This window comes from Mustela erminea, chromosome 5, assembly GCF_009829155.1.
Source record: "Mustela erminea isolate mMusErm1 chromosome 5, mMusErm1.Pri, whole genome shotgun sequence".
Classification (NCBI taxonomy): Eukaryota; Metazoa; Chordata; class Mammalia; order Carnivora; family Mustelidae; genus Mustela; species Mustela erminea.
In genome coordinates, this window is record NC_045618.1 from 100048802 (window position 1) to 100192980 (window position 144179).

At 41.8% G+C, this 144179-nt stretch overlaps 2 long non-coding RNA genes across 2 annotated transcripts; both read right to left on the reverse strand.

Moving 5' to 3' along the window:
• Positions 1–28643: 28643 nt before the first annotated feature.
• On the reverse strand, positions 28644–34931 carry LOC116591379. The gene is made up of 3 exons (XR_004285986.1): positions 34344–34931; positions 30903–33561; positions 28644–30867 (listed from the first exon to the last, which is right to left on the reverse strand). It is a non-coding gene; the product is annotated as an uncharacterized LOC116591379 (long non-coding RNA).
• A 2076-nt stretch (positions 34932–37007) lies between these two features.
• LOC116591378 lies at positions 37008–102283 on the reverse strand. Its single transcript, XR_004285985.1, has 3 exons — positions 102159–102283; positions 39298–39432; positions 37008–37968 (listed from the first exon to the last, which is right to left on the reverse strand). It is a non-coding gene; the product is annotated as an uncharacterized LOC116591378 (long non-coding RNA).
• Between the last annotated feature and the right edge of the window lie 41896 nt (positions 102284–144179).

The following is a 144179-nucleotide window of genomic DNA, read 5'->3' on the forward strand; positions in this document are numbered from 1 at the left end:
CTGAGCTGACACCAGGAGTTGGATGCACCACTCAGGTGCCCCAAAGAAGGACATTTTAATGTTTAAAGGACAGGACTGATATTGTCTCATAATAAAGGGGCATTGCCGCTAGGAAATGATAGTTGGCCACTTTATATTGACATGTATAGGTTCCGTGGTACCAGTTTTTCCATTTTGCCGTGGACTGGTGAGCATTCTGTCACAGTTTGATGTTTGGGAAGCATCTCTTTACTCAAGATTGCTTGGATAGTAAAAACTTGCAAAGTGATAGAAATGGCATTCTTTCTTGAAGAATAGTCATTGGCTGGGAGATGAAACTTGAGTGAAAGCAGAAAATGAAGTTAACTTGTGAAGTGGGGGTAAGTACAGGAGAGAGGTGCCACTTGTTTGAATTGTAATTTAGGGACATGGCAGGAGCCAGGTATAAACTTTTCCATATTTTCCTAGGAGTCTCAGATTGGATCAAGGGATATCAAGAATTAATTATTTTCTTAAGTCATTAGACTTCTCATGAAACCTCCCCTTGGTTCCCAAGAACTCCTTTGATCTTGCTCTGGCTTTCCAGCACCACGTCTCCATCCTTGTCCAGTGCCCCACACTTGCCAGGCAAGGTGTGAGGCGGCAACCATTTTGTACACCCCTGAACCTCTCCCACAGCCTAACACCAGCACTGAGCCCATGACCCGCCCATTTGCAGCTCTCACCTACGCCGCTCTGCCGAGCTTCAGACCAGCAAAACCAGTTGACATTCAGCAGCCTCACATGAGTGTTTTTTTTTCCCAATCTGGCTCCTCCTCCTTGCTTTCCCACTGCACAAAATAGAAAAATTGCTCATGCCAGAACCTAGGCGTTCTCCCTGACAGATCCGTCACTCCTCACATTCACACCTTACCTATTCCTGAAGTGTTGACTGTAAAATATATTTCTAGTCTATTTATTTCATGCTGTGACCTCTGTTACTGCCCCTGTCTTGGTCACTGTTTCCTCTTCCCTGGGTTATTGCAACAGTTCCTCTCAATCCCCATCTCTAACCCCATCAGTCCATTCTTCACACAGTAGACAGCAGAAAGACTTTCTCAAGATGGAGATTGGGCCATGCTGCAACCCTGTTCAAAACTCTGAGGACATTTGGGATGAAATGGAAAAAAAAAAATTCCCTAACAGGGCCTCCAAGGCTCATGGAGTCGGCCCATTACCCAGCCCTAAACCCATCTCAAGTTTTTTTCCTTTTCATTTACCACATATGATTGGCACATTGTGTGCTTTGAATTTTTTGAACACTCAAAGCCCTTTCCTACTTCAGGGTAAGGCACATATGGTGTTTCTTCTGCTTAGAAAGTTCTCCCCACCCTTCCCACTCTCTGCTTGTTCCCTTTCCAGACTGTAAGCTTCCAGAGGACAGACCCTTGACTGTCCCTCTCTTTAATGAATAGCCAACATCTAGCACAGTCCCAGGCAGAGAATAGGTGCTTCATAAATCTATGCTGAATGAGTGAACAAATATTCCAATTAACATCAATATTCTTCCATCTCTATGAAGGGAACAGAAAGGAGAGGTTAATTATATTTTAGAAAGAAAAAAGGCTATATTTTTGCTAGATTAACCAAACTGACATTCAGCCTTCAGTATTCAGGCCAGTGTTTATCTCTACAGTAATAATAATGGACCTTTCTGTGAAATAAAGCCAATCATATTATAAGTGGGTGTCAAGATCAGCTCTATTTTATCTGCATTATCAAAATTGCCAAGGTTTCTGTAAAACCCCTATAATGGGTGACCTATCTGTCTTTAATAAATGCTAAATCTGTCCATTTCTGAAGGACCTATAATACACCCATTTAAGGAAACTGCGTGCCTTATTAGCATTGGTTATTGAAAAGGCTAAAATAAAATATACTTAAAATGGCTCCATAATTTAAGCTTATATTTTTATTACAGTATGAAGAGAGAAGAGTCAACATATTTGTAGAGCTATTTCCTATAATACTTTTCAATAAATTATGTAATTTTACTTTTTCTTTTGTTTAATGGAAATGAAATGTTTTCTGAGAACTGTAAGCCCATGCTGAGCTGCCCCTTTTCTTATTCCCTTTTAGTGCATGGTCTTAGTGGCTCACCTTACCACCACGTCCCTTTTGCTAATTACCTCTCCTTTCCACTTTAGCTTTTTACTACCTGCTAATTGAGTCTCTACATTTATTTTGTGGTTATGACTTATTCCCCTCAACTATACTCAAAGCTTCTTGTAAATAGGAGTTGGTGTCTTCTTCTGCAGCATCCTCAATGTAGCAATCAGGTCAGGCTAAGTCATGTAGCAGTCACAACATGTCCCAAATCTCAGGGGCTTTCTTTCCTACTCTACCTGCATGTCTGATGTGGGCCAGCAGGGGGCTCTGATCACGTGTCCTCTCAGGGACCAAGGCTAATGGAAGACTTTTCATCTTCACCCATATACCCCTGATGAAAACAACAGTGGGAAGGAAACAGGGCACACCACACAGCTGGCTTTTAAAGCTTCACCAGGATGTAACACTTATCATTCCATATGTCTGTTGTTGGCTAAAATAAGTCACGTGGCTATGCCTGACTTCCAAAGAGCTGGGCAAGCGAAACCCTTAGAAAAGGATCGTCAGGGACGCTGGATGAACTGCACTAATGATTCACACTTGGTGCCTGCAGAGCCTACTCTGTTTCAGGGCTCATGGTGGAAATGCCATCCTCCTCACTTACTGAAGTTTGGAGATACCTGAAGAACTGTATGTGGGCTAAAAGTAAAGGAGAAGGCACTTGCTGGTTGAAAATGAAGCAAGAATTGCTATAGTGTATTTGCATTCTCCTTGTTTCAACTTCCCTTCTAAAATCTGCAAATAGGGAAAGCCCTAGAGAATATTTCAAAATAAAGGACCTATGTGAATACTGCCTTTATGCAGCAGATAGCTGGGCATATGCTAATGATCTGGCCCTACACCCTGACCTAGTAAACATTCCCTCCAATGATTTCAGTGAAGGCAGATGTTGACGCTTAGAAAACATTTGGGGACTACATGAACCTGGGAGGGGAGCAAGTGATTTGGGTGATGGAATTATGATTCAAAGCTGGAATTCTGGACTGAATAATGGGTTCCTCTAAGAGATCAGTGTGTAGTGTTTGGGTCTAAAGACCAATTGCATAACTACAGGATGGCAGATCTTTGAACAACAGCATGTGTGAAAAATCTCCAGGGCTTTCTGTTGACATAATTGTACTGTTATTTAGTAGTGGGGATGTGGTAGCCAAATGAGCTAATAGAATGTCCACATGGGAGCCTGATGCCCAGGACAGGGGAAGGGCTAAAGGACTCTGCTCAGACAGTGCATGGAGCTTGAACTCAGTTTGGGATGTCACCATTTGAGGGACCTTGACAGATGAGCTTACCCAAAGGAGAGTCATTGGATCACCAGTGGAACAGGAACACTAGAGGAGTAGATGAAGGAACTGGGTCAATTTAACCTAGAGAATGGAGAGACTGGATTGGGGAAGCATGGGATGGGAAGGGGCAGTCTTCAGATAATCAGAAGGCCACCGGTTTTAGTAGAGGGCATTTATCTTGCTACAGAAGACAGAAGAAGGATAGGTTATAGGGACACTGATTTTGACTCAACATCAGGAACAGAACCCTATGAAAGTTAGGTCTCTTGTAGGTTATGTCATCAAGGGGATTTATGAATCCAGAGATTAGCGTGACCAACTACCAAGTTTGCACAAGGCTGAGGAGTTTTCTTTTTTCTTTCTTTCTTTCTTTTTTTTCTTTTTTCTTTTTTTTTTAGGATTGATTCATTTATTTGAGAGAGAGAAAGAGCATGTGCATGGGTGGGAGGGGCAGTAGGAGAGGAAGAAAAGACCTCAAGCAGACTCTGTACAGAACCTCTGATGCAGGGCTCGCTCTCATGACCCTGAGATCATGACCTGAGCTGAAACCAAGAGTCAGACGCTTACCTGACTGCACAACCCACGTGCTCCAAGACTGAGGAGTTTTCTAAGACTTGGATGTTGAGTGCTAAAATCAGAAAAATCCCAGGCAAACCTGGATAAAGCAGTCACCCTACCAAAGAGGGTTGCCTTTAATGTTATCTAAGGTCTCTTCCAATTTAGAGATTCTGTGATATGATGATTTTCCCAGAAAATGTTCAGGCGAAGCAATTATTCTTATACACTCTTTTTACAATCCCTGCTTAATTTAATCACAAAGGACTTTGCATGCTCTTTGAGCAATTGTTCCACATTTGTGTTTAAGATTTAATCACTGCTGCTGGATTCATGTCCTACAATTGTGTCACATAATGAGGTGAACCTTTCCTTGCAAGTCCAAAGTCATTCGTGGCATAAATGAGCATTTTAACAAAGAGCTGCACCTTTCTTTAGAAACCACAATGGATAATTTTTTGATAGTTTGCATTGCTGTTATTCTTACATAAAACATTAAGGAGGTGGAGAGTGGTACAGGAAGTTAAGAAGTTTCATCATGATGAAATTTCACATGGATAATGCCCAATGCAGGAGCTGTTCGTGTTCAACACATCCTGGTAGACACTTTATTCTTTTCTTTTAATCACTTAGCGTATTTGTGATTCTGGAGTAAATTGGGTAAATCCAACTGCAACCTTGCAGTTTTGTTTATTCTTTGGGGTTCAGTGTTTGTATATTAGGACCAAGACTTCTACCAAGAGGTTTTGTAGGTTTAGCCTCACATCCTTCCCGTTGATGTGCTACCTGCCTATTCTAACTGTTTAACTTCAGTAAAACCATAAGAGATAGTTACTGAGTTTGGCCAACTTTGCTAAGCCTTTTCTCTTACAACTCACTTGATAAAGCCATGCAAATAAAGCCCTTTGAGAAGAGAAGAGAAGAACTGATGAATAGGCTTTATTTTTTGTCTCATTGGCAATTTATAGAGGAGAGAAGGAATCCCTTCAATTTTCTGGCTTTGCATCCAATCCCAAGAATAGAAATGTAGGGAGATGAGAGAATCATGGGAAGACTCTTGATGCGGCTTCAGGGAAGTGGCAATTTAAAAAGTTCTGCCTGAGAGGATAGTAATGGAGGACTAGCTGCTCATTCAAACCCACTCCACCACATGCTGCCTCCTACTTTGGTTTGGACTCATGCTTTCTGGGAATTTTCCTTGGATATACACCTGACTCTGCCTCTCAAACAGAAATCACTCTCTGTTCTTACACCTGTGCTCTTGACTGTTCACTGGCATTGTTGGTGATAGACGAGATAGGGCCAGGAAAAAAAGTCTTTTGGTTAATGATAAATAAAGCCAGTAACAGTGGGTATGATGTTGGACATTCTACTCATCTAGTTGTCATCGATGCAAGAGAGGCACACACAACTGAGATCAGCCTCCTTGTTCTATCAGTGCTTTGTGACTACAGAGCCTTTGAAACTCTAGCTGGGAGCATCATATGACTAAAAAATGTAGAAGGACAGTAATGCGTCCCCCAGAAGGCCTTATGGGGGAGAGATAAGATGGATTTGTTACTGCAATCTGCAACTGCTCTCACAGCCCCACCAATCTGTTACATTCCCACAAATAGCATTCTGGAACGTCAAAGTAAGCACAGAATTCTGGGCATACCTTGTGCAACCCTTCCCGTTGAATTGTAAAAAGTCAGGACTATGAATATTTTCAATGGGCACTGCATTTTTGATCCAGAGTCTCTCTGAGCTTTTAATAAATCAACCTAATGGTAAATATTGGAAATCATTGCTTCAGTTCAGAAAGAAGGCCCAAAAATGCATACTAAAAGTAAATAGCATGTGTTCATCAACAATAACTACTTTTATTTTATTTGTGGCATTCCAGCCGTGTTGAAACAGTCATGGTAATGTGGCTGCCTTTCTCCCAGGTTTGCATCTGAAGTTGTCTGATGGGATCACGGTGGAGTTTTTTCCTTCCTTCAAGCGACTGCTTACTTTCTTTTCCCTTGGTACTCATTCTTTCCTGGATTCACATCCTCTTCTCACGCTGTTGGAGTTGAGGGCGAGGGAATAGCTCCTTACCATTTCCCACGATTAGGATGAAGAGGACATTTGGTTGTTGAATGGAAACCTACTCTCAAGAGAGGTAACTGGTAAGGGCAAGAAGTTGAGAAAGAGGATTGCGAAATAATTGGTGGGCATAAAAAGGAAAGCTTTACAATTGTTCGGTGTGAGAATTCAGCATGGTGAGGATGATGTGGATGCGGTAACTCAACAGTATCACTCAGTGTGAAAGAAGCTGTAGAACAGGACAGCGTGTGGGCTCCATGGCACAGACCCGGCAGGGGGGATCCATCACTGGCCCCCTGTCTGCTAGCCACAGCTGTTCCTGCTAGGCTAATAGATCTTGCTGGACAAGATATAATGTGATCTCAAATCTACTGTGACTCTACTTTTCAAATAGTAGTGTTTTAAATTTATGGACTTATTATAAAAAACGGGATTTTTTGGATTTCTATCACCCATGAAGAAATTCTCCTTCAAAAACACCCGAAGCATCGCTGAGCTCTATTATCTCCGCCTTCCCGCGCAATCGTTTTCCCCGTTTGCAGACTTTTCCCGTAGGCTGCCCTGTCAGTGTGATGCTCCCTGCACATGGACAACACGCCACCTGTCTTGTCACCTTTAATCCATCCCCTGCCTGACTCGCACGGTCACGTTATAAATCCAGGAAAAGATTCTTGTTTTATTCAAAACCGGTATCAAAGAAAAATTACCCATGGGCAACCAAGCTGTTTTTCCTTTATTCCACTTGCTTTTGAAAGGCTTTATGAAACAATACCATGCATAATTTACAGTCATGAATTTAACTATGCTAGGGCAAGTCACCAAGTTGTTGTTTGGTTTATAACTTTTTTCCTCACAGCATCAGTCATATGCCTGACATAAACAGCTAACACCAACACGGCCCTTTTACTTCCTGTGTGAGTTTTCTCTGTCTTCCCAATACACTTCTCAAATACTTAAGGCAAGTTCACACTCCATCTGGCCTTTTCATTGAACCCACAGAGTCACTGCAAGTGGTGTTTTCTCTGGTAGTCTCAAGTTTTTTTTTTTTTTTTTAAACAATTTTTTTTTTTTTAAGATTTTATTTATTTATTTGACAGAGAGAAATCACAAGTAGATGGAGAGGCAGGCAGAGAGAGAGAGAGGGAAGCAGGCTCTCTGCTGAGCAGAGAGCCCGATGCGGGACTCAATCCCAGGACCCTGAGATCATGACCTGAGCCGAAGGCAGCGGCTTAACCCACTGAGCTACCCAGGCGCCCCGGTAGTCTCAAGTTTTAAGTGAGATATTAGGTCTAGTTTCTGAGGCAGTCAGCACAACCGGGATGCTTCCTTGTTTGCTTGTTTTAAATTCCTATGGACTGTACCAACAGAAGATCTCACCTCACTTATATTTATCATTCTATAGGAAGACATCATAGAGACAATAAATTTTGCTTAACCTGACCCTTTGATTCAGAGGATGAGTTGTGCGTGGGGGTTGGTAGGTGGGTGGGTGTGTTTTCACATAAAGAGAAAATGTAGCATGGGAAGAATTTTTTACCATGGTCGTTTAGAAGGTAATGAGCAGGTATGATTCCTTAACACAAGGGCAAACTACTCTGATAGGCTCTATTTTTACCACATCCCAAGATGATTGTGTTGTAAACTGGGGTCATGGTATGTGGACTTCATTATTACTGTCAGACCCTTATAGCAAAATTGTTATCCTGATAATTAGCATTCTTGCTCTATGCTTTGTAGATAACAATTTTAGCCCTGGACATATTTCTCAGGTTGCTTTTGGGTCTATGAAAGAATTTCTTTGCTTAAGTATTTTAAAAATGTATTCTGCCTTCAATGTTCTTTTTAATCAGCCACTATTTATTGAATCTCCTATTTGTGAAGTCTGTACAAGACAGTGAGAGGGAAGGGACCCCTGTCTTCAAGGAATTTATTTAGTGGAAGTAGATGAATTCATATGTGGTTTAGAAGTGTGAATATGAGATTATTAAAAAGAGGCATTTTTAAGCCTCCCAATGAAATGTTTCTACATCTGTGAACAAGAACGAAAACATACAGTGGTGGTTTATATGCCAAGGTGATGCATCTTTAGATTTTGGTCCTATGAGAAGTGTTAGGCTATGCATACCATAACACACCTATTTGTTTATTTATTTGTTTATTTTTCATGCACATTTATTTAGATCAATGGCTTTCAACTACATTTTATCTTTAAGGTAACAAAGACTGGCTGATGTGAGTGGGAGTCAGACTTACCCATTTACTTGTTTCTGCCATCCCCCCTCTTCATGCACTAGCATCAGAGCATAAACTGAAAGATCCTGGTTCAGATCAGTAGATGCACAAAACCTTATCTTCCAACATTGGATTATTACAACTGTGATCCATTTACACAAAGATGATTCAATACACATTATAATACGCTGGTTGATTGATGTGTTACTTAAGTAATCTTATCTCTAGGGTATGTCTCCCTTTCTAATCCAGGCCTTCCACCTCATTCGAGCTACTTAGTGTATGAATTCTGCTCTGGTGATCAATGTTTTGGAGAGCATAGCGACGATGATGCTTTCATCTCTGGATCGTTAGTAAATTCTGCTGCAACCTCTCATTTCTTTGATCTTTGCCCTTTCTCTACTCATTCTTTTAAACTTCTTAAAACTTTTTAGACTTCTGTAGGGAGTCAAAAGGATTTCCTGTCAGAAATAGGGTTCTTTTGCCGTTTTGTTCAAATTGCTACTCTTCTCCAGTTTGCGGGAAGATTGTAACAGAGAGCTTGGCATCCTTAATCCCAGCCAAATCTTAACCTAAATGGAAAGCTCCAGGTGGTGAGGTAAGTAGTCTCAGTGGGACTTAGAAGGTCAGAGGAAAGCATGGTTCAATTTTGAAGGGAATAAAGGTAGAATTGTTTTTTGTTTAAAAAAAAAAACGCATTTTATTATACACTGTAGAATATTTGGAATACACAAAGAAGTGGAGGAATAAAGAGACATAAAAATCATCCCATAAACAACTATTTTCCATTTTGGTTAGTTCTGAATGAGGGAGCGGAGGTCACGTTTTGGGCAGACTGACATGCCCAATGAAGATTGGCTGTGGTGGAGAAAAAGGTGAGGTGTCTGTCACAGGAGTTTGAGACTGGTCAAATAGAGAACCAGCTAATGTGAGCCGAAGTTGGGAAGGAATTTAACATTTTAGTCTAGACAATCCATGGACCCAAGATGGTATAATGAAGGACATTGTAGCCAGTGAAATGCCTGGGACTTTAAAGACCAGGGCACTCAGCTGGTGATAAAGAAAGAATGAGGAATTCGGGCAGAAGCAGCTGATTTGGAAGTAGGCTTCAGGCTTGGGATCCATAACAGAAGTGTTTCCTCCATAGAATTTGTGTGGTCAGAAACAAGGGGGTTTAGATAAGTGTAAGACAAACAATCTTATAAAAAGGTTGATCCTGGGTTCCAGAGAGAAAAGGCAGCTTTTTCCTGTGTGGTCAAAAGTATGGTCTGGAAAGGGGCAAGATGGTGAAAACAAAAAGGGATCCAAGGAATGATGTCTACAGTAGGGCCTTCAGACTAGATACTCAGGGAGCCAGCAGAAGGGAGTCGCTACAGGGTGCCCATTAATTTATTACCCAAATTGGGATACTCTTGAAAAGAGAAGGGGTGCTATGAATAGTTGTACAGTGAAATCCAGGACTGTCCCACACCAACCATAGGGCCACCTCTTTTGTCATTAAGTACCTCAACCATACATAATTTGTAGCTTTACCACAGAAATTTTCTATAACCACATTGGCTGTTTGACAATAATTACCTCACTCGTTTTCCTAATAAATATCTGTGCCCTGGGTCGGGCATTTTTTCTTCTGAATTATAAGGAGAACCTCTAAACCGGCTTTCTGTCTCCATTCTCCAAAGTGGTGTCTAAGCCATTCTCTTCCACTCTGTTGCCAGCGGGATATTTCTAAATCCTCCATCATTTCTTGCTTCTCTCTCCTTAAAAACTAGTGCTTTGCATGGTTCTTGAGGTAAGGTTTGAACTTGGCATGGCACACTAGTTCAGTGTGGTTGAGCTCATTGAGTCTCTGTTGAGATGTACTTTAGATAGGAGCCTTTCCTCGAGCCTCTCCTGCCTCACCCCTCCATATGTGTGCAGTGATGTTTTCCAGCACCTCTGAACCTTGCTACAAGCTGTTCCCTCTGTCTGGCACAGCCTTCCACACTCTTGACTCATCCTACTTTTTTTTTCCTCCCAAAACTCAGCTTAACTTTCATTTCTTTTTAGAAACATTTCCTGCTTGTTCCCAGACTAAGAGCTCTTTATATTCCCCTTCTTCACTCAGATATGGGCTAGTATGTATTTTTGTTAGAATTCTGTTGCACTGGTTGTAATATTATGTCTTCCCCTACAAGAACGTGTCTCCTTGATGGACAGGACATGGTTTTTTTTCCGTTCCCTGTATTATATCACCTAGCACTCTTCTAAATATTTCATTTTTAAAAATGTGAACTTGAACTTATCACACTATTCATCTCTGGAAGATACCCTCTGCTTCAGATGAGTGTTTGTGTCTCTCCAAAATGCATACACTGCAGCCCTAACCCACAGTGTGATGCTATTTGGCGATGACGTCTTTGGGAGGTAATTAGGGTTAGATGAGGCTGTAAGGGTTGGGCCCCCACGATGGGATTGTTACTTTTATAAGAAAAGACATCAGAGAGCTTGCTCTCTCTCCACAAGCATGCGCCAAGGAAGGGCCACCTGAGCATTTAGGGAGAGAGGGGCTGTTTGCAAGCCAGAGAGAGAGAGTCTTCATGAGAAGTTACCAGGCTAACACCCTGATCGCAGACCCCAGCCTCCAAAACTGTGAGAAAATTACTTTCTGTTGTTTAAACCTCCTAGTCTATGGTATTTTGTTATGGCAGCCAAGGGGACTCATAGACCTTCAGAGGAAGAACTGCCTGTTTATCATTTTGTTTATTGTCTCTAAGACAGATTTTAATTCCATGGTAACTCAACATTTGAAAACATTTGTTTTTCTTTAGTTAAAAAAAGTAGGGGCATGTGGGTGGCTTAGTCAGTTAAGTGTCCAACTCCTGATTTTGGCTCAGGTCATCATCTCAGGGCTGTGAGCTTGAGCCCTGTGTTGGGCTCTGTACTGGGGATGGAGCCTGCTTAGGATTCTCTCTCTCCCTCTCTCTTTCTCTTTCTGCCTATCCCTGCTCACATAAGCAGGCATGTGCTCTCTCTCTCTATCTCTCTCTCAAAAAAAGTAATACATGCTTAATGCACAAGAGTTAGAACACACACCCACAGAAAGGGGAAAAAAAAATCACCCATAATGCAGCACACAGAAAGAATTACTGTTAATATTTTGTTGTTTGGTTTTCTAATGCTATATACAATATAATATACATATATATTATGTATGTATACACACATTTATATATTCCACAAAAATGGGATCATACACTTACGACTTTGGAGACTACTTTTGATACATAGTTCACATTTTCCTATAACAATAATTATTCTTCTGTAATACTATTTTGGCTACCCAACTTTCTATCAGATAAATATATAGCTCAACTTTAGAAATACTTCTTGGTCTATTCTTTTAAGAAGTAATTAAAATGTTATTAGCTTATTAGTTCCCCAATTCAATAGTTTTTTCATTCCCACAAAGCTTATGTAGTTTCCTGCTGTTCAAGTGTGGCAATTTATAGCAAGAATATTATGGAGAATGGTAGAAATAATTTAATTATTCATTGATTAATATATATATTTATTATTTATTTATTAAATATTTTATTTATTATTTGACACAAAGAGAGAGCACACACACAAGCAGGAGGTGTGGGAGAAGGAGAAGCAGACGCCCCACTGAGCAGGGAGCCTTATCTGGGGTTCGGGCCCAGAACCCTGGGATCATGACCTGAGCCAAGGCAGATGCTTAACTGACTGAGCCACCCAGGCGCCCCAAATATATGTTTTTTAAATACTCACTAGACAGTAGATACTATTTCTACATTTCTGGAGAGAAATTCAGCAACATGTAGCAAGAATCCTAAATATATGCATGACCTTTGTTCAGTTATTGTTCTTTTAGAAATTTGTTGTAAGGAAATATCATAGATGCACAGATAGATTTATGTTCATTGCAGCATGGAGAGCAAAAGAACGGATGTGATATAAATTTCCACCAGTGGAGACATAGTTGAAATAATTGTGGCCCATCCATATGATAGAACATTTTCTAGCCATTAAGAGTATTATTTTCAAATAGTATTTAAGAGTGTGGCAATTGCTTAGAATATAATGTTAAGTTAAAAAAAAGTTAAAAAATTATGTGTACAGTATGTGATCCCAGTTTTGCACAAACCAAAGCAAACCAAAAGTCTGTTCAGAGAAAATAAAACGGAATACCGAAACAGTGATAGTATTTTTTTAATTTAAAATTTTTTTTATTTTTTAAATTTTTTTATTAATTTATTTATTTTCAGAAAAACAGTATTCATTATTTTTTCACCACACCCAGTGCTCCATGCAATCCGTGTCCTCTATAATACCCACCACCTGGTACCCCAACCTCCCACCCCCCGCCACTTCAAACCCCTCAGATTGTTTTTCAGAGCCCATAGTCTCTCATGATTCACCTCCCCTTCCAATTTACCCCAACTCCCTTCTCCTCTCTAACATCCCTTGTCCTCCATGATATTTGTTATGCTCCACAAATAAGTGAAACCATATGATAATTGACTCTCTCTGCTTGACTTATTTCACTCAGCATAATCTCTTCCAGTCCCAAATGTTGGGTATTCGTCCTTTCTGATGGAGGCATAATATTCCATAGTGTATATGGACCACATCTTCCTTATCCATTCATCCGTTGAAGGGCATCTTGGTTCTTTCCATAGTTTGGCAACCGTGGCCATTGCTGCTATAAACATTGGGGTACAGATGGCCCTTCTTTTCCCTACATCTGTATCTTTGGGGTAAATACCCAGGAGTGCAATGGCAGGGTCATAGGGAAGTTCTATTTTTAATTTCTTGAGGAATCTCCACACTGTTCTCCAAAGAGGCTAGACCAACTTGCATTCCCACCAACAGTGTAAGAGGGTTCCCCTTTCTCCACATCCTCTCCAACACATGTTGTTTCCTGTTTTGTTAATTTTGGTCATTCTAACTGGTGTAAGGTGATATCTCAATGTGGTTTTTATTTGAATCTCCCTGAGGGCTAGTGATGATGAACATTTTTTCATGTGTCTGATAGCCATTTGTATGTCTTCATTGGAGAAGTGTCTGCTCATGTCTTCTTCCCATTTTTTGATATGTTTGCCTGTTTCGTGTGTGTTGAGTTTGAGGAGTTCATTATAGATCCTGGATATCAACCTTTTGTCTGTACTGTCATTTGCAAATATCTTCTCCCATTCCGTGGGTTGCCTCTTTGTTTTTTTGACTGTTTCCTTTGCTGTGCAGAAGCTTTTGATTTTGATGAAGTCCCAAAAGTTTATTTTCACTTTTGTTTCCTTTTCCTTTGGAGACATATCTTGAAAGAAGTTGCTGCGGCTAATATCGAAGAGATTACTGCGTATGTTCTCCTCTAGGAGTCTGATGGATTCCTGTCTCACATTGAGGTCTTTTATCCATTTTGAGTTGATCTTTGTGTACGGTGTAAGAGAATGGTCGAGTTTCATTCTTCTACATATAGCTGTTAAAAAAAATGTGTTTAAAAAAGCCGCTGAAAAATATTCAGGATAGTTTATTAATTTCAGAGAAATGTTGCATCTTTTACTAGGATCATTGTTTCATTTTGGTACAATGAAACACTTCAAAAACAGATGGAAGATTCATCTTTATGGTGATACCAAAAGCTCTGGGAGTGTTTTTGGTGAAGGGGAAACACACCAAAGATCCAGGGGAGGCATCACCAAAACGCCCTATACACTAATCACTCAAGACACCCCCTCCCACCCTCATAAGCCACTCTCCTGGGGACACCTTTGTCTGCACCCTTCCCCAGCATCACAAACACATCTCATCTGGTCACCGATCACGCTGCATAGCAATTATGTTTCTTTTCCCTCCTGGGTTGTTCAGAGTCTCACATGGTACCTGGTTTATAGTGCTCAGTAAAATGCAGAATGAAGCAATGAATGACTCATCAAATGCCAGTATTTCCTGCTCATTGTGTGAAACCCTGAGACCTGAGCAAACCAGAGCTCGTATGTTGGACTTGATGGAGTGATACCAGCTTTACTCAAGAGGAGCAACTCAAGTTATGGGATGGCCTGTGTCTTTACAACCTCAGTGAATAGTTTTCATTCCTTCCCCTTATTCTTGCTCTCCCAGGCTCTTGCCTTACCTATATTAACCTTCACGTTTCTGAACTGAGAACTGTTCCTCAGAAAGGAGCCTGTCTGCTTTGTGGGTCAACTTCCTGCATTATTTGGTCTTGAGTCCTGCAGTGGAGTGGTCCATTTCCACACACTGAACTTCTTTTCCAAGTGGGCTGGGGGAGGCTGCTGGGGTCCTCTGACCTCAAAAGCCTAATCAAAGAGCAGCCATATAGTAAAGACACTGGAGAGAGGGAATATTGACCAATGCTTTTCTTTTATGTGGCAGCACAAAAAGATGGGGGTCTAGACTGGAAGTAGGAATCTTGCTAACAAGCAACCAGCCCTCTGGCTGCTCTTATTGTCATGTGAAGGAATTGAAGTCAATGAGCAGATGGTTAGAGCACAGGACCCTTCTGTTAATTTCAAATTCCATTCCTATGGTGTAGGACTGATTAATAGGACATAGGTCACGTTATGGTTCTCAAAGCCCTGCCCACAATTCCTGCTGTAATCAGTGCGAACTATGGATTCATAGCTGAGGGCAGTTTGGTTTCCTTAGATGAAAAGTAGAGAGTATATGGTGTGTATGTGTGTTGCCGGGGTTGGGGGTGGGAGGCTCTAAGATTGAGAAATGCTGAGTATTGGTCTTTTCCAAGAGAAGGGACTAAAGACATCCCCCCGTATTTGGGGATAGCCCTGTCTTAGCTGTTATGAATCACTCCACTGAAAGAAAGAAATAAGAGCTCTCATCCGTCATAGATTCCATTTAATATTCATGCCCAAAATAAACTGAGTTCTTGCCCTAATTTGGTTCACTATTACTTTTCAGCCTCAGGGAAGGGATCATCCCCATGTCTTCTCTTCCTGATATTTGAAGAGAAGAGAGTGAGAGCAGAAAAAATGAAAAGACTGATTCTGCCTTGCAAGGAGTGGAATTAAGGCCACTGCCCTTCACCCCAGGATTACTTTGTGGCCAATGGCTCATGTTGATTTTCTGAAGTGTACCCCCTCTTATTAATGAAGGGCGTTTAAGGTCACCATGCTTGGCCTTCTTCTCTCGAGTGTCTCTTCCTGCCCAGCCAAGGCAGATCTCAACTCCTGTTTTGTCTCCTGATAAGGCTGCCCATTCTGCGTGGGATTCTGAAAGACTCTACTATATGATATTCTGTTTTACAGACGATTGCCAAAAAGCCATTTACATTGTCCAGACAATGAAAGTGAATGCATTTTCTGTTTTCTCTAGGAGCTCTTCATGGAGGGGAGCAGAGAATTCAACTTTTTCATTTGACAAGATCAAGCTGATAGTAGGCGTGTTTCAGTGCAGGGCCTGCAAAGCTGTGTCCCCTGGGGGGATGTCCAACCCTACCTCTTGGGGGCTCCTTGTGCCAAGAACTTGCTCTCTCACTTTGTGTAACTTGAAAATAAATTTTGATATCCTTTAGGGCTAATGCTATGCTTTATTTTCTTCTTTAAAATTGGTATCCTTGTTCCTGTGATTTTTTAATATTAATTTTAGAATCATATTGTCATATTCCAATCAAAGTTATTTTAGGGTTTGACTGTACTTTTACTAAATGTATGGATTAATTTGGAGAAACTTATCCCTATAGAATATTAAGTCTTGTCACAATGACATATCTCTCCATTTATTTGGTTTTCTTTCCTATATTTCAGGACAGCTCAAGTTTTCCAATGGAAGTCTTATACATGTTATTCCAGTATACAGTTCAGTGCCTGGATACTGAAACTTTTATTGAGTGAGTATATTTTTGTGTATATTATGAATACAATAAGAATTCAAAAATTTTTTTATTCATCTTTTATCTCAGAGTCTTTCGAAGCATCTTTTTCCATTCTAATATTGGAGATTTTCTTGAATTTTCTATGTATATAATAATATAGTCTGAAAATCAGGATTTTTCTTTCTAATCCTTATGCATCTCATTTTTTTAAAAATATTTTTTTTATTTTTATTTACTTGACAGAGAGAGATCACAAGTAGGCAGAGAGGCAGGCAGAGAGAGGAAGGGAAGCAGGCTCCCTGCTGAGCAAAGAACCCGATGCGGGGCTTGATCCCAGGACCCTGAGATCATGACCTGAGCTGAAGGCAGAGGCTTTAACCCACTGAGCCACTCAGGCGCCCCTGCATCTCATTTTTTAAATGACCTATTTTACTTGATATGGTTTCCAGTACAATGTTGAATAGAAACAGGGATGGAGGTCTGTTTCTTTTTCAGGAATGTAATGGGAAATCAAATTCTCACCATAAAATGTATCCTTTAAATGGATGTCCTTTATCAAATTCAGGAAATTCCCCTTCTATTCCTAGTTTTCTTTTCTTTTCTTTTTTTTTTTTTTTTAAGATTTTATTTACTTATTTGAGAGACAGAGGGGAAGTGGGGGGAGGACACAGAGGGAGAGTGAGAGGGCAAAGCAGACTCCCTGCTGAGCAGGGAGCCCTATGCTGGTTTCCATTCCAGGACCCAGAGACCATGACCTGATCCAAAGGCAGACACTTGACTGACTAAGCCACCCAGGCACCCTGATTGCTAGTTTTCTAACTCTTAAAATCATGGGTGGGTTTCCAGTTTTATAGAAATTGCTTGACTAGATGTGCTAATACTTATTTTCTGCACATATGTTTATCTGGTGTTCATTCTTTAATATTTGCTTATTGGAAAACAAACGCAAACGGGAGGGAATATGGCCTGATGGTTAAGACTGCAGGCTGTGCAGTAAGGTTGTGCTGAGTTTGAACTCTTGTTCTATCACTTTCTGACCCTTAATGTAGGCAGATCACACAAGCCCTCTGTTCTGCCTCTTCTCCCAATGAAGTCAACAGTAACACCTAATACACAGATACCAAAAAAATAATCAAGTAAAGCTTTTACAGATTTTATTTATTTATTTTAGAGAGAATGAGAGAGCATGAGCCAGTGAAAGGGCAGAGGGGGATGGAGAGGGAAAAACAGGCTCAGCACTAAGCGCAGAGCCCAGTGCTGTGCTCAGTCTCACCATCCTGAGATCATGCCCTGAGTCAAGATCAAGAGTCCCAAGTTCAACTGACTGAGCCCCCAGGTGCCCCTCAAGTAAAGCTTTTAGAATAGTTCCCAGTGCTTTGTAAACATTCACTGTATGTCAACTGCTATTCTGCTTCCCATTGTTATTAGTCCTCAGAAATTCTTTGTGTAGTTTCGGTATCACGATTATGATGGTATTTAAAGGGAGACTGAGAAATTTCTCTCTCATTTTACTCTCCAATATAGCTTATATAGGATTAGGATATATGTTCACTGAAACCTTAGTGATAAAAATCATAAATAAAATTAAAATAAAAATCATCAGGCCTTGGAATGTATATGGATATATTTTTGCTATTTAAAAAATACATGGATATATTTAAACTTCTTATTTCTTGTTGAGTCAATATTGACAAATTTGACTAAAAATTGTAAATTTAGATCTCAAAATTTGGATCTATGCATTCACTCATATCATTTCTTCAATCGCTAGTACATTTGAAATAATTATCCTTTCTACTTCTAACCTTGATTAATTTGTACTGTCTCTTTTTCCAGACCAGTCTTACCAGAAGATAGTCTATTCGATTTGCCATTTCGTTCTTCATTCCTTTCTATTGTTTCTTCCTGTTGTCTTTATTGTATTCATTCATCTTTCCTTTTTCTGACTTCTTGAATGCTTAGCTCATCATATATAAATATTCATATACATATATATTGATGTTATATATATTAGCTTATATATATATATATATAAGATGTATTATATGTATTAGCAGGTTATGCTAATGATTTCTACTATGACTTCTTTGTTAATGCAAATTATTTGGATATATGGTTTGTTCCATTGTTTCAAAATTATGTCTTCCTGCTGCACTTTGGGGATTCAGGATTCTATATTGCCTTTAGGTCAATGTTGATAATTGTAATTTGAATCTTCTGTGTCTTATCAATTTTTGATCTGGGTGATTTATCACTTTCTGGGAAGGCATATTGGAATTGCTTCCTATGATTTTCCTTTTTATTCCTGAAACTTTGTGGCTTTTTGCTTTATTTATTTTGAGACCATATTGCTCAGCATAACAGAATGAGGCTCATTCTCTCTCTCCTCCCCACCATCCCCAAATTCCTTTTCATTTAATTTGTTTATGAATGATTCTATTTGCCTTAAATTCTGTTTTGCCTGGTACTAATAAGGCTCCACTGACTTTCTTGCAGCTACTATTTGCCTGATAAATGTTTCTTTTTTCATCTATTGCAAATATCATTCAGTTGGAATTTTAAAAGTGCCGGTCTGAGACCATATTATAACCAGTGGTTTTAATGTTTATTTCCATTTATTACTGGTATATTTGGAACTTTTTTCTTCCGTCTGATTTTCTGTTTTCGTCTTACTCTCTTTTCTCTTTGCTGTTCTTTTTGCTCCTTTTGTCCTTACATTTGATTTTTTATTTTTTCCCCCTCTTGTAAGTTGGAAGTTATATTTCTTGTTTCTGTTAGTGGTAATCTTTACATTTTGCCATCAATGCGTAAGTATAAAGTGAACACTTCCCAAACAGTGTAAGGACTTTCACTCCCCCCGCCTTTTTTTTTTTAATTGTGGTAACATACACCTAATGTTAAATATACCATCTTAACTATTGTTTCCTCCCTAGAATGTTTCACTTATATTTAATTTTTTTAAAAGATTATTTATTTATTTATTTATTTGACCGACAGAAATCACAAGTAGGCAGAGAGGCAGGCAGAGAGAGAGGGGGAAGCCGACTCCCTGCTGAGCAGAGAGCCCTATGAGGGCCGAGATCCCAGGACCCTGGGATCATGACCTGAGCCGAAGGCAGAGGCTTTAACCCACCAAGCCACCCAGGCGCCTCTAACTTTTATTTTTTAACATTTTTAATTTAAATTCAATTAACTAACATATAATGTATTATTAGTTTCAGGGGTAAAGGACTGTAATTCATCAGTCTTATATAATACCCAGTGCTCACTATATCACCTGCCCTCTTTAATGTCCATCACCCAGTCACCCCTTTCCCCTACTTACTCCCCTCCAGCAACCCTCAGTTTGTTTCCTATGATTAAGAGTCTCTTATGATTTGTCTCCCCCTCTGATTTGATTGTGCTTTATTTTCCCCTCCCTTTCCCTATGATCCTCTGTTTTGTTTCTTTATTTATTTAAATTCAGTTAATTACCATGTAATGTATTATTGGCTTCAGAGGTAGAGGTCAGTGATTCATCAGTCTTATAGAACACCCAGTGCACGTTACATCCCGAGCCCTCTTAATGGCCACCACACAGTCACCCCATCTCCCTACCTCTCTCCTCTAGCAGCCCTCAGTTTGTTTCCTCTTATTAAGAGTCTCTCACAGTTTGTCTCCCTCTCCGTTTTGTCTTGTTTTGTTTTTTTCCTCTTAACTATTTTTACATGTACAGTTCAGTGGTATTAAATATATTCATAATGTGTTGCCATCACCACCATCCCTGTCCAGGATGGACACGTCTTGTCAAACCGGAATTCTGTATTCATTAAACAACTCTCCTTGCTGTCTCTATGATTTTCTGTCTCTATGATTTTCACCACTCTCAGGACCCCATGGAAGTGGAATCACAATATATTTGTCATTCTGTGGCTAGCTGATTTCACCTAGCAGAGTGGGAAGCTCCCACTTTTCAAACTCTACTCTTCTCCCATTTTCATGTTCTCAGTGCCTACTAATTTCTTCTATCTTGTTTCCAACTTCCTGTTAGCCGTCATATTATTATTGTTTTCTTTATAGGCAAATTTACTTAGATTGATTACTCTAGATACAGAGATTGGCATTCATTATAGCATCCGGTACCTTGCTCCTTTGCTTTGGACTGCATTTCTTTCTTTGTGAGCTATGGTTTTAGCAGATGTTTCATCAAGGATCTCTGAGCGACAAATGCTTCCTTGTCATTGTCTACGCGTTTTTTTTTTTTTTTTTTCCTGCTCTCTCCTTCTTGAATTTTGGGTTTCTCAGGTGTAGGAGTCTAGGTTGACAGTTGTTTTCTCCCAATGGTATGAAAAAAATGTTTTGTTTTCCTGTGGAATATGCTATTGCTCCTAGTAAGTTGGCTGCCAGCCTGGCTGTCATTCCCTTGTAGGTAATTCGTCTCTTCTCTGCTCAGAAGGTTTTCTATTGATTTTGAAATTCTGCACCACCATGTGTCTCCTGGTAGATTTATTTTTATTTATCCTCTTTAGCATTTGGGTAGTTTTTTATTCTAAGGAATTAAACATTCAGTTTTGAAAAAAAAAAATCTTAACCATTGTCTTTTCAAATCCAGCTTGAATTTATTCTGGCTTTTCTCTCTTTCTGGAGATGCATTTTGGGCTTCCACATTCTAGTGTTCATACTGACTTCACATTTCCTGTCTCTTTATCTCTCTCTGTGCTATATTCTGCACGATTTCTTTAGATCTATTTACCATTCATCTTACACTCTCTTCTAATCTATTACATCTGTTGTATCTCTCGAGATTTTCATTTTTTTTTGAAGATTTTATTTATTTATTTGACAGAGATTGCAAGTAGGCAGAGAGGTGGGCAGAGGGGGGGGGGGGGAAGCAGGCTCCCTGCTGAGCAGAGAGCCCGATGCAGGGATTGAGCTGAGCTGAAGGCAGAGGCTTTAACCCACTGAGCCACCCAGGTGCCCCAAGATTTTCATTTTTAACACTGTATTTTTCATTCCTAAAGTTTCCATTAAAAAAAAAAAATCCTTTGGGTACCTGGGTGGTTCAGTTGGTTAAGCGTCTGCTTTAGCTCAGGTCATGATCTTGGGGTTCTGAGATCGAGCCGCGCATCAAGCTCCTTGCTCAGTGGGGAGTCTGCTTCTTCCTCCCCTTCTGTCCCTCTCCCCTGCTCATGCTTATGTTCTACCCCCCTCTCTCTCAAATAAATGAATAAGAGCTTTAAAAAAAATCTGTCATTTTTCATACTTTTATTTATGATTTCCATTCTTTTAAAAGTATCTTAATCATCTTACATATATGGATTTTGTAGTCTGTGTCAGAAACATGGAATGATAATTCCTTCACATATTATATCCACTGGCATTCCCTCTTTGTGATTTATTCATTTTTTTGTGGATTTTAATACTTTATTTTGAGCTCTCTATCGGCAGGGTTTGTTTTTTTTTTTTTTTCTTCTTGTGGGACTTATGTGTCCCCACTTGGTTTAAGCATCCCTACAAGGAACAGCTGAAGTATGGTTTCAGGAAAGTTATGCATATCTTGCAAAGAGGGACATAGTAGCAGCAGAGAGGTAAGTCCTGAGTGAGAGAGGACAAAATTGATAGATTCAGATCCTGGAGTAGGTGAGAAGCTGGAAGATGAGGAGCCTAGGGATAAGTTTATAGAAAAGAAAAGGAATACCTCTTTCTCAGAAATAGGAGAGAGGCCGAAACTGTAGTAAAAAAATACAGGGGAATTTTGAGTAAAGCAATGACCTGCCAATCTTCTCAGAATAATAAATGAGTTTGTCTCTCTAGTGAAGGCAGTCACATGTGTCTGAGGAGAACAGTGCTGTTAGAAGTGGCATGTGGAGATAGGAAAAGTTAATGGAAAAGGTTGTCACGAAGCAATGAGGACTCAGGCAGGGTTTAGAGAGAATGGACACATGGGATGTAAACTGTGTGCTTTGGTGTTTTGTCCCACATCCCTTGGCAGCTATAGAACGGGGAAGAGGAAAAGTGAGAGTATCTCAGATTTGATGAGTGGAAATCTGGCCACTCAGGAGGTAGATTATGAGTGAGTAATTCTAAGGTTCAGGGGAAAACCCTGCTAAAGTCCTTTCTGATAGGTCCAGGCTGGGAAGGGGGCAGAGGAAGCCTGAAGGACACTGATGGATGAAGACACAAGAGAAGGATCTAGAGAATGGAGGCCCAGAGGAGGTGAGGACAGTTTTAGTAGGAATTAGAGAGCTGTAGGGTGAGAAATAAAGGAGGTTTAGGTCAGAAAAAGATTTTTCCACTTGAGTACCTTGGTGATAGAATAGTGCCCAGTGCTGAGCATATCAATAATTCTTTGTGAATTGGTTATTTACTGCATACTTGCTATCTGGAGGAAACATTAGTTGCTCTGAGCTTCAGCACAGCAGTCTCTCTATTTCATTTCCTTCTTCTTTACTTTTCTTTTTTTTTTAAGATTTTATTTGTTTGTTTTGTTTGTTTGTTTGTTTGTTTCTTTTAAGTAGGCTCCATGCCCAGCTTGCCTTGAACTCATGACCCTGAGATCAAGACCTGAGCTGAGATCAAGAGTCAGAAGCTTAACCCACAGAGCCACCCAGATTCCCCTCAATTTCTTCTCTAAAAAGTGGGAATAACCAGCCTTGCAGAAGGATTATCATACATTTTATTTCATGATTTTTATTTTTTTGGCATCATAATCTCTTTATTATGTTTTCCACTATGCCCAGCCTCTGGGAGCATGAGCTCCTTCAGGAGTGAAGGCTGAGCCATGGGAAGGAGCATGCAGCTGTAGGGATGGGAAGACAAGAGCTGGGGATGTTCTCTTCAGCTTTTTGTCAAGTTACCTGCTACAGAAAAGACATGAGGGACCAGAGGGCATTGTATCCTCCAGGTAGTTGAGTGTTCCCAGAGCCCCCCTCTTCTCCAGCCCCCATAATCCTGTGTTTGGCTAGGAGACAGATCAGATCTGGATCATCTCTTCAAGAAGGCTAAACCTGAAGGCCTTTGTTTCATATGGCTTGGGAAAGGTACTGCTGCTTATACTTTGATGCCAACCCACGCTACACAAACTGGAACGTGATTGGGCTTCTTAACCACTGGCCCAGACCAGATGTGACACCCTCTCCTCAATCTGGGTGACACCCTCTCCTCAATCTGGGTCATCAGAACCCAAAGGGAGGAGGGTTTTCCTTAGTGCTAGCTGGGTCTAGTGGAAATTCCATCACCTGTTTATCTTCTTTCCTTTCAAGGTAGTCGGCAGGAAAGCAACCGTGGAGGAAATGCCCAGTCCCACCTCACCCTGGGGACTGATCTTACAGCCCATTCATATTTTGATGCATTAATATTTTCCATTCTCCATCCACTCATCTTGCATTTTAAGAAAAGGTTCATATGAGGCGCTCATCAATTTACAAAAATCTCCAAGGATTTTGTCTAAAATCTTCGTAGTCGTTGAATCCTGCTTCTTCAAGTGCTTGCCCAGAGTTCCTTGAATGTCTGCTTTCAGACTGAGCTTTTGGTGTACAGCAGATAATGCTGCTGCTCCCTGAGGGTGGCCCAACCCCCCTCCTGTCAGTCAACCATGACTTACATTTTCCTCAGTGAGCCAGCTGCTGCCTCTGCAGCAGCCTGTGGGGTGTTTCTCCAGAGTGGCGATTGTCATCAGCGGTGCTGTGGCTTGGCCATTGTCAGTGCCAACTGTGGTTGCATCAGCTCTCCTTTTCCATAAGGCATACAGGCTGGCTTGGTGCTTTACCAAACTGCAGCGGGCTTTGTGAGTCCCTGTCAGCATTTCTTCCCTGTTGCCTTCCTGGTCTCAGTTGTTTCTAGGAGGGAGAAGAACTTTCTCACTGAGTCATCACTCACTGGCTGTGGTGTGGGGTATTAGAACAGCTTTTAACTTCTTGTTAATTCGTGATCCCTACTTTACACACACACCCCAACCTGGAGCTCTGAGGGTGTCTTGAGGGAGGAGATTCATAGGAAGGAATTGATTTAATGGGATATTTGATTTAATGGGACATAATTCCTCCCAGCCCAGTCTTTCTGACCCCCTGTTGGTGGGGAAGGGTCCGTTCACACAGGGCCATCTCACTGGGACTTGCTCCGAGGTCTATGTAACTGCAAAAAATGCAGGAAATCAATGATGGGATTGCATTCATTCTCCAAAAAGTGCTTTTTTGCGACTGGCCTACTTAGGAAAATGGAGTGGAAAAGGAAGGAAAGTTTTGATGCAGAAAGAAAAATTAGGTAGTAAAAGGTAGAAATAGAGGACCACAGTGGAAGATCAAGCAGATGGGTCATGTCGGCTCTAAAATGGTCCAGGGTGGTGCTCTTCCTTATTCTGCCCTGGATATTCCATTTTTGCTGATATTTCTAAGTCATAAATCAAGGGGATGTATTTGAAGAATTCTGCCAGTATGTGAGCAGTGGGAAAACCCTCAGGATGGGGTAGGGCCTGCTGGTGCTAGAGGTGGGCAGGGTGTGAGGGGAATAGCAGAGACAGGGGTTGGATGGAGTAGCCACGCCCATGAAGCACAGGGTCTCTCCTTTTTTTTTTTTTTTAAATTTAAATTTAAATTTATTTTTTATCTTGAAGTACATTAAACAACAAATATATTAAAAATATATTTCGGAGAAATAATTCTCAGAAATAATTTCTGAAAAATCAGAAAAAAATGGGAAAATGCCTTTATGTATTAATACTTTATTTTTTTAAATTAATTTATTTATTTTCAACATAACAGTATTCATTATTTTTTCACCACACCCAGTGCTCCATGCAATCCGTGCCCTCTATAATACCCACCACCTGGTACCCCAACCTCCCACCCCCCCCCGCCACTTCAAACCCCTCAGATTGTTTTTCAGAGTCCATAGTCTCTCATGGTTCACTTCCCCTTCCAATTTACCCCAACTCCCTTCTCCTAACACCCCTTGTCCTCCATGCTATTTGTTATGCTCCACAAATAAGTGAAACCATATGATAATTGACTCTCTCTGCTTGACTTATTTCACTCAGCATAATCTCTTCCAGTCCCATCCATGTTGCTACAGAAGTTGGGTATTTGTCCTTTCTGATGGAGGCATAATACTCCATAGTGTATATGGACCACATTTTCTTTATCCATTCGTCCGTTGAAGGACATCTTGGTTCTTTCCATAGTTTGGTGACCGTGGCCATTGCTGCTATAAACATTGGAGTACAGGGCCCTTCTTTTCACGACATCTGTATTTTTGGGGTAAATAGGGTCTCTCCTTTTTAAAAGAAACTTCGGAGTTTGGCCTGTAAAGGACAGTGCAATGCGTCACTTCTGCCCAGCTGGAGTGGGAAATTGCTACTTTTTGTTCTTTCAGGATTCCAAAAGTCTATAGGAGATGAGCAGATCTTTCTTTACCCCCACCACTTTTTTAACGTCGCAGTTAACAAAACCTTCCCCATTCCCCCTTAGGAGGATCAACTCTTTTTTTTCCCCCTCATTGGGTCCACAATAATCCTGAGCATTGTCAAGGTACTTTTCAGATGAGAAAGCTGTGTATTGCCCAGATCTTTCCCCAGAGGTCAGCTTTTCCCAGACCAATTCCTGATCAACTGCTTCATAGTTTGAGTAGGTGGGGCATCGCCTTTGCACATATGCGAACATTTGACATGGCTGTTTACCTAAAGGGCCCTCCCTCTCTTTGGAGCCCCTGAAGGACTATTCCTCCTTGCTCTGTGTCAGAGTATTTGGGCTGTGACTATGCAGCATGCTAATCTCTAGACATCCATGGTTTTATTCAATTTTTACATCCCTATGAAGTAGGCATGATCATTAATCTTATTTTATAGAGGAATAAAATGAAATCAGAAGGGTTGCATCAGGCAACCCCAAGTAATGCAATTTCAGATTTGAACTCAAGTCAGGATTTGAACTCAATTCTGTCCTACTCCAAAGCCTAAATGTCTAACCAGTCTGCTGGGAACTCTCAGTCAGTGCCCCTGTCTCCCCTAAGTTCTACCTGAGCTTTGGTGCGTGTGGCTTTCTTTTTCCAGGAAGAAGGATCATGGTCTATTTTAGACTGCAGCAGTGGGGGGCGGGGGGGGGGGGGAGATCGCATGCACTGATTGGCTGAGGACTGTGTACCTACCCAGTCCTGAATCAAACCAACCGGAAGAGAGTGAGTGAGATTATTAATAAGGTCATTTTTGCCCTAACAGCATGACCCTTTCATTATATTCAAGGGCGAAGGTGAAGTGGATGAGTAGGAGACATCCAACAATACCCAATACAGTCAGTATTTCTTCCCTTGGTGTCTTTTTTTTTTTTTTTTTTTTTTTAAGATTTTGTTTCTTTATTTGACAGAAAGAGAGATCACAAGTAGGCAGGCAAACAGGCAGAGAGAGGGGAAAGCAGGCTCCCTGCTGAGCAGCAAGCCCCACGTGGGGCTCGATCCCAGGATTCTGGGATCATGATCTGAGCTGAAGGCAGAGGCTTTAACCCACTGAGCCACCCTGGCACCCCCAGACCTCCTATCTTAATGGGACAGGATAAAAGCAAATTCAGCTTCTAGTAGGAAGCTTGTCATTTCTTCATTGTTCTCTTTGATTTGAGGAGTTTAATATCCTGCTTTTCCTCCACCCCCCAATCAGAGTCTATTTAGTGAGACAGGATGCTCGGACCAACTAAGAGACACTTCCTTTAGATGCAGTGCTAATTAGAGTTGCTGCTTCTGAGAAACACTTTCATTCCCTGAGTTATACATTCCTTTGGTTTATTTTCCACTTGTTTAAGAGTGCATAGTCTCAGATTCTGAGGGTGGGTAAGGAAGAGGAAGAGCATTTGAAAATGAGAATGTGAAGGAAGATGGGAGTCTTTTTATAAGAAACCAAGTGGAGTGATGACTGCCTGTGTCTGAAAATATAATTATCCTCTTTTGTTTGCTTGATAGAGTTTTGATAGATAGAATCTTGACAGCTCTATTATGAAATGTTAAAATGTAATTTAGGTTAAAAAAATCTTAATTAACTTAAATTATAGTCTGAAGTCATATTCCAGGCTTTGATCCTTTTATCGTGTGTGACCCAGCAGGGGCTGCAGGTGCAGCTAACCCAGCTGCCGTGTTTGCATAAAAGAAAGAAATTGTTAGTTGGCTCACTGGACGCCCCGGGGGTTGGGGGTACATATGGATGCCCGGAGGGAAACCAGTGGGATTTGCTTCCTGTTCAGAAATTCCTGGCTGAGGCTTTTAAATTTAGAGCGGAGGGGGCATTGTGTATACTTCCACCCATTAGAGAAGAAAGCCCAAGCTCCTTAGGGTGACATTAAGGCTCTTCAGGACATGGCCTTCAACACCTCCTTGGGCTTAGGGAGATGTATGATACAATGGGGAGAGCGTGGGCTTCAGAGTTGTAGGTGCAGACTGTTACCTCTGCTGCGGCTTGCTGAGTGTTCGAGGTTTAACTCTTTAAGGGCTCTGAGTGTCAGTTTCCTCAGTGTGCTACGAAAGCCAAGAAGTCACACTGACCTTTCTTGTGAGGTCATATGATCCCATCACCCTTCCATACCTGCTGTACCCTTCCTCTTCCTCCCCCCCTTCCATATATATATGTATTTAGAGAGAGGGAGAGGGAGAGAGAAGGGGAGAGGGAGAGAGAGAATCTTAAGCAGGCTCCACGCTCAATGCAGAGCCCAATGCTGGGCTCGATCTTATGACCCTGAAATCATGACCTGAGCGAAAATCAAGAGTCAGACGCTTAACCCACTGAGCCACCCAGGTGCCCCTTCCTTTCCTTATATCCTGCTACTTTTACTTCACATGGCCTTTCTCCCTCATACCTCCTGCCATCAAGCAGACTGAACATTCATGGGGTGGAGGCTGGATGTCTTCCTTGCTGCCCACCCCCCCCCACCCCGCCCCCTGCCCTTCATCTCTGCCCTTAGTAGAATAATTTGTAACATGGTACATAGTTAAGTCCTGGATACAACTTTGCTAAGATGAATGTTTATTAACAGTTTTCATTGTCCATTTGGCTTTCTTAACAAATAGCCATTAAAAAAATGAAAAACTTTGGTGAGTCAGAAGGAGAGAGGGTAGATGAAGGTGAGAAATAGGTTTGTCGCAAAGGCGCTAGATTTGAAAACCCTGAGTTCAACTCCTGGTGAACTGCTGACCTTGGGCAAGTTACTATTCTGTGTCTCAGCCTCCTTTGTAAAATGGAGATGGAAATAGGACCCACTTCATTGAGTTGTTGTGAGGAGAAAATAAGATAATGAATATAACACATACTTAAGGACTTAAGGTAGGTACTTTATTAGCGTGAACTGTTAATTGTTTTCTTAGCAGATTAGTTCTGCAAGGTAAGAACTCCACACTTTTTTTCTTTTTTTTAAAGATTTTATTTATTTATTTGGCAGACAGAGATCACAAGTAGTCAGAGAGGCAGGCAGAGAGAGAGAGAGAGAGAGAGAGAGAGAGAGAGAGGAAGCAGGCTCCCTGCTGAGCAGAGAACCCGATGTAGGGCTCGATCCATGGACCCTGGGATCATGACGTGAGCTGAAAGCAGAAGCTTTAACCCACTGAGCCACCCACCCTTAAGAACTCCACATTTAAGACCTTCAGAGAAGGTCTTATTCTTTCAGGAAATGAAAACTGAGCACTAGTAGAGAAAGGCTTTCTGCTCATGTTGCCAAGGTGGGAGATCAAGAGATATTTCCATAGCATGTTTCCCTTAGACAGTCTGAGCATGACTGGGGGGCAGGGGGATGGTGGGCTGTGAATACTGTGCCCCAGCCCAGTCACACTGCCTGTTTCACCATGTCAGGAAGCTGCCAATGTCGCCTTTAACATTTTCAGAAGGTACCCATCATGAGGACTAAATCCTACATTGATTTTACGAGTCAGTAATAACATTTGCTAAAAATAATAATAAGTCAGTAATAACATTTTTCAAGCCCTTATGACACATCTACTGAGTATTTTTATGTAAGTAATTAATTTAATACTCACAGCAATCCTCTAAAGTAGTTCCTATGAGTATCGCCGCCTCACAGAGGAGGAAACTAAAGCACGGGCGGTCAAGTCAGCTGTCTAAGGTGAGATGGGTAGGGGTGATAGAGACAGGGCATGCACCCAGGCTGGTTCACCCTGGACCCCAGGCCCTTCACCCCTGCCCCTACTGCCTCTCCCTACTCCTGATAGCTGTACTCTATGGTCTGGCATGAGCCCACAGAACCCACCTGACTGCCCTTTCCCACATGGGGGCTCTTCTCTTTGGTTTATTGACTCGATATCTGACCCTTTATTGAATGGTGATAAAAGGGAATGCATTTTGAACTTTAATGCCAAACAATAGCCTTTAATGTGCTATTATTTCAAAGGGGGAATCATGATTTAAAAAGGGCTTAGTGAAGTTCAATGAATTCACTTGTCCGATAGGTGACTCTCCTAAGGTTTGGGGTGAGTTGAAGAGACCTGAACACAAGCCACAGAGACCGTTGTGATGCCTTGACTAGGGCCCTGCAGCAAAGGTCCAGTGTGAAGGCTGATGAAAAGGCCCAGCTGCAAAAATGGGTAGACACACATTTCTTTTCTCCCATCTCCTCAGATGCTCTTCCCACCCTGGGACCCTCCCCTGGCTCTCCAATACCACCCCCCCAACCCCTGCAAGAAAATGAGAACGAGTTTTTCAGTAAACATTGCACATGCTTATTGTGACCTCCAGGGCGGGAATCAAGTTTTGGAGGAAGCAAGAGAACATGTGACTTTTATTATTCTTCAGAGCATCTTGGATTCCATTCTCTTGTCTCTGAGGAAACACTGATGGTGCTCTAGGCTGTCTCTTGTGCCTGGGGGTGCCACGGGGCAGTGGCGGTGGGGGGGGCATTCACTGCCTCAGGGGAAATCTCAAGTGACTATTTCTCCTGTTTGGTTCCAGCTTTTCTTGAAATAGAGATTCTAAGTGAGGCTTAGAGGATCATTTATACAAAGTTCTTTCTTTTTGAACCTGATGGTTTAACTAAATCTGCTTTGGGGCAAGGTTTTTTTTTTTGTTTTTTTTTGTTTTTTAACTTCACTTCTTTCTGTGAACAGTTGTTTACCATGCAAAATCCCCATGTATAAACAGGAGGGGTGTTAATAATGCTTCAGAAGTTATTGTGAAAAATGACTTGGCCTTAGGCATCTGTATATAACGTGTTAGGACACACAGTAGAGTTACTCAGCCAAGGTACCAGCAGGACCTAAGGGAGTCGAGGTACCCTACCGGCCTCTGCCCCCTGCCTGTCCCAAAGCCTCCTTGTTTCCTTCCTGCTGACATGTTGGGTGATAAATATGAGAGCGTACTGAGAGGTCAGCTCTGAGAAGCGAGGTTCTGTGTAAGGCTGCATATGTAGTACTCCAGACTTGGAGCTGTTAATGTCAACAGGCATATCAGTGCTTGAAAGGCAAACAACGAAAACTATGAGCTGAAGAAAGACTCAAACAAGATGAGACAGGCCTCAGACAAATTATTCATAATTCCATTCTGATTCAGAGCAGGAGTTATAAAGGCCTGTAAACCCCACACTGTAACTGGTTAAGTGAGCATGGTTTGTTGCCTGGTTTCCTCCAGTGAGGACAGGCCAAAGGCAGAGGCCCTTTGGGAGGGAGATCACTGCAGATAAAAATGATCCTTCGAGGCCAAATGGTCTTTTGGCGGAACGTCTCAGAGATTTGGTAACCACGGTTGGACCATAACCAAGGAAAAGGCTAAGGAAATTCTCAGCCACAGGCCACCCCAATCAACTTTTCGGGGGGGAGGAGGGTGGCCTCTTGTTTACCTTTGCCCACCCACTGCAGATTGTCTCTGGAAAACATAGCCCATTTTTTCTCTGGGTGATGAACTGTCAACTTCCAAATTACCTAGGCCACTTATTAAAATGCACGTTTCAGGTCTCTCCCCAGACCCTGTGATTCAGAGACTGTGTCCGTACAGCTGGGGAATCTGCTCTTCTAGAAACTATGCCAGATGTCTCCTCATACTTAAAAGTTTCAAACCCACTGCTGAAGCCTAATAGGCAGATACTTTCCTGGGCTCTGTCTTACTTTAACCTTTTCTTTAATTCAGGACCAGGAGGATCTGCTATGGTCTGGATTGGACATAAATTGGCAAGGACTGGAGGGATACATCTCAGGAGACTCGCCCAGTGGTTAGAACCAAGAGTTAGCAAGCATTTACTAAGCATTCTGTCATAGAAGGGGTGTTCAGTATTTGTTGTGTTTGTTGATCTGCTGTGATGTTACCAGTGAGATCTACTCAGGTCATGTGGCAGCTTCTTGCCCTCAAAAAACTTTCACACTGGTTGAGATGTTAAGGCCGACACTGATGAAACATTTGTGAATTCTGTGAAGTAATATGTAATTTAGTACTAGATTGCTGGGTGCAAAAAGTGAAATGTTAGAGAAAAACAGGCTGGCATAGGCTAGGGAAGGCTCACAGAGGAGGTTGGATGTAAGCGGGATTGTGAAGAATTGGTAGATTTGGGGCCTGAAAAAGAAGATAGGAAGTTCCTGGCAGAGGAACATGGTGTCTAGAAGCCCAGAGTAGAAGAGGCCTTGGGGGCTAGTGGCCCAGTAGGAAGATCAGGATGGCTTCAGGGAAGGGATGTACTGGGAAGGACATGGGACTCGCTGGTCACAGAGGTCCTGAGAAGCCAAGTAAGGGAATGTAGATAAGAAAATGGAGTTCCTGATGGCATTGAAGGCTGTTGAGGAGGAAAGGTAACACTATTTTCCGGGCACAGCAGGGCCAGGAGAGTTGTTACCATTTCTGGGGTGCCCAGAGCTAGGTGTCATTTGCATGCCAAAGGGGAAAATGGTGAGAAGTCAGCTGCATCTGGGGAGACTCCGTTTAGAGGCTGCATTTCAGATGTAAGGCCGAGGGCAGATGAGGCCACCCAGGGCAGTTCTGGGTCTGGCGGGGAAAGGGGTACCACGTCAGTCCAAGATGGCTGGAGGCAGAGATGGAGTTGAGTCAAGGTCACAGAGTGTGGAATCTACAGTAGACTGGGCCAGGGCTTCACAGGCGAGGCAGAAGGCCAAAGCAGACACTGAAGCTAGCAACTAAGGAAAAACTTAGCCCAGCAGAATCTGTGGAATTAGTCTGGTTATCCACGGTAAAATGGGGCTCATGGGATATGTTCTTTGGAAATCCTAACAAAAAGTCAGTGTTGAGCCTTAAAGGGCCATCCCACACTGCATGGGCACGGGCTGGGCAGCTTAACCCCAATGTGGCTTACAGTTAGGATCGGTTTCCTTTTGTGTGGCATGCTGGCCTCCATCCCGGAGTCTGCCCAGAGCTGCAGTATGAGAGGATACTAGGCTGTAGTTGTGTCTGGCTGATTTCTAGGAAGCCCTGATGCCCCATTTTCTGGGGATGCTCATCAATCAGCAAACTTGTACTTTGAGGAAATTCATGTCACAGAAGCAGAGAATGTTCAAATACTAAGGGAGATTTTAGACTGTAGCTCAAGGGGACCAAAGAGATTTTGTCACCCGTGCCAACTCCAGTTACAGGACGGTGGCTGCCTGGAGTGCTGGATGTAGTCTGGGTTCTGCAGGAAAGAGGGACTGACTGATCAAGGATGTTTGCCTTGAATGTGGGAGGGGTGAGTACACAAGGGCACCTGTGCCTTCTTTTTGCCATGCTTGATTTGGTCCTGACTTCCCCACCTGCTCCTCTGTGGGGGTACTGAAGCCCACAGATGTGAGATGTGTGACCCACAGCGCTTCCAGCACTGGGCCAGAGGTCGTCCAACTCCTAGTCTGGTGTGTTTCCCTCTGGATCACACAGCCTTCCTACCCTCCTACTCGCCGTGGGGTTGTCAGGCTGACTTTGTTTTCCCAGTCCCACCCTTGGCTTTTACCAGACTGTGTTAGGAACTTGGCCACGGAACTCATTTGCACAATGGCTAAACTTGTTTCACATGTGATCCAAACTCTTGGGGAGGGATTCTAGGAAGAGGAATTGCAGATTGGTTCAGGATTCCCAAGGGCTGGGCAATGCAAGTGGGAAGGGGGCTGGCAAGGAGCCACCGGAGGGAGAAGTACGATGAATGAGGAAGGAGAGCAGATTGCCCTTACTGTCAAGGGGTTGAAGGTCTAGCACTGAGTTGGAGGGTGGGAGGTGGTCACGGGGTGGGGAGGAGGGAACTCGATGCTTCTTGACCAACCACAGACAGAGGTAACAGGGTCCTGGAAACGTGGGCTGTGACGTTGTGGACAGGACACAGTGAATGTTAGCCAAAAAGCCCACTGGCCATCCAGTGTTTCGCCCTCACAGCCACCCTGGCTGTGTGTATGAATAGCCCACATTTTACAGAAATAGGAAGTGAGTCGGGTCTCGGATTGGTGAACTCACACGTGCACATCAGCAAGAGGCTAATCACGTGACAGATGCTTTCTCTTTCCCAGGTAGGGAGAATGCCTCCTTAGGGGCACCTGGTATTTAGGAGACAGAAAAGGGTTATCTCTTTCTGCTTCTTACCCTGCTTCCGGATGAAAAGCCATCTGCTTCTAGCGTATCCCACATAAGACCAGCCTTATTCCTAACCCTAGAGTAGAAGCCAGCTCTGTGTGTTGTTTGCTCCTGTGTCGTGTGTGTGTTTTATCGTGGAGTTAACTTCAGAGGAAAAGGCTGTGTTTGGAACTTTATAACTGCCTCTGTCCCTTCTCCTCATCAACCTCTTCTCTCCCCTGCCCTGCTTTTTGCTAAAACGATCAGTGATAAACTGCTTAAAAAAACGTTTGGCCTGCTGAGTCCAGACTGCCCTCAGTTGCATGTGGTGTTTGGAGAAATAAAATGTTATTTTCTGCACTTCAAAGAGGCTTTCAGCACATGCCCAGGCAGGGCCTCTGGCTGGGCCGAACTCAGCTTGAATGCTGGCTGCACTGGGCTAATAACAGGGTAACATGGCTCCTGTCTCACTACCAACTTCAGAAATTAAACCGGCACTTCTGGGGTCTGGCTGGAAACCATTAGCTCCTTCCCCGGCCAGCGCAGGGTCTGTGTCCTCTGAGACCATCTGTGGAGCTAGTGTGGCCACTTCTGGGCACCGATAGCCAATCGACAGGTTTAAGTCCCCCATTGCTGTGAGCATTGGCTGCTGGTATTGAAGCCACAACCTAGAGGAGGCCGGTGAATTTCCCCACATCTCTAGTCTCACAACTACCCTCCAGGAGCCCACCTTATCTGTGGTTTTGCCCTCCTCGACTTCACTTACCCGCGGTCAACCGCAGTGTGGAAGTAGTGTGTGTTGTCCCCAGGCCTGTGGTGGGCCCCAGCGAAGGATGTCATAAGGCTTGTGTCACTCCTCTCACTGCATCTCACGGCGCAGACATTTCATCACTTCTTTCATCATCATTTCTCATCACAAAAAGAAGATTGAGTCCAGTGCCGTGAGATCATTTGAGGGAGAGAGAGAGAGACAACATTCACCTAACTTTTATTACTGTATATTGTTGTAACTGTTCTACTTTATTACTGTTGTTGTTAATCTCTCTGCCTAATTTGTCAATTCAATTTTGGTATCTATATGTACAGGAAAAACCATAGAATTCAAAACTATCCGTGGTTTCAGGCATCCATGGTGGGGTCGGGGGTTCTTAGAATGCCGCTGATAAGGGGCAAGACCACAGTCTGTACCAACTAAATTTACTCCAATAGTCTCACAACCATGCTGGGGAGCGTGGAGGGTCCATCAAGCTCATTTAACCTGAGAAAACCAGGACATAGACTTATTAAGATTTAAGGTTACATTGAAACCCTAACTTTTTTTTCCTATTTATTTATTTACTTATTTGGTTTTTAAATTTTATTTTATTTTCCAGTTTTTCTGAGATATAATCAACATATAACATTGTAGAAGTTTAAGGTATACAACATAATGATTTGCTTTATGTCTATACTGCAAAAATGTTCCCTACGCTAGGTTTCCTGAACATCTCTCACCTCACATAGTTAAAACTTTCTTTATCGTTGAGATGAGAACTTTTAAGATCTACTCTCTTAGCAACTTTCAAAAGATACAATGCAGTATTAATAATTATAGTCACTGTGCTGTATCTTCATGTACATGATATCTTCATGACTTTTTTATTTTATAACTGGAAGTTTGTACCTTTTGATCCCCTTCACCCATTTTGTCCACCTCCTCCAATCCCCACCTTTGGTAACCACCAATCTGTTCTGTTTCTAGGAGTTTAGGGTTTTTTAAGATTCCACATGGACATGAGATTATATAGTATTTGTCTCTCTCTGTCTGACTTATTTTACTGAAGCCCTAACATTTGAAAATGGAAACCCATCCTCTATATATCTGTAGAAATGATTATTTAAGTGAATTAAAAATAATCAGATGCTATTTTAATTATACTGCTCCTTTCTGAGGAGAGATGATTCTAATGCAAGTGGAAAAAAATCTTAATACTTTCCTGATTTTTTTTTTGGGAGAAAAAAAGCAAACTGAAATCAAGCAAAACCACTTAACCACATAATATATCAACAGTTTCTACTGTTTTGCTTAAAAGTCTTTTCAAGTGTTACATATTTTTAACTTTTGAAAAACTGAATGCTGAATTCTTTGCTATTATGATTTTAAGAATCTCATATATACATTTATTAAAAAATAAGTTCATAACAAAAACCTGGAAATTACTCTAAGAGCAGAAAACAAATGTCATCCTCTAGTAAAAATTAGAATTAACTGTTTGCATTGCTATACTTCCTTTCATTCTATTTTTCTATGCCTACATAGGTTTCTTTGAAACAAATTAACACTTTGCTCTATGTACTTTGGAGCCCTAGTTTTTTTCCCTTCTCCTTATATCACCCTATTTCTGTAACATTAAGATTAAAATACATTATTTTTAATGATTACATAATAACTCACCGTTCCCTTCTCAATACTTTTTTTTTTTTTTTAATTTAGCTGCTGGGATATCTCTCTCATTCTCTCTTTGTTCTCTTCCTTAGCATCTTCTAAATCTCTTTTGTGGAACCTCTCCAATTTCCAACAGTGGGAGGTGCCCCAGGACTCAGTCCTAAGGCCTCAGGATGCTTGTCTTCTCCAGGTGTATTCACTTGCCAAGTGATTCCATCAATTACCATGGCCTCAAATACCATCCATCTACTGCCAACTCCCCAATTCTATCTTCAGAGCTACTCACCCCAAATCCTGCCTATCTGCCATCTCTGTGGCATCTCTATGACTCATGGATGTATTAAAGTTAATAGGTCCAAGCTAAACTCCTAACTAACCTGCATCCCAGATTCCCATCTCAGCAAATGGCGACTCTATCCTTGACCTACACAGATCTTCAACCTTGTCTGAGGCTTTCTTTGACTTTAAAAAAAAAAAAAATTTAGGGCGCCTGGGTAGCTCAGTGGGTTACGCCGCTGCCTTCGGCTCAGGTCATGATCTCAGGGTCCTCAGATCGAGTCCCACATCGGGCTCTCTGCTTGGCAGGGAGCCTGCTTCCCTTCCTCTTCTCTGCCTGCCTCTCTGCTTACTTGTGATCTCTCTCTGTCAAATAAATACATAAAATCTTTAAAAAAAAATTTTTTTTAAGAATTTTTTAATTTTTAAAAAAGATTTTATTTATTCGAGAGAGAGAGAGAGGGAGAGAGTATGAGCAGGGGCAGGGGCAGAGAGAGAGGAAAAAGCAGACTCCCCACTGGGCATGGAGCCTGAAATGGAGCTCTATCTCAGGACCTGGAAATCATGACCTGAGCTGAAGTCAGTCACTTAACCGACTGAGCTATCCAGGTGCCCCTCTTTTTTTTAATTTATTTTTGAGAGAGAGAGCACATGCATGAACTGGGGGGAGGGGCAGAGGAAGAGGGAGAGAATCCTCAAGGAGACTCCCTCCTGAGCATGAAGCCCAACATGGGGCTTGATCTCACGACCCTGAGATGACAGCTCTGAGATCATGACCTGAACTGAAACCAGGGATTAGACCCTTAACGGACTTTTCCCACCAGGCGCCTCTCTTTGACTTTTTCATATCGCATATCCAGTCCTTCAGCAAAACCTACCAGCTCTTTCGACTGTGCTAGAACTTAGAACCTAAAAGAACTCACCTCTCTATCTCATCTTCATTGCAACCATCCTGGCCCAAACCACCTTCATCTTCTGGTGGGATGATTTCCATAGCTACTGAATTGGCCTTCATCCTGATTCCTTTCTGGCCCCATGACAGTTTATGCTCAGCAGAGTAACTAGATAATCACTGTTCTATCCAAAACCCTCAAAAATATTCCAATTGCTCTGCTAGTAAAAGCCCTCAGGCACCATCACTGCCTTTACCCCCACCCCTCTGACCAGTATCCACTCTCTCTAGGCACATAGGCATCCAGTTTGCTCTCCCTTTGGAGGTTTGCCTGGCTGTGTCCTAACCTGATAGGCTCTCCCCCAGAGATCTGCTTGTCTGGTTCCTCCTTGTTTCAAGTTTCTGTTCAAATACCATCTTAGCTGTGGTTCTCCCTGAGTAATCTTTATAAAGAGCTAGCTGCCCACCCAATACTCCCTCTCCACACTCTTACTTATTTTTATTTTTTTCTGTATATGTAGCATGTGTATTAGTTTCCTAGGGCTGCCATAACAAAGTCCCACAAATTGGGAGGTTTGAAACGCATAAAGGTATTCTCTTCCAGTTCTAGAGGCTAGAAGTCTAGAATCAAGGTGTTGGCGGGGTCACTTCCTTCTGAGGGTTCTGAGGGAGAATCTGTTCCATGCCTTTCTAGGATTCTGGTGACATCCGGTGATCCTTGCTATTCCATAGATGTGGACACATCGCTCAATCTCTGGCTCCATCTTTACATGGCTGTCTTCCCTCTGTGTCTCTCTCCTATTTCATAAAAGGAGACCGGTCACACCAGATTAAGGCGCACTGTATTCTGCACAACCTCAATTCAATTTAACTAATCTATGTGCAATTACCTTGTGTCCAAGTAAGGTCACATTCTGAGTTAGGACTTGAACACAAAATAACCCTTAATAGCATACAATATATTTACTTGCTTATTTGATTAGTGTTTATTTTATTAGATTATTTGGGGGTCTTTAACCTCTCTTACTGGACATTTAGGTTGTTTCTGATTTGGAGCTATTATAAACAATACCATAACATATCTTCAAGCATACATTTTATTTCCTCTCATGCTGGTATTTTCTTTTCCTTAGGGCAAATTCTTAAGAGTCAAAGACCCTCAAAGAGCCAAAAAGATTAAATATTTTTATAATGTTTGATATTTCATTTGAACCACATGAGCTGAAGGGGATATTCCTACATTTTTGAAGACGATTCATAGACACATCCACCTTTTACAAAAATGGCCTTCCAACTTTTTGCCATTGGTATAGTCACTATTTAGTTCCTATTCTCTCAGGGAGTAGAATTTCCTATTAACTGGTTCCTACCTACTGGACCTGAGCCAGATTCAGAAGCTGAAGGCAATGCTGTATGGGCTTGGTGTAAGGGAACCAATCACGCTTGGGAAGGTGGGAGGGACTGTATCCATTAAATTCCTCCAACCCATGCAGTGCTACATGACCCCGTCAGGTCCCCCATTTAAACAATATATAAATATAAGGGGATCAAAGAAAAGCCACTCAGCTTAAAGCTATGATCTTGTCTAGAGTAAGCGTGGGCAAATGGCCCTGATTGTTTATGAAGTTGGTGGGATGTTGCAGTCGGTCAGCAGAGACCCCTGTGTATCTATGTGGCTGATGGGCAATTCTCTCTTTTCCTGAAACTTCCCATGGTTCTCTTTAATAAATCTTTATATCTGCTAGTAATTTGTGCACATATCCTGCTGGGAAGCCTAAAGAGAACTTGACTAGCAAAGCCAGGACAATGTTGCTTTATAGAAGGACGTACCCCTTGACAATCTCACCAGTAGCTATGCCTATAAGCAGCTGGGTCACTGTAACCTTACCAGTTTTGGAGTTTGTCCTGATAACCTTTTTCTGGGCATTCAGTTCAACAGCAATAAAGTGGTAGCGCAGTGTCAGTTTGCTTAATGACTGTTTCAAAAAACTCAGTGCTTAAATGGTCCTCACCTACCATGAATAAAGTTCACACTAACAAACTGAAGATTAGTTGTAACTGTTGTTTGCCAAAATAATATTCTTCATTCACTGGGAATTTATCTAACATTGATCTCAAATTATTTACCAGTGAAATTGCAGCTTTGACAGAATTTGAGGATCCAGATTGCCAACTTGAATCTGTCATTTGATTTCTCTTGTTGTCAACTGTATGAGCTGTGGCCAACTTGAACTCTTTGATGGTCCCATGTCATATCGACCCCTATGCAGAAAACAGTAATTATCAGTTAAATAAATAAAACAATTAAGAACAGAACACTGGTACCTGTAGTAGGCACAATTTTGAGATGAGCACAGTGAGTCACACTCTTGCATAATTTTCTCCTATTGAGTGCCAGTGGAGCCTATGAGTTGCTTTTAACAAATAAGATATGGTAAAGGTAATGGGATAGTCACCCCTGTGCTTATGTTATTGTTATGTGGTGGCCCTTCTGGCCTTGAAGAAGTAAGCCATCACGTGGTAGTGAACTGTGGACAGCCTGTAGAGGCTGAGAGTGGCCCCTAGGTGAGAGCTAGCAAGAAAACCATGACCTCAGGTTTGCATCTACAAGGAACTGAATTTTGCTCAAAACCATATGAGCAGGGGAAAAGGCCCCCACGTTCCAGAAAAGAATGCAGTGGGGCTGACACCTAGATTGCAGTTCTTAAAGATCCTGAGCCTATCTCCTGACCTGTAGAAACTAAGATCATAAATGGATGTGGCTTTAGCTGCAAAGCTGGGAGTAATTTGTTACTCAGCAACAGAGAATTAACATGGTCTCCTTATCAGGGTAGTATAAGAGAGTGGGTTTAAATCTCAGCTCTGCTATTTATTAGCTGTATAGCCTTGGCAAATTTTAACCCTTCTGAGACTGTTACCTTAACTATTAAGATAGTCCCTGTTTCAGTGTGTGGAGGATTGAATGAAATAATGCATATAAGTTACTTAGCATGGTATATGACACTAGTAGGTTCCCAGTAAATGTTTTTCATTGCTAGCAGAGGTGGGACATTTTTAGTTCCATAATGTTAAACATTTTCATCATATCTTTTCTCCATATACCCCATGTTTTGATGATTTTTGTCTTCATTTTAACTGAATTTATTAAGTAATAATTCATTTTCTCATCTATTTCTTTCTTTCTTTTTTTTTTTTTAAAGATTTTATTTATTTATTTGCAGAGATCAAAGCAAGCAGAGAGGCAGGCAGAGAGAGAGAGGAGGAAGCAGGCTCCCTTGCTGAGCAGAGAGCCTGATGTGGGGCTCAATCCCAGGACCCTGGGATCAGGACCTGAGCCGAAGGCAGAGGCTTTAACCCACTGAGCCACCCCGGTGCCCCTTCTTATCTATTTCTAATTAATTAGCTATGCAGAGCTTCTAATTGGCTTAAAATAGCAACAGAACAATTATAGTTAATACAATTTGGCTAAAAGCAAAAATGTTTGATGTTATAGTTAATGCACTTTCCATTAGCCTTTGAAATATTGGAAAAGAATGGTTGAACCTTATTAGACTACCAAATTTGGAACCACAAAGTTAGTTGAGTGATGGGAAGTAGACATTGAGTGATTTTCTGTAGTTAAACAAAGGTAATCATGACTTGCCTTTATATGCCACCATCTTTTCTCAGGTAATGTTGGATGGGTGGGATTGGCTGAGAAGAAAACCAAGTTCAAGTGAAAGAAAAATATGCCAAGATATGAAGAGAAAGATATTGGATACAATATTAAAATTACTTTAGGCACTTAATTCTTGGAAATTAGCTTAAGAATGACTAAAGTTTTAGGAATTGTGCCATGTCAACATTCGAGTTGTGGTACAGTGAATAAACATATTGTATGGACATTCTGCATTTATATTTAAATGCTCTAATTTATGTTGTGTATAGCAATATTTGAAGTATGATCACTACTCTTTTATTAGTGCTTTATTTCCTCTTTGAATTTTACAAAAACCCTGCATTTCATTTATTACTAGTATGAGGCCTAATATATTCAGGTTTTAGCTGAACACTTTAAAAGAGGATTACAGACTTGATAGGAAATTGTATGTATTTAGTAGAATTTTCCTTTATGCAAGTTTACCAAAAATTCTGATAAACAAGAAATTGCAGTGTCATGATAAACTGTTTCATCTAGCCCTAAAGTATATTGATTTTTTTTAATGCAGAAAACAAAAATAAAGCTTAAGAAGTACATTTGAAAAGTTAAGATTAAATAAATAGCATTTTCCAGTGTATATTCTGCACATACCTGAAAAAACATAAGTTCTATGATACAAGACACACTCACACACACACACACACACACACACACACACACACACTCACAATGCATGCAACAGGCACACAATACACACATCACCCCACAGTGTATGCACAAAACACACAAATGACAACCCATATTATCATGTTAAGGGCTCTGAGAAGTCCCACCATAGAGAACTTTTGAACTTGATTTAATCATATTTTTCTGAAATTAAGCTCAGAATTCTTCCTCCCCCTTCCCTTAAGTGATTTTGATTTCTGGTGACAATGCTTTCTGGAACACAGTTTGTGAATAACTGCGCTAGGAGAGTTTCCCCAAGGAGTTAGCTATTATGTAGAAAAAGTATAAGGTGCCCTGAATATTTATGGGTACTTTTTTTTTTTTAAGATTTTATTTATTTTTTTTGACACAGAGAGAGAGACAGAGAGAGGGAACAAAGCAGGGGGAGTGGGAGAGGGAGAAGCAGGCTTCCTGTAGAGCAGGGCGCCCGAGGCGGGGCTCAATCCCAGGACCCTGGGAATCATGACCTAAGCCGAAGGCAGATGCTAACGACTGAGCCACCAGGTGCCCTTTATGGGTATACTTTTTAACCATTAAAATAACTCACAAATGAGAATGAACACCTCCAAACTATGTAAAGAACATTGAGGATTGTGGAGGGTACTGAAAACCCATTACTTCCTCTGGGGTCCAGGTTCTTTCTTTTATGTACGGATGAAGCCTGGTTGAGCTGCATTGCCATTCGCTGTTCACATGGGGAGAGAGGACCTGTTGAACATAAAGGTGGTCACCTTTCTGCAGACTGGGTCGGTTACCTTAGGGTGGAAGTCTCCCTCCCTTGCTCTATCAGCAGCCTTTGACTTGACAGCATGAGGTAGAGCAGTAGGCTCTTTGCATTCCTGATCAGAGGCTCAGGATCCAAAGGCAGCTCCTATCAGCTTTACCCCACCCTGTTTATTTCATGGAGGAAGACAGAGGAATACATTTCAATGTTTCAAGAATATACAGTAGGACTTGGTGAGTGCTTATTCTGAAGATTAAAAAGGTTTTATCTTCATAAGGAAGCTCTGACATTTGCTGTCAGGATGCCAGACCACAATTCTACATAAGCTTTCCTTAAGGTTCAACTGACAGTTTCTCAGGCACTGGGAACATTTATTGCCAAAATGAGAATGAAAGGCTTGCACGGTCTGAGGCAGTGATGTGTTATATTCTGGATAAAATCCCGATTTTCCACAGAGTGACTTAAATGCTATTAGATAAATAGAATATTCTGGCAACTGCCCAATAGACCCTCGATTAGTAAATTACCTGTTTAGTAAGGTACCAAGCAATGAAAGAATTCACTAAAAATTATTTTGCATCATTCACTTCACTCAGAATTTGAATACATATAAGATATTTTGCTGTATACTCTGCCTTTCTATGTGCTCCATCAGTAGAAAGTAAATATATGATGCCCTCATTCTTCCAAAATAATTTCCACTCATTGGAGGTCCTATTTGATGGGCACTGCAGACGGAACATGCACCAGAGTCAACCTGTCTACTTTCTTAAGCCCACAAGCCTAAACAGGCTGGGAAGTGGCAAGTAGCCATAAATGAGGTGGGTTTCATGGGCATTTTTCCTCCCCTGTGGGAATTTTTTAAATGTTAAAGGATAACATTCTCTTTAGAAATTAGTTTTTGATAAATAAAAAGTATTGCCCTATCACCAATGCTGAGAGCTTTTCTCCAGTCTCTTTGAGCCTTTTTTAGCATACTGTCTTGCATTGAAATACCAGAACCGGTGATTTGAGATACACACGTATGGTTCAGGAAACCGCCATGCTCATAGGATATTTCTGCCCTACCAGGAGTTTGGAGACAGGAGGTTCCTTAGCTTTTATTCCTGAGATTGTTTCTAGATAATTTGATCATTTCCAGAGCCTCCGTCTAGGTGCTGGGATTCAGAGGGCTGCCTCCTGATCATTAGAGAGTGTATTATAATGGTGAATTTTATGCGTCAACTTGGCTAGCCCATGATACCCACATATTTGGCCAACCATCATTCTAGATGTCTTTGTGAAGTTATTGTTAGTTGGTATTAACATTTCAGTGCAGAGACTTTGGCTAAAGCAGATGGCTTTCTAGAATGGGAGTGGGCCTCATTCAATCACTTAAAGACCTTAAGAGAAAAAGACTGATCTGCCCAGAAGGAAGAGAATTCTGCAACATTTGCATTTTCCTGGCTCTGGAGCCTGCCAGCCTACCCTGCAGATCTGGGGCTAGCCAACCTCCATAATTATAGGAACACATCTCTTAAAATAAATCTTTCTCTCCATATATGTACCAACCCTATTGGTTCTGTTTCTTTGGAGAACCCTGACTAACACATGGGTGGGTCCTTTACTATGCCCCATGGTCAAACTCATGAGCTGCTTCATAAAAGCAATCTGCAACGGCAGGCAAGACTTTTGGCAATTTGTCTTGGTCTCCAGATTCGGCTTTGATCTTTTCCTGGATCTTTCCCTCTTGGCTCCTTTCTGGAAATCCTTGTACTGGCCGTCATACTGGCTCCTTATACACAAGCTGACTCTTTGCCTTTTGAGTAACAAAATAGGATCCCTTATGTACATGAATCCCTTTGGCATTTTTCTCTCCAGCTAAAAGTATATGTTGTGTGCTCCTAACTTTGTGTAATTTAGAACTCTCTTCAGAATTTTAACAGTAAACACGTCCGAGTTCTAATATAATACAAGGTTAATCGGTTATTTATTCTCAAAGAGCATTTTCTTGCACCTGCCCTATTCAAGTCACATAGAGATTAGCCTGTTCTAGTGTAGTGTCTTTTTATGTAATTTTGTATATTTCTGCTCATCACTTTCCACTAGATCCTATGCTGGAGGATAAACCCCAAAAGCACAGTGTCATTTGTGTAAATGCAATGTTATATGTCGATGGTCTAGCTCTGAATGGTGGTGACGTAAGTGCTGTAGTTATGATGCTCATGTTTGCTGAGTGACTATTATGTGCACCAACAACCTTAACTGATGGAGGTGCTCTTATCAGCCCCATTTTGCAGATGAGGATATTGAAATGCACATAAGGGCACGGTACCTAGCAAATAATCCTTGAGACTGTTCGACTGTACTTGTTGGGAGCTGTTCAGTCTTAAACTTTTCTGGCTGATTCTCTTTTCTGAGGTCAATTCTAGTGTCTGACATTTGTCATGATTCCCTTTTTTCCCCTACCCTTCCCTTTCACAAATGACCCCTGTTTCGCTTTGCTTCTGTGTCCTGTCCCTTTTCCAGCGGCCCTTAGGAAACATCCCAAGGGCTGTAGCTGCTCCTTCAGAGAGCTCATTCACTTCCTTCTCAGTTTCTTGGTCTGACCTGTTCCCCAAGACCGAGGGTTCTGGATGGTTGAGGTTTTCTCCTCATACAAAGAAGTACATGGACTCCTCTTGTCCAACATGTTCCTAAGATGATATATTACATACCTTGTTCTTGAACTAAAGTCCACGTTTGCAGACTTCATGTAAGTATCACTTCAATGAACTTATGACAAGTCCTCAACGGTTCTGGTTAATTTCTTTCTTAACTTTGAAAGGACAGTCTTCTCTTGCTGTGATACACTGAAAAATCTTCCTGAAGCCAAAAGAGTCTTTTCCATACTTATCTCTTTGGAGCAGAGTTTGATTTCCCATTTAACATGTCCCTTCCTTTCGTGCCAAAGCATACTTGTGCTCTGTGTGTCCTTATGTCCTCTTATATAGCAGAAGCCCATCATACCTGGAGCCCATGGCATCATCACTGGGAAGCAGCTTTAAACATAGTTGGCTGTTATAATCCAGTACATTAATTCCTGTTAGAATTGCAAGGGTTGAATCCTGCTAGAGCTGAGCAGCCAGGGTGCTCATGGCCAGGAGGCAGGAGTGGGCAGGGAAGAGGGGATGCACTGGGAGCTCTGAGACCCAAGAAATCCTAGAGTCAGAAATAGGCAGTTGCTCCTGACGGCCACTGACATGGACCGTGGAAAGGAGGGCAAGTTGGAAGCATGACAGCGGGGCAGGGAGCCAGAATTTGAAGTGCCAGGGACATAAGTAGAGAACTGAGAAAAGGCTGGATTTGGGTTCTGATCCTAGACTGAGAAGACACAGAATTCTGAGGCCCCTAAGCACCGGCACTGGTGTTTCCTCAGAGAGCTACAGCTCTTCTGAAGTGACAGGAGGCTCCCATTCTCTGGGGATTCAAGGGTCCGATCATACTGGAGCTTAGACATCGGAGATCTGCATACCAATGGGGACATCCTTGATAGTACATTCATGCTCCTTTCTAGAGAAGGAATTTGAATGTTCCTGAAACACTGAGTTGAACTGAAGAGAAGGTGGGTGAGCGGGAGGAACCAAGGGAGAGAGAGACTGAAAGAGATTCAGAGAAGGCTGTAGTTGAGGTTGAGGCAACCTATCTCCGAAATTCATATTTTAAAATTTAGGCATTTGTTGATGGGCTTCTCTTCGATCATGACATTCCACTTGGGAAAGGAAAGGGCTCTGTTTTATGAGTCAGAAATTTCAATTCGACCATCTCATTTGTTATTCCTCTCACAGCAGAGGAAATCTAAGTACATTGTATAAGCAGAATAATTACACTTCCTATTTTGGGGCAGTACATTTGCCAATTCTTTCTCAATAGCACTAGAACAAATTCAGTGAGAACTCATTGTGTGGTGCGAGGGCTGGGAGTGGTTAGCCTAACGTGAGGCATAGATCTACATGGATTGGAAAAGAGGCCACTCGGGTCCACGGAGGAGAGAGAGATACAGATCTAGAGAAGATAATTTTTGAAGCATCTTTAAAGATATTATTCCAACATAATCCATAAACATAATTATAGCATCCCCCACCTATTTTGCAGGTGCGTATCATTTTGTCCCCCTCTTGAGAAGAATCACCTCCTTGAGAGGATAGCTCTCATTTACCTCCAGTGTGGCTGGGATTCCCACACACCAACCTACACAGTTGGAGGCCCATGGGAGATGTACATCCCTTCCCTTGGTTGCCTCTCAAAAACTCTCATTCATTTTCAGTTTCCCTGAAACAGCACACATGCATTCCCTCCTTATGCTCAGGCCCCCAGAACCCCGCCTCAGGGCAACAGACTTTCTGGAACTTTTCCCGAGACATGGCACCTCTATCTGAATGCCCTGTGGCCCGAGTTCTGGTAAACAACGAAAGGCATGTGTGGACTTGCGAGCACAGGAAGATTTTTGACTTTGTGCTTTTTGTCAGTGGGAAGCCCGGGAGGCTGGCCCTGTTTCAGCCTCTAGATCTCTCTTTTTATGATGATAATGATAATCACAGAGTCATAATATTGGCCACCCCGCAGGCACTCAGAGGCAGCCAGCCTGATGCTCTGATGTTCCTTTGCCTTTCATTATAAAAGGGCATGTAGAGACACATAGACTTGGTCAAGATGATTTTGAAAGGATCTTTGAATTTAATTAAATAATATTTAATAATAATATAGTTTGTTCATTTGCAGAGTGTAATGCAACATGGAAAGGACTTTCACACGTATTATGCCACGCACTACCTGAAACATTAGACCTGTCTTCGTGATCACACAAGTATTAAAGCAAATTCCTTTTTCCCTTTGGGGAGGATGACGGAAACTGCATATTTGCCCTTGACTCTTTTGCATATGCCGTCCTATTTTTATGCTTTTCATTATAGATTAAATCCTTTCTTAATCTAGTGGCTCTCAAAAGTCCCTTGTACTTGTCCTTCTACAGCCTTGTGCTTAAGCCAAATTTGGATTCAGGGCCATGTTTTTGTTAATTTCCTTTGTAAGAGGATGTGTTGTTAGCAATCTGTGCAGCTTGTTCTTTAGTTTGACTTGCTGCTAGCAAGCTCGCAGAGCTAGAGCAAAGGGCAGGTGGGCTGGCCTGCAGGATAATATTTCCTCTTCTTTTCTGCAACAGCTTACCTCTGAAACAGTCTCCCAAAGGACTATTTGATGAAATTTTGACATTTGGAAAACGTAAATACACTTTGTAAAATGGTATGGATGAGCAGAGAGTTTTCTGAATGAATGTGTGAAAGGGAAAAAAAAAACAACATTGAAATGGGGGCTGGGTCCCTAAACTCCAGTTGAAGAACAACACCTCTCTTTGTCCCCAGAGCCTCCAAAATACTGGGATGGGCTTCATACCAAAAGTCTCTCAGAGGGCTATGCCATGAGTCTAGGCAAGCAAAATGAGGGACAAAATGTAGAATATTACTGGGGCACCTGGGTGGCTCAGTGGGTTAAGCCTCTGTCTTAGGCTCAGGTCATGATCCCAGGGTCCTGAGATCGAGCCCTGCATTGGGCTCTCTGCTCACGGGGAGCCTTCTTCCCCCACCCCCCGCCTCCGCCTGGCTCTCTGCCTACTTGTGACCTCTGTCTGTCAAATAAATAAATACAATCTTTTAAAAAATGTAGAATATTACCAAAGCACCCTTTTTAATGAGTCTAACAGACATACAAAAAGTGGGTACTTGTGTATGTGTGTGCATGCACACACACCTATTTCCTAGCTGTGCTCACAGAAAAGGCCTGGAAACCGTGATCATGGAGTAAATGAGGCTCTCTAGAGCCCAGATCGTAGTCTTGAAATGTCATTTCCCCCAAAGGAATCTAGAGTAATAGCTAATTCCAGGTTTGAGTGGGAAATGAAGAACATATGTCTGGAACATACTAGAGGGCGTCATACTAGAGGGTGGAGAAGCCATCAAAGACCACCAGGATTAGGTCAAAAACACTCCGGAGCCAACTTTGAAGAGGCTGCTGGTGACCTAGAAGGGGGAAATTTGAGCTTTAAAAAGGATAATAAATTTTAATCATTTGGAACCCATTAAATAACTTTGTTTAGTTTGTTGTTTGTTTTAAAGATTTACTTAGTTGTTTTAGAGAGAGAGAGAACCCACATGAGCGGGGTAAGAGGCAGAGGGAGAGAATATCCAGACAAACTCCTGCTGAGCAGGGAGCCCAATGTGGGACTCAGTCTCATGAGCCTGAGATCATGACCTGAGCCAAAACCAAGTCAGATGCTTAACTGACTGAGCCACCTGGCCTCCTCGAAATCATCAGATAGCTTTAAATCCATGGCTTCATAAAGATAGTTTAAAAATTGATCCCTTTTATAGTATGATGGAAAACCAACTATTTTTGTGAAAATGGTAGATGAAGGGAATCATTTATTCTGCTTTTCCTAGGTGAAATGTATCACCGAGTAACCAAATACTAGATGAGGGAAAGCTATATTTATAAAAGTGTTCCAACAGATGGCTTAATGGTAGAAAACAAAGGTTAGAATATTCTAGAAGTAGAATATTACCATTCTGCAAACGCCTCTGAATTATTAGAACATCAACAGCCGCTGCCATCCCAAACAGACACACAGACATCAAATTGAGGAGAGAACAAATCAACACCAAACTCTTGCAAAAGATCAGACCAAGGACTGAATCATCCTCTGAATCCAATTGCCCATTTGTAGGACAGGGAGACATGGGGAACTAACTCATGCATGTACAATCAGCAAAGTCCTGAAGGTAGGAGGTCCACAGGTCAAATTTCCAGAGAAGTTGTAGGCAAAAGAAAGGGATGGAGGAAGGAACCTGTAAACGATAAAAGATTTAAAAGACACATGAAATTTACAAATGGCTGATGCTAGACTCTAGTATGTAGGGATGCAGGCTTACATGATGGACCTGCAAAGTAACACAAGGATATGATTCCAATCAAAGTCAGGGTAGTGTATATGTTTGTGAAGAGGAAGGCACAGGACACATTGAGGGGCTTTAGGCATGGCAGGCAAAGCTCTACTCCTTGACTTGGGGATGGCAGTTGCTAAGGTGTTCGTTCACCTTATACCAATTCATTAAGCTCTGAGTACACTTTGTGCAGTTTTTTTTTTTTTTTTTGAATCTGTGTTCTATTGTCTAATGGGAAGGTTGAAAGAGAAAAGAATCAGAATAGGAATTTTCAAATTTACATTATGTGAAGGCCATAAAGGGCTCTGATGGTCAAGAGCAGTTTGTGTCAAGACACGGTATAATGCACTGATAATGAGCGTGAGGTCTGGAGACACCCCAGCAAGAACCAAATCCCAGCCCGGCCACATAGCAGCTGTGTTATCCTGAGCAAGTTACTCAGCTCCTCTGAGTCTCAGTTTTCTCATCTGTAAAATGGATGACAGTATAGTTTCTACCTCAGAGTGTCATTGTGAGGTTAAAATGAGACGATCCATTTGACTATTTGGAATATTGCCAGGCATATAGTAAGAGCTCAATACCTGTATTATTTATTTTTATTGTTTCAAAGATTTTATTTATTTATTTATTTGATGGAAAGAGACACAGTGAGAGGGGGAACACACGTAGGGGGAGTGGGAGAGGGAGAAAGAGGCTTCCTGCAGAGCAGGGAGCCTGATGCAGGGCTCGATCCCAGGACCCTGGGATCATGACCTGAGCCAAAGGCAGATGCTTAATGACTGAGCCACCCAGCGTCCCTCCATTCTGTAGTTAAAGAACCCCAAGGAGGCATCTGGCAAGACAAGGAAGGACAAATCCCAAGCGGGCAGTCAGAGTGTGTTCAGTGAGGAGAGAAGGGTTGGGGGAGGGGTTCTTATTTGTCACCGGCTCCCCAGAGTCTCAAACAGTGTATGTCACCACATAAGCATGTACTAGACGTTTGTTGAAAAGATGAATGAAATAACTTGCAGAACACAATTTAGAAAGTGCCGTTCAAATGTTTGCCTTTTGCTTGAAGAGTCTGAAACGCACAGGGCTTTGTTTCTGCCTTCCCCTGCGTTGCTGCTCTTCTTTCCTGTTGCCCCATTTCAGTGTCCATGGCTTTGTGTGAGCCAGTCAGTCTAAACGGAGTATCTCTTCATAACATGTGTATATCGCATTTGTCTTTGCTTCAGAAAGCTCCATGGTGACCCAGCCATGTGCCTGCCAGCGATCTTGCTGTCCCTTGGAGCTCCTTCCTGTCCTGCAGACGTGTCCATCTTGCCCCGTCTTCCTCTGGTGCCCTTCTTGTCATCGTTCCTGTAGCTGGCTCCTTGCCATCTGATGACCCACTGCAACAAAGCCTTCTGAAGCAGCCTCTCACAGGTAAATCTCTCAAGCTGAATCCTCTTATTTTTCTTCAAAGCACTTACACATATGGACTGTGAATAAATATTTGTGGAATTCTTGCAGGAGTTAATGGCCGTTTCAACAAATAAGTAGATACAGGCATGGAAGCATGGGTGTGAGTTGACCTGTTCATTGTCTCTGCCCTAACTTTCATGAAGGTACTACGACTGTTAAGCTTGCTAATTTTTAGTTCTTGGTGGGTGCTCAAGCGACTCGTAGTCCTAGTGGCTTTAATTCTTTACATTGGTTTGGATATTACATGTGCCTCGTTCTCAATCATTATAGAAGTTTTAAAAAGATACTTAGAGGTATAAAATGGCCTGTTTTCCAAACTGTTCACTTCGTTTGACATAGATTTTTTTTGGTTATTTGCTTTTTTTTTTTTAAGATTTTATTTATTTACTTGACAGAGAGAGATCACAAGCAGGCAGAGAAGCAGGCAGAGAGAGAGGAGGAAGCAGGCTCCCCGCTGAACAGAGAGCCTGACGTGGGGCTCGATCCCAGGACCCTGGGTTCATGACCTGAGCTGAAGGCCGAGGCTTTAACCCACTGAGCCACCCAGGCGCCCCAGTTATTTGCTTTTTTAATTGAAGATCAGTTGACATACAATGTTATATTAGTCTCAGGTGTATAATACAGTGATCTGACAATTCTGTACATTACCCAGTGCTCACCACAATAAATGTAGTCATCATCTGCCAACTTGGTCTCTCTTAACAATCCTGGCTAGAATAGTAAAGATTAGTCACCTTTATTTTTTTTTATTTTTAAAAAAATTTTATTTATTTATTTGACAGAGAGATAAATAGCACAAGTAGGCAGAGCAGCAGGCAGAGGGAGAGGGAGAAGCAGGCTCCCTGCTGAGCAGGGAGCCTGATGTGGGGCTCGATACTAGGACTCTGGGATGAGGACCTGAGCTGAAGTCAGCTGCTTAATGACTGAGCCACCCAGGCACCCTGATTAGTCACCTTTAATAAAAATTTTAAAAAGAAATGCTGATTCAAAGAGGTACATGCACCCCAATGTTTATAGTAGCATTATCGACAATAGCCAAACTATGGAAAAAGCCCAGATGTTCATTAGCAGATGAATGGATGAGGAAGTTGTGATATATATATAAATGTCACACACACACACACACACACACACACACACACACACACAGAGGAATATTACTCAGCCATTACAAAGAATGAAATCTTGCCTTTTGCAACAACATGGATGGAGCTACAGAGTATTAGGCTAAGTGAAATAAGTCAGTCACAGAAAGGCAAATACCCTTTGACTTCACTCATATGTGGAATTCAAGAAACGAAACAGATGAACATAGAGGAAGAGAAAAAAAGAGAGAGAGAGAGAGAGAGAGAGAGGGAGGCAAGCCATAAAAGACTCTTAACTACAGGGAACAAACTGAGGGTTGCTGGAGGGGAGGTAGGTGGGGGATGGGCTAGATGGGGGATGGGCATTAAGCAGGTCACTTGTTGGGATGGGCGCTGGGTATCACATGTAAGTGATGGGAATCACTAAATTCTACTCCCAAAACGAATATTACACTCTATGTTAACCAATTGGAATTTAAAGAAAAACTTGAAACAAACAAGAAGAACTACTCTGTGAATGAACAAATAAACAAGTGCATAATATGGTAGCCTCAGGCTGAGAACTGGGGTAGGGGGTTCTACAAGATGAAGGATCAGAATCTCATTGAGAAGATACAGCAAGAAGATGGGGAATCCAGGGCCAGGAATATGTGGTTTTAGTGAAGGGTCTGCCTACAGCAAGGTGGACCACCTCATGCAGAGTTGGACTGGAGGGCAGGGCTTAGGAACAGGGACTGAGGGTAATGCCGAGTACTGGGGCCCGGGGATGGTAAGCCGGATTGCTGGGCCCAGTGGGTGCCCAGTAGGCAGTCCCTGAGTCACTGACTCCAAGGGGCGTCTCTGGATTTCTGAGAGTGACTAACATCTGGGCTCTCCCAGGACATTAGCATGGCCTGCCTCTGCCAGGTGCTTTAGGTCTCGGGGGGGTGTCTACTTACAGAGTATAGCTTAGAAAGGCTTGAATTTGAGACTTCATCCTGCCCCTTCATAGCTGTGTGACCTTAGACAAGTTCTTAGCTTTTCTGAGACTTAGATTCATCCTCTATAAAATGAAGACGAAAATACCTACTTTCTGTGGCTTTTGAAGATGAAATGGCATAACGTGAAGTGCCTCATTGGGTAGCGCTTCGACGGGGCTGCAGGTCACCTGACTGTTGGAGACTCAGACTCAGTAAGTCGAGGGTGGGTTCCTAGCATCCATGGTGTTAGAGAGCTTACAGGTGGTGGTGCCTGGGTGGCTCAGTTGGTTAAGCATCAGACTCCTGGTTTTGGCTCAGGTCAGGATATCAAGGTCGTGAGATGGAGCCCCGTGTGGGGCCCCACTCTCAGTGTGCAATCAGCTGGAGATTCTCTCTCTTCCTCTCCCTCTGTCCCAGCTCCCACCTCCCTGCTCGTGCACTCTCTCTCATAACAAAACAAAACAAAACTTGCTGGTGATTATGAAACTCAAGCTGAGTTAAGCACGATTGGATTGGTGTACTACCTTGTCTTCCTTCTCATTCTTTCTCCCTTTTTTCTTCGTATTCAGTGTGGGTATTAAGTGGACTCAGTCAGGAGATGGTTAGGGGAGCAGAGGCATGAAAAACAAGGCTGAGAGTGTTGATGTTGGACATTGATCCCAGCAAATGGCTAAATGAAAGTCACAAAACTAAGGCCTTGGTGCTAACTAGTCAGCTTTAAACGAACAACAAAGGCAAACGTGTGAAAGATGGTTCTGCTGGGGACTTCATTTGCATGAAGTAATGTTCCATTCACTTTTCTGGTTTTTCTGTATTTTAAATATTTTAAAATGGCTTTCTGCTGGAGAGCTTTAGACATTCTCAAATAAAGTACAACCCTTCTAAAAAAAAAAAAGTGGCGGAGTGGTTTAAGTTACCTGTGCACAAAAATTTATTAAGTGCCTACTGGGGTAAAGACCATGGAGATATGATTGATTTCATTAAATAAATATTTATTGAGCACTGCTCTAGGTGTTAGAATGTATCAGTAAAATCAGTGGGTTGAAGCCTCTGTCTTCGGCTCTGGTCATGATCCCGGGATCCTGGGATTGAGCCCTGCATCGAGGGTCTCTGTTCAGCAGGGAGCCTGCTTCCTCTCTCTCCCTGCCTGCTTCTCTGCCTACTTGTGAGCTCTCTTTCTGTGTTTCATATAAATAAATAAAATCTTAAAAAAATAATCCCTAACTTCTTTGAGCCCACATCCCAATGGGAAAAGATAAGCAGTAAAAACTAAACATAGTAAATAAGTCATAAAATGTTAGAATATGATAAAATGCTATTTAAACATATTTTATATGAGACAGTGAAGGAGACACATTGAGCAAGTGCTTGAAGAAGGTGCAGGAGTTTTACTGGGTCGGTATCTGGGTCAGGAACATTCCAGGCAGAGGGACCAGCCAGTGCAAGAGCCCTGAGGCACACCGAGTGTATCTGAAGAACCACAAAGAGACCAGGGTGGTCTCAGTGCAGTAAGAGAGATTGAGTAATGCGGGATGAGGTCGAAGGGAAAATGGCCAGATTATGTCAGGTCTTGAAGGACATTTCTGGACTTTGAGACTGAGAGCCACTGGGGGATCAGGCTGGGGAGGATAGGACCTGTATTGTAACAGCATCACTTTGGTTGCGGCATTGAGAATGGACTGTAGGAAAGGAGGAGACAAGTGAGGAGGCTTCTGTAAGAATCCAGGGGAGACTCTTGGCACTTGGGACTAAAATGGTGGCAGTAGAAATGGTGAGAAGTGGATATATTCTGGAGGAAAATCCAGCAGGCTTTCCTGGACAGGCTGAATTGGGTGTAGGATAAAGAGTAGAATTACCAACTCCAAGGTTTTTGTTAAATTTTGTTTTTTGAATTTGTTGTTGTGTTTTGGTTTTTGTTTATTTTTGCCTGAGAGACTGAAAAAACTACAGTCATTTGTAAGATGGGAAGACTGTGGGTGAAGCCAGTTTGGAAAGGAATATTGAAGTTGGCTTTGGGTCATTTGAGTCTGTCCCCCCATGTGGAGATGTCCAAGAGGCCTTGGACTCGGAGTTAGCAGGAGTATCTGGGATGGAAGGGCACATGTGGGCAGTTGTCAGCGTATGGGGGTGTTTAATGCCAGGCACTGGTTGGGGTGGCTGGGGAGTGCAAAATGGACAAAGTGCATGGACTGAGCTCTGGGGCTCCCCAAGAGGTCTGGGAAACAAGGAGGAGCCAGCAAAGGAGAACAATGAGGAAGGGCTGGTGAGGTGAGAGGCACTGGGCCAGGTGTTGCTTGTGGGTCCAAGTAGAGGACTGAGAAGTAGCCCCTGGGTTTCCTGATGGGGAGGCCATGAATTACCGCGACTGGGGCAGTCTGCTGTGTGGATGTTAAAGCCAGCTTGGAGACAGAATAGAGGAATGGTGGGGAGCTGAGGAGGAGAATTAAGTCCAGAGAAGGTTTTTGTTGCTTTTTCTTGTTCAATGGGATTGATTATAGTGTTTTGTTGTGATGTGTGTGTTGTTTGAAGGATAAGGAAAGGAAGGATTCTTGATGCCAAAGAGTGGGGTGGGGGTGTGGGAGGAGTTGCTGGAGCAATGCCCTTGAGTAGGTGGGAAGGGAAGGATTGAGAGCACAGGTGGGGGGGTGGGTGCAAGGATGGGCCGTTCCTGAATTGGGTGTGAAGGCAGCACCCATGCACACCGGTGCCAGTGAGGGGGTAGTGGGTGAGTCTGTGGATTCTTTTTTTCTGATGGCTTCAGTTTTCTCAGTGAAATCGATGGGAAGGGCATCATCTGAAATTGACGATGGCAGAGCAGTTCATCGTGAACTTGCAGTGGGGTCCCTGAGTGTGGCTGAGCTTTTCCCCAGTCTTGTTTAGCTGTTCAGGTGCAGGCAATTTCCGGATTTAACTAGGGCTGAGGTCTTGCCAAGTGATGAAGCTAGAGGGGACCAGGGAGGCCTTATGATCATTGATCAGGTAATTGAAGCAGGTGAAAAAGGGAAGAGGGCAAGGAATGGCGAGAGGTGGTGGGATCCATGGATCTGTGGTCCCAATGGCTGAAGTCCTGTTGTAGTTGGGGCACCCGGCAGAATGAACTGGAGGATTACGGGGTGAGTGGTCAAAGGGTGAATGGCAGTGAGCATGTGGGTGGTGGGGGGCGGGGGTTCACCACCATCCGTGGCTGGACCACCTTTTTTTATTCCTCCCTGCAGTTAGCTATAGCCAGTGACTACTTCTGGCCAATGGAATGGAGGTGGAAGTGATGCCCCGTTTCCAGGTCTGGCCTACAAATCCCCCCTCCCGCCCCCACCATGCAATTCCCATACCCTCCCTCGGTTCTGACAGGCAGCTGGATGCTGAGAATGCAGGCAAGGACTGTGAGTTCCTGGGGCGTGGCTGCCCCTCACGTGAAAGTCTCTCCATCCAACCCCAATAGAGTGATATACCATGAGCCAAAAACAAGCTCTGAGTGTACTTATTTTGTATGATTTTGTGATAGTTTACAAAGCACTGATCCCACCCTAACTAAATCAGAGACATTGAAATGACTGGTTTGGGAGGGTATGTCCTTGGGCGTGGTTGACCGAGGGGAGAGGTCAAACAAGATGTGGGGGTGGGGAGGGGAGTTCAAGTGACTGAGAGGACAGATGGTTGCAGGCTCCATCTGTGTGTGTTGAAATCACCAAGAAGAGGGAGGGAAGTGGTACAGGAGGACTGTGGGCAGGAGGAACCCGGAGGGGCCACAGCAACAAGGCGAGGCAGTGAGGGCTAGAAGGGGATTGCATTAGAGAGAACGCTGGGGAGTTTTAGCAAGGAGGGAGGCCGGTGGTATCATGGCAATATTTGGGTAGGGGGACAGGGAGGACACCCATTCCAGCTCCAGGCACAGGGCTTGGAAGCATGAGGGGCAAACAGGACTGCTACATGAGACCCCGCAGGGGAGGCGTGCTTGCATGCAGGAGCCCTAGGGGGAAGGGACGTTCGGAATCAATTTTGCAAAAGAAGGACTGTGGAGCCAGAAGGCTCACTGGAGGGCCTTGTGATCGAGAGATGGAGACAGAATGGGGGATGAGTAGAATCTTCTGGGGAGTCGAAAATTGGAGACGTGGGCCCACCAGGGAGCCGGCTTCTGTGGCCACAGACACAGTCAGGGATAAAGAACATGATGTGAGTATTCCTGTGGGATCCAAGTGAGGCAATGGTGGCTGGTGGCAAAGGAGCTGGAGAGCATGGAGCAGTTTGGGCTTCCTGGGACTCCCATCTTAACCCCTGTCGGTGGATGCCTAGAGGTCCAGAGAAACATGGAGTTAATCCTCCTCAAACACCCATCTCCAAGCCTGCAGCCTCCACCTCCAGCCCTGAGGCCCGAAGGAAGAAGGCCTTGGGGAGTTCAGTCTCATGGATGGGATAAAGATGCACTCTCTCCCAGGATACTCATAGTAATAGAGAGAGGACATAGGTGTTCGCGTCACTGTGCTTCAATGGGCAAATCAGAGCAAATGTCATTTAAAAGGTTGCTCTGTGCACATTGCAGAAAAGAATCCATACGCTGCCCACTTCCTTGTGTGTGGTTGGGCAACTGTGCACAAGCACCACCCACCCAGGTGAAACTTAGTTAATTCCCTAAGCCCTGATGCCTTGTTTCTCGCAAGAAGGGTGGGCATCACTTGGCCACCAGCCAGCTGCCGCAGCCTCATCTGGACACCAGTTAGAAATGCAGGATTCTGCCCCACCCCAGACCTGTGGAATCCTTATCTGCCATTGGCCCCAGATTCTCCAGTGATTCACAGGCACTTTCAAGTCTAGCAGTGCTGTGAATGCATTCCTTGTTATTAGTAGGAACAAAGCAGGTGCTTCCATGAAGAAAAAGGTAAGTGTAAGAAGCAGCCCCAGGAAAGATTACATGTTACTCATCAACTTTAAAATCCCAACTTCACTGCATCTTTTCCCCAACTCTGGCAGTGTATTGGATTCATGTGAACTTCATTAAAAAATAAAACAAACAAAGTTCTTACTTGCATGGCTGGAAAAACATTTCATTGTTTCTTTAGGGAGAGATAGATCAGCACAGACAAAGTTGATTATACAGAATCAGGAAAAAAACAACTCTGAACTTTTAACCTGCACGAGTAGTCATGAGAGTCTTAGAATCATAGAATTCCAGAACATGGAGCTGTAGCTCTCCATGTTGGCTGTTGATTAGCATCACCTTGGGAGCTTTCAAAAAAATAAAAAACACCCATTGTGAGCCCCAAGCCCAGGTATATTGATTTGAGTGTTCTCGAGTTTTAAAAGCTCTGAGTGATCCTAATGCAAGAAGAGTTGACCTGATGGTAGAAATAAAATTAAGTATGTAATTTTTAGTGATCTATTAGCCAAATTAAAAAGGTAGAAACAAGTGTAATTAATGTTAGTCATATGAGGTACTTAACTCAATATGTTCAAAATGTTATTTCAACACATAAGCAATGGGAAAAAATAATGATGAGATATTTTATATTCTTTTTTTAAGTAAAGCTTCAAAATCTGTTGTGGATTTTACATGTATAGCACATCTCCACTTGGGTTAGGCATGTTTCAAAAACTCAGTAGATACCTGTGGCTAATGGTATTGTGTTGGACAGGGAAGCTTCAAGGAGTAACTGGTCATACCAGACGGCGAAAGATAGGTTTCCACTTCTTTCCATTTGGTTCTTCCAACCAAATACTGTCCATGTAAAGTAGAAGAGATGGTTTAGGAGACAATGGGGGTAGAATCCACATTATTTCCCATTTGCAAACAACCTCTAAAAGATTACTTTGGAAGTCCAATGAAGAAGTAGGTTTCTGAAGTTTGCAAAATTTCTTCCAAAAAGGGAACTACTGTCTGGTATTGAAGTGATGTAGGCATATCCTTCCATTATGTGGTAGAGAGACACAGGGATACTGTGCTGAGTGTCTCAGCACCTTATGATAGTAGAAAGTATTGGACTTCTACCAGGTTTGATCTAGGAAAAGATAAGAGGGCAGTCATTGGCTACATTCCCTTTTTTCTCTCCTGGAATTAACCAGTATGATGTATAAGCATCTTTTGGGATTCTGGCGTCTGCATAGCTGAGTCAGTGCTAGAATCAGGGATGTGAAAGGATAAAATTTTATGGCTTGGTATTCCTGGTCCAGTCCTCCTTCTCGTCTTAGAAAAACAAGTGTCCAGGTACCTGGGTGGCTCAGTCGGTTGAGTGCTGCCTTCGGCTCATGATCCCGGAGTCATAAGATTGAGCCCTGCATCAGGCTCCCTCCCTGCTCAATGGGGAGTCTGCTTCTCTCTCTCTCACTCGCCTTGCTCATGCTCTCTCTCTCTCTTAAATAAATAAATGAAATCTTTAAAAAAGACAGACAGGCAGACAGACAGACAAATAAACAAGTGTCTCGAACAGATATCCCAAACTAGATGCTGGGTATAACAGAGATCTTCTTCCTAGTTAACATTAGATTGGATTCTCAGGATCTGATTTTTACCACAGGCTTTTCCCCCCCTTAAGAAATTAGAGGAATCACTTAGTCAATGGCTTGTGTTAAACTGTAACCAGGTCATGTAGCTCTTCTGAGCCTGAGGCAAATAAAGGGAAAAATCTTAGTTCCATGTGCTGAGAACTAGGTTAAACACATTTCCCAGGACAGATTGCAGAAGAGTTGACTAGTGCCGACAGTAGCAGTGGTGTGCACAGCCGCCCGGGAGGGATGATTTCCTTCCCAACCTCCTCCTGTCCAAGTGCCTATCCTCCTGTTAAGGCTCTTTGCCATTTTCACCAAAATGTCTTTGCTTGCACTAAAGCTATTCCTTTCCAAAGCTGACTATGGTTTAACCAAAGAAAACACTGAGATGGGCAAGTTATCTTTTAACTTCTCCAGACTTTCCATTTTGTGCCCCTCCCTCACCTTTCCCAGCAACACCCCCTTCCATCCTGAAGGCCCTGGTGTGTGTCTCTGTTGTCGAAATCCTCAGCAGAGTCATGAACTGATTCACGCCATGGAGTAACCTGTTTAAATCAAGGTGAAACATAGCGTTCCTTCTCTTCCCGTGCTTTTGTGGACAAAGAAACAAAGCACTACCAGGAGATAGTGGGCATCAGCTAGGTGGCCCGGGATTTTTAAAAGGTGGATGGAAAATTAGAATAAGTAGGCCTCTAAAATAGCACTTTGTAAGCTGTAGGGATTCTCCAGATTGAGGAAAGGATGAAGTTGGAGAACCCTTAAGGGGATTAAGTATGAACCTGCAATAATGATAGCCTGCCACCAGGGGGCACTTTGGCACCTTGGTTGTGTAGTAAAACTATGGCGTTTACCATAGAAAATAAGGTAATTTTTACGTCTTTAAAAATGCAGAATTTAAAAATTATTGCCAAAATTAGGTTTAAAGATGATTCATATGAGTAAGATATTAAACAAATCAAAGTCTAAGAAAAAACGTACTACCTGTCTCACCACTCTGTTACTGCTTTCTCCATTCAGGGTAAATCTGTTCATACCCACGCCCAACCACCCCCAGTGTCAAGATTACATTTCTTCTGACTCACACGAATTTCTATTTGGGAACCATATCCTTTTATTAGGATAAAGGAGAACAGTTAAAGGGGATTTTCACAGATCAATAGCCCAACCGTATTCTGTAACTTTCTCTTTTCCTTTTCTACTGCTATGTGGGATGGAAGGAGCAGCTCTCTGGGTTAAAATATGGGGATTATTTTGTGAATTTGACTATGGAGAATAGTTACATGATATACTGGGGTTTTTTGTTGTTGTTGTTTTGATGAGATAATCTTAGCTGATATTTTCAAGATGTTATTAGGGATTCGAAGGTCAAATTACTCTGAAGTCACCCATTAAGAAATGTCTGACACTGACAAAATGTGTGTGATTTAATCTGTCTAAAACCCCAGTGGTTCCCTTTGCTTAAAGAGGAGTATAAACGCTGTCTAATGTGAATGAGTATAGGATACACATAGTGGATTAACTTGAATTAATGCTGAAAGGTAGGCTGAAGACATAAATCGGAGTGTTTGACTCAGGAAGTTGCACTTAATGGGTAGCTGTAGGGAGCCATTGAAGGTTTTTGAGTAAGAAGGAAGATATTCTTGGAGCAGTGCTTTCGTTGCCTTTTGGGAAAATGGAAAGGACGAGAGGAGCCCCAAGGCTTGGTCAAAGTGGAACCTATAGGAGCATGTAGCAGATCAAATGTGAAGACTCAGGAGGAAAGAGGAGTTAAAGATGATTCGGGTTTGAGGACGGGAGGAAGATAATGACCTGAAAGAACAGGGAGGCCGAAAGTTGTTGGGGAGAAATATAATAAACTTGATCTTGAACATGAAGAGTTTGAGGATCAAACAAAAAAATGCACTGAAGCACTTTCAAGAGTATACAGCACTATGTTCATATAATAAAACAGTAACAATTATACCGTTGGTTGAACATGGGGTGTTCATGAATATGAACGTGAATGTGAACATGAACATGAACATGAAAAAAAAAATGAACGTTTTACAGGTGTTTTTTCAGAGACAGGCTGGGCCTTCATTGTCATGAAAATGATCTTTAACTCCAGGACTAGGCCCTGGGCTTATGCATCAGTTGGGACGCATGAGAAACAGCACCAAGAAAGTAGCAAAGGACACATAGGACCTCATACAACAGGAAGTCACTCTGGGTAGTACAGCAGCTTGGATGTGTTGACCTGGATTCTTTGTTGGACAAGGGCATGGACTTTCAAATAGTATTGGCTGAATGCAAACTCAGATCCCACAACTTAACTAGCTGGGTTGTCTTGGCCAACTTAATCTGTGTACGCTTCAGCTCCCCCGTCTTTAAAAGAGGTCTGTCAAAAGTATCTGCTCATAGAGTTGTTGTGAGGTTTAAGTGAGATCATACTTGAAAGTACACAGAACAACACCTGAAATACAACATAATTAAAAAACGAATGATGTTGCCAAATGCTATAGATGACTCCAGGCTGATGGGGAGAAAATAAAAACCATTCATCTGCTTTGGCAAAGGGAGGTTAAGTAATGACATTTGGCGGGGTAGGGAGAGTTTTCTTAGAGTGGTGGGGGAGCACAAAGTTGGTCCTCAGAATGTTAAATTTCAATCACAGCACATAGCAGCAATAGCAGTATCAACAGAATAGTAACTCCCCCGTATTTCTTTCAAAGTGGCCTACCTATAGTATTTGTTACACGTTGGGGGAATTGTTTCCAATCTTTCTCATGTACATGAATAAAGTCTAATATAGTAATAATATGCAAAAGAGTAGATGTTTAAATTTATAACATGAAGTGGCATGTTTGTTTTTTCTCAGAAGGAAATTTAACAGTATAATTTATAAAAATGAAATAATCTAATACCCATGTCTATATGGAGTACTATATTACCACACCTAAGAATTGCATTGGTGAACACTTAAAAATATTTTCTCAACCCACAGCTTCTAAAACACTGTGTACCCTGCTTTAATATTCTCTACTATAACACTTTTCCTAGGACTCATACAAGATCTAGATCAGTAATTTAATTACATTTCTCACAGATGCTTTTTCAAAGATTCTCCTGAGTCTTTAAATCAAGTTGGCTGAATATTAGTATCAAAATTTGGTTTCTTGAAGTATGATGGTTTTCTAGGCTTACTTCATTTAGAAGATGTAAAATTAGAAAAATAATACAATCACAGTTTAAAAATACTGAAAAGTAGATACATTACCATTCAATAAATCAGTCTAAGCAAATTGGAATATTTCTTTTAGACTTTAAAAAATACACTTCTTTCTACAAAGTTGTAAATACATACATGCAAGGTTGGACTGCTCTTTAATACAAAGTTAATAATTTTTAATTGCCTACATAGTCTCCTCAACTATCACTTTAGTTATTGGATAACAATTTATCAATTAAATATACTATACTATACCTATTTATTCCCTTCTAGCTGAACATTAGTTTCTTGTTTCCATTTTTTACTGTTAAAAATAATAGTATTTCACATATTTAAGGATGTAATCTTTTCATATGTAATATTTTTCCCATTTTCTTAGAAGTTGCACTGAGGATCAAAGGGAATGTGCATTTATATAACATTTGGTATATACTCCCAGATTATTCCCCAAAGGAAGCATCCATATGTGTGTGTGTGCCTGCGTATATGTATAATTTTGCTGATAGAAATTGATGCCTTATTTTAGTTTGTAATTCTCTGATTCCTCGTAGGTTTGAATCCTTCTGTAATTGTCCCACTAAGCTTATTTGCTTATTCAAGAGCTCTTTTGTGTTGGCCTCATTTATAGGGAACCAATTTTAAAATCTGTTTAAGGTGAATGGTTACCATCAAGTTAGATTATTATTTTTTAAAAGATTTTATTATTTATTTATTTGAGAGAGATATCACAATTAGGCAGAGAGGCAGGCTGGAGGTGGGGAGCAGACTCCCTGCTGAACAGGGAGCCCAATTTGGGTCTCGATCCCAGGACCCTGAGATCATGACCTGAGCTGAAAGCAGAGGCCTAACCCACTGAGCCACCCAGGCACCCCCATCAAGTTAGATGATTAATTACTCTCTGATACTCTCCACCCTCACCAACCAACACATAGATTTCCATCTGGAGTTATGTTTTTGAAATGTAGCCACAACAACAATGGGCTTTAACACAGCTAAGTAACTTGTGTACTAAAAAGAATAAATTACCTGAAATACTTCCCTCAGAAAAAAGCTTCAGAGGTCCTTAAAAAGAGAGAGAGAGATTTAACAAGCAAAGTATGATCTATGAGTAACGTGAAGAACTTCTAGAAAACAGTCGGAAATTTGAAAGCATTTATTACAAGTAGGTTGGTAAGACTGATGTGTATTAGCCTGCCAGGAAGGAGCCCAAACCGATTCTAGCAAAAATAGTAAGATGAAAGGAGAAGGGAGAGAATGTATTGGTGGGTTGGAGGGAAATCCCAAGTCAGGGATCCAGCTGAACCTCGGGGAGAGTGGGGGGCGGGTGGGATTCTCCAAGAGTACCTCCTTTCTCTCCAGCTCTTGTCTCAGCATCTCTTTTAATGCCACGTTTATTCTTTTTTCTTAAGGTCTTTCTGTCTTGGATCCAAAATTAATTGGCCAGGGTTAACAGAGAGCCCACCCCATGTCCTGGTCTACTACAGCTGTGTGGGCAGGGCCTCCCCAGAGCACAGAGACATGGTGCTTCCTCCTGCAACCCCTGGGGCAGTGGGGGAGAGGGTAGAAGCAGTTCCTAGAATATAGGAGCTAGGCAAAGGATTAAATAGTGTGCATGCTCTACCTGCTGCCCTGTTTTCTTTCCTGCCAGCTAACTGCAACTTTAGTTCTGCGGGAGCGCTTAGTCTACCATCACGTCACATGACCATTCCCCCAATTGGCTAGATAAACTGCACGTCCTGCAACGTAAGTGTATACCTATGATACTTAATCTTTTTGTATATTTCTGTTCATATACAAACAATGTAGGGTCAGTGCCTAAGTGATTATCTTCTGTGTGTATAGATACAAAAATGGAGATATTTTTGCAATTGTGTCTGTGAGAAAATTCTAAGAAAAAAAAAAACCTTAATTTTCTTTGGGCACATAAATTCTAGAAGTACGGAGCTATACAAAGATACACACTTTCTGTTTTGCATGGCTTCTCAGGGTCTTTCCTGCTTTATAAGTCGTTAAGTTTAGGAAGCCAACAGTCTATCTTTCTCTCTCTCTTAAAGGTCTATAATGTACTATATACCTATTCTATATTAATTTGAGAACATCTGTAAACACCTTACATATTATGAAGAATGCGGTTTGGCAAATGCTGGCTTAGGTTCAGAGATGAAAACGAATTTCCCTTTGGAAAAGAAATGACAATTTGTGAATGTTAAAGCCTAGAGGACAAGGCAACTGGAGGAAATAAGCACCTTTGGGAGAAAACCAGCCAGAGGGAGAATGTGGGTTCTAGCCCTTCTATTTTTCTATTGATTCTAAAGCAGTGAGCTCTGCTTTCTTATATTTTCTCTTTCTATTTCTTTATCCTTATGTTTTTCTATTCTTTATATTTTTCTATTGACTTCTAAAGCTGTGAGCTCTCCTTCTTCTAGTGTAAAACACTAGATTTAAATGTCTCTTTTCTGGCCCACCAACTATCTTTTTCAGTGTGTTTGTAATGACTTATGAAACACCCTGCCTTGAAATTTAGCACTGTTTGGAATGTTTCTGTATAAGCTTAAGATCTGGATGTTGTTCAAAACAGCAAGAGGTCTAGCTTCTGCCTTCAATTAAAACAATTCTCTCATTAACTAGATACAGTACTCACTAGATCTTTCAGCCTCTTTATTTCTCTCTCTCTCTTTGCTCTCCTTACCTGTATCAATTTATTTTCCTTCTACGTCAAGAGAAGCAATATTTTTTCAGAGGCTACTCTTATACCAATACATTTTTTTATTTTAAAATTGAAATTCCTGGTTTTAATATCCTGTGAGGCTGGCTGATACTAGATACAAAGAACTTTTAAAGTCTTTATTATACCTTAAAAGTTAGTTTAGCCTCACAAAGCAATTGTGAGGCCAATCATTCAGTCGCTATCTGTCATACACCTTATTATGGGTCTGGATTTCTTCTAGGTGCAAGGGCTATAGCAGTGAACAGATACCTACCCTCATAGAGCTTCCATTTGAGTGTGTGTGTATGTAGTCAAATGACAATATAATGCCAAATAGATAAGTACTAGGAAGAAAAATAAAGCAGAATAAAGGGATAAAGAATGACTGAAGGTGCTGTTTCAGATACGATGGCCAGGGAAGTTCACTTTGTTCAGTTAACATGTGAGCAGAGACTTGAACTACATGTAGGAGTCAGTCATAAGGCTACATAAGGGAAGGGAGCTCCAGGCACCTGAAAAGTAAGTACAAAGGTCCTGAGGCAGGCATGTGCTAACTGTGTTTCAAAAGCTAAAAAGAGGCCACAGTGGCTGGAGCCCAGTGACTGAGGGGCAGAGAGACGCGAGTTGGTACATATGCGTCTGTATTTGAGTGTGTGCTGGAGGAGAGGCAGATCATGAAGAGCTCCGCAGGCCGGAGAACAACTTCTTATTTTATTCCAAGGATGACAGGATGTAAAAACCAGGATATAAGACATCAGGGACACTATCGTGGATGTTCTTCTATTACCCATTCTTCCTTCCAACCCTATGGCCCAAAACTTCTTACATGCAAGGGAAAGAAACACAGGTACTATTTGGCAAACACTTTGGGATTAGGGCCATAGGGAAATAGCAGAACTGCCAGTGTGAAAATCACAGTGAAAAGGCTCTTTCTAAATGGGATGGGCATCGCTGCTGCCTTTGGGTTCAATCCGTTGTCTATAAATATCACCGTTAATGCAACCCATTAACTTGGTGATGGGGTGAGGAAAGGCAAATAGCACTGGGTTGGAACTGCCTAACGGTGAGTCAGAATTGCTCTGTTTCTACCTGTAGACTTTAAATGAATAGAAAGCTATTTGTAGGTACAGAGAGGCATGCTGGCACAAGTTGGGAAGAAGCAGAAATCAGGTGACACTCAAGACTTCCTGGTGTCAGGAGCAGAGAGAGTTATTTCTGTGCCCTTAGAAATCTACTTAAGATATAGAAAGTTTAGGTCTGAGGAAGTAAGCAGCCCTCTCTCCTCCTTGTAACACACCCATCACAGTGGGTTTCATGCAATGTGCTCATGGCTAACTCCTGGAAACGTCTTTTTAATGGCACCCAGAAATGGTGACAGGTTCTAGGTGCCAGGCCCTGGTGGTGCAACTCACTCATCACCCTGCGCTTGGTAGCTTTCTGTGTGAACCCTGGCTTTGCACTGAGGGAGTCCTCTTGTTTCTCCTCTCCCCTTCCCCATCACAGGAGATGCAGCCAGAAAGAGACGAAGTTCCAGTTCTGGCTCCATATCTCCGTCGCCTTATGTCTTAGTTAGCACGCACAGAACCTTCCAGGGCCTCAGTTTCCTCATTTATATAATGGGGACGACAACACATACCTGTTGTATTAGGATCTAAAGTGCCCGGCATTCAGAATGTACTTGCAGTAGATTGTGCAATGCAGTAAATACTAAATTAAGTTCAAGTAGTAGTATCCTCATCCAACCGTTGAGGAAACAGAGTTTGGAGAAACGAAGCATGAAGAATTTGCGAATTGATAAAATGGTAGGGATGGAGTTTCGGCTTATGGCTGCTTGAATCTGGAACCTGAATGCCTTCGCGGACCCCGGGTGGTCTACTGAGAGAATGTTACCATTAGCAAATACTTAGTGTTGCACTGAAAGAGTCCACTGAAAACAAAACAAGGGGCCATGGAGCCAGAGGTCTTACTTTTCTAGCCTAGCCTCCGAATCTCACAGCACTCTGAATAATCAGTGTCCCAGAAACAGACCCAATCCTGCTGCTGCTGGCTAAGTAGAAACCTAATCTTGGGCAACACTAGAAAAAGATGCTTCTAGCCTGGTTTTGTTTGTTTGTTTTGTTTGTTTGTTTTTAGTCAGTCCTCTTCTCAGCAGTCTGTTCTAGAATATTCCAGCTTATACAGACAAACTCATTTTGAACCTGACGCCCCTTCACAGGGGCCACTGCCACTCCTCTAATAGTTCGACCCAGACATGAAGACAGATCTTTAATCTCACTGTAAGCATCTCTTTTTTGGAATAAATAGCCCTAGTTCTTTTCTATTTCTCATGAGATCTGTTTCCTTGGCCTTTTAATAATTTTCCCAATTCTTTTTCTGGATGTTTTCCAAGCTTCCCACTACTTGTCTAAATTACTGAGTCCAAAATTGGACTTTTAATTCTAACAGAGCTCTGAGAAAAATGAACTGGAGGACCTGCCCCATGGTCCTGTATGTTCTCCCCCTGCTTATATGCCCTAGGGCTGTGGTCCACGGTAATTCTATAGCACTATTGAGTCATTTTCCTTGCTGTGAAGAAATGCCAAGTTTAGTAAAAAGAAAGCAATAAATTAGGAAGCCAGGGCTTTTAATCATGTCTAATAGAGCTTCTGTTGTTACTGCAGTAATGGTCAATCTCCATACATACACTTTTTGTTCTAAGGGAAAACATAAAAATGAGTTCTTTTTTTTTTAGCATCAGAAATTTAAAAAGCATGTCAAGCAACTGGACCAATTAAGTGCAGCATATTAGTATTTTTGGTCCAAGCACAGCAGAATCCCCAGTTAATAAAAAACTGGAGAGGGACCCATTGGAAGTAAGCAAATAAGCTAAGATAAAGACTTTACAGCACAAATTATTTTCAAGTTTTTGACCGGAATTTGGTATTTTATTTATAACTTTTTGGACACTTTTTTTTTTAAGATTTTATTTATTTGAGAGAGAGAGACAGAGACAGAGACAGAGACAAAGAGACCGACAGAGAGCACAAGCAGGAGAGCGGGGAGGAGGGGGAGAAGTAGGCTTGATCCCAGGATTCTGGGATCATGACCTGAGTGGAAGGCATAAGCTTAAATGACTGAGCCACCCAGGCACCCCCTTTTGGGGGGCTTAAAAGAGAATACTTGGAATAAAGAAAGTAGCAGCTTATTGCTTTTAAAAGACTCTCATATACATCTAGCCACAGGGAAGCATGTTCATAATTTGATATTTAAACATTCAGTATTTGATTTGGTTAATTACTTTAAGAGTTATTATCATTTTCTTAAAAATTTCTTTTTTCAAAATTCTTCCAAGTGATGGTTTTATTGCATTTTTAGTCAGTGCCTTTTTCCCCTATAGGAATACATTTTTCCATTTTCATAGAGTCAATGAAAAAAATTTCCATTTACATATTTTACATTACATATCCACTTACATAACAAAAAAAAAAAACCCTGTTATCTAACAAATTGATTAAGCAGACAGATCAGGCTAAGATCCTATCTCCCACACTAACCAACTGTGTGACCTCGAACAAGTGACTAAAACTCTGTGGCTTAAGTTTTTGTGAAGACAAATATACGCAGAGTTTGTAATATAAACTTGGAACAATGTAATGGTTCAAAAACCATTAATGGTAGTTAACAAAGATGGAAGTTGTACTTTTAGTTCTTAACTTCTTCTATTTATTAAGTTAATTTAAATTCTGGTCTAGTCCGTTAAAGTATTAGTCATTTCCCTATTTTAATAATCTCATCACTGATAAAAACATGGAATATTGGTCAAATTAATAAACCTTTAAAAGTCCACTTGAAATGCTGCTTATGAAATTGAACTATTTTCTTGCTTTTGTTTCTCTGGCTTTACCTGAAAAGTCTTTGTTATTTCTTCAAGAGGCTTTATTAACTTGTGACATTTCTATTACTTAAGAAATTTGTGTGTGCTTTATGTCATGTGTGTCTTTTGCCAACCAACATGCCATAGTTTACGCAATCATTCCCCCCCTCCCCAGTCACATGCCTACCCCTTACTTTCCTGTGGTTACAAGATAGTTTAGTTTTTTAAAATAAGAACTTCTGTTTTCCTGATTTTATATACGCAGGGCACTTTTTTTTTCCTCTCATAGAGTTTGTTTGTTTCCTGACGGTTTTCCTAAGCCAATTAAAAATTTGGGAAATGATTAGTATCAAGTTTCTGGCTAACAAAGCATATGCAAGTGGATGAATAACATCGATGTTCAGTTTTTCTCTGCTAATGGAAACAAAAATGATCATACTCTGTGGTAGGCTGTCACTTTGGTAACCTAACAATGCCCCATGACTTCCAGTAATCATATTCTCGTGAAGCTCCCTCTTACGTTGACTCTAGACTTGGTCATGGAACTAACTGTCTTTGACCAATGGGACATTAGCAAGTGTAATACAAGTGAAAGTCTGAGAAGTGCTTTGATATTAGGGCTTGTTTTCTTGGAATATTTGGTCTTGGAAGCCAGCTGCCATACTATGAAAAAGCGCAAGCAGCCATGTGGGGAGGCCTAGGTAGAGGAGCACCAAGGCCCTGGCCAACAGCCCTCACTGAGATCCCAACTCACAGCCAGCTCTAACTTGCCAGCCTTGTGAGTGAGCCGTCTTGGAAGTGGGCCACCCAGGCCCAGTTGAGCTGCCACAGCTGACACAATACGGAGTAGAGACCAACTGTCCCCACTGGATCCTGACCAAATGATGGAATCGTGAGCAACTAAATGATTGCCATTGTTTTAAGTTTCTATGTTTTGGGATGGTTTCTATGTAGCCATAGATAACAAATGTATAACCACTCTCCTTCCTGACCTTAGGTATATAGTTAAGAGAAGCTGACAGCAAACCGGCTGAGTGCTACATCAATGCTACTAGACAAGTGTAAATCTCACTCACCTAAGATGTAATTAATGAGACCTTGAGAACGAGGGGGCACCTGAGGCTTAGGTGAGCATCACATGGTACTTTTCTAGAGCGGGGAATAGTTTCATTCCTCCTACACTTCCTCCGTGGCCCCCCTGCGCTTATCGACATTCATGGAGGAGTAGACAGTCAACAAGACAATCAATGTTCCCGTCTGATGGAATTTGTTTATCCTCCTTCCAACTCGGTTGTTTACCAGGATGCCATACTTTTGATAGCCTGAAGTCTGACTTACTTTCTCATCCCTTACACAGCATGAAATGTTGATGAATGTCCCCCAGGTTGCTAGCCAAGAGAATGAGCAAGTGGGTCATTAGCCCATCTTTAAGACCACAACTGACAGAGATGACAGAAAGATTGAGATCTTACATGTGCTTCATTCATGCTTGAAAGATAATTCTTCCACATGTGTGGGTGGAAAAGCTCTGTCTGTTCCTTTCTGCAGTGGCCAGGGGGTCCCATGACCCCAGATTTCTTGGGAGAATGTTTAGTGGGCACCTTTTTGCCCGAGGACACTATCCTCTTCAGCACTCATCAGACTTGTGGTGGCTCTCCAGACAGCTCCCTCCTTGGTGTGGGAGGGAATAGGTGGGTTTTAGTAGCTGAGGCGAGCCTGCAGGGTGAGGCAGTTCTTAGCGCCAGCTAGAGAGAAGATACAATGGATGGAAGGTTCCAGGTTCCTCCTCTGCTGAGCAGCTGACAAGAGGCCAAACTTTGGAAATCCTGGAGGCGTAGAAAAAAGTAAAAGAGAGTTTGTTGCACCATAAATACTTCAGTTACTCCAAAGTAGATGAATCGCTGCTCATTTCAGGACATTATGGAAAGTTAAGATGGTTTCCTTGTAGGGAGACAATGCGATGTGATAGTTGCAAGAATGGGCGCTAGGGTTGGGCTGCTCCGGGTCTTAGTTATCATTCGTTGCCTCCTAATCCTGTGACCTTAGGGGTCACAGGGGATTTAATGTTGCTATTTCTCAATTGCCTCCATCTGTAAAATGGGGAAATGATACCTGCTTCATGAATTGTTGGGAAGAGCAAATGTTCATAGTAAATGCTCATTAAACATCACCCATTAGTATTTGCTATTCTTTCCTTAAAAACAGCACCTTCCTTCCACTGACTGTGCATATTTTTAAATCTGCAAAGCAGAAAGGACTGTTTTTCACTACTATACAGACCCACTTTTTTGGATGCATTCTATTTTCATTTTCTCATAAGAAACCTACTTGCAAGTTTGAAACTTTCCAGCTTTGGAAAACCTTTAATCTAAAAATATATTTTAAAGCCATATCTCATGAGTCTTTTCATGCATTTAGGCATTTAAATGATCTGTGTAGTCAAGAATTAAAGTAAAGCATATTCTTCACAACTCATTATAGTATATAAGTAGGATTTGTGAGGCAGCTCTGAGTGGTTTCTGGCTGCGGGAAGTATTTGATCATGCATCCTTCTTGGAGCAGTCCATTCACCAGAGAGCCTTGGGATCCCTGTTGCATGGGGAATCTTCCAAGAAGTTCTATGCTGGGGTCTTCATTGTCAAGCCAGCCAGGTTCATCTGTATGCACACAGGTCAGTTTATTGACAGAGCTTGACAAATACCACATTTTATAGTGCATTTCCTTTCTCTTTCTCTCCCTTCCCTCCCTCCCCCTCTTCCCTTCCTTTCCCTCCTTCTTCTCTTGCTCTGGCACTTTCTTGCTCTCTGTAATGTTTAGCGTTGCATTAGTTTCCTTCTGAGATACATAGGGCTGCTGATTTTTTCATAACCACAGGACAAGTGGCAATGAAGGTCATCCATGTAATCTTTAAACTTTACCTTGTAAAATGGGAATGTGTCCCTTACTCTCCACTCAAATGGTGTTTAAAGACTGGGGTGGAACTTTCTGAGGGTCTTCAATCCTCCTTCTTCCTTTGGTAATCAAGGCAATGAGAAGCATGGCTTACAGACTATGCACAAGTGTGTAAGACTCATGGACTCTGGAATTAGAATACTGTGTTCCCATTTTATAACCACTCTTTTTAATTTACTTCTATGCCCAATATCCACTCAGTAGGGATTTACCTGTTAGTTCCCTCCTTTTGATGTTTTCCAGTCCTGTTAATTCTAGTAATGGGCTCAGCTTGGGTGCCAGATTATAGCAGAGTCATATTTCAAGTACTTGTTTTGACCAGATACCTGAAGGGCACAAATCTTTCTGTTGATTTATAGATCCATTCATAACATTATGCCCAAGTAGTGTGCGGGGGGCCTGGATCTTTCTGGCTCCCCAGACTTGAGAAGTATCCTGTTATTAGCAATGTGTCTGAGTCCTAGAATCTGGAGAAGTGCTCTATGTCTTTCGTGAATGGGTGAGAAATGTTCAGTTGGTGCCTCTGGAAGGTAAGGAAGTTTAATTATTTTCATGATGGCTTATATCAGTATTTGATAGCAGTATACCATGGCTCATTTGATATAAGGAGCATGGTAAGATGATGGACTCTTTTTTAACTATCTAGTACTCTGTGAATTTCCCTCCAAGCAAGAATGGTGTCTTATTTCTTCCTGTGTTCACTTAGCACAGTATCTTGACAGCTGGTAGGCACAGAGCAAGGACTGCCTAAATGCGTGCTCTGATTAAAGCTTCGTCAATTCTCATCAACTAAATGCAGTCATTTTGTGATTAAGGCTCCTAAGTTCTGATGTTGGCAAAGAATTCATCGCCAGGACAAATTCTGTGTATTTCTTCATAGTAACACAAGGTCTAAGCCATGCATGCTCTTCTGCTTTCCCAGGACCAAGGGGAATGTTGCCCTGGGATGTGGAAATCTTGGTTTCCTGGATAGGAAAGTTTAGAGAAGAGACTGAAATGAAGGTCAATGGATAAGGGTCTGGGGGCTGCTCCAGAGTCCTGAGATCACTTGCCAATCATGGTACGTGCTACAGGGATGGGAATTTGGTGGAACAAAAACAGGAGTAAAGTAAAGTAAACTAAAAACTTACACTTACACCCCCCGCCCCCCAACTCTGAAGTTGATCTGTTACTGACATCTGTGGAAAGGAAGAATAAAGAACTTCTTCCTTCCAGGACCACTTTGAGAAGAGATTGAGGTGGCTGTCAGCTCCCTCTTCCGTTACATTTTTTGGTATGTAGCCCAGCCCTCTCACTGTATAGATGAAGAGACCGAGGATCAGAGTGGAAAAGTCATTTCTCAAACCCTATCAGCTGCAGGGCTAGGGCTAATCCAGGGCTCTCAACTCTCTGGTGCACCACTCTTCTGTCAACTTCCCACCCCAGGCTCCACCGAGTTCCATTCTCAGACATCTGCTCCTGGCCCCTCTTGAGTTATCATAATTCCAGTACACAAGGACTCACCATGTTGCAAACACTGTGCACTTGCTCTGTATTTTATTTACTCTTAAGACTTTCATAAGGTGGGTCCAGTTATAATCCCCACATCATGGATGAACCACTGAAGTTTGGAGAGGTTAAGTAGCTTACCTAGGTTACCATAGCTAGTGCATATTTCAAATTTCAAGCTCTTAAACACTGTGCCCCACGTCCCTCCAAGGGCCATGACTGGTTTGCCATCTCTGTTCCTGTAGAAATTACAGAGCTTGCTTTTTTTCTACTATCAGTAATTCATGTTTAAGTGGAAATAGCCTGTGTCTTAGTTTTCTAGGGCCTCCATAAGAAAGACCCACAAACTGTGTGGCTTAAATAACAGAAATTTATTTTCTCACAGTTCTGGAGGCTAGACGTCCAAGATCAAGGTGTTTTCCTCTGAGACTTCTCTTTCTGGCTGACAGGTGGCCGCCTTCTTCCAGTGTCTTTACCTGGTCTTTCCTTTGTACATGTCTGTGTCTTTTTTTTTTTCCTTTAAAGATTTTATTTATTTGAAAGAGAGAGAGAGTGCAGAAGCACAGGAGAGGCAGGCAGAGGGAGAGGGAGAAGCAGACTCCCCACTGAGCAGGGAGCCCAGTGTGGGGTTCCATCCCAGGACCCTGGGATCATGACCTGAGCTGAAAGCAGACACTTAACCGACTAAGCCACCGAGGAGCCCCTCATGTCTGTGTCTTAATTTACTCTTATAATGACACCAGTCACGTTGGATAAGGCCTGCCTTAATGACCTAATTTTAACTGAACTCTCTCTTTAAAGACCCAATCTCTAAGCCCCAGTCACATTTGAAATATGGGGGGCGAGGACTTCTACATCCGAATTTGGGGGAGGACAAAATTCAGCCCATAATGGCTTGATGTGCTGTCCCTTCCCAGCCTATTTTCATTTTGAGGGAAGACTCTTAGATATGTAAATGTTTCAGCCCAAAGCAATAACCTGTAGTAGGTGTTTCAAGCACCAGACCAATGCAGTATATACTGTTAAGGGGGAGGTAAGAAGAGCATAGGTTTTAACTTCACTTCATAATATTGGCCTGACTTACAGTTAGCTTGAGTGTATGAACTCTCAGATCATTTTAAGGGACATAAGAAAAACAATTGGGTTATAAGAAAAACAATTCAGACTGGTAGGGCCTGTTCATCAGAACCTCATTTGACACCATACATTTCTAATGATCATCCCTTTCTGGAAGAATCTGTAACCCTCACAATTTAATGTCATTAACAGCAATTTTCAAATTCCAGAGGTGTCTCTGGTGAATTCCCAGGGTCAGTGAATGACATGTCCCCAGAGTCATTTACTGTTAGCTCGAGAGCTATTTGCTTGGCGTGCAAATAATTCCCTGGCTCCTGCCTGAAGAGAGGCTGATTCTTCTTTCTCAGGAAGGCTCTTAAGTTCTGTTTATAAATCCTCTTTTGTCATAAAATCCAGACACAGAGAGCCTCCAGTGGCACTCTGGCTACTTCCTGCAATGGAGTGAAATCGAGGAGAGGACGTGTGGACAGTTACTATAACTGGACATCAAGCGCAGCCCATCCTTAGCCCCCAGAGTGAGGAATCAGTGAGGAAACGAGGAAGAAGCAGTGTGGGTTACAAAGCGTGGGGCCTCCTGGCTTTCTCCTTCCTTGGGTGATGTGGAACTTACACAGTGACTCTATTGTTCAGGAAAGATTGAGGTGCCAGACTCCTGCCCTGAGAAAGTGTAGGAACGTCTCCCCTCTCTCCTCTTCCGGTGCCCTCCCCCTCCCCCAGCCACCTTGGCATTTGAACCCGCCTTTCAGGTCAAGCCAGTTGGTGCAGATGGCATGCTATTGTATTGGACATGTCACACCTGTGTCAGAAAAGTTGTCTGTTTGGTGACATAAAACGCTGACTGATGTTTCTTTTTCCCCTCATGATGCCCCAAACTCCCTGGCTTTATTTTTCCTTGAAGAGTAGCTGGGTTAAAGTTGGTTCTAATCTAAACCTAGCTTTTCGATGGCAGAACATTAAAAAGGAAACCCCTGGGACACCTGGGTGGCTCAGTCGGTTAAGCTGTTGTCTTCGGCTCAGGTCATGATCCAGGGTCCTGGGATCAAGTCCCACATGGGGCTTCTTGCTCAGCAGGGAGCCTGCTTCTCTCTCTGCCTCTGCCTGCCACAATTCCTGCTTCTGCTCTCTCTCTCTCTCCGACAAATGACAAAGATATAAAATCTAAAAAAAAAATAAATAAATAAAAATAAAAAGGAACCCCCCACCCTTGGTATCTCCTCCCAGCTCTTCTGTGACTCGTGTGAGCAACAGCGAGCTGCCGACCTTGCGGAGCCTCGTCCTTCGGTAAAATCGAGTCTCTGACTGGAATAAGAACCAAGCAGTGCGGGGCGAGTGGCCAGGATGGAGGATCTGTGAGACCGAGTGGTGTTCCAATGCGGTTTGTCAGGGACTGCAGGCTGATTCATTCGGCCCCTGGGGCGGGCTGAGGGGGCAGAGGCACTGCACTGTGCGCTTAGAGGCTCCCTTCCGGAGCAACCTCCTTGGGACAAGTCCGGGCTTCACCCCGAGTGCTCAGGAAAGCAGGTCAGAGCCTGAGAGAGAGGGTGGGTGCGGGAGGAGGGGAGGCTCCCACATTTGTTTTTGAGCCTCACGACGCACCAGATGGACTCAGGATAACTGGGGATCTGTGAGCGAACATTCTTGTCAGGAGGCCAAAGAGGACAACGCCAGAGCCGCTCGCTCTGTGCCAGATTGTGCTGGAGGGTGACGCGTCCCCTCAGAGGCTGGGAGCCCGAGGGCCTGCTCTCCGCCCCAGGGAGAGGCAGAGGTGGTACAGAAAGCTCCAGCATTTCCTAGCTTTGTTCATAGCTCTCAGGCACCTTGGCTGGCAAAGAACCCTCCAGTTCTTTCCTTCCTTCCCTCCCACCGCCTTCCCTTTCTCCCCTTTCTCTTTCTCACTTTCAAAAAAGCATTCATCTTCTCTTTCCAAAGCCATCACTAAATGTTTCTTGTTTTTAAATAAGAGGGTGAAACCACAGTGAAAAAGATGGGTTCCCGTCTTACGCTTGAATACCCGCCGTCGTCGTTGTTGGGTCATCAATAACTATTTAATAAACATGACTCAGAACACCTGGAAGATAAAGATTTTTTTTTAAGGTTCTGTATTTCTCTGCATACTTGAGAACTCTATTCCGTGGCCCAGACATCTCTTACGCACTTACACAGTCACCAATGTACCATTAGCTTGTAAATAACACGAAATATTTGTTCATGGAGGTGGAAGGGATTTTTTACATGATTCATAACCATCTGGTTATACAGCAGGAAATGAGGTATTTGTCAAATTTCTCTTTCTCCCCCCCAACCTCGAAGAAATTAAACATGTGTTCCGTGGCCTACAACCTGTGAGCGGTCCTGTACTATTTATCGGTATAATCCGTGGGCTTGTGGGGCGCGTGTTGCCAGGGAGCTCGTTGTGGCTGAACACAGCTGCCCAAAGTTAATGATTGCGGAACCACCATCTGCCTGAGTTCTGTCTCCGCGTCTAGCACGCAGACACATCCAGGGGCAAAGGCAGCGCTTGGGCTCACAAATTGACATCCTGCTTGTCGGAAAACTTTCCAGGTAGCAGGTCCAGCTCTCTGAATTGTAAAAGTTCAGGTGAGTCATGAGAATCTTGCACTGGGGGAACCCATAGGCCAAGTTAGTCGGCCAGCCAGTGGGACAAGTTGGACGCTAATAGGTAACTTGGCAAGCTACAAGGGTCTTACTCATCAGTTAGCTCCAACCACCTCCTTTTTTTTAATATGCAAATCCAGTTTTCTAGTTATAGTTATGCTGAAGTGGCTATTATGTGTTCCTCTAGTGAAGACGAAGTGTTAAGCCACATCATGTGTAGAGCTGGGAGGGTTTATCCTTTGCTGTGACTGTTTGCAACTCACCCTTCTAGAAGGGGTTGGACCGGGGAAGAGCTGGCCCTTGGGTTAGTCAGTGACGAGCAGAGTAGGGTCTGGGAGATTATATCTTATCTGCAGCAGGAGGCTGGATCATAGGCAGGCTTCCCAAGGAGTCGTCAATACGAAAGATTTGGGTGGTTCTAGGTGTCTACCAGGAAGGAAACTGAGACAAAATAAGGAGTTTCAAGCAAAGGATGGAGTGCACACATCCCGAGAGAGTTTTCCCATTGCAGGGCACTGCTGCAGGCCCCCTTTTTTAAAGGTATCTAGGGCTTCTGCTATAGGAGGGGCAGTTAAGTATTAACAAGTTAGTTCAGATGCCTCTACCCAGCCCCACAATATTATAGGCAGGTTCAGACTTAGAGTTTGAGACAAGAGATGTGAAGTTTTCAGAAATTTTGAAATACTTGCAAAGTATATGTTTTATGTAGTGATGATTTGTATAGGGGGAGAAAAACAACTTTTACATAGTAATCTTTTTTTTTTTTTGCCTTCCTTCAAAAGTGAGGGCACCAATGCATTGTACTTTGTAATTTGCTTTGCTAATAAATTGGTTATGTTTGATATATTTAAAAGTGTGAAGTCCTGGGAGAAAGTTTGGAAGCATCTGAACACGGAATTTTTTTCTAGGACATAAAGGGGCAAATGACCTTAGGAGAAAGTTGTATATGTACTGGGAGACATCCAACAAGAATTCTAAAGATGAATATTTTCTCTTAGCTTTAGAACTGATGAGGTGTGTATCTCAAAACTGGTCATTTTAAATCTTTGGTCGGTTTTCTTGCTCATGAGGTAGAGATGTTGGTCCTATGTTTAAACTGTTGGGCCATCCAGAGATAAGAAGAACAATCAATCAGACTGTGCTCCTCCACCCAGGATCCCTCCCAGGCACACCAGCGGAAGTGGGTGTTCATTTCAGGGCACACTGCCTCAAGGTAGAAGTCATGGTCTGTAGACAAGGCAGAACTAATTTTCTTTAGTTCTGTTCCTGGTGGTGGAGTGCTCTTAGCACCTTGCTCAAGAATGTTAGCTATGTATAGATAGACAATTTCTCTTAAGAACATCTTCTCATCATCTATATATTAAAGGCACGTTGGACATGTCACACCAATGTCAATTAAAATGGCCAACATTTATAAACTGAGCAATTTGTATATCTTTTTTGCACATTAACTACTCACTAGAAGTTCTTAGATTATGAAAAGGGCACTAAAACATCTGATAACCAGCTTTTTGGAACAAAGGAATAATGATGAATCTAGTTTATACTTTTCTAGTTTCAAAAAGTCATATCTTACAGGCTAATAATTCTCTCCGAAGACAGCAAGTAAACTGGAAGATTGGGTATAAGAGTCCCAATCAGGAACAGTGGACCCAGAACCTTCTCACCGGTCTCTAGGTTTTCCTAACTCTAACCCGTCCTACCCGCTGCTGCCTAAGAGAATGCCCCAAATCTAGGTCTGCTCACTGCTTGGCTTAAATAATGTCAATGGCTCCCCAGTGCTTACTGAATAAAGGCCCAGCTCCTGGATATGGTCACTAAGTCTCTACACAGTGTGGCCATAGCCCCGTTCTCAGGTTCTGTTTCCCACACTTTTGCTTGTCCCCACCCCAAATAGGCACACCCTCGACTCACTGCAAACTGCTCATTGCTCCCTGGGCAAGCCCTTTTCCTATATGTCTGCCCTTGCTCATGTGCTTTTGTCTGCTGATGCCCTGGCCCCAGTTCTGCTCTTGGAAACCTTACCCTTCCTTCATTCCCTGAGTCAGAATTAACCACTCCCTCTTCCGTCTTCCTCATACAAAGCTTCCTTCTGTGATGTATTAACTGTATTAATATCAACCTATCTTTGTGCATTTCCCACACTAGTCTGTGGGGCTGCCACTTTGAGGAACTATTTACTCTTTCATCCCTCCCAGTTACTTGAAAATATTAAGTGCTCAATAAACATTAACTCTAGTACTTTCCTCTGTGGTAGACATTAGCCACCATCTGGATGTACTAGATCTTTCAGTTTGGGTACATCTAGGACTAGTGAAATCTCACTAATCTAGATTAAAAATTGGGATACTAGTCTGAGTTAGAAACATATCTGATCCTTAGAATATTGTTTCCAAAGTATAAGTTTGTTATTTTTGAGTACCTACTGTTATCAGAGTTAGGCTCTAAAGTGTTGTTTCTCCTTGAATTGATCCTGATGAATAATCTGAAATAATGCCATCATGATAGCCTTAACAGGGCCCCCTGTCCACCCCCCCCACAAGTGCTTCAAATCCAGTCAAGTTATCAATCTTTAACTAGGTGGTCCCAAAGTGTTTTTATCTACCTAAGAGAATTTTTCTCTTTTCTGTTTTCTTAGAATTTTTATTCCAGTTCTACTTATATTGATTGATTCTCCCAGAATAACCTTTAGGTCAGCTCTTGTCAAAATCAGTGAAATTGTTGAATCAACTTAGGTAGAGTTGTGAGGTTTTATTGCATAAGGCAAAATACAGGGGAATAGGAAAGAATTGAATTTGCTCTTTTCTTTTTATGCTTCAAATGTTCAGGGAATGTTGCTCTGTTGAGTTAGCAATTATTTCTTGATTATAGACCATTAGTAATTCGAACAGATTTTACAAGGGTTTGAAATTTTATGCTAGTTTCACATAATAGTGATATATCTAATAAGTACTTTATTTAAGTAAAATAAGAATGATATGTTAGAATTAGGGTATCAATGAATAGCCATCTTATTATTAATATATTTTACCATGATAATTAGTAACCAGAATTTAGTTGATTGGTGAAGCCAGCTTACATAAAACATGTAAAGTAGAAGTCGGTATTTTATAAGTGCTGATGCATACATATAGAACTAATAATAACTGACATTTAATGAATGCCCTCTGTATACCAGGCACTATTCTAGCTCTTACATTTATTAGCTCACTTAATTCTATGAGATCATTTGATTCCTGTAGAATTTAGGAGACATGAGAGAATGATCATTGTGCTTTAGAGATGAAGTAATAGGCACAGAAAGCTTGAGCAACCTGCCTGAGGTCACACAGCTGGTAGGTGGTAGATTCAGGGTACTAAGATGGTGCTGTCTACAGGTGGGGACTGAATGAAGCTCCATGGGAGATAAAATAGAAAACTCAGTTTATGCCTCACAATGTTATGGTCTAATAGAGAATTGAGACATATGCCCAAAGGTCCTACCGGTGAAGGATACAGAAGGCAATAGAGGGATTCAAACAAAGGCTGATGGAGGTCAGCAGAGGAAGCAGTTGCTGCTGGTGGGGAGCTGAGGAAGACTGCCAGGAGAAGGTGGCACACTGGCCATGCTGTCCAGCAGGAAGGAATTTCAGCGTATGGAGACAGTAGAACAGGGAGAGTGGTGGCCCGATGTCATAGGAGTTTGGTGCAAGCCCTGAGACTCGAAAGTGAAACCCTGGGTGCGTGGGCAAGAGTCATGTGAGATTTAAGAGGTAAAAACTTTTGGTTATAAAGTAAGTTATGGGGAAAAAAGTGCAGCACAGGAATAGAGCTGATAATATTGTAATAACCTTGGTGAGAGATTGTACCTAGACTTCTGTGGTGAGCACAAAATCATGTATAGAATGGTCAAATCACCGCTGTACCCCTGAAACTAATATGTCAACTCTATTTTAATTTTTTTTTTAAAACAGAGTAATGTGGGACAGCTGGGTGGCTCAGTCAGTTAAGCGTCTGACTTCGGTTCAGGTCATGATCTTGGGATCCTGGGGTGAAGCCCCACATCGTGTTCCCTGCTCAGTGCGGAGTCTGCTTTTCCTTGTCCCTCTGCCCCTCCCCACCCTCATGTGCTCTCTCTCTCAAGTAAATAAATAAATATAAAATAAAATATAAAAAATAAACATAAATAAGTAAATAAAATCTTTAAAAAACAAAAACAGGCTAGGGGCGCCTGGGTGGCTCAGTGGGTTAAGCCTCTGCCTTCAGCTCAGGTCATGATCCCAGGGTCCTGGGATTGAGCCCCCCATTGGGCTCTCTGCTCAGCGGGGAGCCTGCTTCTCCCCGCCCCCCCCCCCCCCCGCCTGCCTCTCTGCCTGCTTGTGATCTCTGTCAAATAAATAAATAAAATCTTTAAAAACAAAACAAAACAAAACAAACAGGCTAATGTGACATTAAGTTTAGAAAGGCACTTGGGTCCACACTATGGAAAGTATTAATGCCCACATAAGAAAGTTTTACTTTCCTGGGGAGGAAATGGGGAGCTGTGGAGGATGGTGGAGCAGGGAAAGAACTCACAGAGCAATTTTTTTAAAAGATATCTCTGGCTGACACTTTAAGGATAGACTGAAACAAAGAAAGACCAGAAGCTGGGATAGGTGTGAGGAAGGGTCCCCATGGCCTGGGAAGAGGTAGGGTTGAATTTTAGGGACAGATGAAGGAAGAGTAGGGAGGCATGGCAGCAGAGTGGGACACTGGGGCTTTTGAGACCCACCTGGGTTTTGTACCAGCACCCTGAGTCTCTAGTTGTGTGTCCTTGGGCAGCTTCTTTACCTTCTCTGAGGTGAAAATGGGGATCATACTCATGGCGCCGTTGTGAGGTAATGTAGTAAGGCCCCTGCGCCGTATGTGCGTACGGTCGACTCTCGTGATAGCCAATGACAAGGGTTGTTGTTACTGCTCTCATTACTCTTGCTGCTCCCAATGCTTGCTTGGAGGAAGAGGAGACCCTCAAAGCTGTCTCTACAACCTCAAATCTCTGATAGGAAGACGAAGCTGCCTTGAAAGAGAAATAAACACAAAAGATGAGCAAACTTGAGGAAGGAAAGAGGAGCTCAGTTTTGTATAAGGCACTGAAGTTTATCCTTTTTGGGATACACGGAGCTCTGGAGGGAGATTGGGCAGGAGCCCGAGATCAGAAAGTCACCTAATAAGGGACAGTGTTGAACCCCTAACAGGAGGGCAGGTATCTCTCCACCTGCCGCAAAGCTCTTCGGTCTGTGGGCAAGGTCTATGTGCCCAAAATACATTAATCGGTTTTTGCAGCAGAGTTGGAGCCCTGTCATTCTGTGTAAACCACTATATGCAGATAGAGATAACCAGATGGGGTTAACTTAAAAAGCTTTTGCTCTACATACTTGGGGGCTTGGAAGATGATCTAGAAAGGGAAATATTACATGATCTTCCCTATATTCACAGGAAAGAAAATGTTACTAGCCCATTCTTGGCCGTTGTTTACCCAGGAAACAACAGTTTTTCAAGTGGTACCTCTCTGATGCTGGAAAGCCCTGAATCCCCAGGAAAATTCTGGTAACCCTGGAACTGGGCCTTTGGTGGTATGATATATCAAGGACCTTGGACAAGGAGTCAGGATGACAGAGTTCTGACACTGGTGGGCTGACCTTAGATCAGTCGTTTGTTTCTCTGGGTATCAATCTTTTCCCTTTACAATGTTGAATTTGGACTGGAACCATTCTACCTGATGAATAAATCACACAACCCCTTCCCACCCTTAACCCTGGTCCTAATGTTGGCTCACCTTGGAAGTGGTTTTCTAAAACCAGGGTGAAAACCCCTAATGTCATTCTTCTATCCTGCCTCATATCTTCTGGTAGAAAATGGCCAAATATCTTCTTGTCCTAATGATCTAAGGACTTAAGCTGAATCAGAAGGAAACTGCCATTTTAGGACAAAGAACAGAAACTCTGAAATTCTACATGTATGTAGTTAATTCTTTGTTATTTTCAAGTCTGCTAGGTACTACATATATTTATACCTGCTATTTAGCAATCGGTCAACAATTGAAGCCCCCCTGTGAGCCTGAAGTGACTTTAGGCACATTTCAAATAAAAAAAGATCACGTACAACATAGAAATTGAAGTATTTCACATTGGAGGGATCTTGGATAATCTTTTCTCCAACCCCATCCAGGTTATAGATGAGGAAACTGAAGTCCAGGGAGGTTAATGGTTTTGCCTAAGATCACAGAGCAAATTGAAGTCAGAACCAGGAGCAGAATCCAGTTAATGACATAGAGTCACACCTGAGAGATGAGGTAATGTTCTTTGGTTGCACGGTGGTTCTCAAACTTTAATGCACAGCAGACTCCTGCTAAAAGCTTATAAAAATACAGCTGAGTTGATTCAGTAGGCCTGGAGTGAGGTCCAGGAGTCAGCATTGAATAAGGTCCCCCATTCGTTCTGCTGGAGAAGCCCCAAGGACAACTCTCAAGGAAAATAATGAATTCACTCAGCTTATTATATTCCTGGTGAAGTTCAGATGGGTCAGTTAAGTCCAACGGAGGCTAACTACAGAGAGCCTCAATACTAGGCCCAGGGCAACATGCCTATCCCATGTAATGAGGATGAACTATTGGTGTCAAACAAGGACCCATGACATTGGTCAGTGCTTTGGTCCCATCTTGACAAGCCATAGGCCCTGCTCTCAAGTTGCTGGGGGCATCCTGGGTGGTTCTTCCAGACCTTGAGAAGGGCTCTCACACTTTCTTAGGTTTTTCTGGTCAGATTCAAGATGAACACTTATGAGGGAACGGACCTTTCCCTCATAATGGTGCATCAGGGGCATGGTATTATTAATGAACTCTCGGAGACCAAGATAACCCAAATTTTAGGTGAGTGTGTGCCCTTGTTTTTAAAAGTAAGTCTATTTATTAGCAAATTCTTTGCTTCTGTAACAGAAACCAAGTTTAGGAAAACTAGCTTAAGCAAAAATGAGGAATTAGTAATATGGGTGTCTTAGGGAACCATAGCCAAGAATGTTCCCAGGCCTCAGAAAAATGCTGGAACCCGTCACTAAGCAATGAAAATGGAAGCAGAAAGCTGCTAGTAATCCCTTTGCATCTTTTATTTTGTCAGACTTCTCTGTTTTGTTCATCTTCCTCCATCCCCCTGTAGACTGCTAAATATGGCCTTCATGAAATCCCATAGCCAGCCACACCTTCCCAGAGTGACCACCCGGAGATGATCACTGGTACCATTTTAGAATATGTCCGTTAGAGTTTTTCTTATGCATAAATGTATATTTTTAAATGAAATCATGATCATATTTAATATATTCTTCTATGACTTATTTGCTGTACCTATTACTAAATGTACCACAAATGTTTTTCCATTTTATCACCTACTCTTCTGCATACTCATTTGTAATAGCTAATACTCTACCATATCATTGTCTAGTAGATTCTGTCCACTCCAACTTGATCAGAGTAACTGAAATCTTTTTAAAATTTATTTTATTTATTTATTTGACACAGAGAGAGAGATCACAAGTAGGCACAGAGCCAGGCAGAGAGGGGGGAGGGAAGCAGGCTCCCCGCTAAGCAGAAAGCCCAATGCGGGGCTCGATCCCAGGACCCTGAGATCATGACCTGGCCTGAAGGCAGAGGCTTAACCCACTGTGCCTCCCAGGTGCCCCTGAAACCTTTTAACTTAAAACCTATCCCAAGCCATGTATTTTAGGTGAAAATATATTTGCCAATCCAGAAAAAAAAGCCTTTGGCATCACGACAGTTTCTCCCTTAATATTTTACAGCTGTCTGTTGTCACTTAACGTTTTTTTGTTTTTATTTTTGTTGTTTTGTTTTGGCAGCTTACTTAATCCAGTCTTTTTAAAAGATTTTATTTCTTTATTTGACAGAAAGAGAGAGATCACAAGTAGGTAGAGAGGCAGTCAGAGAGAAAGAGGGGGAAGCAGGCTTCCTGCTGAGCAGAGAGCCTGATTCGAGGCTCGATCCCAGGACCCTGAGATTATGACCTTAGCCAAAGGCAGAGGCTTTAACCCACTGAGCCACCCAGGCGCCACAATCCAGTCTTTTTAAAAACATTCAGTCCAGGGTTTGGAGAAATAAAAATCTTTTTGTCATTTCATTGATGTACCTGCTACTTAATCAAATTACATAATTATAATCAAAACGATTAGCATAAACAGGTTTGGGAACGAACACAACTGATTCCTGGTGAGCATACGACTCACCTAGTGGGAGTGTAAGTGTGTGGGTTAACTCAAGAGAGCCTGCTGCCTGCACTTGGCATGATGGGGCATTCGACAATAAGATTATGTAAAGAAGAGAGAGTTACGGTTACTCCAGGGACCTGTAGAGCTTTGCAAGGAGTCTTCCATACAGTAATTTATTTAGCCAGTTTCCTGTGTGGGGCATCTAAAGTTGTCTTTTTATTTTTGTTTTTGTTTCTCCTCACTGTTAAAAGTGATACAGCATTAACTTTCCATGCAGATAATTCTTTGGGGGCACTTTCCTAATTATTTCCAGAACTGGCACTACTGAGTAAAATTGTATGCATCTTAAACACTTTAAATTCACGTTTTCAAACTTTTTTAGAAAAGCTTCCCTGGACATGGTTTCTTAAAAGAGAATTGAAAATAATGAGAGACCTTTTAACAGGGAATCTAGTTAAGCAACCAGCTTCACTCTTCTGCCTGTGGCGGGAACGTCAGTCTTACCTTTGATCCTAAAACAGTGACTTCACCTCCTCCAAGACATGGCAGGGAAGCCCCTTCCCTTTGTTTTCTGTGACAATAGCAACAGTTCCCACGGATGAAATTTATTTCTCATCCAGTAATTCAACCCATTTGGTTTGAGGATGTGGCCAGGCAAAATAAGCCAAAAATGCAAGATTAAGGCAACTTGATTTTTTAGACTTTGTATATAGTTGCGCTTTGGGTTTGGCCGGCTACAAACAGTTTCCATGGTTTGGGAGTTTTTGTTGTAGCAACAAGTTCCTTGGGCAGTAGTCTGTAAAACGCAAGGTCCCTCAGTGAGGAACATCTTGAACTCTGAGAGTAAGAGGATCAGATCAGGTGGTGTCTTGGAGGGCTTCTCTGGAATGCCCGCCCTACCCTAAGCTCACGCCAACAGTAAAACAGTCATCAGTTTCTCCAGAGAGTTTTTCCGTTGTTTGGAACATCCAGTGGTCATATTCAATTTGCTAATGTCAACAGAACACTGGCAGAGGTACACGAGTGAGACTAATACAAAATCACTATATTTGAGTGATTTTTGAAGCAGCTGCTCTCTTCACACTTCCTTCCCACAGTATTTGGGGTGGTGATATGGGCGCCTGATGGGGCTGGACTTATTCTTTTCGAGGGTGTTTGTCTGTGGAGGTCACTGGGTCATGAGGCCTGAGGATGAATGTCAGACAACCAGGCTGGGGGTGGGGGGAATGCAGGAGGCGGGGCCAAAACACGTGGCCCAGCCAGGTTACCCACCCCTGAGCTGAGCAAAAGGCAGGAGCCAAGGAATGGGGCCAAAATGAGGGCCTTTGAGTAACCAGAAAACTCAGTGGTTGAGGTCTGGGTAAATTCTGCTGAGGCTAAATGGCACTTACATCTGTGTTTGGCAAACTTGCACGGGTAAACTGTGTTCATTTAAAAAGACTGGAGTAAAATGGGCCGCTATAGCCTTGGAAAGAATGCAAGAATGCAAAAGGCGGTAGGAGAGTGGGAGAGTGTATCTGAACTCCGGGTTTTAAAAAGAGGGAGAGAACTGTCTCTGGCAAGGCAGACATTCCTCATGCCCATAGGCTGGGGGGACAAGAATGTTCTCTGAGTCCCTTTTATTTATTTATTTAAGATGTTATTTAGTTGAGAGAGAGCACTTATTTGAGAGAGGGCACAAGAGAGCACAAGTTGGGGGTGGGGAGGGAGAGGGGAGGGGAGGAGGGAGAAGCAGACTTCAGGCTGAGCAGGGAGCCAGACCAGGGTTGGTGGGGGGGCACTCCATCCCAGAATCCTGGGATCATGACCTAAGCCCAGGACAGATGCTTAACTGACTGAGCCACCCAGATGCCCTAAATCCCTTTTAAATCTTTCTCCTAATTGCTTATAAAATTTGAAATACCCTAATAGAGATTCACTTTGTTGAAGAGTGTATCATAGCAGAAAGTGGTTTCAAATGAAAGATAAACTAGTATACAAAACATGTATAAGATAAAATAAATAATGATACCAAGCATCTGGTTTGAAAAATAATTTGTCATTATCCTTAAAGTCCTTTGCAGGCTCTTCCCCCTTCAGAGAAAACTGTAGTCCCTATTTTCCTGTTGATCATCACCTTTTCAGAATTTTTAATTTTTGGTTTTCTGGTAGGCATGAAATACTACTGTACTGTAGTTTTAACTTGCATTTTTCTTACTATAGGTAAGCTACTATTTCCAAGTTCATTAGTATATTTTCTGTATAGTAATGTTTGTTCAAGCTTTGACTGTTTTTCTTTTTTTTTTAATTTGTAAAATTTCTTTATGTAGTCTGGACATTAAATTTTTATCTGTTGTATTTGTCACGAATACCATCTTCTGGTTGATGGCTTACATCTTTATTTTCTTTTTGGTGTCCTTCAATATACAGAAGTACTTAATTTTAATATAGTTGATATTTTCCAAGGCTTTTCTTTATGGCTGATGCTTTTTAGCATCCTGTTTTTCTATCTCACAATCATAAAGATAGTCTCCTATTTTTTTCTATAATGTTAAAGTATTGTCTTTCTCACATGAGTCTTCCTAATTCACCTGGAATTGATTTTCACATAAGCTGTGAAGAAGAGATGCCATTTGATTGGTTTTCCTTATGGGTAACCAAATACTCCAAGACCATTTTTTTTTAAAGTCCATCCTTTCTTTTCTGTTCTGTGATCCCTCTCTGCCATAAACAACAGGTGCACTCAGTTCTGATTTATCCCTGATTCATATTCCAGTGTTTTAATTGATATAGCTATGTAATAATTCTTGACATCTGATTGGGTACAATCTTCTACTTCCAGCCCAATTTTTTTTTTTATCAAGATGACCCTCAGTACTATTGGTTCCTTTTCCACATGTATTTTAAATACAGCTTGTCTAGTTATATACATATACATACATGTTATATACATATATACATGTTATATACATATACATGTATGTATATGTATATAACTAGACAAGCTGTGTGTGTATATATATATATACACACACACACACATACATACATACACACACACACAAAAGGGAAAATTTAAAGTAAATCTTTTGAGATTTTGATTTTTACTGCATCAAACTTATAGGTTTTAGGATAATGGCCTCTTTACAGTATTGAATTGACCAATTCATAATGTGATCTTAGCTTTATATTTATTTATTTTTTATCTTTGAAATAACGATTTATAATTTTTCCTATGGAGGCCTTGCACATTTTTTTTTTTTGGTTGGATGTATAGCTCTACATTTTTGATGCTTTTGTAAAATCATTTTAAGATCATACTTTAGAATTCTTTGTTCACATATATCTAAAATTGTGAGCCCAAACATATAATACAGGTGACAGATAATGATAATTTGAACTAGGGTGAGGGAGGTGAAGATGGAGATGGTGAAATTGTGCTTATATGTTAAAGACCAAGCCATCAGGATTTGTCGATACAGTAGGATAGTATGATACTGACATCTTCTCTATTTGTATATATAGGAGGGATTTTTATATGAGCCCATATTTTGAAAACTGTCTTTGCCAGTTTTTTGCATGTGGGTCAAAAATGGTTTCCTGTGTGGCTTTTTTTTTTTTTTTTTTTTTTTTTTAGTAGACTCCATTTTCAAGTTAGGGCTTGAACTCATGACCCTGATCAAGAGTCACATGTTCTACTGACTGAGTCAGCCAGGTGCCCCCAAAATAGTTTCCATCCCAGAGAATTTTCTCTTTGCTTCTGTCTGGCTCCTGGTCAACTACTAACCCCAAACAGCTTTAATCCCAATATTCACCTTAAGACATTTGGAATGACCTAGATAGCATAAGCCACATAAAATATGGCTTGTGGTTAAGGATATCCCAAGGGGACATTTTCTCCTTCCGACCATCCCCACAGTTTGAGAAAGGTACTTTTCTTTACACTATCCAGCAATGAGGGCAGTTTTTTTTCCCTAGGCTACTTAACTGAGGAGCCCTGATGAACCCCAGCTTCAGTGGAGATCTCTTATTTAGAATCCCCGCTATCTTTCTGTAAAGAACTTTGTCTCTTCTACCCTGAACCCCTTTGTGGATAAGAACTAATGCCTAGTTTCCCCTGGGTTTGACAAATCCCTCAGGGCAAAAGTGAACCTATATGCTCTGGTTCTCCTGGCTTCTTGGTTGTTTTTTTTTTTTTTTTGTCTCAGAGAAAAGTCTTGCTCTCTGAACAGTTTAAAAAGATGCTAAAAGACATCTTATGCAGGATTTTTGTGTTTTTTGTTTTTTTTTCTCCACTATGCTGCCAGAAATTGATATCAACTTCATTCCTCTAAGCTGAGGCTTTGGTTCTTGTTAAAATGTAAATGTCTGTGCTTGAGACAGCATGTTAAGGCAGTATTTCTCACAGTGTCATCTTAAAACCACTGCCATAAAATTCATCTGGCATGCTTGTTAAAATGCTGATCATGGGTCACATCTCAAGCTTTCTGATACACATCTTGGGATGGAGGGAGGAGGAATTTATATTAAGTATACAGTGGAGAATCACATTGTTGTTATGTGTCTTTTATGCTTTTGAAAAAATTAGTTTCAAATTCTTTTCCAAAATGAATTTTCATAACAAAAAAAGCTTAGGAACACTTGATATCTGGAAAAAGAAATGTCTTCCTGATACTGGCATGAGAAAAATTGCTTTTCTCTGTAAAGAATCGAGCATTCACTGAGTCTGTTTCCCTGACCATGCCATGGGGGTATTCTCGCTTATATCTTTAGGTTATTTGGTCTCAAAACCAGTGGTTAGCTTGTTTTACTGAATTTTCTTCAGACCAGTCAAGGAAATGTAAAGGCTCATTTTTCAGCCACATTTATAGACAAACTGTGGAGCCTTGAAAGGTTAAATAGCTTCTCCTTTTAGAAAGGGCGGGAGAACCCTTTAAGTGTTCTTATAAAAATATGTTTGAGCATAACTCCAATTATTCTCTTAGGAGAAGTTCTTTGAAATGGATTTACTAGGTCAAAAGGTATGCATATTTTAAGGCTTCCCATCCCATAATAAAAATAGCTTTATTATCCTGATTGTAAAAAAAAAAAAATACCAGTATAAACTTAATATTAGATATGTGTAGACACTTCAGAAAGATTTAGGAAGAAATTAAAATTACCCCAAACCTGCTACCGAGAGAAAACCATGATTGAACGTGTTCGTATTTCATATATCTTATTGGATTTTTTCCTTATGAATACAAATACTTTATTTTTCAGAGAACAGAATAATCCTGTTTTGCAATCGGATATTTTAAATCACCACTATATCGTGGGTCTCACTCCGTGTCTGTAAATGTGAATTTTGGAAAATGGCATGGTATTTTATAGGTGTTGCAGACAATGTGTATAGCATCTAGCCAAATGCCTGATCCTAGCAGTTTCTTCATTTGTTCATTAAACAAATTATTATCCAGTTTGCAGTCTGCCCCTGTCTTTTCAGAAAGGGCAGCATTCAGGCATCCAGTTTTATACTCTCCTCTCTCTTTGCTTATTGGGTGGGGAGTACTTAGGGGCCCCCGAGAGTCCACAGGCTGGCCAGGGACTGAAGGTGGGGTCTCCTAAACAAAGGATGTGCTAGTTAATGAGATTCCATTTCTTAAGAATTTGAACTAAAAAATCCTCAGAGTTAGAGACAGCCCGAGGAACAATATGGAAGCCGTCTTGAAGTGCAGGAATGGAGAGGTTATAAAGGCAATTAGCACATTCATTAAAAAAGCAGAAACTGTGAGAAAAAGGCAAGATATGGAGAGGGAGGACACCAGTTGGTGGAGTGCAGGAAGAAACAGCCTGTGGAAGACAGCTGAGTTGGTTCATGCTAGAGAACTAGAGCAAGAGCCACATGGTCAGTCTGCCGGCCCCTTGCTTAGGTCACCTCCTGCCTATGCTGGAGGACCCCCAATTCTAGCTTTGATCCTGTTGGTGTGTTTCTGTTAGATTCCTGATCATTTGAGTGAGTCTCTGTTCCCCGAGGCCAAAGAATATAAATCACACAATGGTTTTGATCATTTAGACCAACAGTTACTTAAGGGAGTGATTTTTGGTTTAACTTTATTCAATACATTGTTCAAATACCCCATATCTTTGTTTTTGGCTTCCTCATCTACCAGGAATGAAAACGTAGACTGTTGAACACTTTACTAGTATAATACATCGGACCATCTTTTTTCTTACACTGCCAGTTATCTCTTTATAGAGTATGATGCAGATCACTTCCTCAAGTGCTTTTTCTGTTTAATGTCAATTGCCTTGTTACCTTTAATCTGATGCTAGGAAGGCCCCCTTGCTTTCTTTTTGTGTGTGTACTTTTTTGATATGTCTGTAGTCACCCTTGTCTCTTTGAACTTTTCTGTATCACTTTTCTTTTTCAATTTAACTGTCTCTTACTGAAAATCTAGAGATTTTGCCAATATTTTCATTGAGACCTATCTGAAAATCTCTGGAATTAATAGGATGAGTTCATACACTGTGTAGCCATCTCCGTGCCCCTTTGGTTCTCTTGCTGGATTTGCAGTTTCCCTTGGTGTCAGTGTGGGCACGTGACTTGAGTTCTAACAGAATATGGTGACAGTGAAGTTCTTGTACTTCAAAGCCATGACCCCTAGCTCTATCTGATCTGCAGACAATTTCCACGGCAGCCTTGTTTTTTTTTTTTTTTTTGTTAAGATTTATTTATTTATCTATTTGACAGATCACAAGTAGGCAGAGAGGCAGGCAGAGAGAGAGAGAGAGATAGAGAGGAGGAGGAGGAAGCAGGCTCCCCGCTGAGCAGAGAGCCCGATATGGGGCTTGATCCCAGGACTCTGGGATCATGGCCTGAGCTGAAGGCAGAGGCTTTAACTCACTGAGCCACCCAGGTGCCCCTTCCATGGTAGCCTTGTAAACCACAGCTGAAATGGCAGGCTCTATAGTCTGAGTCCCCGAATTACTATGTGGAGCAGAGCCCCACTACTGCCCACCGGACTATATATGAGAGAGAAATAAACTTGGGCTATGTAAAGCCACTCAGATGCAAATGTCATGACAGCTAGCGTGTATGAATGCAAGAAATGGTAAAGAAAGAGGGTTCTACCATAACCCCAAGCTAAACCATATCGTACTGTTTTTATAGCTGGGGAGTGGGCACTGAGCTCTTAGTTCTATGAGAAGAAAATGACTAAAAGAATGTGAGTATTGGGTGGTAGTTGACAGGGGCTACATTTTGTAAGGTTTTAGCAAAATCCCAAGTAATAACTGCCTGGCTTGAAAGAAAAGAAGAAAACAGAGACTAGAACTCTGGAGCTTTTAAGTAGGAAAAGCTGATTGCCTTTGGGCTCAAAAGTTGAAAGACGATTTTGAGGAGTTAAAGCCCTTCAAGACTCAGTCCAAGGCAAAGAACTCCTTAAAGGTGTGGTATTTCCTCCCAGCTTCCCCAAATTGCCACCATTAAATTGAGAAAGAGTGGGAAAAAATAAATTAGGTTTGGGAATTATGAGTAGGAAAGAGATTTAGGTATGATTATTGACATGCAGAACTTCCTCAAAACAAACACATTAGACATTTACTAAGGGTTTGGAAAAATTATGTAGCCAAAGATCCCTTAGAGCCTGGCTGTCATTAGAAACCTCTTCTCTGATCACAAACCAGGGGACTGTGTGAATGGAGGTAACACATCTGTGTCATCATACACTAGCCAAAGACTGTTAAATAGTGGCCAAAGACTCAGGCCATGGTCAATCCCAAGTGAGACCCTTTCCAGTAGTTTCTGCCCTGTTTTTTAAAGCAACTGCACAAGAAGCCAGCTTCTGAACATTGTTTGCTCTTTGGCCCAGCCTTCTGCCCTGCCTCTTGCCTACACATCAGAAAGAGTTCCACAGCGTTAGAGAGGTAGCCCCGATTGGTACGCTTCCTCTTTGCTCTGGCTGTACTTGGCCCCAGGCCTTCTGTGTAGTTGCTGTCGAATGCTCTTCATGTGCATCAGGAAGGTTTCAAGGGAGCTGGCTTCATCTATCCTACAGCTGCCTTTTACCCTCAGCCAGACTTAGAAGTATCGCTAAGGTTTCTTGAGGCTCCCTTCCCTTCCTCCTTAATTTTTAACAGCGTTGTTAAAATGTAATTCATATACCATGTACTTTACCCATTTAAGGTATAGAATTCCATGATTTTTAGTCTATGCATAGAGATGTGCAACCATCACTACTGCCAGTTTTAAAACATTTTCATCATCTCAAAAAGAAACATGTACCCTTAGCTATTTTCCCCTCTTCCCCCCACCAATTCCTAAAGCAACAACTAATGTACTTTCCATGTCCATAGATTTCCCTATTCTGGACTTTTCACATGAATGGAGTCACATAGTGAATGGCCTCTTTCACTTAGCATAGTGTTTTAAAAGTTCACCCATGCTTAGCATGTATCAGTACTTCATTTTCTTTATGGTCAAGTAATATTTCATTTTATGAATACTACATTTTGTTTATCCGTTTGTCTGTTAATGGACACTTGAACTATTTCTGTCTTTTGGCTAGTGTGAGTAATGTTGCTATGAACATTTGGGTACGGGTTCCCTTCACTTATTTCTTCTTTTCAAAAGGAAGTTTCCAAGTCACCACCCAGGGCTTTCCTTTAATTTTTTTGTTTTTTTTTTAGATTTTATTTATTTATTTATTTGACAGAGAGAGATCACAGGTAGGTAGAGAGGCTGGCAGAGAAAGAGAGAGAGAGGGAAGCAGGCTCCCTCCTGAGCAGAGAGCCCAATGTGGGACTCGATCCCAGGACCCTGAGATCATGACCTGAGCCGAAGGCAGCGGCTTAACCCACTGAGCCACCCAGGCGCCCCTCCTTTAATTTGCTTCTATCTGCAACCCATTAGAAATTCAATGAAGTCCTGATAATACTCTTTCCTGCTTTCCAGGGCTGATGTGGGTTTTCTGTATTTTAATTTTTTTTTTAAGATTTATTTGTTTATTTGAAAGTCAGGGGAAGGGCAGTGGAGGAGGGAGAGAGACTCTCAAGCAGGCTTTCCCCTGAATGTGGAGCCTGAGGTGGGGTCATTACCCTGAGATCATGATCTGAGCTGAAGTCAAGAGTCCGATGCTTAACTAACTGAGCCACCCATGCTCCCCAATATTCTTTTGATACTTCTAGTCATTATAGGCAACGGAGAGATTTTGCTGGGTCTGCAGCACCTGGATGACCAAAGTCTATTCTTGCACCCTTTACAGGAGGATACTGAGTGTAAAACTTTTTTTTTTTTTTTTTAAGTAACTCAAGTTCATCATAAACTAATTCATTTAGTGAATAATTCAGGTTTCAGCGACATACATAATTCTGTTTGTTTTTCCATGAAATGGCCTTAGAAAACTGTTTTCCCTTATATTTACTATCCTCATCAGCCTGGTAGTAATCATGATTTATTGAGTACTCTACCAGTATGTAATGAGCCAAGGATGGCAAATTTAGAGAGTAATATTTAGAGAGTGATATTTTTATATTTTAGATCTTCTGTAATTAAGACAAGATTTACACCAATATTACTTATTGAAAATTTTTAAACAAATGAGTACATAGAAAAATGAGTAGTTACAAATGTTGGTAAAGTCTATGAAGGGAATTACAGGATAAAATGAGAGTGGACAAGAGGGCTACCTACTTAGAGTGTTCTGGGAAGAATTAGTTAAGGAGAATTTACAATTTAACCATTTATTGTAGTAAAATTTACGAATAAGATTAAAACATGTTTTAAATCCAAATCTTTTCATTTAATATTTGGTGATAGTCAATGGTGGTATGAAATCAAGCAGGCAATCAGTTTTCGTTACACTTCTGGAGAAAAGATTTTCACCATGCTGAATAGGTAGATCAATGCTTTGGGGGGAAACTGGTATTTTCCATGGTATCAGTGGGTTCATTACTGTTGTTCACAAATAGCTCCCCACTCCTGCCACCACGTGATAGGACTGTACTCACTGCCCTTCTAAAATTAGCTTTGGCCACATGATTTACCTTGACCAATGAGATGTGAGCAAAAGTGACATGCATCACTTCCAGGAGGAACATATACGAGCCAGTATACAGTTCCTATAATTCCCTTCCCAGCATTGGGTGAGCTTTGAAGTGTGTGGGGAGATGAACCCTTTATCAGCCTTGCTGCCTGAGTGAACACGGCAGGCAGAGCCCGTGCCAACCTGCTTTGGAAACTGTGGTATGAGTGGCCGAGAAGCTTTTGTTATGATAGGCCACTGAAATTCTGAAGTTTAGCTTATCCTGACCTGATTAGTCCCTTGAGTTTCAGGATAGGTCACTTTATAAGATCAAGATAAACCAGTCCTTCCAAGGAATTTCCTCCTCCTCACATCTTTGCAAGTCTCCAAGTTTCATATCTCAGTGTGGAGCCTCAGTGGCTATTTCCTTATCTGGCCACAACATGGCTACTGCAGTGTGAAGAAGCCATGCCCAGCAGCCCTCCTGGCCTGGAAAGTCCACCTGCCATGGAGGGGACTGCTTATCACCTCTACTATAACTCTTCTTGCGTGTGGACCTTGAGACCAGGCCCCTTCTACTACTTAGTAGGACCACAAGCATTTGTCCTGGAGTACGAACTGAGCACCCGAGGTGGCTGACTTTCCTTCCACTTGAGAGAAACTTTCCTTCTTTTCCTCTTCACTTCTTAGTGGACACCCCTTCCAGATCGTTAAACATATCTTTATCAGAATCTTTTTCAGAATCTTCTGAAAATCACTTATCCTACTATATCCTAGGCCTCTTTTGAAGGTTCTGTATTTTGTCCCTACCATCTTAATGAACTAGAGGATGGTTCTGACAAAACCCCTCCCCTTTTTTTCATATCAGTAATGGGGGAGGAGAGGTGACTGCTTCACCAATTTTACCAGTTTAACTTCTTTGCCCTCCTTTTTTGTTCTCATTAGCTACTTTTTAAAGATTTAGTGATAAGTTTACTTATATCTGGAGAACTGGGCTACTTCCCTGTGTAAAAATGATCTAGCACTCTCTTGGGGCTTGATATAGGAAAACTTAAAAAGTAAAATGTATAACCCTTGAGTATAAAATGTTTCCAATGTAATTAGGGAAAGAACTTGTTTATGCGAAATAATGTGTGAGTGAAAGAGTATTACATTTTAGCATTATGTATGGTTAAAGTAATTAAACAAGGGGGCTGTTACTTTGAGGTAACTCTAATGCCTGGTGGCCTATATAAGCAAACCAAAACCTAAGCCTGTAAATGCCTCAAAGTTTATGGCATTGAAAGCTGAGGACAAGCAATCACAAACAGCCAACTTGACTTAAAGATAGAGCCAGTCAATAATTTCCTTACTTTGCTTCTGCCCTTTCTCTGTAAAAGTTCTTCATTGAGCTTCTGTTGGTAGAGTGCTCCTAACCAATTCTGGTTCGGTGCTGCCCTGCTGGAATTGATTTTTGCTCATATAAACTCTTGAAATTTTTACTATGCCTCAGGTTATCTTTTGACAATTTACATCAGTAAATTCTATTTCATATTGTTTAGAAGTTGAAAAAATGGGTAGCCGTTGATTGGGTACAAACTGCATAGTGCTTGATTTTATTAATAAGGTAAGTAAGCCTTGATGAAGTGTTGAAGATAAAAACTGCTGCATTCTCTCTCATCCTCTGGGATGGGAAAGGACAGTAGTTAAAGTTACTGATTAGACTTCAGAAGATATATGGAAACAGAACATTTTTGCTTCATAGGGGGACAGGAGAGGATGTCTTCAAGATGGCGACATAGGTCATTCCTGACTTCACTCCCCTCACAAGAACAATGACTAATAACTATCCATGAACAAGGTAGCATCCTAGAACATGGAGGTGAAGCAGAAGCATCCCCTTTACCACAGAGACCAAGAAAGACCACAGTAGAAACGTAAGAGGAGCAGCTATACGCTGACCATATTCCTCCTCCCCGCAAGCCCCCACAGATTAACATCATAAATACTCACTGGTAATGGAAAATATGTAGTCAAAGTTAGATTGTGTGATATAGTAATGGTAGTGCATAATTTGCTTACATTCATGAATGTAGTAAAAATAACCACAACTACAAGAATCTGTTATTAGTTACACAATATGAAAAATATGTAGATTGTAACAGTGATAACCTAAATTGTGAGGGGGAGGAGAAGTAAAATGTAAAGTTTAGGAATTCTTTGGAATTGAAATTTAAGTTGTTATCAGCTTAAATTAAGGTGTTACGGTTTTAAGATATTTTATGAACTGAGACAAACCCCCCAAGTCCACATGTGGATACAGACCAGCTAAGTACTTAGTGACATTGTTTTCTCCAGTTTCTATAAGAATTTCCGATAGCACAATGAAAGTAAAAAATGTGACGGTATCATTTAAGTTCAGATTCTTAATCTGCGTTGTATGGAAATCACAGTCTGTGCATCAGGGTGCTTCCATTGAAAGGCAGAGGCAACCATCACTGGGGGCGCCTGGGTGGCTAAGTTGGCTGCCTTAGGCTCAGGTCATGATCCTGGGTCACAGGATTGAGTCCCGCATCAAGCTTTCTGCTCAGTGGGAGTCTGCTTCTCCCTCTGACCTCTTCCCTCTCATGCTCTCTCTCATTCTCTCTCTCTCAAATAAATAAATAAAATCTTGAAAAAAAAGAAAAAGGCAACCATTTCTGTTAGCCTTCTGTGGCTCCCCAAATATATTCCAGAAATGATCTCTTTTAAGGATACTTGACTTTTGGTATGCCTCCTCTTCAGGGAGTCCCACACGTGTCACGCCGTTAAATTCTTCCTCATGGCTTTGTTGTCGTCTAAAGCGCTGTGCCAAAGAGGAATTTCTATTTCTTTTTCTTCCAGATTTAAAAGTTTGCGTGTGTTGTGTTGTTCTTTAGCAACAATCAGTAAAGCTTATGGGAAAAGTGTGTCTCCAAGAACAGGAAAGAAAAGTGTGAGAAAAAGCAGCTGTCATCATACTCCTAGCCTTTCTGAACCTTTAATGTAGTGGTAGATTTCTCCAGAACAACTCCCTTCTCTATCCCTGCTCTGCTCACTCATGGGAGAACAAAAGGTCAGCATTTTCTGTGAACACATCATGCATTTGGAGTTGGGCAGGACTAGCTTTCATACAAAACAGCTGAAATAGGGAATTCCAGCTCACGTCCCGCACCACCAGAGCCATCTGTGTCCACTTTAGCCTGGGCAGCATCTGGCCCTCCCCCTTCCTCCTTTTATTGCCTGAGGCTCTATCCTTTGCTCTTGTTGGTGCCAAGCAGTGCTTCCCCTGGCTCTGGTGGAGTAGATGGTGAAGCTGAACTAGATGCTGCTGCTTGACCTCATTCCCTGCCCTGGTCTTGTGCCCTCTCCAAGTATCTTCACCTCCAGTATCCCCCCATGAACTTGTCTATTAGCAGCTCTCTATCCTCTGTCACCTTGATCCTGTTCCTCAGCTCACACACTGGACCCCGTGGCCCCTCAGGACTCCCGGGACTGACTCTGCACACCCACCCCAGGGTTCTGTGTGTCCAGTTCCAATGTCATATGTGCTGATGACCCTTCCATCCCTCCCCGGAGCACTCCCCACCTCATGCACTTCTTCCCCTGTTGCCTCCATGGAGGTGATCCTCTCATCTGAGCTCAAGTCCTGTCTTTCCATCATCTGCTTTGATATCTTCTTGGTTCCCGCTGTTCCTTCATCTGTAGTGTCTTCCCAGCCACCCTGCCTTTGCTCACTCCCATGTTCCATTGCGCCATCTGCCTGTCTTGGGTCTTGGAAACTTCGCCACATACCATCCCATTCCTAGGGTGCATCCCCCGGCCCAGACACTTCCTGTGCATGTCTCCTCATCCCTCTGGGTTCCTGCACCGAGAATCTACCCCAGACCAACCTGTCTGAGTAGGTCCCTCCTCTGTCTCCATTCCCGTCACTGTTAACTTCCACCGTAGCCCTTCTCACCACTTGGGATATTGGGTGCTTTATCTTTCCATTGTCTGTGCTCTGAATTCCTGACTAGATTATAGACTCCATAAGGCAGGATTGTATATGTTTTATTCAGTACTAAGTACTCTTGAGAGCCATGCCTGGCACAGAGCAAGCGTGTAATGATTATGTGATGAATGGACGGATGGTTTTTCCTGCCACCTGGTCCCTGAACTTCAGAGTCATATAGACTTTTTCCCTTGCTCTCCAAATCCGGTCTGAAGTCTGTGAACTCTCTTGCTTAAAATCAAGCCCTCATTTCTAGATTATTATAATTGTCTCCTCTGCTATCTTTGTGACTCATGACTGCCTGGTGACTTTTACTGAAGCATTTGTAGTAACTATCACTTTTCTTTTTTTTTTTAAATTTATTTGACAGACAAAGATCACAAGTAGGCAGAGAGGCAGGCAGAGAGAGAGGAAGGAAAGCAGGCTCCTCTGTGGAGCAGGGAGCCCGATGCGGGGCTCGATCCCAGGACCCTGGGATCATGACCTGAGCCGAAAGCAGAGGCTTTAACCCACTGAGCCACCCAGGCACCCCGTAACTATCACTTTTCATGTTTAAAAATCTTTTACCTGTCTTGTACCTTAGCCTGGCATTTAAGATTTCCTGATTTTTTCAACCACATCCCCTGCCATTCCCTCTGCCTACTCAGTCCGCATCTCAGCTGCGTCCTTCACTCTCTGTTGACCTACCCATGTGCCCATGTGATTCTGTCACCTGTACTCCCTCTGCCTTCTCCTACCAACTCCAAGCCCCCATTCCTGCCGTCAGCTGGAATTAGATCCCATTCTCTTGGAATTCTCTGAAGATTATTTGGGAAGTTCTTTAATAAAACATCACTTTCAATTTTACATGCGGTTGTTTATATAAGTGCTGTTTTTCCTAAGCAGATTGCAAACTCCTCAATACAAAGGTGTGTATGTGTGTGTGTTTGTGTGTGTGTGTGTGTGTTGCACTTTATTTACGCAGTGCCTAGGAAATTTGAAAATTCAGTATTTCCTGAGCGATGGCACACATGGTATATAATCTCTAAAGCAGATAAGCTACACTAAGTAGGAAAAGAGATGCCAGGTACTGTGAAATGTGGCTGCAGAACAGATAAGAATTCCATCGTTTAGGACCATTATCGCTCTCCTCTGAAAGGGGGCTTGTCTCCTCTGGAGAGCTTTCTCTTGAGGTCCAAGGCTTCTCTGCTACGTTCCCCTGTGGACCCTGTACTGGCCGTGGGGACCTGAGCTCAGAGGCTGGTGTCAGGGATAGATCTGGTGCCTGGCTTCATGTCCCCTTGTTTCATCCCACTATCTTAGCTTAGAGCTGATAGAGCCAAATTTGGCTGAGACCAAAATGACCACAGGATAATTGGATGTGGATTGGAATTACTCTTCTGGAGGATGGAATAGTTACCAGTTATTCCTTTATCTTCTTTTTCCTCTCCTCCTCTTCAGGCATTACCGTCCAAGTCCTATCCAAATTATAAAACATGATTTTCTTTTTCAGCAGAGCAGTTAATGTAGTTGGTTTCTGAGCCCTGGTTGCTCTATTTTTTTTTTTTTTTTGAGGCTCAGGATCCTTTATTGGCAGAGTTTATGACAGGGTGGAAAATAGGTTCATGGGAAGTGCTAGTTCCAGCTTATTGGGTAGTGGCTCCCTACAGTGCCATTTTCTCAAATAACTTGTCATCTAGTAGCCAAGTATTATGATTTGTTATTAATGTCTGCCATGGGTGAAGAAGGGAAGAATAGGACACATAATGTCCTTTATTTGGTCAACATGTGATTACTGAGCCCTTCCTATAATCCCAGGAACTTTGCTGATCACTGGAGATAGGAGTCCAAAAACAAGGAAGGGCTCTGTTTTATGTAGCTCGCAGTAGTGTGAAGAAGGCAGGTGATTAAGTCAATGTGAATATGGAATGTCTTGTAATAGAGGAAATATGGAGTGCTTTGGGAATACATGATTGGGAAAAAGAGGGGAAACTTAACCCATTAAAGTGGTATTATTGTCTCCACTTTACTTATGCAAAACTTGGGACTTAGAAAACTAACTTGTCCAGGGTCATGCAACAAATAAGTTGCAGAACCAGAATTTTTATTCAAGATAGCCTTCCTTTGAACCTTCTGGTCCTGTGTTGTCACTGTGGTTTTTCACTTCATGTCAAATGTGAGCCATGGTACACTAGAGTCAGCTAGTGCTGTCTCACGAGAGGTCATTTTATATGTTCAGGAATTTTGCAAGTTCGTGATGTCATGTTGCACATGAAATAACCACTGCGGGCATATTTACACCAGAGAAATTGGCATTCATTACAAATCCAGCATTTTTCTTTCCTGAAGATCTGGTTGTTAAACGTTTATCACCCACTGCAGGATGTGCAACATCACCACATTCTTTTAAAAAATTACAAAATGGGAGAGGAGTCAAGATGGCAAAGAAGTAGCAGGCTGAGACTACTTCAGCTAGCAGGAGAGCAGCTAGATAGCTTATCTAAAGATTGCAAACACCTACAAATCCAAGGGGAGATTGAAGAGAAGAAGAACAGCAATTCTAGAAACAGAAAATCAACCACTTTCTGAAAGGTAGGACTGGCGGTGAAGTGAATCCAAAGCGACGGGAAGATAGACCCTGGGGGGAGGGGCCGGCTCCCGGCAAGCGGCGGAGCAACAGGCGCACAAAATCAGGACTTTTAAAAGTCTGTTCCGCTGAGGGACATCGTTCGAGAGGCTAAGCCGGGGTGAAGCCCACGCGGGGTCAGCGTGGCCTCAGGTCCCGCAGGGTCACAGAAGGACCGGGGATGACTGAGTGTCGCAGAGCTTACAGGTATTAGAACGGGAAAGCCGGCTACAGAGAAGGAGCCGAGGAGTGAGCTCCCAGCTCGGGGTTACCTTGAACCGGTCTCAGGCTTGGTGAACTCGGAGCATGGCCGGAGGCCATGGAGACAGGAATAATTGGGCGCTGTTCTCTGAGGGCGCACTGAGGAGTGGGGCCCCGGGCTCTCGGCTCCTCCAGGCCGGAGATCAGGAGCCTGCCGTTTTCATTCCCGTCCTCCAGAACTCTATGGAAAGCGCTCAGGGGACAAAAGCTCCTGAAAGCAAACCCGAGCGGATTACTCAGCCTGGCCCCTGGTCAGGGTGGCGCAATTCTGCCTGGGGCAAAGACACTTGAGAATCACTACACCAGGCCCCTCCCCCAGAAGATCAACAAGAAATCCAGCCAGGACCAAGTTCACCTACCAAGGAGTGTGGTTTCAATACCAAGGAGAGCAGCGGAATTCCAGAGGAGGAGAAAGCAAAGCACGGAACTCATGGCTTTCTCCCCATGATTCTTTAGTCTTGCAGTTAATTTAATTTTTTCTTCTTTTTTAATTTTTCTTCTTTTTTTCTCTTCTGCTAAATTTTTTTAAACTTTTACCCTTTTCTTTTTTAACTTTTTAAACAAGCTTATCTAATATATATATATATATATTTATTTCTTGTTTTCTTTTTTTAATTGTTCCTTTTCTTTTTTTTCCTTTCTGAACCTCTTTTTACCCCCTTTCTCCCCCCTCACGATTTGGGATCTCTTCTGATTTGGTTAAAGCATATTTTCCTGGGTTTGTTGCCACCCTTTTAGTATTTTACTTGCTCCTTCATACACTCTTATCTGGACAAAATGACAAGGCGGAAAAATTCACCACAAAAAAAAGAACAAGAGGAAGTACCAAAGGCTAGGGACCTAATCAATACAGACATTGGTAATATGTCAGATCTAGAGTTCAGAATGACGATTCTCAAGGTTCTAGCCGAGCTCAAAAAAGGCATGGAAGATATTAGGGAAACCCTCTCGGGAGATATAAAAGCCCTTTCTGGAGAAATAAAAGAACTAAAATCTAACCAACTTGAAATCAGAAAAGCTATTAATGAGGTGCAATAAGAAATGGAGGCTCTCACTGCTAGGATAAATGAGGAAGAAGAAAGAGTTAGCGATATAGAAGACCAAATGACAGAGAATAAAGAAGCTGAGCAAAAGAGGGACAAACAGCTACTGGACCACGAGGGGAGAATTAGATAAGTGACACCATAAGACAAAACAACATTAGAATAATTGGGATTCCAGAAGAAGAAGAAAGAGAGAGGGGAGCAGAAGGTATATTGGAGAGAATTATTGGAGAGAATTTCCCCAATATGGCAAAGGGAACAAGTCTCAAAATCCAGGAGGTGCAGAGAACCCCCCTCAAAATCAATAAGAATAGGCCCACACCCCATCACCTAATAGTAAAATTTACAAGTCTTAGTGACAAAGAGAAAATCCTGAAAGCAGCCCAGGAAAAGAAGTCTGTAACATACAATGGTAAAAATATTAGATTGGCAGCAGACTTATCCACAGAGACCTGGCAGGCCAGAAAGAGCTGGCATGATATATTCAGAGCACTAAACAAGAAAAACATGCAGCCAAGAATACTATATCCAGCTAGGCTATCATTGAAAATAGAAGGAGAGATAAAAAGCCTCCAGGATAAACAAAAACTGAAAGAATTTGCAAGCACCAAACCAGCTATACAGAAAATATTGAAAGGGGTCCTCTAAGCAAAGAGAGAGCCTAAAAGTAGTAGATCAAAAAGGAACAGAGACAATATACAGTAACAGTCACCTTATAGGCAATACAATGGCACTAAATTCATATCTCTCAATAGTTACCCTGAATGTTAATGGGCTAAATGCCCCAATCAAAAGACACAGGGTATCAGAATGGATAAAAAAACAAAACCCATCTATATGTTGCCTACAAGAAACTCATTTTCAACTTGAAGACACCTCCAGATTTAGAGTGAGGGGGTGGAAAAGAATTTACCATGCTAATGGACATCAGAAGAAAGCAGGAGTGGCAATCCTTATATCAGATCAATTATATTTTAAGCCAAAGACTATAGTAAGAGATGAGGAAGGACACTATATCATACTCAAAGGGTCTGTCCAACAAGAAGATCTAACAATTTTAAATATCTATGCCCCTAACGTGGGAGCAGCCAACTATATAAACCAATTAATAACAAAATCAAAGAAACACATCAACAATAATACAATAATAGTAGGGGACTTTAACACTCCCCTCACTGAAATGGACAGATCATCCAAGCAAAAGATCAACAAGGAAATAAAGGCCTTAAAAGACACACTGGACCAGATGGACATCACAGATATATTCAGAACATTTCATCCCAAAGAAACAGAATACACATTCTTCTTTAGTGCACATGGAACATTCTCCAGAATAGATCACATCCTCGGTCCTAAATCAGGTTTCAACCGGTATCAAAAGATTGGGATCATTCCCTGCATATTTTCAGACCACAATTCTCTGAAGCTAGAACTCAATCACAAGAGGAAATTTGGAAAGAACCCAAATATATGGAGACTAAACAGCATCCTTCTAAAGAATGAATGGGTCAACCAGGAAATTAAAGAAGAATTGAAAAAATTCGTGGAAACAAATGATAATGAAAACACAACGGTTCAAAATCTGTGGGACACAACAAAGGCAGTCCTGAGAGTATAGGGTTTCAAGCCTTTCTCAAGAAACAAGAAAGGTCTCAGGTACACAACCTACCCCTACACCTAAAGGAGCTGGAGAAAGAACAAGAAAGAAACCCTAAAACCAGCAGGAGAAGAGAAATCATAAAGATCAGAGCAGAAATCAATGAAATAGAAACCAAAAAAGCAATAGAACAAATCAACGAAACTAGGAGCTGGCTCTTTGAAAGAATTAATAAGATTGATAAACCCCTGGCCAGACTTATCAAAAAGAAAAGAGAAAGGACCCAAATAAATAAAATCATGAATGAAAGAAGAGAGATCACAACTAACACCAAAGAAATACAGACAATTATAAGAACATACTATGAGCAACTTTATGCCAACAAATTTGACAATCTGGAAGAAATGGATGCATTCCTAGAGACATATAAACTACCACAACTGAATCAGGAAGAAATAGAAAGCCTGAATGGACCCATAACCAGTAAGGAGATTGAAACAGTCATCAAAAATCTCCAAACAAACAAAAGCCCAGGGCCAGACGGCTTCCCGGGGGAATTCTATCAAACATTTAAAGAAGAACTAATTCCTATTCTCCTGAAACTGTTCCAAAAAGTAGAAATGGAAGGAAAACTTCCAAACTCATTTTATGAGGCCAGCATCACCTTGATCCCAAAACCAGACAAGGATCCCATCAAAAAAGAGAACTACAGACCAATATCCTTGATAAACACAGATGCGAAAATTCTCACTAAAATACTAGCCAATAGGATTCAACAGTACATTAAAAGGATTATTCACCATGACCAAGTGGGATTTATTCCAGGGCTGCAAGGTTGGTTCAACATTTGCAAATCAGTCAATGTGATACTACACATTAATAAAAGAAAGAACAAGAACCATATGATACTCTCAATAGATGCTGAAAAAGCATTTGACAAAGTACAGCATCCCTTCCTGATCAAAACTCTTCAAAGTTCAGGGATAGAGGGCACATACCTCAATATCATCAAATCCATCTATGAAAAACCCACCGCAGATATCATTCTCAATGGAGAAAAACTGAAAACTTTTCCGCTAAGGTCAGGAACACAGCAGGGATGTCCATTCTCACCACTGCTATTCAACATAATACTAGAAGTCCTAGCCTCAGCAATCAGACAACAAAAAGAAATTAAAGGCATCCAAATCAGCAAAGAAGAAGTCAAACTATCACTCTTCGCAGATGATATGATACTATATGTGGAAAACCCCAAAGACTCCACTCCAAAACTGCTAGAACTTGTACAGGAATTCAGTAAAGTGTCAGGATATAAAATCAATGCACAGAAATCAGTTGCATTTCTCTACACCAACAACAAGACAGAAGAAAGAGAAATTAAGAAGTCAATCCCATTTACAATTGCACCCAAAACTATAAGATACCTAGGAATAAACCTAACCAAAGAGGCTAAGAATCTATACTCAGAAAACTATAAAGTACTCATGAAAGAAATTGAGGAAGACACAAAGAAATGGAAAAATGTTCCATGCTCCTGGATTGGAAGAATAAATATTGTGAAAATATCTATGCTACCTAAAGCAATCTACACATTTAATGCAATTCCTATCAAAGTACCATCCATTTTCTTCAAATAAATGGAACAAATAATCCTAAAATTTATGTGGAACCAGAAAAGACCTCGAATAGCCAAAGGAATATTGAAAAAGAAAGCCAAAGTTGATGGCATCATAATTCCGGACTTCAAGCTCTATTACAAAGCTGTCATCATCAAGACAGCATGGTACTGGCACAAAAACAGACACATAGATCAATGAAACAGAATAGAGAGCCCCGAAATAGACCCTCAACTCTATGGTTAACTAATCTTCGACAAAGCAGGAAAGAATGTCCAGTGGAAAAAGGACAGCCTCTTCAATAAATGGTGTTGGGAAAATTGAACAGCCACATGCAGAAAAATGAAATTGGACCATTTCCTTACACCACACCCAAAAATAGACTCAAAATGGATGAAAGACCTCAATGTGAAAAAGGAATCCATCAAAATCCTTGAGGAGAACACAGGCAGCAACCTCTTCGACCTCAGCCGCAGCAACATCTTCCTAGGAACATCGCCAAAGGCAAGGGAAGCAAGGGCAAAAATGAACTATTGGGATTTTATCAAGATCAAAAGCTTTTGCACAGCAAAGGAAACAGTTAACAAAACCAAAAGACGACTGACAGAATGGGAGAAGATATTTGCAAACGACATATCAGATAAAGGGCTAGTGTCCAAAATTTATAAAGAACTTAGCAAACTCAACACCCAACGGACAAATAATCCAATCAAGAAATGGGCAGAAGACATGAACAGACATTTCTGCAAAGAAGACATCCAGATTTCCAACAGACACATGAAAAAGTGCTCCACATCACTCGGCATCAGGGAAATACAAATCAAAACCACAATGAGATATCACCTCACACCAGTCAGAATGGCTAAAATTAACAAGTCGGGAAATGACAGATGCTGGCGAGGATGCGGAGAAAGGGGAACCCTCCTACACTGTTGGTGGGAATGCAAGCTGGTGCAACCACTTTGGAAAACAGCATGGAGGTTCCTCAAAATGTTGAAAATAGAATTACCCTATGACCCAGCGATTGCACTACTGGGTATTTACCCCAAAGATACAAACGTAGTGATCCGAAGTGGCACGTGCACCCGACTGTTTATAGCTGCAGTGTCTACAATAGCCAAACTATGGAAAGAACCTAAATGCCCATCTACAGATGAATGGATAAAGAAGATGTGGTATAAAAAAAAAAATGTGGTATATATACACAATGGAATACTATGCAGCCATCAAAAGAAACAAAATCTTGCCATTTGCGATGACATGGATGGAACTAGAGGGTATCATGCTTAGCGAAGTAAGTCAATCAGAGAAAGACAACTATCATATGATCTCCCTAATATGAGGAAGTGGAGGTGCAACATGGGGGGTTTGGGGGATAGGAAAAGAAAAAATGAAAGAAGATGGGATTGGGAGGGAGACAAAACATAAGTGACTCTTAATCTCACAAAACAAACTGAGGGTTGCTGGGGGGAGGGGGGTTGGAAGAAGGAGGGTGGGGTTATGGACATTGGGGAGGGTATGTGCTATGGTGAGTGCTGTGAAGTGTGTAAACCTGGCGATTCACAGACCTGTACCCCTGGGGATAAAAATATATTATATGTTTATAAAAAATAAATTTAAAAAAAAGAAAAAAAATTACAAAATGTAGTTGGCTTTATAAAGAGGTAAATCCAATGGGTTTAAACTTTTAATAGCATGGAAATCATTGGAGAAGGTGGCAGGCTTATTACAAGGATTTTGAGTTTGGTAGATCTAGTCTGAGGGCAGAAATTTGCATTTTTATAAAAGATGAGATGCTGCCAGAAATGAGAGCACACTTAAACTTTTCAAGTATTTCCCCTTTTATCCACACTAAAAATGCCAGATGAACTCCCTAGGTCAGTCCTTCCAGCTCTGTCTTCCCATTCGAATGACCTGGAGAGCCAGTGCAAAATACCAGTATGTGGGCTCTACTCCAGACCCAGTTAAATCAGGACCCATTCAAGGAATTCGTGACTTGTGGCCAATTGTATTTCATACTTATGGACAAGGTACTTCTCTGTGGGTCTTCTTGTCCTTCTTCCCACTTCTGAATTTGAATGTCTCCTGTGATTTTCTATTTCAGTGTGATCATTTATGTTGGGTATATGAGATAGGAAACTTGGCTTTTTGGCTGACAGGTCTTCAGATGGAGAGAATCACATCTGAGTAGCCATATTGTTCCTTAAACATGATTTAAAAGATCTCCAATCTCAGCCTGTTGCTTTAATGAGATAAAGCTCTTGGAGGTCATGGGTAAGAGGGAGTGTGTATTGCATGTGGGAGGAATAGAAATAATTAATGGTTAGAGGATGGGTTGTGGTAGATTAAAGATGGCCACAAAGCCTTTGATACTCCTCCCACCAAGAGATGGGATCTATTTCCTCTCCCTTTGGGTTTGGGTTGTCTATGACCACTCTGACTGATAGAGAATGATAGAAACAAAATCAGGCCAGCTCTGGGCCTAGTTTTTAAAAGCAATGTCAGTTTCTATCTATTCCTGAATGCTGAGCTACCATGTAAGAAAACTATGTAGAGATCCCCAGTGACTGCATGGGAAGAGAGAGACTGGCTGAGTCCAGACTCCCCTATATTTCCTCAATGAATCAAACAAGTGAGTGAAGCCATTTTTCATCCTCCAAACTGCCAGTCCAGTTGCCAGCTACATACCACCAAGTCATTCCAGTTCCATGCCACATGGAATAGAAGAAACACTGGGTCAAGCCTCTCTCAAATTCCTGTCCCTCAAAACTGTGAAATCCAAGAAAATGACTGTTGTCTTCCACTCCTGAGTTTTGTGATAGTTTGTTGCAGCACACTGGATAACCAGAACTCTCCCCCAGGTGCCTCTAATGCGCAGTCTGGCCATTCAGAAATAGTTCCCCCTGGGTCACTACAAATGCTATTTTTCCCCCAGCCCCTGTTCACACGTTATACAACATTTGCTTCATTTTCCACCTAAGTAAACTGCTTTATGTGGCAAAAAGGCATCTTATGCATTTCAGAGAAATAATTCATACCATTCAACAAAGTGTCATAGATGTTTAAAGAGACCAAACACTGGAATATGAATCAGGAAACCTTGACTTTATTCCCAGCTTTGACATCCCTGGCTTTCATGACCTTCAGTGAGTCATATATCTTTCCCAGTCTTATTTTTGATATTTGTAAAATGAGGAAGTTGGACTACATTGTCTCCAAGTTCCCTTTCACTTGTGGGATTTTGTGACAGTCAGTGTAATGATGTGTGGAATAGTAACTATCAACCGGAAGGTACTGTTTTCACAAAAAAACCCATATAACCCATCAATCTACTCTTGATCACCACAGACTCAGTCTAGGTTTATACCCACCAGCTAGGGATGAAAAGCTCTGTGTCTACGCCACTAGGAACTTCCTGTGTCACTTAGCTTCCTGAGTATGCACGCCTGTTTTAAATGCACAAAGTTCAAGAGGAAAGAAAAAAAAAAAAGCTCAATATCCATTCTTTCATTCCGTGAAATTCTGTAGATGCTTTGTATTTAGTGTGATTATACCAGGCCGAAGACTTTCCGTGCCATAGGCTGTTCTGGTAGAATGAGGGATAGAGTCATGAAATTTATGACATGTGAGTTTGGATTTACAATTTGGCAACAAATCCCTCTGTGAGTCCTCAGAACCTACCCATCTCGCCTTAGTGGACATGTTAAAAGCTGAAAGAAAGCGTCCTTTGTGTGGAAAGCTGAAATAGGCTTCATTCTAGGACTGTAAATATAGTCACTCACTTCCTCCAGCTCTGGCTAAGCCCCGGTGACCTTACCCAAATGTTCTTTTCTGGTATCCATTAATAGCAGAGGATCTAACCAATGGCTGCTGAGGGTACACATGATAGTTGTGGATCAGTTCTAAAACCTGAAAAGTGCTATCTCCATGCGAATTGGAACCATTTCCCAATTCTTTTAGCTTCAAAATTCAGACATGACCTTGTATAGAAGCTCACGTATTCCTGGGAGCTAAAATCAAAGTCAAACATTTTGCATGCCACAGGGAATCATCAAAAGAATTGTTCCTTCCTCTCATAAATCAGACCAAAAGAAGTCCCCAGTAAGAACATTTCTCTTATCTTTCCCTTGGCACAGAAAGTAGTGCTACAAAACATGAACTGCAGGGGTTCACTACCCTTGGGTGGCAGCTGTTAGAATGTAACATTGCCATCTGTATTCAAGGGACCTTTTATTCCCAGCTGCATAAGCCAAGCCACAGGACTTGTGAGAATGCTTGGGATGCTTCCTGTGAACTTAGAGCACAAAGAGTCTGTGGTGTGGCTCTGAAATGGGAACTGAAGAGAGAGAAGAACTGAAAGAGACTTTTATTATGCTAGTAAGGACATTGCTATTCATGTATAGAGTATGGACGCGTGCAGAAAACAGCTCGTGTGTGTGTGTGTGTGTGTGTGTGTGTGTGTGTGTGTGTGTGTGTGTTTGAGAATATGTACATGCTGACATATAGGTGTGTGTATGTATATAGATAGATAGAGGGAGACACACACAGGCACACACACACAATTGAGATTATTGTTTTCAACATCTAACCCAGAATGGTGTTGGAATGGTTTAGTGGGCTTTGAGCCATCATACCTGTGATTGGCCAAGTTCAACAAGGGCACTGTAGAATTAGAGAAGGAGCCCGTGTTTTTCTTATTAATGGTTAAGCCATTGCCTCAGATAAGGGATTTTCAAAGTTTACCAATAAAAAAATGGTCACTCAAGCTGGCAATCCTTCTAAAATAGACTCTCTGTTTCACTCAACATTGAACAATTTTGGTATGCCAGGGGCTCCAAGAGACTTCTATGAAATATTAATATTAACATGCTTCCAACTCACTCTGTCTCTCCTCAAAGGGCTGTGGAAAACTTACCAGTAATACCAGCTAGCATAGAAAGTGAAAAGCTCAAAACATTTTCTTTTATACCAAAGTCAGAGAAACCATCACACATGCCAAAGGTTTTTGAGATGATTAATGCCTGCATTCGTAGCTTCTCTTTCTTAACCAATGTTGCAGTGAAAAGTGAACTTGAGTTTATAGTTCATGGTCTTTAACCGAAGGATCATAGATTGACGTGTACAGAAATATAGCTGTAATACAAGCAAGACCTTGAATTTTACCTGATGTCTGTGATAGACTGTTAGCTATTTTCCCCTTATCTATTTTTTCCAAATTATAGATGGATTTATTAGCAGTTCGGGGTAAAGGGAACCCTGAGGATGGCTTAATTTTTCTTAATCTCATCTAATAACAAATAGAGGTCATAAGCAAGCAGGCTGATTTTTAGATGTCAGTGTGGATTTCTTGGTGGGATTACTTATGTGGAAAGGAAGTATGCCTTTCAAATGCACCTGCTTTGTGAGGGTGCCTAGAAGCTATGTGATCTGAATAAGGCTTGTACTACCTTACTTCCCTTCCATCTCTGGAGGGTATTACCAAAGTAGGATACTCCCTTGTTTAATTTGATAATGGTGCTAAATTAAAATAACATCAACTCTTCTGATTTAGAATATCAAAAGAAGGCAAGATAGAGCAGAAAATATTGAAATTAAGACACAGTAATGGCAGTTTCATTCAAATTAATCAGTTCTTAATGATCCAACATTGGAAAGACAGAGAATGGCAGAAGTGTGCCCACCGGTGAATGAAACCCAGCTCCCTTTCAGGCCTGACCACATGCACATAGATAATACCTCAGGAGTAGATCCCTAGGCAGTTAAGGGAAACTTGTGATTTTAGAAGTTCGATTTCCTCCTCCCGCCCCCAAGAGCTGTTAAATGTGATTAATTCAGATGAAATGTGGGAAAATTCCATTTTCCTTTTGCAAACAAAAGGGTAAAGGAATTTACGATGATCTGGAACACAAAACTGGCAGTCCTGAGGTCATTCCTCTGCTTTGACCTTTGTGAATGGTGAGTTCAATGACTTTTCCCAGGATGAAACATGAGTACTAAAGCCTGGAACTCAAATTTAAAGACCCTCGGGGCCCATGTTAATTGTTAACTTCATGATTTCTACACGAAATACATGGATTGCTCTAAAGCATTTACAAAAGCAGTTTTTATTGACACAGGAAACCTAAAAATAACCATAGCCTTGAATAACCAGATCACTGAGCCTGGTTAGGACACCAACGAAACTACAGGAAAACTCTATTTTGAGTATGTACTATAACACTGAAGACAAAAATAACTGTACACAATTACCATATACAAGGTTGGCAAATGTGTTTTTATGGGGAGAAATAAGGACTAAGAATTCCATTAAGAAATAAAGATTACTGGACTAGTCTCAAAGTTTCACTCCTAAAGATTCGCAAAGGAAAAATAATGTCTTTAGAGTGGAAAAATCTGTCTGCCACTATCATAACTGAATCACCAAAATTTCCACCACCAATAATGATGTATGGATGTGTGTACCCCTTGACATGGTACATTGGGAAGGGCATAAAATAACCTCTGTGGTTTTCTGCAAAAAAAAAAAAAAAAAAAAAAGTGATTATGAGAAATCATCAAATGAACAAAAATTAAAGGACATGCCACCAGTAACTGACCAATACACTTCAAAAGTGTCCAGACGATGAAAGACAGAAAAGGATAAGGAAGTGTCACAGATTAGAAGAGACTTAGATGTGACAACTAGATGCAACACACATGGAATCCAGGAGTAGATCCTGAACAAGATCTTATTTGAATTTTGCCATTTGCCCACTGGTCTGAATGATAGTGAGTAGTAGTATATGAATGGTGATTTTCTGGTTTGATCACTGTAGTATGGTTATGTGAGATGGGAATGTTAGGGAAGCTGGCTGAAGGAGATCAGGGAACTCTGAACTATTTTTACAACTTTTGTTAATGTATTTCAAAATAAAAAAATTAAAAAGAAAAAGCTGGCTAAAGAGGAATAAGAGGAGACATAAGTAACCATTTTTGCCTTTTATTAGAACCCTTAAGAGGCCAAGTCTTGAATTTTTACAACTGAAAAGAATACCAGCCACATACAGTCATGTTTACTTTAACCTCAATTATATGAAAAATTAATCATCCTAAGAGAATATCCTTAAAAAAAAAAAGACCCTAAAAAAAAAAAGACTGGTTCATTTTTCCTCACCTGGTGAAACACAGCTAGAAATAAGAGATAAACCAGAGACAATTTATGCTCATGTCTCAACTTTTATGCACGGAAGTCCTTATACTTTATTCCAAGGAGATGCCCTTAATCTTAATTCAGAGCCCATTCATTCTTTCTTCATACATAGCTCTGGTTCAAGCTCTGTCTGGTTTTTTAGCTCATAATAGGCAAGAAGAGAGTAGTACTACTTCTGATCACTACAGAGGCAGATCTGTAGTAAGCAACCCCAGAAATGTGTTCACTAGATCTTAAGGTTTTGTGAAATTTGTGAAGGTAATTTCGGCCACAATTGGTTGGGACTGCCTGTTGCCACTCTGACTTGCCCTCCAGCACCTTTCACCTCCTGTTACATGGTGCTGGAGTGGCTGCAGGCGTTTTTGAGCTCCAGCTAACTAAAGTAAATTAGGGTTTATTGGAATATATTTGTATATTTTACAGTCACTTCCGTGTATCGTTAAATCATTGGTAGCTGACCCAGAGCAGGATGTCTTCCAGGAGTACTCCCACTCTCCAACTTGGAATCTGATTTTGTATTTGTCATTTTGTATTCTTAAAAAGCTCTCCCGTCCCCCCTGCTCAATAGCATGGTTTTCAGTCCCCTACAAATTTGAATCTACTCTTGGCAATGACAGTAATGTTTGAGGAAGGACCTGGGTAGAGAGGTTATAACAAGGAATTAAGTAAGGAAAAAACCCCTATTAATTAATGTAAACAAAAAATTAAAAAAAAAAATAGTGCTCCAGGGCTATTTAGTGTATGGAATAAGAGTCAACAAACGTCAGTAGATCCTAAGGCCATCAGTGTATTGAAGCATATATGATAATTGATATTAGCTGTAATGCTCCTGAATCATGAAGTAAACCTTAAATTGTTTTATATACTCTGTTAAAAAAAAATACAGGGAAGTATATAATTCATTTAAGGAAGATTTTCTTTTTAATTGTTTAAAGTTTTGATCCTTATGCATCTAAATCTTCAATGATCCAGAAGATACACCCATAAGCAATTGTTTATTTGAGGATTCAGATGGCCTGGGTTTCACTTTAATTTAGTTAGGTAAAGCTGGAAGTGTGGGTTATGATCCTTACTTTAAATATCAGAGTGGTGTGTTAGACCAATCAGTTGGATCATATTTCCCAGGATGGTGACCTGAACCTTTCCGGCATGCATTTTTAGCACTTTTCTCATGGAAGAGTTGTGAATGAAGTAGGCCATTGTTAGAAAGTCCTGGAGAACTGACATTTTGCTTAAGATGCTTTGTAGAAGCAAAATGGTATCAAAAAGTGGCTATAGGTCATACAACTAAACAAATGAACTTGTACTTGCAGGGGGGAAAAAAAGCCAGACAAAATAGGACAAATACTGTATACTTTCACTTATATAAAGTATCTAGAGTAGTCAGATCCATAAAGACAGATAGTAGAATGGTGGTTGCCAGGGATTGGGGGAGGAGGGAATGGGGAGTTACTGTTTAATTGGTACAGAGTTTCACTTCAGAATGATGGAAAGAGTTCTGGAAGCAGATGGTGGTGATTAGTTGCACAACAGTGTGAATGTACTTAATGTCCCTGAACCATACACTTAAAAAGGTTAACATAGCAAATTCTATGATATGTATGTCTTACCACAATGAAAAAAGTAAATAAAGCAACAATCATTTGCCATCGTTAAGTCAACAGTGTGAAGTGTCAAGCAGAATAACTCAATAAAATAAGAATTCACTCCTATTTTCCAAGTGAGGAAACTAAGGCCCGGAAAGGTAAAGTAACTTGGTCAAGGTCAGAGACCAAGTGATGTGACCAGGAATCAACACCAACCTGTAGAATGTCCAGATTTTAGGATGTCAAAATGTGACATAGGTGTGATCACCAGGTCTATGCTTGGCACAGAGTAGGTATCTGGTAAATGTTTTTTAAAAAAAATTATTCTCAGACAACTGACAGAATGAGAGAAGATATTTGCAAACAACATATCAGATAAAGGGCTAGTATCCAAAATCTATACAAAACTTATCAAACGCAACACCCAAAGAACAAATCATCCAATCAAGAAATGGGTAGAAGAGATGAACAGACATTTCTGCAAGGAAGACATCCAGATGGCCAACAGACACATGAAAAAGTGCTCAACATCACTTGGCATCTGGGAAATACAAATCAAAACCACAATGAGATACTACCTCACACCACTCAGAATGGCTAAAATTAACCAGTCAGGAAATGACAGATGTAGGAGAGGATGCAGGGACAAGGAAACCCTCTTACATTGTTGGTGGGAATGCAAGCTGGTGTAGCCACTCTGGAAAACAGTATAGACGTTTCTTGAAAAGTGGAAAATAGAGCTACCCTATGACCCAGCAATCACACTAATGGGTATTTACCCCAAAGATACAAATGTAGTGATCCAAAGGGGTATGTGCTCCCCAATGTTTAAAGCAGCAATGTCTATAACAACCAAACTGTGGAAGACCCTAGATGTCCATCAACAGATGAATGGGTAAAGAAGATGTGAGATATATCTATATCTATATTTATATAGATATAGATATTTATGCAGCCATCAAAAAATGAAATCTTACCATTTGCAATGATGTGGATGGAACTAGAGGGTATTATGCTAAGTGAAATAAGTCAACTGGAGAAAGACAATCATCATATGATCTCACTGATATGAGGAATTCGAAGGCCGAGTGGGGGCCATGGGGGAGAAGTGAGGGGAAAAATGAAACAAGATGAAACCAGAGAGGGAGACAAACCATGAGAGACTCTTAACTATAGGAAACAAACTGAGGGTTGCTGGAGTGGAGAGGGATTGGGGGGGTGGGGTGGCTAGATGATGGACATTGGGGATGGTATGTGCTATGGTGAATGCTGTGAATTGTGTAAGACTGATGAATCATAGACCTGTATCCCTGAAACTAGTAATACATTATATGTTAATAAAAAAGATTATAATTCTCAGTATGTAGGCTGCGCATTAGAATTGGGTTTTTCCTTATTACCTCTTACCCTACAGTTTGGTGACTTTTTTTCCTTGTCTGTCATGGAGGCTCAAAAGAATCAACATGAAACAAGCCTGCAGTTGAGGCAACATGGGAAAGAGTTGGTTTTCAGAGATAACTCGAATGAAAGGGCCAACCCTTTTTTCCCTGCAGTGAGCTTATAGACTGGAGTCACCTGAAACTGGCTCTTAACAGCCTTTCAAACTGGGCATCAGGCAGGCCTCCACACATATTTGGACTGCATTTTGATGACTCAGGTTTACTGGAAAGTTCTTGGGGGACATTTAAAAGGGACATTCTTGAACCACAGAGATGATCTCAAGCATTCCGGAGCAGAAAACAAAAACAAAAACAAAAACACAGCAATAAAGGCAGCTTTGGCATTTGCATCCTGCTCTCCTGTCTTCAGACCTAGGAAGACATCCCCACAGATTCCTGGGCTAGAGGCAGAGACTCTACGTGACAAACTGCAGATTCAGCGAACCTGGCCACAAACAGGAGCTCTTCAAATGGCGAGGCTTCCTGAAAACTTGTTTCTCTTGGCCAACCCCTGACGATTGCCTCTCATTAGGCTCAACCTTTGATAAAAGCTAGTTATTTTCTCACAGAGCTGCCAGGAAGACTTCTGAAGTGTTGGAGCCCAGGTCTTTCAAATTTTAAACCTCAGGCTCGAAATCAATGGCTTTCAAGTTTTTTGCATGTCGATTTCCTTTTGATCATCTTAATTTTGAATAGAGGCTTTTCTCCCCAAGCCAGTTGTTTACTAAAGAGCTATTATGTTATGGTGGTAGGGAATGAAGTCGGGGTAGCAGCCACGTCTGTTTAAGTATGCTGTTTCGAAAGACTTCCCATCAAATACACTGAGTCCTGAGAACACCCTCAGGGGTAAAGCTCTGCTCAGGGATCCAAAATCTCCCTTTCCAGGCCAGCAAGAGGTGCATATGGCTCCACAGGGCTTCTCAACTCTGCAACTGTTAACATGTTGGGTTGGATCACTGAAAGGGAGGTCCTGCACATTTTAGATGTTTAGTGGCATCTTTTGCTTCTCTCCACATCTCTTTTGCTTTTTGCTTCTCCCCATATCTTTTGCTTCTGCTCTACAGTCTGGAATAAGACTCAGGGGAACTTCTGGCCCTGCCCATGTTCCTAACTCCTGACACTTCAGTGAGATCACTGGGCCACTCTACCCTCTTGGAGACCTCAGTGTCCCATGATGGACATGTCCATCCTTACCTCTCTCCTCAGGTCCTCATGCTACTCTCACAGCATCCATTCCTCAGAGCCTAAGGTCTGGAGTTGTGGCTGTCATCTGTCTTCTAGTTTCATTATGGCAGAGTTTATGTTTCTGTGTTCCATTCTTTTAAAATTTTATTTTTTTATTTAAGGAAGGGAGTTGAACTGAAATATTCCTGTTCTGGAGACGTTGATCCAGTTTTACTCCCTGTATCATCATAGCACTATGAGAAACTGAGAGAGAGAGAGAGTGCACACTCCAGCACACTAGAGAGAGCGAGCAAGAGACTATGAATGTCTGAATTTAATCCAGTATGCTTAGAGCTTTGATATAATCTGCCCCTTCTCCTATATTGGTGGTGGAATTAAGGTAAAGAAGGTATGTGGAGGGGCTCCTGGGTAGCTCAGTTGGTTGGGCATCTGACTCTTGGTTTCAGCTCAGGTCATGACCTCAGGGCCCAAGATGGAGACCTGCATCAGGCTCCCTGCTCAGGGGGAAGTCTGCTTGAGATTTTCTCCCTCCCCCTCTGTCCCTCTACCTTGCTTGTACATGCTCTCTCTCAAATAAAATAAATAAAATCTTCAAAGAAGGTACACGGAGCTCCTTGTAGAACTATTGAATTTGAAAAAAAAAATTAAAAAATCTTAGTTGTGGGAATAATTTAATAATGTAAAATTGCTTTAGAAAATTACCATAAATATACACTGCATTAAATGTGCCTGATAATTATATACTACTTAGTGGCATAATTAATCTTTCCTATCTCTATCCACTCAGATGCACACTTCTCTGTTCTCTTTCTGAGCACCTGAAAAGTCAGGGTGCTGAGGCCCTGCCCTGAGGCAGGCTTGCTGTCTTCTCCCTGTGTGAGCGCTCAGAACCTCCTGCGTCAGACAACCCAGGGGGAGTCCCGTGGCTCCAGGTGCAAGAATCATTTTAATTTAGCTTGTTCTGTAAAGCACATTAAAGGCTTCTCATGCATTTAGATAACCTAAAAGCATGTGTGGATGGCAGTGACTAATAATTCTGATATTGGCTTAAAGTGCTTAGTGTTTTGGTTTGGGGGAGCATTGACCTAAGTTGGTTATCTCTTCTTCCCTCAGTTATCTTCCTCCCCTCCTTTACTTCCTCTTGTTCTTTCTTTCCCTCCTAATCCTCCTCTCTCTCCTTTTCCCACCTTCCCCTTCCTTTCCTTTTTCTTCTCTCCCTCATTCTCTCTTGCTCTCTCTCTCACACACACACACACAGACACTCAAACACACACACAAACACACAGGCTCCTCTTTTTTTTCTAAGCTGTATCAAGGGTTTCTATCCCTGGAGAAGTAATAATTTTAGCAATTGCCAAGTATAGTATTAGTTAATTAGACATCCAGAAAGAAAGACTAATCTTGAGACTTCCACATAAGAGACTGGAGATCCGTTGAGGTTTTTTTTTCTTTTTCTGCCTGTGATTTCACTGCGGCAAACTCCTAGATAGCCTCTGGCCTTACTTGCCTCAAGTTTCACTGTCTTCGAGTTGTTAAATATTTATCTCTTCCTCCTCCCACCCCAACGCATGTTATAAGCTCCCCAGGGCAGGACGTCTGCCTTTTAAATTTACACTATTCTAGTGAATGCTAAAGAAATATTTGTTGACATATTTGACATGTTGACTATCCCAGGTCACCTAATTTCTGTGGCTTGTAACTAAGTGTTGCTGGTCAATTGTCCCTCCTCTGGGGCAGCCTCCTTCAGGGTAACTCTATGCCCGACTTCTCTAGTGTAATTAGTTTGGTATAAAACATGGTGAAACTTTATGTTTCACCTCAAAAGAACAGCAAGAAAGTGGACAAAGTCATGCATCATTTTGTCAGGAAGCCACAGAGTACAAAAGAGAAAAATTAGCAGTATCTGGCCTTTTACCTTGATGCGTTCTGAGCTTGAACTCCTGGTGTAGGAATCTCTGTGTGACTCTGGCTTGCCCATACTAATGAGCTCATGAAAGCACCAGAATGGGATTAGCTCCCTAGGACTTCAAGCTGATGCCCATTGCCCATGAGCTTTTCTCCCTTCTCCCCACCCCTGGCTTAGGATATTCTACCTAGTTCTAAGAAATAAAGCATGCTTGTCTCGTTCAACCAAACCCTCCCAATCCAGGGTGTCAAAGATATTCAAAAGTTTGAACAAAGATTCTTCTTCTGACTTTGTTTTATCGCAGCCAAGATTGCTAGGAAAAATGGCACATGCTAGCAAGAAGAGTTTGGAAGAATCCAAGATATGGATTTCTTATTTCTTCTCCCCAGATCTTTCTATTTATATCCTCTGAGTGTCAAAATGCATGTGACTCAGCTGTGATACACCAAAGGATTAGGCAGCATGTAATTCAACCCTCATTCTCAGCATATGGCAAGCTTTGTGACTGCCAAAAACTGCACGGACTTTTGCCTCCAAAAATATAACGAACATAAAAACCTGTGTTGCGTGAAACCAAAGGCTGCACCTTTACCAGTTTGCAGTGCCTGTGTAGCCCTTGTGGACCTGATGAGTCTGAAGCTCCAAATGACATACCCGTAGTTGGTTTTCCTATGTGCACATCAAGCCTCGCCCTTCTCTTCCAAAAGCCTGTCTCGATAGGACTTCTGTCCCCATCTTTCAAGAGAAACCATGCAAAAGCTCTCTCCTGAATTCCTTGGAAGCAGTCTCCCCCTTAGAAAACAAACAGGGAAGCATTTCTTCCACATTTTCCAGAATGCTAGAGCCTGCCTTACCTCCCACTAGCAGAGAATAGCAAAGATGATTGCTTTCACGGAGAAAGCTTCGTGTGTGAATGTTTAGGGAGGAGAGGGAAGAAAATGTGTCATCCCCTTCAAGCTGTGAGTTTTTATCTGACAGAATATTTTTCCTCGTCAGTGCTGGTCCCACCATCAAGGGACTTAATGATCATTCTGTGGCCATCAGACCCCCTTGAGTGTCCTCTTGAGGACTGACAGAGGCCAGGGAGGGGAGAGGCATATTCCCATGTTGACGGACCAAGAGTTGTTTGTTTTACAGGGTTGCCATGATATGATTTGGGATTATGCCTCAATTCAGTTTTTCCTCTCAGTTTCCTGCTCAGTTTTTCCTGGGTAATCTGTTACAATTCCATTTTAGCAATATAAGTGGTCAGTTATTTCATAAAATGCCAGCCTGCCTTTGTGGGGCTGATGAAGAATGGGAGAGAGCAAGGGAATTTGGACTCATAGCCCATCTGGGTTAAGTACTTCAGAGTCCCTTTCTCCTTCAGGTGGTGAGGATAAGAGCCAGCTTCTCCTTTGGCTCTGGCAAAGTGTTGCTGAACCCCAGTCTACCTTAGAGTTTTGTTCTCCAGATTTCTAAAAATTTTTCTAATTTGCTTTAGCAAACCCCCCTGTGCAACTGCTGGGGTGTGGAGGCATTTTCATGTTTGAGTCCTCACAGCTGTCAGTGTCATTTTCTAGGGAGCCCACAGCCTGGTCCATTCCCATCTGGCCTCAGATAAAGCCACTCCTCAGAGATGTTCCCTTTAAGTGACCCCCCCCCACCACCACCACCACAATGCACTGTGCTTGAAAGCTTCAGAGATAATGTAATGATCATTGAACTACATCAGGAGCCTGGAGGTAGCTCAACGTTGACTATTTATTTTTCAGTTTAATGGACCTAGGAAGAAGGTGAGGGTCTGTGGCCATCCAATTGACTATCAAGCTTCAGTGAGTCTCTGCACAGCTTTGCTTCCTGCCAGAAGAAGCTGGACTATTGTGTGAAACAGTGAGAATCTGGGCGGCTCCTTCCTTAGGTGCCAGCCTGAAAGTATCTCTTTATTTCCCATCTGATTTGCGTGTCCCCATAGCCAGGCTGATTTGTGTGAGGATTACAGCTGGGCCCCCCAGAGAGCCCTCAGGCCCACCTACCTCATGGAGAATCATATGCCAGCTTCCTGGGTCTGCAGAGAGTTCTCCTCCCTCTCCACTTGGTCATCAAAGCCAGTGGTTGGGTCTAGGTTGAGGGGTTTGGGTGCTTCCTCTTCTGTGACCTCAAAAATGAGTCCCCTGTATGCTTATAGGAAAGCCGCAAGCCCATGAGAAGGAGAATGGGGCAAAAAAATCTGCTGAAATGGAGGTGAGAGTTTTTAACAAACCACCAACCCCCCATGATTATAAAATTCTACACAGTGAGAGCTTGAAGGAGCCTTAAAGATCAACTAACCCAATCATCTGGTTTTTGAAATGTAGAAAATAGACAAGGATTAAGGGACTTGCTTAAAAAAGATTTTTTGACACCTGCTAACTAACGCCTTCTTAGAGACTCCTTACAGCTTCAAACATAATAGGGAGAAGGTGAGAAAAGAATAGCTTCCCAGGTGACATCATCTCAGGTGCTCTTTGCCTCTGTACACTCAGCAGCTTGCTCAAAGAAGGTTCTATACATGCTTTCTATTGATATGAAGAAGTATATACCTAGCAAAGGATCGTCCAGTGCTGTGATTTTGCATTTGTGCATAATTAACTCAATAAATATGTATTAAATAGTGATTATTATGATAGTGAGCAATTCTTATATTTACTACATACCAGAAATTTGCGGGTTTTTTAAAGATATTTATTTATTTATTTATTTATTTATTTATTTGAGAGAGAGGGATCACAAGTAGGCAGAGAGGCAGGCGGGGCGGGGTGGGGGGGAAGCAGGCTCCTTGCTCAGCAGAGAGCCCAATGTGGGGCTTGATCCCAGGACCCCAAGATCATGACCTGAGCCTAAGGCAGAGGCTTAACCCACTGAGCCACCCAGGTGCCCCCATACCAGATATTTGTAACATATTTTCTCATTTACTCTTCACACCAGTCCTAATGTAGCAGATAACATCACTACCTCCATTTTAGAGATACTGGGGCAAGAACATCGAGAGGTTTGGTATTTACCCACTGCCACAGAACCGAGTAATTGTGTGAAGATTCAGACTCAGTCAGGTCTCAGTCTTGCAGAGCTCAGTCTTAATTTCTACATTGTCTCACAGAAATCAGTTGTGTGCTTTACACTATGCCCCGAGTTGTAGAATATGGTCAGTTTTCCTGACATGCTTACATTTTCTGGGGAAAAAAACAGGATCTGCACAGCAGCAGAGACTTGAGTCAGGGCAGTGGTAGAGGGAGGGATCACGGGAGTGACTGGGGTGGTTTTCCCAATGTACTTGCTTCTCATTTCTGTCTTTGGGAAAATTTACCCCATGAAAGAGGAACGAGTAGAGATGGGCTTGAAAATTGACTTAGAGGCCATTGCTGCCCAAAGGAATAATATAAGGAAGAAAAGAGTAGAAAATGCGGGGCACCTGGGTGGCTCAGTGGGTTAAAGCCTCTGCCTTCGGCTTAGGTCATGATCCCAGGGTTCTGGGATCGAGCCCCACATCGGGCTCTCTGCTCAGCAGGGAGCCTGCTTCCCTTCCTCTCTCTTTGCCTGCCTCTCTGCCTACTTGTGATCTCTGTCTGTCAAATAAATAAATAAAATCTTAAAAAAAAAAAAAAGAAAAGAAAAGAGCAGAAATGCTATTGCTAGAGTAGACCAGTGCTTCTCTGTACTCCTATATGTGGAGGTTGGGGTTGCCTGCTTTGGTTCTGGATCTCATGGTTTTCTGAGTCTGTGGCATATCCAAAGAAAGTTGAATTAGATGGTCTAGAAGCCATGCAACACAGTTATAACTTTACTTATTCTTTCAGAAATAATTTAGTGAGAATCTACTATGTTTCCAATAGTGCCTCGGACCCTGTGGATTTTGTCAATGAGCAATGGTCCTCACCCTCAAGTGAAGGCTCTAGGGAAGGCAGTTATACTATAGAGGGATTAAACCTCAGACTGGCATGAGTGCAGGCACTGTGCCAAATCCTAACAGTATTAAGATGATTGTGGAGCATTCCCTTAATGAAAAGACTGAGGAGAAGACAAATATATGGAGGAAATGATACTTGACTCCTTGGAGAGAAGGGCCATCTTGGGGAAGTATGTCGTGAGCCTGTGTTCCTGGGAGAGTTTGGGCAGGCTCTGGTCATTGACATAGGACTGGAAATTTTACACTGCCTGTAAAGAAGTACTTTTGAAAAAGGTAGTTGGCTCCTCCAGTGTTTGTTTGTTGTTGTTTAATACTCTGTCCCTATATGACTAGGCAAATGGGGCAGAGACCCAGGACTTGCAAGGAGGGTGGAAAGGATTTATGGTAGCTTCTAACTCATTGCATTTCCCCTGGTATGGAGCAGCGAAGTATGGATGAACAGAGTGCCCACAGGGACTGTAGGGAGCAACTGCAAGGCCTTGTCAGGGCATGAGGAGAAGCAGAGGAACTTGTATAACTGAGCTTGACCTCCTTAGGCTCAGAATTCTGATAGGTCCCTTGGAAATCACATACATTGTATTCTAGAATGGCCTCATAGCCTTGAAACTCTGAATTAGCTTTCTCATTTTGTTGTCTCTTCTGCCCACAGAGATAGGTATTCTTTTGCATAATCCATGCACAAGATTGAACACCAGGAAGAAGTGTTCTTTCTGTACTGACTGTTTGCAGAAACTAGAGACTTTCCATTATTTTCTATCATCTGAACATTCTAGAACATCCATGTATACCTCTAGAGGACTTTACTCAGATTGCTCTGTTTGGAGAACCTCTCTACAGGACAGCAAGACACCCATGTATTTGGTGAGGGATCAAGGGAGTGCTGAAGAATCAAGGGAGGGCTGGCATTCCAGCCCTAGTGCTTCCAGCCTGCATTCCGGGCACTGTGGATGGAACCTCATGGACTTAGAGGTAGGGCCTTTTCCTCATTTGAACAAAGGATCCTATAGCTCGCTGCCTTGCATCCCTATCCCCCAGCTATCTAAATCCTACTATCTGTCAGGATCCAAATCCAGTTAAATACCATTTATTCCATTCACCACCCCTCAATGCTACTACTATCATGCAGAATTGATTTTTCCTTCCTTAGCTTTCTCAGATCACCTTATTTATAACTCTATTACAATTCTTATCACAGCCAAAATTGTTTTATTATTGTTTTGAGGGCTTATAATGCTAGGTTGACAGTTATGTACTACTTGAAGATATTACTTCCCTGTTTTTTCTGGCTTCCAATATCGCTGTAGGGAGGCTAGCTTCCTTCTGATTGCCCTTCCTTCAAACTGTGTCTTCTCTCTCAGATGTTTTTGAGATTATCTCTCCATTTTGATGTTCAGAGTCTCATTATAATGGGATTATTTGCACCTTTCCTTTTATTTATTCTATTATATTGGGATTTATTCTATTATAATGGGATTATTTGCACCTTTCCTTTTATTTATTCTATTTGGAAGATTTCAGTATTCCTGATGTTTGGAAAATCCTTAGCTATTATCTCTTTAAATATTGCCTTTTCATTATTCCCTCTATCCAGAAGGAGCTCTTTCTGGATTTCCAAATAGATATATGTTAGACGTTCTTTATTCTTCATATGTATTTAACTGTGTAAAAAATATTTTCATTGCTATATATCTCTGGGTTGCTTTTGGAATATTTACCTCCATATTTTAGTTTGCTAACCTGTGTTTAGCTGTGTGTGTGTGTGTGTCCAATTCCACACAGTGAATCTGTGAACTCCTTGAGGTCAAGGACTGTATGTATTCTATCTTACTTTAGTGTCTGGGACACAGCTAGTGAGCAGTAAGTGTTTGCTGAAATTAATTGGTTGGCATATCTGAGGGGTTATCATTGGCTTGGTCTTCTTATTCAATCCAAGGTATAAATACATGCTAAAATACAAATTGGTTATCTGTTGGCAGGGAAAGAGGAACCGTGAGAGCTCCCTGCTCACGGTAATGACATACGGGACCCGTTGGACTATACCCCCTCTCTCTGTAAGGGGCAAGGTTGGCCAGGCAGGAGCACAGGGCAGGCTTGTCTACCAACCATGGCCAAGCCAGGCTCTCTTTTTCAAACAGGAACTCCCAAATATCATCCTGCTTATGCAACAAAATTGGGGCAGGAAATGAGACATAATGCTAGGTTACAAGCCTCAGGAAAAAAAAAAAAAAAAACCACTTTTGAATTGGGTTACCTCACCCCAGTTTGATGTAGGTATAATCTTGACATTCTGTCCCACCAAGAAACACATGAAGGAAGGTTACCATCCAGAAAAAGGAGTTCAGTAAGTCTCAGAAGGCTTGTTCAGACTAGTCACGGTCTGTCATCGCAGGCAGCAGGTAAGTGGGACAAGGTGTAGGCCAACAGTGTATGCAGTCTGCCCTCAGAGATCCCTGCTGCTGTGCGTAAATCAGAGCCGCCACTTTTTAGGCCTCATTAGAAGGACAAGCTGTCCGTGCCATCTTTCTGGAACAGATGTCTGCCCCTTACTTGCCGTACCCAGCTGCTGATGACCACAGTCATGCCCAGGCAGGGTCACAGTCCAGAAAAGATATGCATGACTTCAGAGGGAGTTTCCCAGGGTGTTTTTGGCAAGGTGATTAGGGAGAGTGGGAAGGGTGAGTCTCTCCCTGTGGCATTCAGGGCCTGGCATCTGGCCATTGTTCAGTGGGAGGTTCTCGTGGAGAACACAAATACCCGTCTTCAGGGCAGTTCTACCAAAGGGCGTGTGGCTGCTGCTTTGGAGATTCTACCCAATAAAAAGGCATTTCAGAGTACAATGAACTTCTCCTTCACAGTTTCTGTGATTATCAGACTAAGGCACATCTTCTCCTGCTTGTTGCTTGCTCCAAGAGAACAGTTCCAAAGCAGCAAAGAAAACACCAGCCTGCTATCCCAGAACAGGCCCTCTAAAATGGTCAGAGGCTCTGTCATCCCTGATCTGAAACCTGGATGTGGGCATGATTAGCAGTACACACAGTGATCCCCCCAAAAGTCATCAAATTATTATAATCAGAGTCAGTTATAAGGAAGTCAGTATGTCTTAAAAAGCATATAGTAGAGGCATCTAATAGGAGCAGACCTTGTAGGATGATTGGCAAGCCTGGAATTCAGGGACAGTCACAGAATGCAATCCAAGTAAAACATAAAACTACAGCTGGATGATCCTTCAGGCCCTGAGGGAGCCTCCCAGCTCTCAGGTCAGCTCGGAGGAACAGATGGCAACACCAGTAGGTCCAATCTTGATTTCCTCTGCCTAGAAATCTTTTGCTTTATCTCACCCAGGGATTTCAGCTACTCCGGATGGCAGCGATTTCCATCTGGGCCTGTGGTGAAAAATAAACTTATTCTGAACCATTAAAATTCATAAGGCTGTTAACACTTCAGATGTAGAAAGCTCTTGATATGTCTTTGTGCGTGTGATTGTCGTCTGTTTTGGGTGAAAACAATCATACTTGGGATGAAAATTCAGTAGTATACTTATAAACCTTAATGTCTCGTGCCAAGACCCTGTGACTTATTGTCCCAGAGGTGAGGTTAGGCATTAAATGAGAGAGCAGTGGTGACAGCGTGAGTTTGGAGATGATAATGTCACTATCATCTTCCCTTACAGCTCCCTAGGGGAAAAGATATGGAAGGAAATTTGAGATGAAATGTTTTGAATTTCAAAAATTGAACTAGGATTTATGGTATAATGATTTTGATACTAATGGAAATCTAGAAAGACAGAAAACCAGAGCAGAAGTTACTGGCTATGATTGACTTCTTGCTCACCCTAAATTGTTCTAGAACAACCAAGGCTGTCTCTGACCATTTCTTCACTCTTTAAGCAAAAACAACCATGTGCCTGCTTTGGACAGCCTCTGGCCGCTCCTCCAGGTGCAGCCCAATCAAAAAGTCCCCCCACCCCCAGACACCTCTTTGGGCACAAATGAAGAGCGTGCCCCACAAATGAGGGAGCCAGCTCCCTCCAGGGTCCAGGAGTGATGTAGGCTGAGAGTGAGTGAGGTCAGTACCACAGAAAAACCTGAACCTAATGTTTCCAGATAGTTAAACTTCTTAAGAAATTCCAAAACCTCAGATTTTTACATGAGGTCTCCTGATTTTTAAACACTGATATTTCTCAAAAATAGCTCTCATATGGTTCAAATAAACCAGGTGACCATGGACTGGATCTGACCTACCAGCTAACCAGTTTGCATCCCAAATGGAAAAGTTCCATGAATTACTGTCTACCTCATGCCAGGCATTGTCCTAGAGACTATGGACATCAAGGTGAGGGGAGCCCTGGATCCGCTCCTGGGAAGCTCATGACCCAGAAGGGAAGAAAGACTGAGGTGCGAATTGATCATCTGGGTCCACCATGGAGAGCGATTGGGACGTGCACAGGAGGGACAGCTAGCTCAGATGGAGAGTGAAACTGACCGAGAAGGAACAGTCCGAGGAGTGTAAGAACAGACGAAATGTGCAGTCTTGGAAGCCAAGTGAGCAGAGAGGGTCTTGAGGCCTGAGCCATTGTCATGCTCATGAGCAATTCGTGTCCAGGACGATGATGAGAAAGGATGGCTTCGTCATTGTTGGCCTTCTCTTCAACCTTCTTAGTGATTTCATGGGTAGAGGCCAGGATAGTCCTGGGGAGGAGTAGATGTGAATTGAGAAAATGGAGACAGTGAGGACAGTCTCACCACCCAAGAAACTTGAGGGAAGGGCAATAGCCAGAACACCATGTGTGGTCAAGGGGGAGCCATTCTCTTTAAGATGGGTGAAAACTGGGGGCGCTTTGGTGGCTCAGTGAGTTGGGCCTTGGCCTGCGGCTCAGGTCATGGTCTCGGGGTCCTGGGATCTAGTGCTGCATTGGGCTCTCTGCTGGGTGGGGAGCCTGTTTCTCCCCCCCCACCCCCGCCTCTCTGCCTACTTGTGATCTCTCTTAAGTGAATAAATAAAACCTTTAAAAAAAAAAAAAAGATGGGTGAAAACTGGATAAACTTATAAAGCTTATAAAGTTACAAAGTAAACATATAAAGCTTATAAACTGAGAGGGAAAAATTGGTAAGAAGAAGAAAATTAAAGATACAGTGACCAAGAGAAGTAATTAATGGATCAGTGCCCACAGGGAGATGAAATGCTATAGCCGTTGGCCATTGGCTAAGCAAGGGAGGGAGGGACACCACACCCTCTGGGACTGGGAGGGAAGGCAGGTTAGAGTAGTGTTGAAGGCAGGAAGGAGTGACAGCCTGGGAATGGGGAGGCATATAACAAAGCGAATGAGAGTGGCTCTGAAGACCTACCCGAGTCGCTACATTGAAGAATAATGCTTCTCTAAAGATTCAGGGTATTTTCAGATAACAGTGGACTTAACAGTTTTTGGAAAGCTTCAGTGAACAGAGATTCCAGAAGTGACTGAATGCATGTTATTTGGCTGAAAGGATTATCCAGTCATTCCCTTTAGCACGAAAGAATCTGAGTCAAGCTCAAATAGCACACATGCGCACTGCTGGACCCTGGAAGTTTGCCTTCTCCCCCATATGTTGAAACCTCGTCCCCAGTGTGATGGTAGGAGGAGGTGGGGCCTTTGGGAGGTGCTTACATTACGAGGGGGCATCCTCCTGAATGGGACTAGTGCCTTTATGGAAGAGACCCCAGAGAGCTCCCTTGCCCCTTCCATCATGTGAGGTCACAGCAAAAAGACATGCATCTAGGAGGTGGGCCTTCTCTAGACACAGAATCTTCTGGAGCTATGATCTTGGACTTCTCAGGCTCCAAAACTGTGAGAAATAAATGGCTATTATCTATACGCCTCCCAGTCTCTAATATTTCTGTATAGCAGCCTGAAAGCACGAAGGCAAATACACACACACAAACACATACCTCTGTGCTTTATACATAAACAATTTACGAATGGGATGCCTGGGTGGCTCAGTCGGTTATGCGTCTGCCTTCGGCTCTGGTCATGATCCCAGCGTCCTGGGATCGAGCCCCACATCGGGCTCTCTGCTCACTGGGAAGCCTGCTGCTCCCCCTACCACTCCCCCTGCTTGTGTTCCCTCTCTCGCTGTGTCTCTTTTTCTCTCTGTCAAATAAAATCTCCAAGACAGGGGTTAAATCTCTAAAAGTATTGTGTTCAGACCACGTCGGGCTGAAGAGAAGTTTCTACTAGGTGGGAGGCCAGAGCAAAAGTACAGGAAAAAAACAAAGTGAAAAAAATTTTTCTAATTAGATTTGTGTGCTCAGTGAATGTGAACTTGGAAATCATCGAGGAGTCATTCAAAGCCCATCTCGAGACATAGGCTTGAAGAGGAAATGACCAAGGAGCAGGGCTCTGCTCCTTGCCAGTCTGTGGGTGAAGACACAGCAACGTAGGGCCTCTGAGGGAGAGCCGCTGGCCCACGGGCAGCTAGTGGGGGGGTCTCCCCACTGCCTCCGTGAGTCATCCTTGCTCACAGCCTCGTGCCTCCCCAGCACAGGGAAATGCCGTGGCGTTTTATTAGTTCTGCTTATTTTGATCAACCCCTAGGAGCCATGTAGAGGATGCTTTCCACGGTACGTTCTTTACTTTACCTTCTGCTTTTTTTCCCCTTCGTTTTTAAAAGAATGTTGTTTTCTGGCATAAAAGCAGTAGATGCCCTTTGGAGATGTTTTGGCCAATGCAGAAAAACGGAATTAAGACCAAAATGTCATCTCTTTGTCAGGCAGTGTTTGCATTGTGGCATAGCTCCTTCTTGTCTTTCCACTGTGGTTTTCAGGATGAAGAGGATGGATCTCTTCCTTTCTGAGAAAAGCTGATATTTCCAGGACAGGAAAAACTTCCTGACAGGGGCACCAAAAGATCTGGGTTCTAATCCCTGCTTCACCACTGAGTAGCTTGTGGTCTTGGTGGCTGCCAACCCTCCCGAGGCTGCTTTCTGGTTAAGAGATGACCACATCGATTGGCCAACCTCTAGGACCTCTTCCAGCTGGGGCCTGGGATGTTCTGACTCCCCAAATGATGTGCTTTTGGACACAAATTCTTCATGAGCAGTGAGAGCTCCCACTCAGACATCCTCAGTCCTCTGAAGCTAGGAGGGACTTCAGAGGAAGGCTTTTTGAAGTGTTGTAACTACTTTCCCATCCTTTTCTTAAATTCTGGAAATTAAAAGAAAAAAAAAAAACGCACTGAATAAGGATGCACTTCCATGCAGGGCTCATGTCAGAGAAGCTCCAGGGACAGAAGGTTTACGATTATCTGCCGAACCCAGTGCCCTGCTTCACTCTAGCTAGCAATTGAATCAAATTAAGTTGAATTTTAAAAATCAGGAGTTAAATAAACCCATGAACTAAATCTGGCTCAGAATTTCCCAAACAGTCCTCAGAATGAATAGGTATACTCTAGACAAAGAGAACAGTGGTCAGGTAAGATTAGAAAAGATTAGGTCAAATCAGATGTAAGGGGTTTCTTTACATTATAGAGCCTGATATAGCTTAAATGCACTGGGAATACCAAGAGGGGGATACAGAGGATGCATCCTAAACTAATGGGATTGTGAACTATTTTGTCAAGGCACACTAATTCACATCCCAAGATGCCAGTCTTCCGGAGAACACAGCTTGAGTCATACTGTTCTAGCTCCTTCTACCAGTCCCCAAAGATGTGATTTTTTTTTAAAGGCACCATTACAGATCTTTTTTTTTTTTTTTTTTAAGATTTTATGTATTTGACAGAGAAAGACACAGTGAGAGAGGGAACAGAAGCAGGGGGAGTAGAAGAGGAAGAAGCAGGCTTCCCGCTGAGCAGGGAGCCAGGATACGGGGCTTGATCCCAGGACGCTGGGATCACGACCTGAGCCCAAAGGCAGAGGCTTAACAACTGAGCTACCCGAGCATCCCCATGATGGATCTTTTTTGTAATTATGCCTGACTGGCTGTGGTCATTGTGGTGATAGCCTGAGCTGAATTTTTAAAACCCATAACCTTCTTGAGCCTGTATACTATGTTTTATAAGTTCTTGCATTTGCAGAAGAGTTTTGAAATTTTCTGAAATGCATATTTATCCGCTGAGAGGTAGCCTGCCCCTGACACTGTGCCAGCATTCTTAGCTCTGAGCCCTACCTCTGTTCATCTGTATCATCTTGACGAGCTGTTTACCTTTTCTAAAGGGCTGGGTGATTTAGCTGGGGTGCAGGAGCAGGGAATGCCCGGCAGACAACCGCTTCAGGAACCAACAGGCTCAGTGTTGAGATTCACAGGATTTGTGGGAGTTAAAGGAGAAGCCAAGTGCTGATGCGAGCTCTCTGTTGCCATCACTGGGCTGCTTTCTCAGGGCCAGATCAACGCAAAGATGGAAAAGGCGAAGTTCAGGATCTGCAGGGGCCTTGCCTTCAGTGGGGGGAGATGAGGAATCAAAATTCAGGCGAGATCTCGGGCCTGGGCCTGGGCCTGGGCCTGATCTGCCAGCTGTTGTCTGGACGAGCAGGAAACAGGCTGATGCAGTGGGTTGACTGTGCCTGTAGACCTGGGCACTAAGGATCAAGGAGGGTGGCAGCTCCTGGGTGAAAAGCTTTGGAAGCACTGGATTTGCAGGGGCTCTGGGTGTGGAGTTTATTTCCGACTAGTTCATCATCTTAGGGGAACATCTCTTCATAGATTGCATAAGCCACTCCTAGATAAGGTCTGAGTCTAGCCTGGAGTAGAGTCATACTAACGTGATTTTTTTTTTTTTTAATTGCAAGTGTCTTTATCAAGAGCCTTTTGGGAAATAAGTGATAGAAAAAAAGAGGCTTCCATGAATAACTAGCAAAAATAAAAAAATTATTCTATCCTTTCCTTCTTCCTCCTCTCACTTCTCTTCCTGTTCTGTTGCCTCCTTCCTGCCTTGGGCCATGAACTCACTTCCCACTTATCTAACTGGGGTGAAGTATCCGGTATTTTCCAGGGATGTTGACTCAATTTCATGTCATTTTGCTGTTGCCCAAACTTTCTGGTTGATCTTAGCCCCTAAATAACCAGACCTCCTGGCTTGAGCTCCTGAATGCCCTCCATCCCTTTCTTTCTTACCCTAACGACCTGCTACAAGGTGGCCGCTATGGCACAAGGTGAGTGGGACAGACACAGCCCCCGACTTGAGACCCAGGCCCTCTGACTCTTGGTCCCCCAGGCTCCTGGAGTCATGGGATGTGCCCCAGGTGCTTGACCCCACTGAACTCTGGCCTTCTTGCCTGCCTTGATTCAGCCAGTTTGTCCAGTCTTTGGCCTATTTGACTGAGCTCCAGATCATCTGTCCTAGGACACCTGGTGCTTCCTTCCCTCTCCATCAGGTCTTTCCTCTCCTCCTCTCCCTCTTTCCTGCCTGTTCTCACTGACTCACCCTCTCTGCAGGCCCCCTGGATGTCAGAGCTCCAGCCCATCCTGCCCTCTGTGGCCCAGTGGGCCTCTGCCAATCCCACTCGTCTTGTTGTATGAGGACTTGTGGCTGGATTTTTTTCCTGGAGGGAGGGGGGCTGTTTGCTCAAGGGGAAGTCCATCATGCTTTCTGTTCCACTCTGAAAAGTAGCAGTTTTTTGCAAAAACTGCAAAAATGAGCCACCTCAGCTCCTTTGCAACCTTCACGTATTTAAGAGTTTTTACTATAAGGATGATTGAAAACCTTCAGAGACAATTAAAAAAAAAAAAAAAAGACTGTAAATCACCCAAGTGTATGATGAATAGATAAAAAATAAAACCTGGCATAAAGGGGGTTTTTTGGGTGCCTGGATGGCCCAGTTGGTTAAATGTCCATTTAACTCTTGATTTTTGCCTCTGGTCGTAATTTCAGGGTCGTGAGATCAAGCCCCACATTGGGCTCCTCACTTAGTATGGAGTCTGCTAGAGAGTTTCTCTTTCCCTCTCCTTCTGCCCCTCCCCTGCTCACATACTTTTTCTCTCTCTAAAGAAATACATAAAATCTTTAAAAAAAAGAAAAAAAGAAAGGTGGGTGTGTGGTCAACAAAGCATTTTTGTAAAAAGCAAATTCGAGAAGGTATAAGTCCCTGTGATTCCAGGTCTTTTGCTTTGTACTACATCTATGAGAGCCATTTGGGACCCTTATTGTCCGTTTGAAGCTAATGATGTAGCACAGTGTCAAAGAGATGTTCCTTGCACACTTTCTAAACATCCATCCTTTTTTTTTAAGATTGATTTTATTAATTAATTAATTAATTAATTTATATGACAGGAGAGAGAGAGAGATCACAAGTAGGCAGAGAGGCAGGCAGAGAGAGAGAGAAGGGGGAAGCAGGCACCCCTATGAGCAGAGAGCTCGATGCGGGGCTCAATCCCAGGAACCTGAGATCATGACTTGAGCCAAAGGCAGAGGCTTTAACCCACTGAGCCACCCAGGCACCCCTAAACATCCATCATTCTTAAACATCACCAGTGAATTGTGCTTTATAAGACACCCTGGTCCTACAGTGGGTCCCAGTGTGGGGAGTTGGAAAAATTCTACCATAGCCCCTCCAATGAAGGGCTTAATCTGTGAATAAAAAAATAACCTTCTTGGGAGCTTTTAATAGGGTAAAATGGCTGATTTATAAAAGGCATGAGTGCCTTGACATAGAACAAATGTTTATTAATATGGAACAAATGGATGAAATCCGGAATGTTCAGTGAATCATGGTCTCCGGTATAGAAGAGGACCTTGAGAACTCAGTCTGTGCTTGCTCTGAGATATGCTTGGCTTCTGACATGATTGTTTGTTTAGTAACCTTTCTAAGATGTCTTGGAATGTGGGCCAGATAAAGTGGGTAAAAAGCAGACTTGCATTCCATAGGACTAACTTGAGTCCTTTGTTTTGAAATTCAGCTGTTTGCTCTTTGACCTATTTTGTTTCCTATGTCCTAATTTTTAATAATTTTTGAAGAGGGAACAGAGCTGTATTGTTATGATAGGAGCAATCGATACCAGTAATTAATTGCCCCTGTTTCTTGCAAAGCCCCTCTGCTATCTCCCCTCACCCGCTCTAATCTCTTATCTGTCCAGGGAAATGTTTGCCAAATGACTGATTAGACTTTCACAGTAAATTGCATTTTTTGGAGATGATCCTGATAGCATTTTCACAGCTTCCATAGAAGGTTCTGAGATTATGTATCTTATCTTCAGGCTGTTTGGTGTCTTTAGTCTAAACTGCTTGCTATCTCTCGGGCTTTTTGGTGTGTTTTAAAAGAGTAAATCCTTTGAAGTTTGGGAGACAGTTTTTCCTGGTCTTTCTAAACCCCGTCAATACCACAGTACTATCTTTCCAGACCATTAGTGATGCAATTCCAGAACCAATTGGATGATTGATGATTTATAATTAGGAAAACTAGAAGATAAACAAGGTGGAGAAAAAAAGAACTGAAAGGGAACCTGGACTGTGTTCTAGTCTGAATCCTGACTTTCTTGGTTGAACTGCTATTGGGGTGAGCAAAGGGTAGATTGTGTACTCTCCAGTTTTTCCCTGAGCAACCATCGCCCTGGTTGCCTTCTGATTCCCATGCTTTGATGTACTCTTGGTCTTTTTCGTGAGAAGTCTGCAGCTGTTTTAAGCTGCACAGAGGGCGGGAGATGGAAACGAGGGGAGTGTCTTACAGAAATACTCAGGCTCACAGGTTTTGAAATCATGGCCGTGACTTTGTGGCTTGGGATGCCAGAGAGAATGAGATAGCTTGAGTTAGCAGGGATGGCAGAGGTCTTCTATAAACACCCCAGCCCAGTCCTTCCCCATCATCTCTGTCAGGTCACGGAGTGCCTGGGGCATACAAGGCAGCACAGGGAAGCATTCATTGAATGGTGTCTGTAACTGGTTGAAGGGTTTTCCCCTTATGTTGACCCTATGTCCATTTACCTCCAACTGAAATCCTCTGGTTTTCCTTTGGTCTCTAAAGCAACAAAGAGCAAACATTATTTTCTCCAAAAATCCTGCATCGTCCTCAGCATTCTGTTATTTTATTTTTCGGTGCTTCCTATAATCTCTATAATCGCTTCCTAAAATCACTGTCAGTGACTCTGCAATTCCTTTAGGCCCTGGAATCTAATTCATACAGGTTCGGATTGTTGAGGCCACTAGGTCCTTGCCTATCTGGAACTGAAATTCCCTCTTTGCATTGTTCTGCCCTCTTTAGGTTGAAGACTGGGCTCCCTTGTTGAATAGAAAAGTCAAACGGGCACTTCTCCTTTCTCTCTTCCCTCCATGAACACTGCACCAACCCTCCCAAGCAAAGTCCCTTGCTTTTCTCCTTATTTCAGACATACCTTAAAAAAGCAATTGCTGACTTGAATATTTTTTAATTAACATATAGCGTATGTGATTCGTCAGTCTTACCCAATTCACAGCACACCCCGTAGCACATATCTTCTCCATTTTTATAAGTCTCGGCTAATGCTTCTCTATAGTGCTTTAGTTTTCCCGACACTATTCTAACAAGTTCTTGCTAAATGGCATAAAATGGTTTACTTAGGAGGAGCTTAGCTACTCTTGTTTTTCTGTTAATTTAACTCCTAATATTTTCACTTTATGTCATATCACGAGAATCTCTCCAAGTCATCCCTTCCATTTGTACATACTGTTTTCCTCCACTCAGTCTGCATTTATTGAGCAGATACTATGTGCCAGAAACCATCGTAAGTGTTGAAGTCCTACTAGTGAGTGACACAAAGGAAGCACAGGTGGACCGTGGTGGGACATACATAGGGGACCTTGGCCTAGTCTGTCACATGAGAGAAACTTCTCTGGGCAGCATGGAACATAATTTGCTCCATGATTCCCCCTATTTGGGGACTTTATGCTATTTCCAAGGTTGGCTATTTTTTAATAAACCTGCAATTAACACCTCTGTGCCTAAGTGCTATTATTTCCTTAGGGTAGACTCATAGACATGTAATTACTGGGTCAGGAATGTGAGTATTTTATGGCTCTTGATACATATTATTAAAAAGCTTTCTAGAAGCAGCAATGCAGAGCTTTGTAGCCGGTAAGGGATGTGGGCCCCCACATATCCAACTACCTTCATGAAAATAATGAGGTAACTTTAAGAAATCAAAAAAATTATAGTAAAAACAATTGGTATGTTTCTCTTTTCTCCCCCCTTAGATTTATTTATTCATTTTAGAGAGAGCAAGTGAGCACAAGTGGGAGGGATAGAGAGAGAGAGAGAAAGAATCTCTAGCAGACTCTGCAATGAGTGCAGAAACCAGTGCAGGGCTCAATCTCATGACCCTGAGATCAAGACCTGAGCTGAAACCAAGAGTTGGACCCTTAACTGACTGAGCCACCCAGGTGCCCTGCTTGGTATGTTTCTTTCACACATTATAAACTGAGGCTATTCAAAGTAGAGTCCTCTGATTGGCATAGGTCCTAGAGATGTTGATTAGTATAGAAATTGAGAATGAAACATTTAAAAACCTTATGACAATATGATAAAATGATTTTATGTTAAAAAATTGGGCACGTATATTGTATGCTTCTTTTTCACTCTGTATTTTTCTAGTAGTTTATTATAATTATAATAATTATTAATATTATTATTATTTACAGTGGAAGCATTTGTTCATGATAAATGGTGAGGAAACAAGTCCTTCCCCACACAGTTTGTGCGAAAGCTAGTGGAACCCCCTTGATCAAATTTCCTTTTGATAGACCCAAAGTCCCCCAATGCTGTATAGTGATTCCCCCCCTTCTTATGGGAAACCAACGGGATTAGCAAATTTTGACAACAAACACATGTATTTAAGTTAAGCCACACAAGATCTATGAAAACCTTTCCCAGAAAGATAAAGCACACCTGTTTCAACAATTGGGACAGGTATTGTTCAAAGAATTTCTGTGAGAAATTTCTTGGTCCAGGAATTAGAACTGCTTACTGTTTTATTTTTACCCTCGGAACGCAGCAAGGTACCTGACCACTGGACCGGCCTGGTTTGAGACAGTGGGATTATGATTAGATGCTGCCACTGCCTCTGTTTCTTCCCAGAGGAAGTAATGAATGGTGTCAAAAAGCTTCCCATCTCTGAAACCTTTTGCCAGTTGTGTCCACAGAGTTTAGCTTAAAAGCTAATTTGTGTTCTTATCCTCAATAACAGAGATCAGAGCTTTTAAGATGTTTGATAGGATGAAGAAATCTCACCAGTCAAGGGTTGAAACTAGTGAGGTCTGAACTGTGTTTTCCTAAAAACTCTGCCTACCACCAGTTTCCTGGTCAATGTAAGAATCAAGCTTTCTTTCTTTCTTTTTTTTTTTTTCTTCTTGTTTTACATTAAAGGAAAAGAAGGTGGTAATGAGTTGAAGTGTTGACTCTGAAGCTAGACTGCCTGGGTTTAAATCCTAGACTCTGCATTTTAGTAGCTGGTGACCTCGTTTGAGTTGCTTCCCTCTCAGTGCCCCAGCTTTTTCATCTACATATTGGAGATAATAACAGTAAAGAGAAACCCCATGTAAGGTATCCACCACACACAACTCCTGAACACAGCAGACACTCAATAAATATTAGCTGTTCCTATTCTTATGATAAAGTTCATGGGAAGAAATTCTGTTAAAAAAGGAAGGAAGGGGGGAAAAAAAGAGGAAGGAAGGAAGGGAGGGTCTCAAAGCAATGGATCCCTTGTCACAGACTTTTTCCTGTGGAATGTTAGAGAAGAGCATAGGGTGTGGGTCCAGGTGACTTGGACTCTGGGCCTGGCTGTGCCATTCCTTAGCTGTGTGATCCAAAGAATCATGTGATATCACTGAACCTCAGGGTCCTTGTGTCTTCTGTAGGTGGAATGATGTTAAGAATACCTGCCTCATGGGGTGGTTGTGAGTGCAAATGAGCTAATGCACAGGTAGGAGCCCTGTAAGCATGATAGGGGTACAGATTATCTCACTCAGCAGTTCTTCCCTTGGTATGGCTTTCCTTGGTCATGTGCCTGCTTGGACAGGCTCTTGGAGGAGGTGGAACCTTCGTGAGTCTGGGGCTTTAGGGCTGGGGCTTTCCCCTTCTTCAGGGCTTCTGTGCAGCAAGTGTTCATTGAGACCAGATGAACCCTGCCTACCCGGTTCCTGGTATGAGAGAGCGAGGGTTACTGCTAGATATCAGTGTGTGTGTTTTCTGAATTGCTTCATCAGAACAATGTGCCCATAGATGAGGAAAAGCTTGGTGTTGGGCCATTCTGCATTTGGTCTGTCAGTGTAACCTTCTTTGGAAATGGAATGGTGAGGACCAATAAGTCAAGTCTCTTTTAAAAAAAAAAAAAAGGTAAAGGATGATTCATAGAAGAAGAAACAAACTAAAAACCCAGAGGCCAAGAGTTCCAGTTCCAGTTCAAGTCATGTGCCATGACTTGTTAGTGACATTGGGCAAGTAGCTTCATCACTTGGTGGCTTCAGTTCTTTGTCTATAAAATATGATAGTACTAACCTACCTTGCTAGAGTATTATAGAAATGAAATTAATATTTTCCATGTATATATATATATGTATTTCAGCTGTGCACTGCTTCCAGGATTCCCTGGTTTGGGGCAAGTTGGAAACATGAAAATGGCAACTTTTCCTACTGCATTTCAGCTAGCTCTTTTCTTCATGAGTGTTCTCAATTCCATTCTGTTAGCTGTTTACTAAATAACACTACTCTCTTGACTGAAAGTATTTGTTTCTTTTGCCTCTAAAGGCCACGCTGTTTCCACATTAAAAATAAATGCCCAGAATGAATCCACAAGAAAGGTCCTGGGAGGCACTAGGGAAAAACTGAAATAAGACATGGTGTTGACAGTGCCAGCAACTCTGAATAATGGCTTTAAAATAGGGATTGGCGAGGAGTGTCTATGAGGCCTGATGCTTATAGACTGGCTTCAGGGCTTCTAACAACCAACAACTCCACTGGGCACATTGCAGGCCTTCCCAGAAGATACATGATTTGGTTGCCCACAATAGCCTTTTGTATTTCATTATTAAAATACAGTCTTCATTTTCTTCCCAGGGTTTTAGTTGAGAACAATTATACCCCTATTTATCTCTGCTCTGACTAAAACCTCAACTTTACTGGCTGTAAAAGAATATAGTCTCTGTGAACCCAGCACAAGGAGAACAGAAGGGACAATAGTCAATGAGAAGATAAATTTTGGGAAGACAGAAAACAGATGCAGTGATATCTAACTTTGAACAGAGAAAGTGGAATGTGTGCTGAAAGCCAAGTAATATGTGCTGGAGAACCTGAGGAAGACTGGAGAAGTTAAGAGTCCAGTTTTCCTGTCAGCAGGGTTGAAGGTAGAGCTGAAAATTGGTGAACTGGGTTAGCAAAAACTACTCTGTTCCTTCACCTTGTAACTGGCCTTCCCCATCATAGTCAAAGGCAGGAATCCTACCTCAAGGGGTGCGATCCGAAGGACTCAGGGTGTGGGGGCTTCAGGTAGGACATAGGGTGGTAGTGAGGTAGGGGGTCCATAAACAGGAAGGAAGAGCTGCATACTGAATGATAAAGTTTCCTATCCAATGTAGCCCCCCACTGCTGGCAGCCAGGCTTACACACCTAAAGCAGGAAGCTGGAGGATTCCTCTTTAGGGAAATGGACAAGCTCAAGAGACTTGGCTTGCAGAAACAAATTTAGGAATCCTCCTACAAAAAAAGCTGGATCTCTGCTAGATCACCCAAGGATGAAATCTACCTGTAATATCAAACTAATTCCCTGCCACATAGGCAAAACTTCCAATCAACCAAGAACCACCAGAAATTGAAAGAATTACTCAGTATCAAAACCACATTGAGATACCACCTTACACCAGTTAGAATGGCCAAAATCAACAAGACAGTAAACAACAAGTATTGGAGAGGATGTGGAGAAAGGGGAACCCTCTTACACTGTTGGTGGGAATGCAAGTTGGTGCAGCCACTTTGGAAAACAGTGTGGAGATTCCTTAAGAAATTAAAAATAGAGCTTCCTTATGACTTGCAATTGCACTATTGGGCATTTACCCAAAAGATACAGATGTAGTGAAAAAAAGGGCCATCTGTACCCCAATGTTCATATCAGCAATGGTCACAGTCACCAAACTGTGGAAAGAACCAAGATGCCCTTCAACAGAAGAATGGATAAAGAAAATATGGTCCTTGTATACTATGGAGTATTATGCTTCCATCAGAAAGGATGAATACCCAACTTTTGTATCAACATGGAGGGACTAGAAGAGATTATGCTGAGTGAAATAAATCAAGCAGAGAGAGTCAATTATCATACAGTTTCACTTATTTGGGGAGCATAAGGAATAACATGGAGGACATGGGGAGATGGAGAGGGGAAGGGAGTTGGGGGAAATTGGAGGGGGAGATGAACCATGAGAATAGATGTTTCTGGTTTTGTTTTCATTGTTTTAAAATATATTTAACTATTATATATTGAATTCAATATATATTAAACTATAACTGATTAACTATAAACTACATATATTAAAATATAAAATTTGATTAGTTTTGACATGTGTATACACACACAAATCTGTTGTGATGATCAAGAAAATATATGTTTCTATCATTCCCCCAAATTTCCTCACACCCCCCTTTTAAAAATTTTTTTTAATTGTGTAATAATATTTGTCACCATGCAGTACATCATTAGGTTTTGATGTAGTGTTCCAAGATTCATTGTTTACGTATAACACCCAGGGCTCCATGCAATACCTGCCCCCTTTAATACCCATCACAGGGCCAACCCATTCCCCACTCTAAAATCCTAGGTTTGTTTCTCAGAGTCCATAATCTTTCATGGTTCATCTCCCCCTCCAATTTCACCTCTTCAATTTTCCCTTCCTTCTCCTAATGTCCTCCATGCTATTCCTTATGTTCCACAAGTAAGTAAAACCATATGATAACTGACTTTTTCTACTTGATTTATTTCACTTAGCATAATCTCCTCCAGTCCCGTCCATGTTGATACAAAAGTTGGGTATTCATCTTTTCTGATGGCTGAGTAATATTCCATTGTATATATGGACCACATCTTCTTTATCCATTTGTCTGTTGAAGGGCATCTCTGCTCTTTCCACAGTTTGGCTATTGTGGACATTGCTGCTATGAACTTTGGGGTGCAGATGGCCCTTCTTTTCACTACATCTGTATCTTGGGATAAATACCCAGGAGTGAAATTGCCAGGTCATAGGGTAGCTCTATTTTTAATTTTTGAGGAATCTCCACACTGTTTTCCAAAGTGGCTGCACCAACTTGATTCCCACCAACAGTGTAAGAAGGTTCCCCATTCTCCACATCCCCTTCAACATTTGTTGTCTTGCCTTGCTAATTTTTGCCATTCTAACTGGTGTAAGGTGGTATCTCAATATGGTTTTGTTTTGAATTTCCCTGACGGTAAGGATGATGAACTTATCTGTCTGTCAACCATTATCTGTCTGTCAATCTGTATCTCTTCTTTGGAGAAGTGTCTGTTCATATCTTCCACCCTTTTTTTGACGTGATTATCTGTCTTTTGGGTGTTGAGTTTGAGAAGTTCTTCATAGATCTTGGATATCAGCCCTTTGTCTGTAGTGTCATTTGCAAATATCTTCTTCCATTCCATCCTCACACCCCTTTGTACTCCCATTCCCCGTCTATATCCATCTTCAGGTAACCATGATTTTTTTTTTAACTGAAACTACAAATTAACTTTCACTTTCTAGAATTCTAAGTAAATGGAGTCCTACAAGTACTCTTTTTTGGGGGTATCTGGCTTCTTTTGCTCAGCATGATGATTTTAGAATCATTGATGCTGCTGCATGTATTGATAGTTTTTTCCCCTTTGATTGGGTAGTATTACATCATATGGATATCCACAATCTGTTTATCCAGTCACAATATGGATGGATATCTGGACATTTCTAGTTTGGGGCAATTACAGAAAAGTTGCAATGAAAATACACATCTTTGTGTAGACATACTATCATTTCTCTTTGGTAAATATCTAAGGGTGGAATAGCTGGTTGTATGATAGGTACATATTTAACCTTCCAAGAAATGGTCAAACTGTTTTCTAAAGTGATTGTAAGATTTTACATTCCATCAGTTGTCTATGAGAGTTCCAGCTGTTCTGTATCTTCACCAGTGGTAGATATGGACAGCTTTTCAATTTTAGTCATTCTAACGGGTGTGTAAAACTTTATTGTAGTTTTAGTTTTCATTAGCCTGGTGAATAAGGACCTTGAGCATCTTTCCCTGTGCTTCCTGGTTATATGCATATCATATTTGTAAAGAGTTCAAATCTTTTATCCATTTTTAAAAGTACGATTTTTATAAGAATTCTTTATATATTTTGGATACAAGTATTTGATATGGGTCACAAATATTTTCTTTCTTCCATTATGAATAGGTGTTACACTTTTCAAATAGATTTTCTGCATCTATTAAAATAGTCATAAGGTTTTTCTTCTTTATTCTGCTGATATGGTGGATTATACTTGGTTTTTTTTTTTTGTTGTTGTTGTTGTTTTTTTAGTGTTAAGACAACCTGGCATTTTGGGATAGAATCCACTTGGACATGATGTAGTATTCTTTTAAAGTATTTCTGAATTTAATTTACTAATATTTTGTTAAGAATTTTTTGTCTATACTCATGAAGACTAAAGTCTATACTCTTCATTTTTTTTTCTGTGATATTTTTGTCAGATTTTGGTATTAGGGTTATGCTGGCCTCATAAAATAAGCCGAGCAATATTTCCTCTTCCTCTGTAGTCTGAAAATGTTTGTATAAGATTGGTATTACTTTCTCCATGAAGGCTTTAAGTGCATTGAATTTACTACTAAATTCTTTGAATTTACTACTAAAATCATCTGCACCTGGTGTTTTATTTTTGAAAGGACTTTTATAACAAATTCCATTTTTATACAGATAAAGGGCTATTCAAATATTCTGCTTCTTTTGTATCAATTTTGGTAAGTTGTATTTTTCAAGAATTTTCATTTAATCTAAATAGTTGAATTTATTAGCATAAATTTTAATATCATTCTTTTTATCCTTTAAATGTCTATAGGACCTGTGGTGATAACTCCCCTTTTATTCTTCATCTTGGCAATTTATATTCTTTCTCTCTTACTCTCAATCAGTCTAGCTTGGGATTTGTCAAGTTTGTTGATCTTTTTGAAAACCAGCTTTTGGCTTTGATAATTTTCTATTTTATCTGCCTGTTTTCTAGTCCACTAATTTCTATTGTAATCTTTATCATTCTCTGACTTTTAAACATTTCTTCCTTATGTAACATACACATTTTAAAGGTATTTTAGCTTAATTCATTTTGATTTAGCTGAAAATATTTCCTAGTTGTCCTTGTGATTTTTTTCTTTCACTCATGAATTATTTAGACATCTAGAAAGGTGTTTAATTTCCAGGCATTTGGGGTATCCCTAGATACCATATTGTTATTGATTTCTTATTTAATTCCATTGTGACCAAAAAATAAATGTTTTGTATTTCAGCCCTTTAACATTCATTGACCTATTTATTGCCCAGCATATGGTTGGTCTTTGGGCACTTGAAAAGAATATGTATTCTGCA